Here is a 103,568-nt window from a genome sequence, read left to right as displayed (position 1 = left end):
CAGATAAAGTAAAAGGCAGTAATATAATATAACACAAGGTATGGCACAGCAATATAGTTTAATAGAGATTCTTGATAGTTGGTTGATCTGGTCCTTCAGCATGATCCCAAAGGTCTTCTTCTCTTACTTTTCCCTCCACCTCCCTCTCAGTCCTCTTGTTAACTGCAACAAACAAACTTAAACACATTTGGTGTTTTAATGGACCAACAGCAGATGCATAATGGTGGAGACTCCATCAGTGGGCGGAGAATGAGAGCCTATGCTTTTGGTCTACAACCCCATTTAATGTAAACACAAACAGAATGTGATGATTTTCAAAATTTTGGAACCACAAATTTGCTTGAAAATAGCCCAAAGACAATATGTTAAACAATGTTGAAATGGAGAAATGTCATTGGGGTTGTTTTTGTTTTTTTTAATAATGCCTATTTTTAATTTGATGCCGGTTACACATGTCAAAAGATGGGCCACTGACAACAAAAGACTGGGAATGTTGTGAAATGGTAAAAAAAAAACAATATTGGATGTTGGTGATCTTTGCCCTCAGACAGCACTGCATTAAAAACAGACATGATTCTGAAGTGGACATCTCTGCATGGGCTCAGAACACTTCCACAAACCATCATCTGTAAACACAGTTCGTAGCTGCATACACATGTACACTATGTGGAACTCTACCATGCAAAGAGTATAAATAAACCGAGAAACGTTTAGGCTGTTCTGGGCACAAGCTCATTTAAGATGACAACCCTGAGTATCACACTACTCAGCCTCCCTGGTAAAGTCTACTCCAAGCTGCTGGAAAGGAGGGTTCGTCCTACAGTCGAACCTCAGATTGAAGAGTAACAATGGGGATTATGTCCTGGACGTGGAACAACGGACCAGCTCTTCACTCTCGCAAGGATCCTGGAGGGGGCCCGGGAGCATGCCCATCCAGTCTACATGTACTTTTTGGATCTGGAGAAGGCATATGACCGGGTAGCCTGGGAGATACTGTGGGAGGCGCTGTGGGAGTATGGGGTGAGGGGGTCACTTCCATCCAATCTCTGTACACTCAAAGCGAGAGCTGTGTCCGGATCCTCGGCAGTAAGTCGGATTCCTTCCCAGTGGGGGTTGGCCTCTGGCAGGGGTGCGCTTTGTCACCAATCCTGTTCGATTTTCATGGACAGGATATTGAGGCATAGTCGTGGTGGGGAGGGGTTGCAGTTCGGTGGGCTGAGGATCTTGTTTCTGCTTTTTGCAGATGATGTGGTCCTGATGGCATCGTCGGTCAGTGACCTTCAGCACTCACTAGATCGGTTCGCAGCGGAGTGTGAAACGGCTGGGATGAGGATCAGCACCTCTAAATCTGAAGCCATGGCTCTCAGCAGAAAAGCGGTGGATTTCTTACTCCAGGTAGAGAATGAGTCCTTACCCCAAGTGAAGGAGTTCAAGTACCTCGGGATCTTGTTCATGAGTGAGGGGACGATGGAGCGTGAGTTTGGCCGGAGTTTCGCAGTCGCTAAACCGCACCGTTGTGACAAAAAGAGAGCAGAGCCGGAAGGCAAAGCTTTCGATCTACTGGTAAATCTTCGTTCCTACCCTCACCTATGGTCATGAAAGCTGGGTCATGACCGAAAGAACGAGGTCGCGGGTACAAGCGGTCGAAATGGTTTTTTTCAGGAGGGTGGCTGGAGTCTCCCTCAGAGATAGGGTGAGAATTTTCAGCCATTCGTGAAGAACTCGATGTAGAGGCACTGCTCCTTTGGGATGAATGGAGCCAGTTGAGGTGGTTGGGGAATCTAGTAAGGATGCCCCCCTGGGCGCCTTCCTAGGGAAGTGTTCCAGGCACGTCCAGCTGGGAGGAGGCCTCGGGAAGCCCCAGGACTAGGTGGAGAGATCATATCTCCACACTGGTCCCTGGGGTCCCCTGCTAGAGCTGCTGCCCCCGCGACTCAGTGAGTGACCCTGTTCCTGCGTGTTTTAGGTAGCTCCCTCTTCTAACACACCTGATTCTAATGATGAGGCATCCCTTGACAAGATCTGTGTTCAGAATTTACACAGCGTATTTCTCACATAAAATCTTATCAGAAGTGAATTTTAGTGATGAGCTAGCATACAAAAATTGTTAAAAACCTGTAGTTTTTGATCATAGTTGAGTGCATGGATGAGAAAAGTCAAAAAGCCTTTTGTGTAAAGGGCATATAAAGGAGCCCTAGGAATAGAGGAAATGTGGCTGAAGAGGTCTCTACATTATGTTTTTATTCTGTATTCTGCCACATTTTACATGCCGGCAAGGAAAGTGCAAAGCAGGAATATGATAAGTTTAATTTTATGACAATACAGTGTGTACAACACCACATACTGAACAACAGTGGACATGTCATGTTTCACAGTAAAACAATTATGGAGCAACAATTAACATGTAAAAAATATGCTAAAAGCAAAATAAAAACCCATCTATAAGGCCACAAAAGTAGTGGAATGCTTTAGTAATGCTGGACAAATATTACTATCTTCAGCATTTTTATAAAGGCATTTAACCAACAATAGGCAATCAGCAACTAGTAAAATAGTAGAGGTCAATGATGAAATGAGGTACATTTTGTATTTTCTGCATTATCAAGGCAGAATCTCTCCCACATCCCTTCTTCTTTCTGAAAGTTTGTTGTTAAATCTTGAATAATAACACCCACCCACCTACACACATAGGATATGTTATTCAGGAAATATTTGAATGGAAAAGTAAGAACATGGACTACAAGTAAAAAAGAAAAATGTATGAGACATGAGCAAAAAAAAGTATACTTCAATTTGTAGTTCAAAATATAGTCTATTCACACATAGATCTAAAATGTGATAATGTAACAAGAACCTCTTTTGTTATTTTACATTGAAAGACTGTCATAATTCAGCAACTTCTAGAAATCTGGTTTTAGGATTTGCACTGCAGTTGTGTTGTGTTGAAGTTGTATATGTTCATACTAAAGTCAATCAACAGAGCACGTGCCTTTGACAAGCGATCAAGGCGCTTCTGAAGGTGGGTTCTCTTTCTTTGTATGTTTCCATCCTCTTGAAGCAGGGCCTCGGTTTTCACCTTGTCCTGAAGCATTTTCAGCATCTCCCTCTGCAGCTGGACGGCAGACTCCTGCAACACCTGGTAGCGGATCACCATTGGGATTTGGTCAGCCAGACGCTGGCCAGCAATCTGTGGTTTGGAGAGGAGGAAGTAAGAAGGAAGTAGGGGTGTAACGCATAGCTATAATTTAGACTTTGCAGTGCACATATTAAATGAAAATTTGTTTACTTGGCTCACGAAGAAGTGGACACATAAAAATGTCTAAAATTTGAATATTCACAGAATATATAATACAGATTATAAAAGATGAAAAGATTAAAATACCGCCTGCATGAAAAGTACAATGATACAAGAGTAAAGTGCCATAGTGACCATACTGCTAAATCAAACCATCATCAGTGGTAGCAGCATGTTGTAAACAAAAACATATATCTGTATCTCTTTGTCACAAAAGGAGACTGTGCTGTTTTACTGCATTTAAAAATGTCTGGGACGTATAGCATGCTGTGAGGCAAAAAAGGTACATCACACAAATTACACTTACTTGGTAATAGGATTTCAGATGTTTAATCATCTCTTTCAGGGTGGCCCCACTGTCATTGTTCACAGTACTATTGGTGCTTGTCTTCCCCGGTGTACTGAAGACAGATGTACAAGGCTGTTCATCTTCTCTCTTCCGCTTCCCTAACTTCTTGCTGTATGTGCTGTCCTGAGTATAAACAATCAACTCCATCTTAAACTGAGTCCTCAGCATGGACTCTGCTGCAGTCTCCTTGTCCTTAATAATGGTTTCAATCTTCATCTGAAGGACATACATGTTTGTCAGAAAATATTCAACAATGTTCAGTCGTATGTATACAGTAGTAATGACCAAGAGAAATGATACCTGAGCCGTTCTGATGAGGTTTGGAAATCCAACAAGACTGCTTTGTGCCAACTTAAACAGCTCTTTCTTCACAATCTCTGAAAAGAAAATATGAATCAATACAATACAACATTTAATAACTACAAAGGTCTTACATATTCAGATGGCCTGCAATCATTGTAGCATCATGACAAGACATGCCTGCCACTTCCTTGAGTTTCAGGACAGCCGGTCCTTCCAGCTGTTTGATCTGCTCCGTCACCATCACCTCGAAGGTCTTGTAGTTGATGAACCCTGGCAGTTCTCTTCCGCGATAGTTTCGTTCGTACTGAGCCACCTCTCTCCCAATATTCCAAGTGACTGCCATAGGGATGAATTTGTGAAAGAAAAAGAAGACACAGAAAAGGTGACACTTGGTTAGTAGTGGTCATTACTAGCATGGAAATCCAGACCCACATCTATCCAGACGTAGGGTCTGGCAACGAGCAATAGACCCTCCCAACTCAAGGGGCGGCAGCTACGCATGCATTTTTACAGTTAATGAGCTCCAACGGTGCAGAGCAAATTTAAGTTTGCGGTGCGTCTGGTTCCAGGGTAGGTTAATATAGCTGTCTGGAGCAAAATTACGTTTTTCATAATGAGAAGGAAAATGGTATTAAAAAAACAATCCTACTCAACAGTTTACCATAGTTTTGTGGTACGGAAATCAAGGAAAAGGTCACAAAAGGGATGTAATGAGTTGTTAATGCACGTACATGTTATTCCAGAGTTGTCTATGATACTTTTCCAGACCACAAACTCTTTTCTGAGTACGGCAAAGATATTGAGCCCGTCTCCAAAGTTGAGTTCCTCCCCTGTGGAGAGGCTGATAGCATCCTTTGTAAACGCAGTCACTCTCTAAAATATAGGAGGTTCAGATAAAAGAAGAAGGCAAGTTACTTTCAAATTGAGTAGGTGCAGTGATCTGTGTCAGCTAAACTCACATCAATGAGGAAATCAAGTCTATCAGTTGTGTCAGGCGGCGGTCCATTGCCACATTTGTTCAGCTCTGCCCGAGTCTTTGTTAGTTTCTCCTCTATCTGCTGTTCCAGTTGAGGCAGAGATCTCTGTGAATCACGCATGGGTCAAAACTTTAACACCTGAAGTGTGCAAAGTAATCTCAGGTGAACCACTGAGAAGTATTCACCTTGATATGATTCACTAGCTCAAGGGTGAGTTTTTCCGCCAGTTTGGGAACAGTGGCATAGCCTTCATTGTAGAGTATCCTACAGCAAAAATGAAACTACTATAGATGCTACACAACCTGTCAAACTGAATCATTGTTCATCATTGTTGTTTGCATAATTACAGTAGCTAAAAATAATTTACTTACTTGAAATGCACATGGCCATTGAAGAAAGCTTCCTCTCTTTCTATTGCTACAGTAAGAGGCACCGACTCTTTGATCTCCTTCTGACCTCTGCACTTGACGATCATGTAGCCCTTCTTCAGGGGGATGACGTCATTAAGAACAGTTGCAACCACTGTCTCTTCTGTGCCTCTGTCAACCAGGTCAGGCTTGGTCAAGATACCTGCCAGTGCGGGAGACACAGAGACACAAAGAGACAGAGAAACACAGAGACAGAGACCCCTTAAAACTATAACAGTACGTTCAGGTTTTGAGTTAGGCCTACTAAAAATTTAAAAATCCAGGCTATTTACCCAAAGTCCTCTCTCCATCAGGATCCACCTCCCGTGCCATCTTCAAAGCCTCTGTGGTTGCTATGTCCACGTTGCATGGAACAACCACCAAGCTAATAGTTTCTTGTTTTCTGATGAATTTGTGGATCATATCCTTTATCTGAAAGTATTAATTCATATTAGCGATGGGCGATATGGCCAAACTCTTCTATTAGGTAATTTAATACCTTGATAACCATATGTATCATGATATAGCAGTATTTCCTCATTTTATTAAAATGTTTAGTGCATTTTTTCCAGCTATACACTGACTATGTTTACATGAATATACACAAATGTGATGTAAAAACAAAACGTCAATCTTTAAATATTTTACATTAGAATTTTGGAGAAATTTGAGTTAGTATTCGCTTTTATATCATCAATTTACACATCATTGTCTAATATGATCAATATAATGATTTCATCATGATAAGATTGAATTAGAAGACGATTAATTATCATACTGAATTATCGCCCAGCACTTATTCATATAAAATTAAGTATAACTATAAAATAAAAAACTGTACAACTATCTAGGTACCATTTTGTTTGGTACTGTTCTAGTCTCACATAGCCAGATCTATCTGTGATTACAATGGCCTATGTGTTGTGTGAGAGTTGAATGAAAGCTTGACAGACATAGCAACAGCAACTTCAACAATAAAATGTTATAAAGCTCAGATAAAAAGTGGAACAGTTTGATTTCTGAGCATCTCGCTGAAAGAATGAATAAGTTCATAAAAGTTTAAAATGCATGAAAATGTTTTAGTTAAAAAAATATCATGCATTTGTATTAGGAACATTTCCAGAAAACTTTGAATGTTTCTGAAACTGTCAAAGATCTGAATCTCATCTCATCTCATCTCATCTTCAACCGCTTATGTGGGATCGGGTCGTTGGGGCAGCAGCTCTAGCAGGGGATCCCAAACTTCCCTTTCCCAGGCCACATTAACCAGCTCTAACTGGGGGATCCCGAAGCGTTCCCAGGCCAGTGGGGAGATAAAATCTCTCCACCTAGTCCTGGGTCTTCCCCGAAGCCTCTTTCCAGCTGGACGTGCCTGGAACACCTCCCTAGGGAGGCGACCAGGGGGCATCCTTACCACCTCAATTGGCTCCTGTCAACGCAGAGGAGCAGCGGCTCTACTCCGAGTTCTTCATGGATAGCTGGACTTCTCACTCTATCTCTGGGGGAGACTCCAGCCACCCTCCTGAGAAATCCCATTTCGGCCGCTTGTACCCGCTACCTTGTTCTTTCCGTCATGACCCAGCATTCATGACCATAGGTGAGGGTAGGAACGAAGATTGACAGGTAGATCGAGAGCTTTGCCTTCCGGCTCAGCTCTCTTTTCGTCACAACGGTGCGGTTGAGCAACTGCAGTACCACCCCCACTGCTCTGATTCTCCGGCCAAACTCACGCTCCATTGTCCCCTCACTCGTGAACAAGATCCTGAGGTACTTGAACTCCTTCACTTGGGTTAAGGACTCATTCTCTACCCAAAGTAAGCAATCCACCGGTTTCCTGCTATGGCCATGGCCTCTGTGCTTTTTGCACGTCATCTGCAAAAAGCACAGATGAGGTCCTCAGCCCACCGAACTGCAACCCCTCCCCACCACGACTACGCCTCGATATCCTGTCCATGAAAATCACAAACAGGAATGGTGACAAAGCATACACCTGGCGGAGGCCAACACCCACTGGGAATGAATCCGACTTACTGCCGAGGATCCGGACACAGCTCTCACTTTGAGTGTACAGAGATTGGATGGCCCACAGAAGTGATGGGAACCAACAGGGGAACCACCACCCCGGTCTGCCACTCCCTTAGCACTGTCCCAGACTTCCACACAATTTTGAAGAGACGTGTCAACCAAGACAGCCCCTCCCAACCCAAAGCTTTCAGCATTTCTGGATGAATCTCATCAATCCTTGGGGCTTTGCCACTGTGGAGTTGTTTGACTACCTCAGCGACTTCCACCAGAGATATTGACAATGATCCCCCATCATCCTCCAGCTCTGCCTCTGCAGAAGAGGGTGTGTTAGTCGGATTAAGGAGTTCCTCAAAGTGCTCCTTCCACTGCCTGATTACCCCATCAGCACACACCCACATCCCCAGAGCCAGCCCCTGCTGCCCGTGTCTGGTTCATAGAGGGCCCTCACTTGCGTGCAGCAGCGCACCCGACCCCAGCAGTTCCTCCTGTCAGTAGTGGCCCCACAGGACCGAAAACGATTTCAATTATTAAAGTAAAAGCGTGCATGTTCTGATTGATCTGAATATTTTGATTTGAATTAAGTTTCTATGTTGAAAAATGTGAAACGGAGTATTACCAAAAAATGTAATAAAGATTTTTTCCCGGAGAAGAACATAACTACTGATAACTAATTTGGCACACTTTTATAGTGTCAGACTAATAAACACACAGCACTCTTTGAGTAGTATTAATATTCAAAATTAATTTCATGAGAAATAAACCATCCGCGATTGGGGCATGAGCTGATATGTGGAAATGTGACCCATTTATGGAACTAAAGCATTCTGGGATCACTAAAGTCATGAGGATTCATCCTTTGAGGATGACCATTTGTACCAACTTTTATCACAATGCATCCAATAATTGAAGATAATTTCATGTCCTGAGTGCTGGCACACCTGGTCTCCAATGTTCTCAGGTTGGTCTTTTACAGCCACTCTGGCGATACCGGGTAGGTCAATCAGCGTCAGGTCTGGAACATCAGGAGAGGCGATCTCCAGACTGATGAGGTCACTACTTATCCCTGACCCTTTCCCAGCCATTTTATTCTGAGCTGAAGAGAAAGGACATGATTTATAATGATTACAAAGGATGGACGAGCCGGTCACTGAAAGGCAAATAAACCTTCTCCAATACTTGGCTTTTGTTGGTGACGTCTAAGAATACTGTTACCTACCTGCTCGAATCTCTTTCTCCACATCTGCAGGGTCTTCTATCTTTTTGTTGTATTCCTGGTAACTTATGTTTCCATACCACTCCTCTTCTTTTGTTCTCTTCATCTTCAGTTCGAGAGGACATCTTGTCACAATGCCTGAATTACAAAAGAGTGGAAAAACATTATCAGCTAGTCATCTGATAAACACACTATTGAAAAAATACAAATAGGCCTATGTAAGCTGAGCAACCACTCGGGTTAATGCTCGAAGGACCTTTATTTCCATGTATTTAACACGGATCGTAAACTGGTGGGGATGATGACTTTTTGCCTGAATGATGCAGCTTTAGTCATTTTTTATTGTGAATTATGTGGCCAGTCATGATTTCATTGCAACGCATCAAATAATTGAAGATATTTTACTCAGTACTGATCGTTAAACTGGCACACCTGGTCTCCAATGTTCTCAGGTTGGTCCTATACAGCCAACAAAGTAATATGTGTTTTATTAGTAGTCTATATGTTTTTGATTATTAAGTTGAGTCACAGGAACACTTTTTTTCTGAGGTCATATTTTCAAGGCTTTTTCATAGATGCAGTAATAGTTTTGCAGTTGATAGACAGCATCCCAAATAAAAAGTAAAAAAGTGAATGGTTCTTCTGTCTCAATTGCCCTTGCCTGGAGAACCAAATGGTGTTACCTTACCCCACTATCTTCTGCCTTGATAGAGCCATAGCTGTGCAACATTGGTGCAAAATTCACAAAGAAAAGTTATATTTTTATTCATTCATCTTTAACCGCTTTAACCGCTGTGTACCCCACCTCACGCCCGATGTCAGCTGGGATCGGCTCCACCCCCCCCGTCTTTCGCAGGGCACATAGAGACAGGGACGGACAACCATTCACACCTACGGGCAGTTTAGAGTCATCAATAAACCTAACACGTGCCTGGAAACCGGAGAACCCGGAGAAAACCCACGCAGACACGGGGAGAACATGAAAACTCACACAGAAGGGCCCCAGCCTGGATTCGAGCCAGGAACCCTCTTGCTGTGAGGCGACACTGCTGCAGCTGAAAAATCACTAGGCTATATCTGCTGTCATATGAGATTTGTGGATAGATAAATATATGTTTTGTCTCGTAGACAGTAACTTACCACTTCCTCGTGGCAGCGCCACCCCTGACAGCGCCTCCAACACGGAGCTCTTCCCCGAGCTTTGGTCTCCGATCACGGCGATAGCAGGCAGCGCCAAGTCCTTCTCTACACCCAGAGAGCGAAGCGAGTCAATGAGGTCAATGCAGGGACGCACCTTCTCCTCATAATGTTGGTTCAGAGAGTTCATGATGATGTTGTTCCCTGTAAATAAAGAAGGAATAAACTGACTGACTTGTGCCTGTGTTGAGTCAAGACTACACTGTTTGATAAGTTGATGCCACCCACGGATGTAGAGACGGATGCAGCGATCAAAAGAAATGAAAGTTAAGGAAGGTTTCGTTTCCTTGACTTTCGTTTCCTTTGTGATTAAAGGGAATAGACTGGGCGGATTGTGCTGCTGCAGGTATGCTTTGTTCGTGAGGAACCTAGAGCAGACACTTTGATCATGCTTTCAGGCTGCAAGTCACTATACGTGGATGAGTAATAAAACCAGTCCGAACTCAAATGTACCGAGGGCTGGGGAGTCTGATGTTGAGGTTAATGCAGGGACGCACCATCTCCTCATACTGTTGGTTCAGAGAATGATCATTCCTCCCACAGTCTCAGATAAGTCCACTCTGCACAAAGGCTCAGTGACACTAAGTCAGCCTCCTCTTTTTTTTCGGTACGTCTATGTAGTAGGCATTACGGTATAAGTAGTAGCTTAAATTTAAGACCTAACTTCAAAATAAAAGCAGTGCTCCAACCAGGGGGTCCCTGTGGACACTGTAGAGGAGTATAAGTACCTGGGGGTTTACTTCTATAATAAGTTGAACTCGACTAGAAACGCTGAGGCTTTCTACAAAAGGGCCAAAGTCGACTCTTCTTCCTGAGGAGGTTGAGGTCCTTCAACATCTGCCGGACGGTGCTAAGGATGTTTTATGAGTCTGTCGTGGCCAGTGCGATCTTCTTCACTGTCACATGCTGGGGCAGCGGGCTGGAGGTCGCAGAAACCAACAGACTGAACAAACTGATCAGGAGGGCCGGTGATGCCGTGGGGGAGGAGCTGGACACCCTGACGACCGTGGCAGAGAGGAGGATGCTGTCCAGGTCTATCCTGGACAATGTCTCACACCCTCTCTACGACACACTGGCCCAGCAGGGGAGCACCTTCAGCAGAAGACTCCTCGCACTCAGATGCACCACAGAGCGCCACAGGAAATCTTTCCTGCCTGTGGTCATTGCCTTGGAGAGTCTGTCACCCCCCTCTGTAATATGGAATCAGTCATAAACAATCTGTTCTTTGCACATTATTAAAGTACTTTTGATCTGTACACTGTATATTACTATTGTAAATTTGATATTTCATATATATATATATATATATATATATATATATATTTATGTATAGTATTCCTGTTTTTCCAAATATATGTTATCTTTATAACATTGTTGTTTGTATAGCTGAAGTTTGCAACAAAAATAATGTCCCCCTGGGATTATTAAAGTAGTTTTGATTCTGATTCTGATATTGTACGTTTGCATAATTGAATTTAATATTATTTCTTCTCATGAGTGTTGGGCAAACAAAGAGTATCATAACAGTACAGTATTTAAGTCTGTGCGTTGAGAAACATGAAATGATCAGAAAAGGCCCATAATAATCCAAAACCCAAATTCAGACTCATTTCAGTAAGATCAGCAGAATGGACATTTTAATAATTGAAATCATTTAAAAAAGAGTCCTTACGATTGCCATGTGCCACTTTAAAAGTCCTGTGTGTAACGTACATACATGTTGACAGTACACACCCTTACAAAACTGTGCATACAAACAACACAAAAGGCTCACATAAGGCCCAACGCTTAAACAAAGGCTACAATGAAGACGATGACCACAACAACGGTCAAAAAACTGTTTGCTCTTCCCGTCAGCAGCACACCTGCTGAGTAATTACCCCAGACTGTATGGTAATTAACTATTGCTGTATTTAATAAACAAATAAACAAAATACACAAATACACATATAACCAAAAAATGGCACACATGTATTAATAAGGTTTTATTGCCATGGATGAACGGGTTTGTTTTGTAACTTTAAAAAATTGAGACCTTCACCGACTTTCAACTTTGCTGTAGATTTCTTTTTAAAGGACTCAGGATGGAATTTCCAGGACACCACAAAGGATGTGATGTTTTGGAAACAAGGATGTGTTGTTATTCAGACTCCAAAGGTTGTGATTTCTTGCACACTTCCAAATCCCTCTCCTCTCTTCAGCTCACCTACAGCCAACAGTGATAGCTAAATTGAGTCTTCTAACCTCAACAAATGAACCGTCCACGCATGCTGTTCTTCTTTTACACATTCTGCAGCATAAGTTCTAAAATGGACCTAAGGTTGGCGGCTGTCCTGTGTATCGGCAGCAATTAATTTGCTGCTCCAGTGGGGAGTCAGACTCAGGATGGTCCGAGATCGGACCCCCTGGTGCTGGGGTTTAGGCTGGCTGAGGGTCCGCAGGCTACCAGCTATTCCAGAGTGTGTGTAGCAGAAGCATAGCATGTGTTGACTCCCTTTTCAACCGCTGCTGATAAAAATCTGAAATAATGTGAAATATGGTTTTAGCATGGCTAGCAAATGATAGCTTGCCTGCTAATGTGGCGAAATTGCTAGCTAGTTGACTTGGCAATACTGCCTTGAGTGGATAATGTCATAGAATTCATCCAGACTCCCGTGGCTGGTCTGGCTGGCTTGCAAATTACCTTATCAGCTAGCGTTACAAAGCAAGCAACGCCAGATCCATGCAGTTACAGTTAGCTAGCTAACGTTAACTTATTTGCTAATGTTAGCTCAACGAAACCTAAGCTGGCTGTGGCTCAGCTGTGCAGTATTGACATGCCGTAGGTTGCTTTGTGTTTCTGGCTGATGGAATGATTTGTAAACAGCAAGGTCGTGTTACTGTAAATAAGATTCTAATTAATTTTACAGCATGATACCAACATAAACATTGCTGAATCTAAAATCTGTTTTTGATGTTGAGATGATAACAATATCGTTTAACATTATATAATCTATCTTATATTGTCCAGAGGGTCACTATCTGGTTGATACATACAGTATTAAAACAATCACAGCGATTGTATTTAATGGATTTTTTCCTCAGCATGGATCTTTAAATGTGTGTTTAAGTTGCCCTTCCTCTTAAAGCTTTTCCCACATACAAGGCACAAATGGGGTCTTTCCCCCGTATGCGTTACCCTGTGAGTCTCCATGTCACCTTTTCGATTAAAGCGCCGACCACAGTCGGTGCACTGGTATGGCCGTTCCCCCGTGTGTATTCTCATGTGCAAAGTCAAAGCTCCACTCTGCCTGAAGTTCACGCCACATTCCTTACACTGGTACGGCTTCTCTCCTGTGTGGATTCTTACATGGTCCTTCAAATGGCCCGACTCTTTAAAACGTTTTGCACAGATGGGACAAGTGTGCCTTCTCTCCCTGATGGGATAATTTACATCTTCTTCTACTTCAATACCATCTCTCTTCTTACTGCGCAATTTGGAGTCGTGCCCCTTCTTTTTCCTCGTTCCTGTTGGTGTGAGCGCCTTAATCCACTCTCCAGTCACCACACCTTCTTTCAGTTTGCAGCTTTCTCCAACAGCATCTCTTCTCTTTTCCTCTGCTGTGTAAAATGTTTTTTTACTCAGCGTCTTCTCATGGCCACAGCTTGAAGAATGAGGCTCATCATAAACACGGTTCTCTGACTGAGGAGGGAGTTCATAGTAGTGGTCAGTATCTTCCTGAGGACTAGATATTATAAACTTTTCCCCTTTGATCCGAGGGGGATCAGGGTCCTGACAAGGGCTCCAGTCTTCCTGAGTGCACTGTTGCTCATCAAGCCCATTCAGCTCATGATGAGTGATCTCAAGTGGATCTAGAAGGACAAAGGTGTGAAAATATACTATATTATATTTCATACACAAACATGTCTACATCTATGCGTCATTTCACCTTTTATTTGTGTAATTTGCATATTCCAACCATAGACTGTAAAGAAGTGGATATAGCCATCATGATGTCACCCTTTTCTTCTGTTTTGTGGACTACTGGTTTGAACCCTTGAGTTTAGTATTTGACCAGTTTTGGAGCAAAAAGCGACCATATCTGGAAAAGAAGGTGGAGAGCATTTTTATGTTTCTGCACTGTGCTAAGCTAAACCGCCCAAAACAAGTTCACGGCTATTTTAATGTTTACAATTCAATGCATATGTGTTGCTAAGCCTCTGTCGCTACCACGGCAATATGTCATCACCTGCTCCACCCTGAAGCAAACTCATTAATAGAATGTATACTGAGGTATAAATAATCAATAATAAATAAATCAAGTGAGATGTAGGTTCATTTTCTCATAGACTTCTATATATTCATTATTTTTTTTGGAGCCATATTAGAACGAATGTGTGACACTTGTTTATGGGCTTTATTTTTCAGGCCCAGAAGCTACATCCACTTCTTATCCAGTCAGCGGTTCAAACAAAAACTCTTCAATTGGGGAGTTATTTCACCTTGCTGATGATAGCATGCAGTGGAAATGTCATATAATATTACATATATTTTATTAGGAAACTATAATTGACTGTGTTTTGCATCGTTCACGCAACTCAATAGCCAATAGAGCCTTTTTTAATGTATAATAGAATAGAAAATAAATACTTTATTGATCCTGGGAAACTGCAGTGTAACAGCAGCATTACACACAGACACATCAAAACAGTAATATAGAAATACAATATAAAAGATACATAGAAAATAAAATGTATAAATAAGCGGACTAATTGTAGTGCAAATGTAAACATATAATAGTCTAAGGTGCATTGGACAGATTGTGAGAAAAAAACATAAGGTGCTTCCTATTGAATTGTTAAAAAGTAATAAATAAATAATAGTAATAATAACAAATGTTTGCTTTAAATTGTGTGCTTTTACCCTCACCTTTCAGGGTTTCTCGCTGAAGTCCAGAAGACTCTGGATTTATTCCACAGGGGATCCGGGCTTCCCTGGTTGATGGAGATGTTATTAGCTCGTCACCGTCAGGCTCATCTTTGATACCTGCCGTCTGTTCAACAGCTAATATTCTGTAGAGGTGTGGGGGCTGACCTTCTCCGTTCACAAACTGAAGAGACACTGTGTTATCATACCTACAGAACGGTCCTCGCTGATCACCCCTTTGGTCATGCTCTTCTTTAATATGCAAGGTGCTGTGGTGATCAGAGCTCACATCTGGGGACCACTCCTCCTCTGGAGAAGCCTCAGGGTCACAGCAGTGAGGACTGACCTGGTGACCTGCTGAATGACAGGAGAGGGCATGAAGGTGTGAGATCAGAGATAAAAACAAAACACTTACATTCACATTTAAATCTCAAATGTGTCACGTACAAATTTCATTTGAACCCAACACATTTATTTATAAAACATCCTCATAATAAATAGGCTAATTTCCCACTGAGCCATGATTTGATAAGGGAGATGCAGCCTCATCACGTCATCATCATCTCTCACATTATGAAACTAAACAAACAACTGCGACTCTGTTATTGGGTGATGATTTCATCCACACACCTGATCTATGTAATTTGACTTCAGGCCAGAGGACCAGTGTTCTCAGGTGATCTATCTCCTGTTTGGATCGGCTCATTTCTCCCTGGTACTCTGTCAACGTTTTCTCCACCGCCCCGAAAATCTCCACCGCTGCCGCTGTCAGCCGCTCAGAGATGAAAGCGTTTAGATGCTGTAGATTGGCCATGTCTCCAAGGATGGTGTTTTCGGTATATGTGACAACGGACACTCTTTGTTTTATTTTGAGAGGGTGGGAGGAGCTCTCGGAGAGACTGCTGTCGCCCCCTGCTGGACACACAGCAGGCTGCACTTCGCGTTGAGCTAAATGTGCTGACTTCAGGTACTCACGGAAATGCTGGCACTCATTTGTTTTTGTTTTTTTTGTAAATCTTTATTGGATTGTTTTGATACAAAGAAACAACATACCGAGTAATTAATACATATACATTATATTCAAGAGCAGAGCCAGGGAGATTTTCAAATATATACATTAAACATAGAGCATATGTAAATGGTTTTAGCAGCTTTCTTATTTTTTGATTCAAAGATGGTTTTGTTGTATTGTTCAGTTTTCTTAACAAAAGCAATAAAAGAGGGTTTAGAGTCTGGCTTTGTGAACATGATAGTTTCCTAAAATAATAAACAACTTAATTAGGTATGTTTCTTTCAGTTTTTTACTTTTGTTGTCATGGAAACCAAACAGTACAGTAATCAGTAATGTTGCAGGACAGATCTTTCCAAAATGTGGTGGTGTCATAACAGATGTATCATTGTTTCTGAACACTGTCACTGTCGACCCTCTATACACCAGGGCCATGTCATGTCTTTTCCCTGGGGTAAGCAGCAGCAGGCATGACAAAGCATCGTCCGTGAGGCACAACGCCAGCTGCAGTGCTTTAGTCTCTAATGTCTAGCCTCCAGCTTGTGCCAACAGTTCAAATTGTGCCTGGAATGCCTCCCAGTCCGACCTACCCCGCTTGCCACAGAAAGGGTCCTATGTTCCCAGGTCTAACACTACCCACTAACCATGACCCTAACCGTAACCTGTAGCCCTAAGAAAATGCTGAATTAAATCTGCCAAGGCAGAGGCTTATGCAACCGAGAAACATAGGACCCTTTTGGGGGAAAAGGGACCGATGTTCCCGACCTGGGGAACATAGGGAGGACCCCTTCTGTAGCCAGCTAACGTTAACTTGATAACAATTGATAGCAATCAATTGAGGTTGTCAGTGAAATTAAGAATTAGCTAGATGACTAGCTATAATGCGCTTTTATAAAGTTAGTTGATTTTCCATTACATGCATTTAACTGAATCATCTATTATACAAATTAAATTAATTCTCGGAATTTTCAAACATGTTAGGCTATATAAAATGGCCAATAGACAGGTGCTACTAATACCTTGTCTTTTCTCTTTATAAAGACCAGACACTGCAGATAAGTGATTCGACTTGCCCTAACTCTGGACTTGATTTGACAAAACCGCTGTTACTTGACTTGACTTGCCAAAGTAAAAATAATTTAGCCAAGTCTACTTGAGACTTGGACCAAAGGACTCTCTGGACTCTTGGACCAAAGGAGTCACAATAAGTGACTAAAAAAACAGTGAAGAGTGCAAATGAATGTAGTCTTGAATAGCCTAAATTAGACTACTCATTGACAGTTGTTGTATTTTTTCTCCCGGTGTGAGTTTGTTTGTGTATTATCATTAACATTACATTTGAACCACAGAGGCATCAATTTTTCTCACAATCAGGTTCATGGTAGCCTATACTATAGATTGACTATGATAGACTGCAGCCACAAGATGGCCTCATTATTACAGTTTCTGTTTCTTCTGGGCTGATTTTTTTTTATACAATATATTATTACCACTAGTAAGAATATAATAAATTATATGTTTCGATATGTGTACTGGTTATAAACTACAAATGACAAAAAATGACAAAACACTATTTAGATCTATTGGCCCTTTATACAGTGTGCTTGTCAGTGTACAGTTTAGCTCAGATTATCATTGTGACTGACTTATGAAACAAGAAGCATCCCTCACAGATTAGTTTGTGTGGAGACCAAGGAAACAGGTCAAAGGTCAGGCATCATCAAGTTTTAAGGGCAAAGTGGTTGCAAAACATCAGGTGTACAATCTAATGCAACAGATTCGTTTTTCACACAGATCAGACACAAATATCTGAGAAGAAGCACGGAGTACAGGTTATTTATGCACACATTTTTGCATCTTTATTGGCATGAATACCTTTAAAATCACCACACTCATCAACTAATTGCAGTTGTGCCAGTATATGGACCCGTACACATTTATCATGAATGTCAGACTATTATACATGGATTCAATCTGCTTTATTACACCGATGCGAGCCACATGCTTAGAAGGTCAAGAAAAAGGTTGCACAAGTCATATAAATGTAAACAAACAGCAACTGGGCATTATCCAGTGAATATTGCTAAACAATAATTGTACAGATTTTTAAAAATTGTACAAAACAACATGCTGCAATAGTCACACACTGTACTTTGTCTTGCACAACCCCTGTATAGTGTATTTTGCAGTTTATTGTTATTGCTTTAAGTGTTTAGACTTTCTGACATGATCAATGCCAGACATGAGTTGGAATGTATTTGTTATTACATACAAATTTCACTCAATTAGAAATTTCAACTGGATTAGAAATACCCATCATCAAAATATAGTTACAGTTAAATAAGATATTTTTATATGATTAAAAAGTTATCAGTCAGGGCAGCATGATCTTTGTAAACTTTCAGAGATAAAAACCTTTTTTTATAGCGTCACAGAGAGAATATTAGCACATATACAACATCATGCACTGAGTCAACACCATTTTTGAAACTTGAACAATTATACAAACATAGAGCAGTTTTTCCATCCACAACAGTACAAACCAGTTTGAAAAAGACATCCAAGTCGTAGCACTGAATGTCAATAACAAAGCATGAGTTTCAAAGTACAAGAAATACAACATTCAGCAAACAACACCTCTGAGATAAAAGGAGTAAAAGACTATATCTAATATTTTTTGTACAATACCAAACAATTCTTTTATCTACACTGGCCGTACTTTTTTATGACCAACTTTTTTGTTTATTGAGAGACTTTCGTCCTCTCCGATCACCCCCTGAATGCCCTGGTTTAAAATGCAGAAGTGCCACTCACGAATGGAAAAGCACGGCTACATTTGATTGGAGTAGGAGGTGGGCCCTCCCACCTGGCTGTACTCAGACAGCTGGCCGAGGTTTCCCTGGGTGTTGTAGCTCCCTGACTGGTCAAAGCTTTCCTGGTTGTAGGGCTGCTGGTTAAAGGTGCAATCCTGTTTCTCAGCTGCCCCACCTGCTAACCTTGAAGCACCCTTGTGCCATCCGGTCTCCTTAAAGACAAACCAGATGTTTCCAGCCCATAGAACAAAGTTGAGAAAGCCAAAAACCTGAAGGGAAACATGAGATAAAGCATCATTAAGCCTTCACGTCACTTGAGATTCAGCTAACAATTCAATTTCTTTCAGTGCTTAGACATCAACTGTCATTTTAAAGAAATACTTGCTCATCGTGTTACCTTGAATTCTTGAAATAAAATGTGTTTTTTTCTCGCATTCCTTCACAGTGAACGATATAATCTCACATCAAAGAAAATTCTTAATTTTTCATTCAACGTGGAGGAATGTGAGAAATTCAAAGTCACATGGGGTGAATAATTGATATGAATGATCATTTTGAGGGTGAAGTATACAGCTTTCATCACTTTCCCTTCATTTCAACTCCTTTCAATGTTTTTTCTATGATACTTTAGCTTTTTTTTATTTTAAAACAACAAAAAACTTCTTCCACTCAATTTAAACCAACTGCTTCCAGTGCCTACACTTGAGCTGACACACAACTGACATCATCTTCTTTTAGTTCATACACTAATTTCTTTAAGGATTTCCACATCAAGTCAAGCACTTCTGCTTAATTCATCACTTACACTTCAGCTCAACTTCACTCAGCGCTTACACTTAAAAACGTGTTTCTATTTCGACTGCCGTTCAACTACAACTTCAGCTGTGTAAGTATTTCACCTTTCTAAATGTTACATTTCAGCAGAGAGAACACATTTTCTTCAGAAAAATTTGCCTATTTCTAGTTCATTTATTTATTCATCCCCAGTGTTTGGGACACATCCTGCAAACCTACCACTGAGGTGTTGAGTCCGGACCAGCGTGGTCCATGCAGAGAGCCACACTTGTTGGTCTGGACTTTGCAGGCAGAGATGAGCAGCTGCACTTCATCAGGATCTGTGGCCATTTTCACATCGGACAGAGCCTTGGCCCAAGCAGAGGAACTGACCAGCCACAAGAAGGAGAACACCACTGTCACTACAAAGTCCTGATGGTGTGTAAGAAAAAAGAGCGTGGAAAAATTAAGATCAAGGAACCATAGCATTACTGTGTTGTTGAAGGATGGGGCTTGTTTTGTACAGCTGTCTAACATGATTCCTTTGACTGAGTCAGTATAAGATAGAAACAGAGGAATAGAGTTAAATGAGAATATAAGGGTGAGACCATATAATGTTGAGTTCTAACTACCCACTAAAAACGTAAGTCCACTGTACTCACAATGAGTGGTCCTCGGTTGTTTTCACGATACTTATTCTGAAGGAAGATGTAGACAATGGTGGCCACAAGGGAATACAGGAAGGCAAAGACCGCAATCGTAACGAAGAACTCTGCAGACGATGAATAGTCTCCGATGAGGAACACGCGTTCCCTCCTAATACCCTCACACACGGGTGCTTCAAAGGACACCTGGTGCAACCTGATACACAGAGTGGGAGGTACAGGGGTCAAACCCAACTCACTACACAAAATGTTGCCTACTAGTCTTTCTTGTCTATAAATTTTGCTTGCCTGACATCCTCAGACTTTTAGCACAATACCTCTGGCAGTCGGTAAAGACCGGAGCAATAATTGTTGCAGATGAAAGTTCTAGAAAGTTACTGTGACAATTGTATTTGTTTCTTTACAGATCACAGCTGAAAGGATTTATATCCATTGTAGGCCTGTGAATATTCTCATTTGTCCAGGTCATCGTTATCCCCAAAGAAATTTAAGTCAAAAGAAACTGGACTTGGTTATTCGTCTAGGAAGACGTTTCACCTCTCAAGAGGCTTCATAAGTTAATTTACACCAGGCTGGGACTGGTCCAAATGTCTTGTGTGGAGAACCAGTTATTTAACCTCTAGTGAGGGCGTGCATAAGGCCGATGATGTCACTGGAACCCTTTGTGCTCCAAGTGGCATGGGAAGTTGGTTTCGACCAACCATCCATGGACACAGCTAACTCCTCCAGTGGTCGAAGTTCAGTTGCTTTTGACTTAAATTTCTTTGGGTCCCCAGTTTGGAGAAGCAGACAAGAGTACCAACACGGAAGCTAAGAACAAAGAGTATTTTCACTGCTTTACCTTGCCATCACAATCCTTCCTTAAAAGAAACTGAAGCTGTGATATCCATCTGTGTGCTCTTCAAAGCCACCAAACGCCTTTGACAAAAACAGTAATTTTACCTCGCAGAATACGGGAGTCAATGGTCTACGGTTAGTTTGTTTGTGCTACTGTCCGACTTTGGTGGTTTAAAAGGTTAGTTCAGATTCACCAGTGACTGATTATGGACAAGTTTAGTCCAACACCACTTCAAAATCCAAACTATCCCTTTAAGATTAAAACAAGTAAAAAAAAAGTGTATTCTCTTATTTACCACAGTTTTATCGTCTGCTTTAAAAAAAAAAAATAGTTCCACCTACCTGTCTACACCTACAGATGCCATTTTTTAAATTCACTAACCTCCTACATTATGTCAAAGAGACCTGCAGATATCAGGCAACAGAGTTGCCAGTGTTTAAGTAACCACATTGTTTTCAAATATATTTACCGTGTGTGCTAAAGCATCACATTTTCGGAAAAAAGAAAAATCTTTATGCAGATTACCAGTAAACATTTCATTGCCCATAAATCTAATGTAATGCTATGGGGACTTTCATTGTACACTGCAATTAAAATGAAATTACAAAGTCATGATACTTGTTGATGTCACATGAAACAATTGCACTGATGTATTTGTTTTTAGTAAAGCTCTACGCACTTGGGAATGGATTGTAGGTGAAAAGACAGTGAATATTGACAGAAGAATTGACAGCATTCATTCAGTGTGGCCTGACATCATCCTGCACGGTATTAGCATCAGAATAAACTCAGTACTTCTGCCAGAAAACTTTGAGACAATGAATAAAGTCCACACACCTGAAAGGATAAGCAAAGTCGATGCCGATGCTGAGGTTGCTTCTGGCCTTCTCCATGCAGTCCACACTAACCCGCAGCTGCCCAGAGTAGCCCCCACATGTCGCAAAAGCAAAAATTGCAAAAAGCTGCACAAAGAAAGAAAAGACAACAAAAATGTGTTTTTAGATTAATACACAATATAGTTTTTGAGTCACTGATGGTGTCATTTTTGGACCCTACAGTATTGAACTACTGATGTTGTAATGTTAATTCAGTGTGTATCATCTCATTTTGTGTACGTTTATGTCTCACACATACTGCATTTTGCCTTTTCTGTCTTTCATCTTGATGAACATTATTGCTTTGCTTGCCTTTAAGGCATGGTATACTATGATAGCTTTTAATTTTGCATGCTGTTTTGACTTTAAGCCCAATTTAAATCTTTACATAAATTATCCAACCAGTTCTCACTCCCAAGTCGTCAAATACAGCAGCTTGGTCAGTGGTGCTCAGGATCTGATGACAGTGCACAAGACATCATTTGGCATCTGTATGAGACCCATTGGGCTTTGACCTCTGTGCTGTGAGATTACATGATATAACGACAGCAAGGTCCCAAGTGCCAAAGTCCGCATGGGGAGGAGGCCGATGATGGGTCAAACAAACATAGGACTTTCACTCAGGAGACCACTGTTTGTATCCAGTGTGAAACCAAAAGTAAACGCTGACTTATTTTAACTTGCGTACATAAGTTAACTTACTAACATAAAATACGTAAGTTACGTAACAAACATACTTATTTTAACCCAAACCATATGCTTTTTCTAAACCTAACCATGTATAAAAAGGGGTACCGGATTGTTAAAAAGTAAAACCTGACCAAGCGTATCGGATGAGCTGGGAGTGAGAATGTGTTGAATTATCACCATCTGCACTTGTGACAGAAATAAGGTCTGGACTGCAGCAAAGATGGAAGGCTGTGTTGAAGTTTTGTTGTTTATGTCAGCCGCTGCTTAACTTGAATGTGATATTACTGAGCTTATACAAACACATGAAATGAGTCACCTCCTCTGTGCTGGCTCTGTTTTGACATTATTGGCATTACCAACAAGGACAGGTTTGCTCTAATGAGTTACTCAACATTGGTTTATAGTGGGTGTTTCCAACCATGGTAAATTTACCGTTTAACTTTCCATGCCATGTTTTCCATGTTGTCATGCCTATTGCCTGTTTACACATCCAGCAGACACAGAGCAACATTAGCGTTTATTTGGAGTTGTGTTTTTTTGCCAGCTGTATTTTTATTTATTTGTTTATTTTTACAAATGGGATATAACATATCAAAGAACATTAACATAAAAATATGCGTGGGATTGTGTCCATGCGGCTAATTTGCATTGCTTGTCCCATTGGAAGGTAAAGAGAAGAGAGAAAGGGAAAGGCATCAAAACAAGTATAACAGAAGACAATAAGGCATAACATAACAAAAACAAAACTTGATAATGACAGACCTGACTGTAATAAAATAAAAAAAAAAACAATATAATATACAGTGGCAATTGTGCATACAAAGTATGTAAGTGAGAGTACAAAGTGAGTCCAATATTTACTCTACTTTTAGCTCTGTTTTTGCCCCAAAGAGCTCAATTGAGCTGCTAAATGATTCACTAAGTTCATCAGCTAGTCACTAACAATATCTCTCTACTGGTTGGAGACAGGTAGGGTTTATAAGAGCTCGCCTGTTGCTGCTGGAAACAACACTGATGTAAAGCTGTGGGCCGAACAACAAAAAAATAAATAATTGAAAGACATTAAAACACTTCTGTGGGGAACTGAAGACTTGGGTATGATTCTCTTTCAGTTCCTCACTATGATCTTTACACATAATAATTTGACCCAATGTTAATATTAAAAATTAATTTAGTGCAGCTTTAACAACATGCCACAGGAAACATTAAAACTAACTGGAATGAATTTCCAGTAACAAGCGAATAGTGAGTGTCAGCAGTCCCACATTTTGCTTATGGACATCTCAACAATTTATCTGCCGTGAAGCCAATTTAACACAAGCTGATAGCATTTTGGCCACATCAGCACATGGACTACAATAGCTGCAGTGACTGAGCTGAATTAGGACAGACAGAGTCTCTGAGTCTGGAGGAAGAGATGAGCACTGTTTGTGTTCCCTTCACTGGCATCTGATAATGACTTCACCACCAGACTAAAGAAAAGCACATTCACATTCTTACTTGAGCATTTGCCTTGTTTCAAATTGGCCTCAAAATACAATGAAATATCCCCCCTTGGACTATAAACACTGATATAATCTAAAACTCTAAGAAGAAAGTATAACCAGATAAAATATTAAAGTATATAATATAAAATGTAATCCGACAGATACAACTGTATTAGCGATGAGGTAGAGAAGGTGATTACAATTAAACAAAGACAGAACCTCAGAGCTTATAAAACTTGAAAAACTCTCATTATTAGGTCACTATCTGATTCATAATATCATTACAAGAACAGTTTGATGGCACAAAGGTAAGGCAGAATGATCACATATTGGAAGACTACCCACAGTGTTTGGTGAAAAACTATATCCACACTTAAAAAAAAAAAAATGCACTTGAACTTACCGGAGCAAATATAACCATACACATTGAGGACAGGAAGATCTAATCCAGTTTTGTTATGCTACAGGGCTCCCAGAAGCATTCTGACACTGAAAGAGAAGCTGGAGGAGGCTGCCTTAGAAACCAAGGCAATATATGGCTGTCTGTGTGTGTGTGTGTGTGTGTGTGTGTGTGTGTGTGTGTGTGTGTGTGTGTGTGTGATTGTGTAAAAGTATTGCTATATAATTCTGCCCTCTGAGATTAAGTAAGAAAAAAAAGTAAGTAAATAGTTCAACATTTTTTCTTTCTAAAATGTAGTGGAAGACTAATTAAGTGCCTGTTTGTTCAAGTTAGAACCTACTTACACATAAAGTAGGTTAATTAAAGCTTTAATTATTAAACTAATTAGAGTATGGCCCCCTATTTCTTTTTATTAGTCATTAGGTGCAATTACTGAAGGTGATACTGGACTAGACATTGCTGTTTACTCCATTAAACTTCTTGTCTTTCTAATTCTAAAATGCAGTGTCAGTCTGCTTGTTAAAACCACATGAAGGATTAATCCACCTCTCAGCTGATAGAAAAACATGGCTGAGATAACTGACCGCAAAACAGGAATCGATTAATCATGGACACATTATACCATAGCAGCAGGTCAATCTAAATATAGTCTAGCTTACCGGATGTACAGAGGAGGGTATAACACATGTGGAACAACTCCGCTATCTGTTTTGCAAGGGACCTGTTTCTCCATCGGGGAGAGACGCCCAGGACAACTCTGATTGGTTTAAAGAACTACAAACAGCCGAGACTCTCTCTCCCCTCCCAACCTATACCAGATTGTTAAATCATGTAGCCAGATCATACTGCAGCACTGGAGTTTGGTCAGCAATGTGAGACCAATTTAAATACAAAAAGACAGGTTTTGCAGTCTGTATGCAGATTGCAAATGGGTGTAACATGATACATATCGCTGCTTTTAATGTATACAAAGCCAACAGTTTTGTTTCTTATTATTATATCATGAGTTAGAGCGCAAAGCAGTGGGTAAAACAGTAATTGTTTGTATACTAAGGTTGTCTTATGTGTTTTAATAAAATACAATAAACACTTTACTGTTACTCTTTAATGGAAACCACACTTGGTAACGCATGGTCTGATTTGTTCTGTATTATAATCCACATATTCGATGTCCACAGACTCCTCATGACGTAATGTCCAACTGCACTAACCCACAGATGTTACTGTGTCAAAACAGTGCACTGTCTTCTAAACACTGCAATTGAGAACATGTATTTTATTCACTGAGTTAGTTTATATTGGTATTCTCTCACTTCCTACACGGACAGTTCATTTCCACTTATAGGATTAAATTAATCTGTTGCCTTTGCAGCCCACTCCAACAATACTGTAGCCCGAAGAGACACAATTGTGGACTTTGCCTGCCTCATTTGACAAAGCAGAGAGATAATTGGCTCTTCTCTTCCCACTTTGCTCTAAGAGTGATCGGTAGTTTTAATGACATGAGGCTGTTTTGTGTGAACAATTGAGACAAAAGGCAAGGGGCAAGATACTTACAACTAATTACAACCACAGTCTGTGTTATAAGTCAATCCGGTGAAGAAATGTGGAAATGCATTGTGAACAGTGACTGGATGGCTGAAAATGACTCCCAGTGCTGTAAAGATATGTGCCAATGTATTTATTATACAACATTCAAAATCAATATTGCAATAGATTAAAATGACTCAATTTAAATCAAGCCAACCAGGTGTGATGGGACAGCTCACACAAATTTAGGGACAAACACAATTTTACTACATTTTGTGATTTTGTCTATAAATGTTGTCTACAGTATATCTCAAGCGGGGGCCATGTTTGTAGTTCTATGGTTTGCACTGAGAAGTCTCTATCACCAACGGTAATGAGTCAGCATACAGGCTGGAGGTGGACTAACTGGGAATGGGGTGCAAGAAGAACAACCTCATCCTCAAAATCAGCAAAAACAAAGAGATGGTTGTGCATTTCTGTAGATCCGGCACTGCCCCCTCTCCTCTTTACATCAACAGTGCAGCTGTGGAGATGGTGCCCTGCTTCAAATACCTCAAGGTACATAGCACCAACACCTTCATCTGGCACATCACAAGCACTATCTAAAAGCCTATATTTCCTAAAAAAAAAATAAAGAGAGCAGGGCTGAACTCCAACATCCTCATTTTACAGGTGTGTGGAGAGCACACTGACTTCCTGCATCACTGTGTATTGTGTTAGATGCAGGGTGAAAGAGAAGGATGCAGCTTGCTGCCCATCTTGGACATTTACACCAGCAGATGCAAGGCAGCCTGCATCATGAGTGATCCCACCACTCTGCACATGGACTGTTTGCACTCCTGCCCTCAGGCAGGTGGCTGCGCAGCATCTGGGCCAGAACCACCAGACCGAAGAACAGTTTCTTCCCACATGCCATCAGACTTATGAAATGGTCCACAATGCCATGCTAAATCCCAGAACTATGGACTATTGATGATTGTCACTACACTTTCAAACTGCTGCATTATCTTAATGCTTCCACTTCACCATATGCTGCCTATTTAATGCCTTTGGCTTTTATTGGTTTTATAAATGCATCTTATTGGCTTAGACTGCTATTTACTTAAGAGCATTTATATTCATTTATTTCTTACGGATATTTGAGCACTTGAGTAAGTTGCTATTTATTACTGAGACCTGAGTACTGAATTTGAGTAATACATGTAATCACAGACACACATCCAACCTTTGAACACCCTCTACCCTGAATCAGCTTCTCTACTGCTCACTCAGCCCAGTTTTCCATATAAATCTCCTACAGCCTCAAGACTTCTCACAACCATGATCAACATAATCAGACTTGACGGCTGGTTAGCACAAGCCTCCCCTCTCCCATATAACAGGCAGCTGGATGTGCAGATTGCCAGCAGCTGGGGAGGAGACATCTCTCTAGTTTGAATGCCCTTCAGCCTCTGGATGGCGCTATTTAATAAGCATCAGCATTATTAGATCATTCAGCCTCACTAGCTGCAGTCATCCTGGCAATAGCTATAAGCATGTTATAGAGTACATAGAGATTAAGTCTGTTTGTCTCAAACATGTGTTGCCCATCACAGTGTGCAAATATGCATTGAAAAGGATGCAGTATATTTCCTGAGGCAATCATGAGACTGCTGTGTACAGCTGATACGTTAAACTTAACTGAATCTGACAGATGTCAACATACACAAACACATAACATGTTGAGTACTTTATCAGTGTTACATTCTCTGGATCATATCATTAGTAAAAAGAAGATAAAATTCCACTGCTATGCTGCTGACGGCTAGCTGTATATCTCACAGAGGTGCTGTCTACAGTTTGGGTGCTGACATTAATTTACAGATGGTATGTATTCTCAGGAGGTACTACCACCTATATCACATTAAGGGGGGCAATTCAATTACCTTGGGCTGGTTGCACAAACACCCTTAAGTATTTTCCTTAAAATGCCCACTTAAGTAGTTAAGGTTTTCTCCTTATTAGGTCTTACATTTAAGAATTCCCTTAAAGTGTTGTTGCAGCCGGACCAGCTATCAAAAAAAACAACAAACAGAGAAATTGGGATTGCAAGACACAGTGGGAGAGTGACTACATTCCCTGCTTACAATGCCAATATTTACATAGAACATATGTATTTTCTGCTACATTAATATTATCTGTCGAGTACAGAGCCTTTAAAGAGATAACGTCTCAGGAATATTCACACCGATTAGTCAGTGTAACCACCACATCGCCATGGAGACGTGGCTCAGATTATATAATATGCATATATAGATTTTAATTCCACGCAAATCAAACTTTTATATCAGCCATAAGAATCCTCACTTCACCTTTGAATCTAACCTTTGTGTTTCAGAACAGAATATGTTCTTTTCTTTGATTGGACCATAGAGGAAAACATAGTCCCTGCTGATATTGATGTGACATATTTTGAGAATGTGAAATAGTATTATCAGGTACTTTATGAAAAAATTGTGGCTAAATGGATATTTTCAAATCAAAAGAGTGGGCTCCGATATACACATGACCCACATTTTGACTTGTTTCCTGCAGCTTCAGCCCTCAGGTGGGGGCGAGCAGTTGGAACCTCTGCTGGGAGTTCCTCTACTGAAGTGTTTTTAAGCGATTAACTCTGTTTAGATTTGGTTGGTTTTTGAGGCACACACAAACACACATGCTCAATGTGCTCATAGGTCTGCACACACATTCAACAAATTCACATAAGCAGCTAAAATAACTAATAAATAGTGTATATGCAGACTGTGTGCTTATCTGAGGAAACAATGGTTGAAGAAAAGTGACCAGATGAATATATGCTCCCTCCTAATTATCACATACACCCCCAGATAAACATCTTTCTTCCTTCTCTCTCTCTCTCTCTCTCTCTCTCTCTCTCTCTCTCTCTCTCTCTCTCTCTCTCTCTCTCTCTCTCTCTCTCTCTCTCTCTCTCTCTCTCTCTCTCTCTCTCTCTTATGCTCTATCCTGCAGCTGCCTCCTCACCCTGTGATTTCGGCTCGGGTTTAGCCCCTCTCATTTCTGGCTAGGGCCTTTGAACAGGAGAGCGTGGCATTGTAGAAGGAGGATGGGTGCTAAGCCCAACACCCCTGTGTGTTTATCTGCCTCTCCCAGCTGGGCTCCTCAGGGAACAAGAGAGAGAGAGAGAGAGAGAGAGAGAGAGAGAGAGAGAGGAGAGAGAGAGAGAGAGAGAGAGAGAGAGAGAGAGAGAGAGAGAGAGTGTGAGAGAGAGAGAGTGAGAGAGGGAGAAATAAAGAGAAGCCAGGATACAGGAATGAAAACCGTCTGCAGTGAAAACAAAACTCTGAAACATCTTCCTGTTTGCCCTCTTCTCTCTCCCCTGACCTACATGGCATTGATGATCACAGTACTAATGTGAAGGCCATAATTTGCTTTCAAACCATTTAAAGAAATCTTTGATTTAAGTGCAGATATATATATATATATATATATATATATATATACACATAATATAACACATAACAAAATAATATACAACTTTTGATAATATCTACAGATTTGGGAGAGTGCATGGATTCTGTCTGAGGAGACCAAAATGTAGCTTGGGTAAGGTTGGAGACTCAAATGAAGATGTGAATGAACACTGTGGAAGAGAGGAGGCTGTCTGAGGATTATGAAACTGATCCACAGGCTTCAGGGCTTAACCATCAGTAATAAGACCTACTGTCCAATACAAACATCCCTCCACTGGGAAAACAGGGAAAAAAATAGGGTGTAGTAAAAAGACGAACCAGTCGGAGAAAGTGGGCAGAAAGACAAAGATATTTTAAGGAATGGTGGTTTGGTATAATAAAGAACATTTGACTGTAAAATAACTGAAATAAGAGGGATTACAAGAGAAAATGGAGGAGCTGCTCGCACAAGAGGATGTGATAAAAGTGGCAGAGGAACCAATGGGGGTAGAGCTGAGCAGCGAGGTGAGGATCATGTTAGGTGGCAGAAGAGCTAAAAGGTGCATCCGCTGATGAACTGCACTTGACATTTTCGCAAACTAGACAAAGAGTTTACCCCCCACATATGAGCATATGCAGTGGGACAAATTGTTTTAGCTGATTCCACTGTTGTCGGATGATTGAATTGCTGTTATCAGTTGATTATCACTACCATGGGTATAAGGCGGTATGGCCGTGGTATACCTTCTACTTGTCTTAGTAGGCACACACAAGACTTTCATCAAGGAGACCCAAGTTTGCGTCCCATGTGAAGTGAAAAGTCAACGGTGACTTTTGAGTTTACCATATCACATTACGTTATTTAGTATTTTAACCCCAAAAAAACAATCTCTTCCTGAACCTAACCACATAGTTTTGTTGCCTAGACAAGTAATATCCATTTTGTTTGAATTCACAAATGGTCACCATGGGGGTCCTAATGGCGATCGTCACCATGTGAAGAGTATCGAACAGTCTAGGTGTAGCAGGAACTTCTAACCCATTACTATAAAGCTGATGAATACTGATTAAGGTCTTTGGGACTTGCACCTTCCATTTAAGGGACATACTGCCTGATTTTAACATCTTCCAGGCACTTGTCTTATAGTGAACGAGAGGTAACTGTCAAATAATCAATTTACTCACTTTTGTCAAAAACATTAAGAAAAATGAAAAGAAAAGGTTCATGGACAAATTAGGTGTGTGAATAGCCTATATGCTTGCATTCTTCTGATTTCATGTGTTTTTTGTACCATCTTAAATCCTTAATGCTAATGTAGTGTTTCTATGTAAATTTAATATGTCAGGCTAAACAGGCACATGCCAATCCTCGTTTACTTTTTTTTCATTTTTTATTGCTTTCCCTGGTAAACCCATGTTTTAACGTCACAACGTCATGAGTTGTGGGTAATTCCCTCAGGCAAAGTCTGTAGAGATGTGGACTAAAGGGCTCGAAATCTATCTCTGTGAAAGCCCTCATACACTTGATGATTTGACAGTGGGACAGCACTTTAGGACTTTGCAGGAACGTGACTCAAAGTTTTTGAGTGCGGACGCTGGGAGTGGGCCTTTGATACTTGCCTGCCTTTTGTTATTTCAGAACTACTAATTAAAACATGTCACATTCTCAAATCTCAAAAACTTGCTGAGGAACATTTTAACCAACTACAAAAGATATGAGATAATAAACTCCTTTATGTGCCATATGTTATTATTTCTCTTGGTGCAATTGGTTTTATTTAGGCTGGTGATATAAATTCATGTAATATGCTACAGTTGATGTAGCAGCCTGTGTCATGTTTATTCATACAGCATTTCCATTTGCTTACAGTATATGTCCATGGACTTCATATTTGAGTGTGCATGGCTGCATGCACGCCTCAGTGTGTAACCTCTGTGCATGTGTACATTTATTTGAGGACCTAGATGTTAACATGCAATGTGTATGTATGCAAACGTAGAGTAAAAATATCTTGCTCTCTTCACCCAGGCAGAAGCATTAGCCACAGACCGTCCAACCACACACACACACACACACACACACACACACACACACACACACACACACACACACACACACACACACACACACACACACACACACACACACACACACACACACACACACACACACACACACACACACACACACACACACACACACAGTCACACTTGCTCTCACTGCTGCAGTTCAACGGTGTGCAAAGATGAGCAATTTAAAGCCATAGTTGAATACAAAATAAAAGTACAAACGCAGATCAGGAATGGACGCACAGTGGGGTGAGCAGACTGATGAACATTTAAATTGAACTTTGACATGAGAGTGATGAAGGACCCTAACTGACAAACACTGTAGTTTTTTTTTATTTTATTGTTTTTTATATTCACTAAAATAACAATTAACAGTGATGATGCATTTCTTATAAATTAGATAGAATAAATGCAAAAGAGTTAGCAGATATCATGTCAATTTACTATTATATCCCTACTTTCACTTTCAATATTTTTTCTGCTCATTGAAAGGGATGTGCTTATGCTCTGATGAAACTGATCTTGGCTGCTACATTAGTGAGAAAAACCCAATTACTTCACAGACTGCAGAGGTTACACAAAGGAGAGACGACCACAAGCCTTTATGTGAAAGCTGTCTGATCTTTGCTTCAGTAGCAGCACCACAGAACAAAATCAGTAGCTCATTTAGTGGCAGCTAATCCCTTCCTGCATGGGGAGAGCTTTGTGCTGTGCATATAGCCCAGATTCATCTTTCCCACTATCTCTCTGCCCTCTCCCTCTGTAAGCTTGATTGACCACAAGCAGGCAGAAAACGTTTATTTTTGTAACACTGTCCTTTCTTGGTGTTCCTCTTCTCCCCATGGGTTTCCATGGCTAATAAGTCAGGTGACCTACATGAAACCTGGCCCCTGTGCCCTGCAGGGCTGCGCTCATTAAGCCTGGGGCTCCCAGCAAAAATGTAATACAAACAAGCCCCCACCACAGCGACTTCCTGGTTGATCTAATACGGAAGTGCCAAACACCGCAGTTCTCTGAGTGTCCACTAGGAGTTGTTTGCACAATAGAGCAATTTCTTATTGACCCTAATTTTTTTGTACCAGGCTAGTTTTTATTTTATTAGAGGTTAAAGTAATTAGGGGTGTGGCCTCTTGAGTGACAGCTAGCCACTGGCCCCCTCACTTCTCCTCGGAGGTATATGTCGGCCAGATAGACGTATCTCCCTCCCCCCAACGTCACATCAATGCCCTTTTATTGATAAGAGGAAATGAGGCAAATGAGTCAAAGTCTGACAAGATGGCAACTCCCGCAGGTGAGTACGATTGGGTCAAGTTGAGATAACGGACCCCGGCCGGTATGCCACGTCTATTTTTTATACAGTCTATAAATACAACCCGTGTGTGTGAAATGTCTCACAAGAATCTATCATCATCTTCAATAATCTTCTAATTAAATAAATGTAGGATTAGCTGTGAATATCTGACGCAGGGGTAGGGGTATGGCTATGGTGTCAATATGGTGTTTTATTACTGGACTTGCTATTCATAGACTGTCCATAACAAAAACATGTAAAGTGCACCTGTATTGCCACAAGAAGAAGAATGCCTTTATTCATCCCACAAGGGGAAATTAAATTGTTGGATATTTGTGCGATCAAGTTAATATACAACATAACATTGTTTTTATTCTTGGAAACGGAAATGAGCCCATGTACCATGGGCCTGGGTTGCAATCAGTGACAATCCATCATACTTGTGATGCTTTTTGGAATATCTGAGATGAGTTCTCTGATTACCATTTAAACAATAGCCAAAAAATATCTACAGGAGGTTTGTGATGAAAAAGAGTTCTTAGGATATTTGTGCAAATATTAAACCTTGCAAAACTATAGTTTTAAAGACTTAAAATCATAAAAAATGTTTAGTACCAGATAAATATCGAGATATTTGAATCAAAACAAGCATCACATATGACAGTGAGTCTGTTCAGAGCTGAGTGGAGAGGAATAATCTGACATAAAACTTTTAATGAGTGAGACACATAGATTGACGGATATCAGGGTTGGCAGATATACTAGTTGCATAGCAATTTGTCATCGTTTATGAAATGTGTCATTTGCAAAAGTCTCATTGATGCTCTCATTTACCTGCTTAATAGATTTCATGACAATGAGATGCTTGTTTCAATGAATACTACACCCTTAATGGCATCTTTTAAAGCGTTTAAAGAGGTGTCCGTTCCCCCCCCCCAGCCTTATGACCCCTTGTCAAAGGGAACTGAGTATTTCAGTGCTGATAAACAGATATTTGACCTGGTATGTCTCTTGTGATATCTGTCAGCAGCTGTTGCCAACCTTTCTGCATCTCCCTCTCTTAACTTGTTTTCCTTTGGTGTGTGTTGAACACTGTAACATTCTGTCACAGCCTGTAACACATTACCAATGTGATAGGTCAATGGAGAAATAACTACAGAGTATTCTGGCCCATCTCACTCAAGTTGTCTTGGCAAAATGTCTCCATTAATCAGAGTAATAATTTGATGTCATTCTTTCCTGAGACAAACTAATAAAAGGGATCACATATTTACTTTTACAAAGGTCAAAATTGCCAAAGATGTGTCGAGTGTACGCCTGTTATAGCATGCCAGTTACACATGTACCAGATTGACTATCCTTAATTTCCAGGCTACATTTACAAAAAAATTGCGGAAAGCCAGCCAGAGGAACACAACCATTGATCATTTAATCTATAAAATGGCAGAAAATGGTGAAAAATAACCATCACTATTTAACATAAATCTATTTTATATATACAGCTTTATCTTGCACACACACAAACATACACTGTGCTCTGCCTGCCTTAAGGCAAACTAAAATGGCGTACAGTAAAGGGGGTATAATCATAGGACAGTGGGTCAGTCCTGGGTTTTTGGATGACAGGAGCACTCTTACTCATAAATTGGACTCATGATGGACTCATTCATTGTGACTCATCCGCCTGAGTCTTGCTGTAGTACAGGGTCCCGCTGAGTTGATACAGTACTTGTAAAAGTTCCCTGTGTGAGATGATACAGCCATGATGATGCACCAGTGCATAAAAAAGGCATGTATATCATTTGCATCATGTGCTCAATCAACTGTACGATTTTGCTCTTTTTACATCTTGCTTCTCTCTCTCTCTTTCTCTCTCTCTCTCTCTCTCTCTCTCTCTCTCTCTCTCTCTCTCTCTCTCTCTCTCTCTCTCTCTCTCTCTCTCTCTCACACACACACACACACACACACACACACACACACACGCACACACACACACACACACACACGCGCACACACACACACACACACACACACACACACACGCGCGCACACACACACACACACACACACACACACACACACACACACACATAAAGGCACACACATGCTCACACACATGCAAGTGAAGAGTTTGGGCATATCTCAAAGGACAGCTTCTGCTTGACTTGGTCTATGGTGGAGAGGAGGGGACCTTACAGCTGTTTGGAGCGGAATATGTCAGCCTCTGACAGTTTGCCAAACAGGCCAAGAGCCTTCATGTTCGCGCACACACACACACACACACACACACACACACACACACACACACACACACACACACACACACACACACACACACACACACACACACACACACACACACACACACACACACACACACACACACACACACACACACACACACACACACACACACACACACACAGCGCTGTAAAACTGTCCTCTAGAATCTCCTGCAGACATGGCTGATTATGAAATTGCCTTTTCCTTGTGAGACCCAGTTCATATATGAAGATGCAGGAAACTTAGTCCTGGACCTAGTCTTCTGCAACTATCTTGACTAAAGTTAACGTAACATTTAAACAACCTTCTGTTCATCCAAATGGCCAGTAAGCCATACAGTCAAGGGTTCATTATTATTAGAAAAGTAAATGTCAATGGCTGCCTTAGCTTCAGCCTTTAATGCCTCTAAACAAGCCAAACTGATGGACATGAGTTTCTACTAGTGTCATACTGTGGGAAGAAATTCACTGCAGGTCTTTTGATAATGAAGCATGATGGCATAAGCGCAGAAAATAAAGTGGTTGACAATGTTTTTCAGAAATAATTGTCATGACAGTCTAACTTAAGCTGAATGTATTTAAGGGTAAAAGGAAGTTGCTGTTTTAACAGCGGTCTCAAAAACTCAGTCCAGTATCACTACATTTGAAACTTGTATTTATGTTTGTTAGGCAGTGATCTCTAGTAATTATGGTGGGAGCAAAGTAGGAAGTAAGGTAACGTAGTATAAAGAGGTTGTAGGAGGTTGGAGGTGGTTGATGGCTTAAACCATGGGTGTCAAACTGATCCAGTAAAGGACCGTGTGGTTGCAGGTTTTCATTCCACTGTGTGTTGACAGTTCAGTTGATTGAGTAAGTCGAGTCAGGTGTGTTCTTGCTTGGTTGGAATGAAAACCTGCGCCCACACGGCCCTTTACTGGATCAGTTTGACACCCATGGCTTAAACCATAGACTGTATATAACGATGGACAACGCAGCTCCAATTCCTCCCACTGTACAAAAGTGAAGCCAAAATATTACAGATGCGGGCAACACCATGTTGTAATTCTGTAACCAGAGTCTGCACATCAGTGATCGGCCGATAGAGTCATGTCATCGAAGTGAACACCGAAGCTCATACACCCGAAGTTCATAAACCCGCCCGACCAATCGCGGGTAATTAACAAATTAAGACCAGACTTACAAGAAAAATTAACACTTGACATAAAAAACTTGATAAAAACTGACATCGACAGAAACCACTTTTGTGAAAAGTGTAGTTGAGATGTACTTTGACTTTTTAGTTTGACCCATGTTCCATCTGCTCACAAGGAGGGGGTGAGACATAATACCTATACTGCAGCCAGTCACCAGGGGGTGATCAAGATGCTTTGGCTTCACTTTTTGGGGAGCCGTCCAGCCGTCCATTATTATATACAGTTTAGGGGTTTCACTAAAACAGGACTTTGGTGTCCCGTGTTAAACAAAAATTAAATGTTGATTTTCATTCAGTTGACCAACATAACTGATTAGTATCTAACCATGTCACAGACTTAATTACATCATGGACTTACATCTGTGACAAACATACTAATTTGAGCCCAACTATGATCTTTTCCTTAACCTAAAAACTAGTATTGTTGCCTAAACTTAACCAAGTAGTTCCTTATTTACCAACTGAGGCTTTGTGGAGATTCCTTTCCTCTCTGGTATTAGAGGGAATGTCAAATTAATTGTAGCTTGCATAGGATCACCTATATTATATCTGGATGAGCACTAAAATACAGAACAGTGTGCAGTCCTGTCATGTTCACACACACACACACACACACACACACACACACACACACACACACACACACACACACACACACGCACACACACACGCACACACACACACACACACACACACACACACACACACACACACACACACACACACATTATGTACATCATATCTGTGCAAAAGCTGAATCCCCCATGGCTTAAGTAATTTCTCTAAACTCACATCAAAGAAAATTACTTATCTCTTTTTTGCCTTTAGGCTTCTCTGCACTGTGAAATAAACACGAGAGACGACAAACGGCACCCAGACAGAAAGAGGTAGGATAGCTTTGATTCAGTCAGAGCTAGAACACTCAGTTCTTATTGTTGATTCCTGTTATATCATTTTACTTGGAGTAAAATGAGGCAATTTTTTGGACTGGCGCAAAACGCACAGGGTTGGCACAACGCATCCAAAACACGCATGATTGAAAATCTACATGGCTGTTTCCTCTGGCGTGTAGTTTCCACGGAGCTATAAATCCTTACATAAACTTGAGCCACTTAGTCACGGTGAAACGGATCAGAGTCGAGGTGATTGTCCTTCACCGTGAGGAAGTAACACAAACATCACTGTGCGGGCACCAAAAGCCAACTGATGTGGTTAAGTTCAAGTTGCGCCAGAGAGATGCAGGAATTTATCAAGACATAGCAAGATGTTTAGACGGTGTAGGAATAACATCACCACACATGGACACTCGTCAACCACTCACATCCTATTTACATCATATAATCCACACGCTGCATAATTAAGTGATTGCATGCAAAACGCATTAAAGTTCCAACTCACCCATTCCAAAACACGAATAAATCCCAGAGGTAATTTTAGCACGTGAAATGTCCCCACAGATGCAAGCTGCACGAGGACACAGAGGATAAAAGCATTTTCATTTTGATCACCAATTAACGACACATCGGGTCAGTTTAGCAGATAATCATAAACATCACGGACTCCCAAATTATCTCGATTTTCTTTTATTTACTCGCCTGGTCAGCGGTGTCCATTTCAGCAGCAGGCGACTTTCTTTCTTACTTGTTTGATTGGATGTAAACAATCTCAAACCGCAAGCCAAGACCCGATGGATGCGTCTCTCGCGCGTAACAGTCAGGAGCTCTAGGCTCTGAGTTCGACTCCGACCGGAAAACACCCGAGTCCTCTTCGGGTTTCTTTTTAGGGGGTATAGTTTGCCATGGAGACAAGCGGGGATTGGCTTTCACAAAGAGGAGTGAGTGACATTGTTATTTTAAAACTCTTGGTCGTTAGTATTTTTATTTTTAAATCCATCAGTTATTTCAAATGCACATTCATTATAATATGCATTATGGTTCAGGTTTAATTTAGAAATATTTGTTTGCTTTAGGGGAAAGTAGCTCACATTGAATCAGAAATCATTTTAATTTATTTGTTGTATTATTTGTATTCCTTTAATTACTTGCAGGCTGCTATAGCTGCAGCTAGAGGGCAGCAACATATTATCAAAATGTATTGTTATACACTAGGGCTACTGTAATAGTACAATAATAAAAAGTACAATAATTAGCCTATATATGGGGTTTATAAAAAGGCTGCACATCATGTTTATACTGTACAAAACATTGAAAGTGTATGACTTTAAGGGAATACCTTGGCACTTCGAGGAATAGCCTACCTGTATTTGCCTTTTGATGAGAAAATACCACTGTCATCCTCACATACACACAAAGAGCTGCATGATTAGGTTAGCTTGGCATAAGAGGAATCATATAAAGCTCATCTGGCCCTGTCCAAAACTAAGAAATATGCGTAGACCAACACATATAGCACATAACACAATCTTAACGTTCAATTCATAATGCTTTATGCTGACTGTTTAATCCACAAACTAACAGAAATGCAAATGCCTATGTGTTACCTATTTCTCAACATATATGTGTTTAATTCTACAGAAAAACAAGATTTCTTTAGTATTCATGATATCCTCATGTTTTGTTTGTTTGTTTTTCATTTATAGCTTAATAGGTAACTGTTTACCTTTAGGAACAGAAGTGAAACCAAATCATTTAAGCGGTGGAAGTTGGTTTATTTAATGCATTCCTGTGGTTATACCATAAAGAATTTTTTTTGTTTGTTTTTTACAACCTTTTGTTTCCTCATGTCACTCAGACAGAGACAGACATTTATATGACTGAGCACTGGGGTTCCTCTTAAATGGGCTGTACAATGGTTGCGTGGCACGTTTTTAAGAACATTACATTAGGCTACATATATTACATTACATAGTGATATCTCCTCACCTACATCACACATGTGATTTGGGGCAGGATTTGAAGATTTTCTCAGTTTAATGTCATAAACATCACAGTTTTACTTTTTAAATTGAATACTCTTTGGGTTTTGGACTGTTGGTCAGTCAAAACAGCTGTTGAGATATGTTACCTTGTAGTCTGATGGGCATTTATTCTGACAATAAACTGATTATCAATCAAACCAATAATAGAGAGATGAACTGGTGGTGAAAATAATTTTGGATTGTAACCATTTTGTATAACATTTTTCTTTTCCCCCACAGAAACTGAGGCAGAGAAGGATGGTGTTGCTGTCTTGTGCGAAGGGCCTGGCTATCCTGGAGATAGAATCTCAGTGCTATGGACTTTCTGGACCTACTCAGCTGATTTAGCTTCACCCAACATATCAACTTTCCAACCCATAACCGTGGAAATGTCTTAGACCTGGTTTGCTCCACTGGCCTCCACATCCACAACGTCTCCAGCACCGACTTCTTCATCTCCGACCACCTGGCCATCACACTTGTCATTGACATTCCCACCCCCCAACCCAAACAGGATGCACAGTATCTTTCCTGAACCTTAAGTTCATCCGCCCAGTTGTCTCTCTCTCCACCTGCATATAAAACACTCTCTGCGGCCTCACCCTCCCTGTTAATCCAGCCCCCATGGACCTCGTCAATATCTAAAACAGCACGCTGTCCACCTACCTCAAACAACTGCCCCCCTAAAAACCAAAACCGTCACTTTCACTCACTCAGCCTCCTGGTTCATCACAGAACTTCACAAACTCAAAAATAACTGAGACAACTAGAACGACTACACAAGATAACCAGTTTCACAGCACACACCTTCGACTACAAAGAGCACATGCACCACGACAAATCAGCGCTCAATGACGCCTGCTCTGTCACTACTTTGGCATCATTCATCCTGGATCCAACCCCCACACTGTTTTCCACAAGAAATAAACTGTCATGATTGACGACGAAGAATACACGGAGGAGACCCAAATGCAGACACGGAACTTTAATTAAACTTATTTTACAAAAAGGTGCACTAACACAGAGAAAAAACACGAAGAACTAGATACAAACTGACGAGATGAGTGGACACAAAAGGAGCAGGTACACAGGGAGACATCAGGGTAGGTAGAGGGTATGATCCGGCACTGAGTGAGGCTCAGTGCCGGATTATATACAGAGTGGCAGGTGATCAATGCTAATAAGGATCACCTGCCAGGGAAACAAACTCAACACCAGAAAACAGAAAGGGAGCACATATAGAAAACACCGACAGAGGGAGACAAAAACAACGACTGAAAAGGAGAGAAAGAGACTGTCCAGAACCAATCACGACAGTACCCCCCCTCAACGAGCGCCTCCTGGCGCTCTACTTGGCCTCCCTGGACAGAACCTCCCAACACACGGAAGGACTGGTCTATAGATGTTGTACCGGGCCGCCGACTGGAACTGGTGTCGGACCGTGCCGCCGACTGGAACTGATGTCGGACCGGGCCGCCGACTGGAACTGGTGTCGGACTGGACCGCCGACTGGAAGAGGTATCGGACTGGGCCGCCGACTGGAACTGGTGTCGGACCGGACCGCCGACTGGAACTGGTGTAGGCCGAGCAGGACGCCATGGCGGACTGAGTGAACAAAAAAAACCCAAAAACCTGAGGGTCTGCTGGGTCCATGTATGGCCGGATCATTCTGTCATGATTGACGACGGAGAATACACGGAGGAGACCCAAATGCAGACACGGAACTCAGGAGACGGCATTAACAAATTTAATAAAACTTATTTTACAAAGAGGTGCACTGACACAAAGAAAAAACACGAAGAACTAGATACAAACTGACGAGATGAGTGGACACAAAAGGAGCAGGTACACAGGGAGACATCAGGGTAGGTAGAGGGTATGATCCGGCACTGAGTGAGGCTCAGTGCCGGATTATATACAGAGTGGCAGGTGATCAATGCTAACAAGGATCACCTGCCAGGGAAACAAACTCAACACCAGAAAACAGAAAGGGAGCACATATAGAAAACACCGACAGAGGGTGACAAAAACAACGACTGAAAAGGAGAGAAAGAGACTGTCCAGAACCAATCACGACAGTACCCCCCCCCCCCCCCCTCAACGAGCGCCTCCTGGCGCTCTACTTGGCCTCCCTGGACAGAACCTCCCAACACACGGAAGGACTGGTCTATAGATGTCGTACCGGGCCGCCGACTGGAACTGGTGTCGGACCGTGCCGCCGACTGGAACTGATGTCGGACCAGGCCGCCGACTGGAACTGGTGTCGGACTGGACCGCCGACTGGAAGAGGTATCGGACTGGGCCTAGGATGCCCTGGGACATAAACTCCTCAAACCCCAGGACAACATGTCATCCTCATTCAACCCGGAGAACAATTTTTTCCACTCCAAGGCAGAAATCAACCACAACCAGCTTGCCACCTCCTCTGCCACCACCCATGACTCCGAACCACCTCTTCCTTCACCCCTGACCACCCATTATCCCTTTTCTCGCCCATAACTACAGCAGACCTCTCCAAAAAACTCTCCACCATCAAATCATCCACCTCCCCCCTGGACCCCTTGCCCTCTGACCTCGTCAAAGCCTGCTTCACCTCTCTCGCCCACTCATCACGGAAACCATCAACCTTGCCTTGACTCTGATGACTCCATCAACTTCAGACCAATCTCCAACCTCCCATTCCTCTCAAATCTACCAGAAAGAGCCGTCTCAACACAACTCAAGCAATACCTCCTCTCCAATAACCTGCACATAACATTCCAATCCGGTTTCATAACCCACCATAGCACTGAGACCGCTCTACTCAAAGTTACCTTACTGTCCTCTCACTCCCTCACCCTTCTCCTCCTCGTCATCAGTGCTGCCTTCAACACCATCAATCACTCCATCCTCCTCAGCCGTCTGTAATCCATTGGCATCATTGACTCCGCCCTCTCCTGGTTCACCTCTTACCTGTCTGAAAGATTCCACAACATCTTCATCAACATCCAGAAATCCCACACCACCCCTGTCTCACATGGAGTCCCTCAAGTCTCAGTGTTTGGCCCGATGCTTTTCATTCTCTATGCTCCCTCTAGGTCACATCATCCGCTGCCATGGTCTTCACTTTCACTGATATTCTGATGATACCCAGCTGTACATCACCACCATAGCCATTACCTCTTCCATTCTCTCTACCCTCACCTACATCAAAACCTAGATGAACCACAACTTCCTAAAACCCAATGGCAATAAAGCTCTAATTATACCTTTTGGCACAAAGCTTTTCATTGGTGTTTTGTTATTATTTATCTGCATTCATATACTCAAGTTGCTAATCAGACCATAAACAATGACCGCCGCTCGGAAGAGGAAGTGTTGGCCCGGATATCCGCTGGCTACACCGGAAAGCCCAAAATATTAATTGTTGCCCCAAGAAGCTAATTTGTTATCAGAAAGACTGATTATTGTGTAAATAGCTTCTCCAGGAGTGAGTGATATTCTCTTTGTTAGTAACACAAATAGTAACTTTATGTGTTAAAATGGCTTATGCATGGCCTCTACTCAGTGTTCTGTCTTGATATGAAAGCTTCTCTGTTCAGCTGCTGCTTCTCTCATTTTTGGAATTTGATTCCCAATTTTAGGAAAAACCTGGTCGATTTCTAACCCGTTGTGTGGCTGATGCATTGAGAAACTTCCCTACAAATGTCATCACGGACAGAGTAGCACACACAGTTGCCATGGTGCAGCATTAACTGTGGTAGACCAATTCTTTTTTTTAATAAACACCCAGGCTCCTTATCAGTTTAAATGACAAGACAAGACGTGGCCTTGGTTATCACATTAGAATATGTCCCACAGCTCTTGTTCTTTCTGTCTTTTGTCCCTCTAGTTGCTTAAAGAAAATCTCTACAGTTACAACTGAAGACAATAAGTCTGACTCTAATTTTCCAAGTCTAAATTCAATCCTTTCTAAAAAAAACTGTAGTTACTTCTGTTGTGCTCCATTACAAATGTGATGTGGAAAAAAAATAACAAAGATGCATGAATGTGTTTTTTTTAAAGCTTTATATTTTCATGTCCACATAGCTTGTTTACAATGGGTCCATAATATGACTGACCTTTGGCAAAAGATAAAATACAACTATATACAATATATATAAATATATAAAACAACTTTACAGTACAACATAGGTATTACTAGTGGACAGACAATGTACCAGAGTTGTACATGTTATAATGGTGCACATCAATGAAATTTACAACTTTTAAGCAGAATGCATTTAAAGGATCATAGGTATCCGTTTTATCTTTCTTTAATAAGTGCTTTTTTAGCTGCAGAATTAAATTCTGTTGGTTAATTTTGACCAGAGGTTTTGGACACAGACAAAATGGTAACTACAGAATCTAAACCAGTACATCTGGAGTTTAAAGTTGTACTCTGTAAAATTTTCATCTATTTAACTGTCTGTTAAGTTATTATCTATCAAAGAGTGAGATAAAACAATGGTGATTGATCATATGACCCACTAATGAAAGCACTTCTACTTGTCTCTTTGCAGAGTATTACAATATTGGTGTCTGTGGCGACATCACAGGGCTAGATGTAAATAGGCCGCCTTGTTAGTGATGCTGCTGACAGCGGTTGGTCTGCCGGCCCAGATCGTCACTAAGGGCGCACTCACACTGTCCATCCGTACCGTGCCCCGTGCTTTAGGGTACTTGTCCCCCCCTCCCTCCCCCCCGCAGGCCAGGCCCGTTTGAACTCACACTATCTGGGCCTCGGCGGAATGCTTCTTGCTGCCTATACGTCATCACGCCGTAACAGGTCACACGCATTGATTGACGTCATCGCGATGCGTCGCTTTGTTTACAAATCTTTCCGTAGACCTCAGAGTTTTTGTGCATCTTATCCAACGGTTTTTGAATATTTTCATCCGACCAAATCTGCAGTAAACACTCCACCTCCTTATCACACCAATCTGAACCTTTTGCCAGCGTTGTTTTAAATGTCCGCGCATGGTCCGTCCTTCTTTTTTCTATGTCCCAACAGGTGCACATAAAATGGCGTCAAAACCGCCGTAGGCCTCGTGCTCGTGCACGTACGCACATTCGTGCTCGTACATGTGCAAACGTGCTTCACAAAGGCCCAATTCTCCCAAACGGGTCGTGGCCGTAGGCGCGGTACGGTTGCACTCACACCGGTCAAACAAACTAGACTTTAGCTGTGAAACGTGCTTGGGCACGGTACGGATGGACAGTGTGAGTGCGCCCTAACTGTTATGCTTCGTTCACTTGTAATCTGAAATTGCGAACTTAAGTAAGGGCAGAAGTGTAATAGTAACATATGTGTGTATTTGTGGATTTAAAGGGGTAACATATAGGGGACAGACTGGAAGTAGAGAGGTAAATGTGTACCAATTAAGTTTACAAACAGCAAAAAAAAAAAAATCATGACCATGACCATGACAAGATGGAGAGCTTCGACAGAACAGGCTCACCTGCAATTACATCTTACCACCAAAGAGGCCACTAGAAGCAAGATATCTCAAATCTTCCGGAGTACCACTTTGATAAGTGGTCCACAATTTCAGAGAGACATTACTAAAAATCATCTATTCTGTAGCATGGAACATATTTCTTTTATGTGATATTGTTTTTTTTTTTATCTACTTAAACTCTACAAGGAGTGCTTATTGAACCTCAGCAGATTCTTAGCACCTACCAAACTGTGTCTAGAGATAGAGATACTATAGGAGGCTGTTAGCCTACCCCAGCCTAAAGAATGGAAGTAAGGGTAAACAATTAGTCTGGCTCTGTCCTTCAAAGTGCAACAATACACCTATCAGCACCTCTAAGGCTGTTTAATATATATTGTGCTGTATGTCTGTTAATGTCTTGACAAACAGTTTATTTCTCAATAAGGTGTAATGTTGAACTTTGAACTTTAAGTACGAAAGTGAGTTTTTCTCCCCCACAATGTCAAACTATCTCCTTTAAAAAGGACATTTTATGCCCATTTTCAGGTTCACACTTTAATTTTGAGCTTCTACTAGAATATGTTCATGCGCTTCAAGGTTAAAAAAACACATTCTTTTTCTCATACTGTCTGTCTGTATTCACCCCTCTGTCTGAAATGCTCTTTTTTAGTACTTGTCTCTTTAAGCCCCCCTCCTGATAAAAACCCAGTCTGCTCAGATTGGTCAGCACCGTCATTGCAGCCGGGGAATGACTGTAACGGCACTCTAGCGGCACTTTCTACCTATATATAGTATAGTTGTGACATCACAACCGTAAAGAAGTCCTGATGGCTCATTTAAAGGCACTGTTTCTGAATATAGTTTGTGTGCATTTCTCTGTGGATTGAGCATTTTAATACTTTCGCAGTAATTATATAGCACCTCAACCTGCTTTATGATCAAAAATGACATTGAAATCTCACTTTTTACAATATGGGACCTCTAAATAATATTTTTGGCAATTCTAGATATATGGTATTTCATGTATGTAAAGTTCTTGTATGACTATTTATGTTAGACAACAATAAACATTTGAGAAGTTTCTCTTCATGTAAAAAAAAACGGTTTTGTAGTATACTGCATTTCCAATCGTCAAAGCAACATCTTGAAAAAATTAAATAAAATCTGCTAACTCACTGGCACTAGCATCGAGACATTTCAAAAGAAACCTAGCCCTATTCTCTACTCAGATTTCAGACAACTAGCAACATGCATCATTAAAGATGTCTGTTCCGAAGTTCTAGGCAGGACTTTGACTCGTGGACAGTTTAACTCCGTGAACTTTTCGCATGTGCCTCTTCATCAGCAGCCTTTCAGTAAATAACTCGTCACAATCCCCACATTTGTATGGTCTCTCCTCTTTATGTTTGGCTAAAACGTGTTTCCTTAAAGTTGAACCCCTGTTGAAAGATTTGTCACAGATGTGACAGCTGAAAGGCTTCTCTCCTGTGTGAGTTCTTATATGTTCTGTCATGTGTCCTTTCAGTTTAAAACACTTGCCACAGAAGTGGCAGCTGTAGGGTCTCTCTCCTGTGTGTACTCTCATATGGTTCTGCAGATTGCTCTGACAGGGTATGTGTTTGCCACATATGTGACAGTCAAAGTTTCCCTTGCTGTCATGTGACTTGCTTTCATGCGTCTTGAGGTGCCATGTGAGCACTGTTTTTTTTGTGAATATGTAGTTACATATGTGGCAGCGGTATAAGGTGGTACTTGTCTTCTCTTTCTCTTCAGATTGCTCTGGATCCTCTTCAGGGGTTTGCTTTGGCTCTCTGCCCTCCTCTGCTGCTCTACAGTCTTCTAACTCCTGCACTGTTTTGATGAGTTCTCTCGTCAAAGCATCACCATCATCGCTTTCCTCTGCTGAAGGTGGCTCATCGATCCCGTTGATCCACAGTTCCTCCTTCTGCTGCTCCTGCTCCTCTTTAATCTGGGAGGGTCCTGGCTCATCCTGGCACGCACCCATGCCCCAATCCAGCTGTTTAGGGTGAATTTCCTCCAAGGATGTATGTGCAGTTGGCTGTTTGGTATCTGTAATAATGGAAACAGATATGTATTACATTTGTAGTACGCACAGACGTCATCACCGAAATAGTGCTCCGATCGTCAATTTTACCTTTGAGATCAGTTTCAGCTTCATGAAGGGACAAACTAGTCAAGAATGGAAGGGCCTCAAAAATGAAACTGTTTTCTTGTGTATGTGTGTTACACCAAAACATGACAATGACAATCAATTACTGCTTCGTTTTGGGGAGTGAATTTAAAGGATGCGTGAACTGTATCTGAATACATAAAGGTGTGCTGCCTGTAACCACCTTCTAATGAACGCAGTATACTGTAATCCCAGAAGTAGTAGATCTCATAAGATTCAATGCAACTGACTCAAATTTGATTGCTGGAGTGTTTTTGCAGTCTGTGTTTATTCTCTCCAAACAGCCAATCTACCAACTGTACAGAGATTAGCTGTTGTTAGCTAGTATTGTAAAAACTGTGTTTGTGTGACAGCTCACATGGCAGATTTATAGTAGAGGCCTAAATCTTTAAGATTAAACAGCAAAACGTTTGCCCAAGTTGAAACATTTCACATTTCACATTGAGCGTCACAACGGCTCTTCAGAAACCTATGGGTGACATCATGGAGAATTCATCCATATAGCATACGGCCTATTGTTCCAACCATTTATGTCTTTCCATTGACTTTCTATACAGTCCTGCTCCCTCTGAAATTTGCTTCAAAGCTAGCATATTACCATATTATCCGTCTTTCCACTACTGCGCCAGAATTGTGTAAGCTCAACTGTGCCAAAGCCAGTCGACTTTCCATTGACACAAAATCGTGCTGCGTTGAGGCTGTGTTGGGGACAGTTTTCAGGTGAATATTTATTCACATGGTCATGGAGCTATAAATAATACCAAATTAAATCATGTTAAATATCACCTGAAATGAAAAGTCTTTCTTTAGACATCACACAAAGTCATACATGATTTAGGAGTATCGGCTGTGTGACATTAGGCTAATATGTTAACAGACTCTAGAAACTTGGCTATCAGTCAATTCCAGCAACTCCAGTGTGATTTGCAGAGCGGGTCTGGACTTTTGGTCAGAGGGCCATTCTTCAGACTGACAGACTTCTGTTTCTGGGATTAATGCCGTTGGAGAGTCCACGTGGTTTGGGACACCACCATACATTGGTTAATTTATTTAGCTAGCTAAATGGAAAGTGATTCACCTCAACACATCTTAATGTTAGCCCAATTTTACTTGTGTTGTGGGTTGCTTTATGACCTTATCTGTATTCAAGTGTGGTTATTTTATGTTATCCACATTGGATGAATCGGTGGCGTTTACACAGCTGTATGTTGTGGGCGGGTTTTAGAAAAATAGTGCAGGGCTCTTGGCTCGATAATAGAAAGGCAAATGTTTTTTGTTCTACCGGTTAGCGGGAAGACACCCTAACTCGCAGTGGCACGATAGTGAAAACATAGCTGTGATAATCAGGACACAACCTTTGCGGACTCAAGTGACATCACTTGAGGCAATTTATCAGACATCAAACAAGCACCTCTGGAGACACAAAAAGGCTTTACACAACTTTTTTCTCATATTCTCATCAACCTGTAAACTGTTAAATCTATGGCATCCCCTTTAGAGGTCCTTCATATCAATATTGGTATCTGCATCAAAAATGCAGTGTCAGCATTATTCTAATTAGTCATAATTTAGACCTTCATCGCAAACTACAGCATTAATGACATGTACTGTAGCTTTATTGGCATTTCACTTTTCAAAAAAGTGCATTACAGGCATTTTATAACAAGCCAATAAGAACAAAGTCACATAATTTAAGGCAGAATTTAAGTTAAGTACAACAGTCAAAAACAAAGTTGAAAAGCTACTTTTTAGAAATTCTTTTGATGCAATGTATTTGCAGACGTAGCTTTATGCAAAGTTTGTCAAAGTCCAGCAGTTGTTTAACTACAGTATTTGCTTTGTACATTGAGTGTTTCAGTATATCTCTACGATAAACGTATTACATGTTAGATTTGAAGCAGAATACAGGGACTCATCAGGAACATGTGAGTGGTATAAAAAATAAATAAAAAATCGAGCTACAAAGAAGTCATCAGACTTGGTGTAGCTTCTGAATTATAGTAGTCAGTATCAGCACTGCTGCAGCTACAGTACTTGTTAGGCGACTGATGGAACTGTGTCGCCAAGAGGCTAAGCAAGGGGAACATTTGGGTTGCCGGACGAGCTTCTGAATGATAAAATTAGGCTCCAGAGGAATGCCGATTCACAGGTGTTTATTGAACTATAAATAGACAGTGAAATAATCCCACAAAAAGGCCCCAAATCATCCAAAAACAGTGTACATTAGCGTACAAACGCAGTCAGCAAAGTAGGAACTTTAATTACTCTGCTAATGTACCACCCCACCTGACTCTTCCCCGGATTTGACACACAACAACACTACATGGCTCCTACAGTACTTCATACAGGTAAGGTGACATCGTAGACATCTTTGTGCTGTTTAAGCACAACAAGCAGAGGAAAGCGCTGGCTGCGGTGAATACACTTGAACGCGCTCTCCCTGGGTTTGCTCCTGGCGTGTTTACTCATGGTGGACGATCTGTTGAATGTTTGCCCAGATATGTAGCAGGTGTACAGCCTTCCTCCAGTGTGAGTCCTCATATGCTCTTTGATATGACCTTTCAGTTTGTACCTGTTACAACAAATGGGACATGCAAATGGTTTCTCGCCCGTGTGTGTTCTCATGTGGCAGATCATATGACTCCTTGAGTCTGTTATTTTACCACATACATAGCAAGTGAACACTTTGATGCAGACTTTTGTAAGTTTGCATGTTCTGCGAGGTGCAGTTTTACCTCGCCTTTTCTCATAAAAGGCAGACAGCAAATATTACAGAAGAGCATGTTTTTTCTTTTTTATATATACACTAGATACTGCAAATCTTGTGCTGTTATCCCATAGTCGATGTGCTCTCGGACTGTTAGAACTTGAGTTAGGTTGTCAGGCGCTTCATATTGACCATGTTCTCCGACAGTCACAACTTGAGTTAGGTTGTCCAACATCTTATCTAATGCAAGTGTGAACTAAAATCAGTGTCCCAGATAAACACGTTCAACTAGAGTAGACCATTTCAAAGTAAACTAAAAGTAATCCCAAAGTATTCAGAATGCATTACTTTACTTAAGTAATCCAAGGGAATACATTACAGATTACATTTTAGGACATGTAATTAGTAATCTGTGGGGAATACATTTTAAAGTAACCCTCCCAACACACACAAACACACACACGCACACACACACACGCACACACATTGTATATATGTTCTACAGGTAGCTCCCAAAACATATTAACCCTTTTAATAAACATATTTACAAGTATGTCTGGCCTTTTTCCTCTACACAAAACTATGATTATGTTAATACCTTTACTGTTACCAGAATGAACTGTTAAACTTATGCTACCTTAAATGTAAAATTTCCCTTTTAAGAAGATGTGATGCATTTAAAAATAATACATTAATGTGTTTCCATGTAGCCGACGAATGTAATTTTGTCACAGCAGGCTGCCAGATAAGATGTATTATAGATTTTATTTTGAAAATGGACGGGGTTGGTTTATCCTCTTGACAGATGGGCTATAGAGCTGAAACAGAAACGGACGTGGCTTACTAACGGAGCTGAATGTATCAAAAGCAACGCCCTAACTTTATACGCTGTTACCTGATGTGTGTTAATGTGAATGGTTTATTGTAAAGCTAACTGGCCGATGGTTACGTGCAGTGCAAACTGAGAAACATACCTGCCCTGTGCAGTCTTATCTCTGGTTTGTAGACCAGATCCAGCAGCCGCTGCAGCCTCTGGTTCTCCAGTTTCGTTTGGTACACCTCCTCCTGGTAGTCTGTTATTGTCTTCTCAACGAAGCCATAGATGTCCACGGCAGCTGCGGTCAATCTTTCCGTCAGAAAGACGTTGAACGACTGAAGAGTAGCGTTAGCCATCTTTCAACCTGCCTGTTGGTTGGTTATCTCGCTCTTTGAATGCTAAGTGTACCATATAGTGCATCAGCCTTTGCTAAATGCCAGTGATACCCTATGTTACTTTGGGTCATACCGCCACCTACTGCACTGGACTGTGTATAACTGGAGGACAACATAAGTCTAAAAGCTGCAATGAACACATTAACAGTGGCGGATTAAGTTGGCCATGGCCCCTAGGTTACTGTTTGTTTGGGCCCCTCACATTATTAATCATGCTGTATCAGAAAAAAACTAGAACAGAAGAAGAGCCTGCAATCTTGAAAAATCCTGTCAATTTGGGAATTTTAGACCTTAGATCTTGGTCCCATTGTTATGCTTTTCCTTTTGTGCTCCACTATTACATTTCTTCCTAACATTTTGCCGGTGTACTGTGTAGAAACAGTGGGTGACGTATCATTTGGCAACAAAACTGCTTATGAACCCACCACTTGATAGCAGCTGATTGGGTAAATGTGTCCCATATCCATCCAATCAGTGACTAAATTTCTAAGTGCCCCAATAGGAGGCAACCCCCCCAGTGTAGTAAATTAAAAAAAAAATTAGAATAGTCTGGCCAATGCAGGGCCCCGCGACCCGACCCCGGATAAGCGGATGAAGATGAGATGAGATGAGATGGCCAATGCAGGGCCCCTGCACACCTGGGGCCCCTAGGCAGCAGCCTAGGCCCGCCTGTGTATTAATCCGCCTCTGCACATTCACAACACTACATTTCACTTGATATCACTTTTTGTTGCAAAAAAATGCTACCATTTCTGTTACAAATATTATATAGTCAAGGAATATCATAGATTACCAACCCTGAGGTTTATTTAGGTTTTCATTCATAACGTACACTTCAGGTAGGCTACTGTTTACTTCTTTAAGTGACGGGGTAGTAATGTTAATGAATTATACAGTAAGTATAGTCTGTGGTGTATTTTCAACAGGGTTGCTGCGCCCAAGATCATCTAATGCTGGATAAACAGCTTTATCCAGATCTTTCATGGAACAACAGTTGGGGGCCTTGTGTCGTCTTCATTACACCAAACTAAGGAAACATAGAGATGACAGAAAATGTGGTGCATTAAGGGGCCACCAGGTAAACTGCTTTATTTGTTATTCTGGTTCCAAACATTTTGACCTCCTGACCTAATTTGGCCAGGTGTTACAGGTAGCCTATAGTGACATAAACCAGACAGAATATGTAAAACACATTTAAATTAAATTTGTTCACGAAACAGGTGATCTTGATCTAGCAGGGGAATAGTATATTGCCTTAAAATAAGATCAATTAACAGCTATAAGAACTACATTTTAATGCTAAACATAGGCTATATTGATATTACTTGGTGATTGCCTGACCTTTCAACCTAACTTTCAACTTTTATTTCCTTCTTCAAAAAACTAATTTTAATTCCTTCTAATCTGATAAATCTTTACTCTTTAGTTTCTAATTAGTTTGTGGATAAGTTCTACATTTTAAATTCCTTCTTAGTTTATAGATAAGTTTGACGTCTTTAATTCTCCTAATCTGTTAAATTTTATTCTTTGATTTCTATTTAGTTCGTAGATAATTTCTACATCTTTAATTCATTCTATGTCAGATACACCATACCCTTAACCAGGGGCGGACTTGGGCAAAAAAGTGGCCCGGGAATTTAGTACCTGACTGGCACACTCAGGGGCCGGGGTGGCAGATGATGGAACAAATAATATGTTTGCATATTGTGTAAACAATGTGTAACATTATTGACGGGATAGTGAAAGATCATTTAACCTGAGGCCTTGATTAGAACTATGGGGTCGTCCCCGACTAAATATGTTCATAGTCGAATCTGATTTGTCACGTCTTGCCTATAGTTGACTGGTCTTCAAATCAATTTTCATGCATGTCAGCCAGAGTGTTACTGAGAGATGTGATTTCTGATTTCTGATAGGGGCATCTTAATAAAAGTATTTGTTGTTATGACTGAAAACTTATCACAACACTCGACAGCTTCTGCACTACTTTACTGTAAACAAATGAGAAGCAAATGATGTAATGAGATATGTTTTATTATAATATCAGTGGCAAATAAATTAAATATAATGTACATCTTTTTTCTTATAATACATCAACATTTGACACTAGTTGAACATCTACATTTATACAAGTTTAAGTGCAACACATGAAGTGAAAGAGTGTATTTAACACTTTTAGGAGCTGAAATGCATCCTGGGATGTTTACAGTCTTAAACAGTAAATCCACAATGAATCACAGAGGGCAGCATACAACCGCTGAGCTGCCCTCTGAGAGCGTCAAATGTTCAAGATTGATACACATGGTGACATCTGATTGAGGACACCTGCTGTGACATCACTGACTAGAGTCTGGCCAGAAAAGCATCACCATAATGTTCTCCGATTCTTAGGATTTCTTTAAGAAAACTTGGAAGCACTTGATTATGAGTGATGGTGAAAACTGAACACAAAAATAAAACATATCCAGTTATGAATAAATTCAAACTGTATTATAACTATTTCATATTTGCTTCATCTTAGGAGATACCATGGTTTTGCCATGAGTAAGATTAATAAAAAGCTAGAGGGTAACAAATAAAATAACTAAACATCAGGAGAAAGTTCACCCCCTCACAACTGCCTATGTTGTGCTTATCTAATATCTTATAAGATGCAACATATTACTGCTCCATGTCATTATCATTCTGCAGAGTTTTCATTGCCAGGCCCCACAGAGTAACACTGGAGATAAACTGACCTTCAGTGGACCTGTAGGACCCACTATTGGGCCTGCTAGAAGAAGTGACTGAGCTGCAGTTATTGTCTGTGGGAGGAAGGTAGGGCCTCCCCCCCACACCTCTGTCCATCTCCACTGACGTATTCCCATTCTCCACATACGGACCATACACAGGCTCCTGAGACAGGTGGGGTTTGGTAAGCTTCATGTGGTCTGTGGCAGTCAGGGCTGCACTTCTCTCCTGGTGGTTGGAGGGGAGGAGGTGATGGGGTACCAGCGAGCGCAGCTCTGGCAGTGGGGTGGGGGAAGAAGCTGGGCTGAGGTGCATGCTGGGAGATGGAGTCTCTATATGTGGTGTTGGTTGTGGTGGTGTTGGAGTAGGCGATGAGGGTTTCTCTAACCCTGCATGAGGCATCATGTTGGGGAAATGCTGGTCACTGGTTACAGCAGGAGGTTTAAGGTGGCTTACAGGTTTGGGGAACGAGGCCGCTTCGTCTGAGCTGCGAGGTGGGTCAGAGTTGTCTGTGACCGGGCTGTCAGCGGGAGCACCCTTGCAGTGCATGTTGTTGTGTCTTCTCAACATGGCAGAGCGGGTAAAGCTCTTTCCACAGGCATTGCAGATGTAGGGTTTCTCGCCAGTGTGCGACCTAATGTGACGCTGCAGGTCCCCTGAGCCAATGAAGCACTTCCCTACATTAATTAAGAAATCATAAACTGAGTGTTAAACTGTGTGCAGACATGAGCTACAGTCATACCAAATTCAAAAGTATATTTCATATGAAAAAAATTATGAAGCTTTACTGGGAGAGTTCACAACATGGCTCAAGCATTTTTATTCCTTTTGAAAATAGGCAGTTTATAATCAAATGAGATTAAAAAAAGAGGAACAAATCCTCAACTGAGAAGCTGGAACCTTGTTTATAGAATAGAATAGAATAGAATAGAAATACTTTTTGATCCCAAGCTGGGAAATTGCAGCATTAGTATTAATTATGCTTAAAAAATTACTTAAACGACATATAATCAAATAAGTTGCAGATTAATTTTTATTTAAGTTACTGTGTAAAGGTTTGGGGCAATAATAACAAAAGTACTTTACATTCACTGTTTATTCTGCAGGAAATAGCTATACAGACCATTTTCAATGCTGGTTATAGGTATCATACAAACTCATTATTCGTACAGCCAGAAATACTCAAACTGACGGATCTGGTTGAATTTCAAACCGCACAGTTTAAAGCAAAAAAAAAAAAAAAACTACCTGCAAATACTCAAAGAATGTTCACCCAAAGAGAAGGGACTTATTTATTACAGGGATTGTTTCTATTAAAATTGAGAATGGTGCGTACAACCAAAAAAATTTAAAAACAGGTTATGGAGGAAATGATTCTTGCAGGGATTAGGGTGTTTGATGATCATTGGGTGTTAATTGTTTATTTATTTAGTTTATTTATTAGTTTGTAAAAGTTTTTTGTATTTATTTTTTAGGGAATTATTATAGTTGTATTATATACTATACTATATTATAGATACTATACTTCAATTATTATGTATATATTTGATATGAACATATAAGTAATATATTCTATTTATAGAAAATTATGAATAAGGAAGCTTAATTAAAATGATGGAGATGGGGTGGGATTAGATTAATGCAAACTTCTTCCCACTCCTTTTCGAACATGCTTTTCATTATTTCCTGTGACAATTTCCGTTTTCTTTTGTTTTTACATGTTCAAAATAAAAATTTCAATCTCAACTCAATCTCAATTTTCTGTTGATTATTTCAGGCCTAGAATAGTGTTTCATACAACTGTTGTCTAACATTGAATCAATGTGAATAATGTTTCCAACAAAAGAGACATGGTTCCTTACCACAGGTGGCACAGCTGTGTGGTTTTTCCCCCGCGTGCCGGGCCTTGTGCTTCAGAAGCTTTCTGTGCGTGTTGAAGGATTTTCCACACTGGTCACATGTGAATGTCTTGTCTGCGGTGTGAGTCCTCTTGTGCTCCTTGAGATTACTCAAGTTGTTAAAACCTGAGCAATAAGACACGTACAGTGTATAAATCACCAGTCTGTGTCACAATTTTCCAGCAGGGTCTGTGAACTAAGCAGGTCACACTACCATCATAAATGGTTCAACTTAAGAATGGGACTGCTGGGTAAGGAATACATGGATTAAGGAAGTTATTAAGAAAATGTCTTGTGTTTAGAGCAGTCATTTACCTCGACCACATATATCACACAGATGTGGCTTCTCTCCCGTGTGGACCACTTTGTGACGGTGGACATCCCCTGATGCAGTAAAGCTGGAAAACATGGATAAATATTCAGTCTATAGGCAACTGTAGGGACTATTAGGGCTGTTCGCATACAGGTGAAATACCACATAACTGTGGTTTAAACTCTCTAAATTAGAATTAGTCTATTCTAATTTAGTGAGGTCATGACCGAAAGAACGAGGTCGCGGGTACAAGCGGCCGAAATGGGTTTTCTCAGGAGGGTGGCTGGAGTCTCCCTTAGAGATAGGGTGAGAAGTTTAGCCATCCGTGAGGAACTCGGAGTAGAGCCGCTGCTCCTTAGCGTTGAAAGGAGCCAGTTGAGGTGGTTCGGGCATCTAGTAAGGATGCCCCCCGGGCGCCTCCCTAGGGAGGTGTTCCAGGCACGTCCAGCTGGGAGGAGGCCTCGGGGAAGACCCAGGACTAGGTGGAGAGATTATATCTCCACACTGGCCTGGGAACGCCTCGGGATCCCCCAGTTAGAGCTGGTTAATGTGGCCCAGGAAAGGGAAGTTTGGGGTCCCCTGCTAAAGCTGCTGCCCCCGCGACCCGACCCCAGATAAGCGGATGAAGATGAGATGAGATGAGAGATAATTTAGTGGGTCAGTCATCACCACAAATTTGTTATTATTGCCTACAGGTAGGATCATAATGTGCTGGCTTATTATTGGTATACCTGAAATAATGGTATACTGTCAAACTTTTGGAAACTAGTAACTAGTAATTAGTAAAGGAAGATATGCACACACACATACAAATCAGCAACCTGGCAAAAAAATGACTTATAGAGGGAGATGGGAATGACAAAAAATAGAAATATACATGATGAAAATGGATACATGAAAGGTACCTTACCTTTTACCACATAACTCACAGATGTACGGTTTCTCTCCAGAATGTCGTCGCAGATGTGTCTGTAAATTTCCAGCCTGTAAAACAAAATCAGTTAGTTGTCTCAATATAATTTTCCCATCTAAGAATAACTACTGAAAACCTGAATACATCAGACGGTACCTGTGAGAAGTTTCTCCCACAAACATTACACTGAAACGGCTTCTCACCTGCAAAAAACAAAATTTAGGGTTGTGTCTGAAAATAATACTACGATGAAATTAGTTATTACGGACAATGTCTTAATGCACCGTATGTGTGATTATAAGGCTAAACAGTAAATACCGGTATGTGAGCGTTTGTGTAGCTCCAGGTTGCTCGGGTGTTTGAAGATCTTTCCGCACACCTCACAACAATACTGCTTGTTTCCTATCTGCTGCGGTGGCTCTGGCACAGTTTTCGCATTTTGCTCTTCTTGGTTCACAGGTGGAGGACTGGGAAGATGTGCGTCTATTGCCGTCTCTGGAACCTGCTCGCTGACTGTGTTAAGGCCCTCAACAGTTGGAGCTTCTGGAGCTTCTGTCCGGACCACAGACTCTTCTTGATGACTCTCTTTGGGACAGCTGAGGACAGGTTCACTCACTGATTCAGCAAACATCTCCTCCAAAGCCTTCTGAGAACGGAGGTAGTTGTATTTCTTCAGGTACACGGACTTCTTTGGGCGCACATGCTTGCTGAGCATGGAGTCTGCTGAGTTAGAGTTGGGGGTGTTTAAATTGTCTGAGGGTGTTAAAGAAGAGACAGGGTTTTTTGCTACAGCCACAGATGTGCAGGAAGGATTGGGCTGAACTGTGTTTCCTGAGCATACAGGGGTGTTGCTGCCACCCTGGCTAACCCTGAGCTGACACTGTTGCTCTTCCACCAGCACCAAAGGGCACGGATTTATGGCTGCATTATTAGTCTCGAGTGCGCTTTGTTTGAAGTACTGCTTACTGTAGAAGTTACGGAGCTTGTAGCCATGGACAAGCTGTTTTTCTACAGGCGCCTGAGTGCTGCTCGCTGTGTCACAGTTCGAGCTGCTATTAGAAACAGGCATCCGTTTGGTGTGGTCCATGTCACTGCTGAATCCAGGCCTCTGGGTTTCAGAGGGACAGTTGAGGTCAACATCATGAGGGAGACTGCTCCCCAAGAGGCAGTCGTGTTCAGAGCTCAGCATGCCTGGAAGAGAAAATGACGGGATTTCCACCGGTGGAGGACAAGGCTTGAGGAAAGTGTTGCACAGGCTCTGGACATTTGGAACCTGCAAACACTGAGCAATGTCCAGGAGTGCTTGAACATTATCTTGGTTGATGTCAAGATGGGAGGTGTACATGTAGTCCAATACTTGGCCGATGCCACTGACATCCTGGATGACCAAGTTGAACACCTCATTCTTCTGACTGGGGGAATTTTGGAATAAGGACCTGGAAAGAAAGCAGGGCTTTTTACATTATGCAGGGTTGCTACACTCAAATTCATTTTCAAGCATTTCAAGATACATTTTCTTGATTTTGTAGCACCTCACAGCTGTGGAAAACTACACATTTGTATACAGTGCAAACAGTATGTTCAGTATACTGATTATTTCACTAGTTCATCACATTAAATTAGATGTGATTGTGCTATAAAACAAGCAAAATGATGTTCATCTTTCCAGGGAAGGTGGACAAATTAAAGGAAACCAGCGTGTTATGTCTGTAAATGGACTTGCCGTCAGAGCTGTGACGATTATCTGTATTATCAACTATTTTATCAATACAGTGCCTATAGAAAGTCATGATACCCTTTTGAAATAGCCAAGCTACCAAAAGGCCCATGGTGACCTTGAAGGAGTTACAAGTCTTAATGGCAGAGGTTGGTCGATCTGTGCAAGTGACAACAATTTAACAAGTTCTACATGTATGGCAGGGTGGCAAGAAAGAAGCCTCTTCTGGTAAAAAATGTCACACTGAGTCTCATTTAAAGTATGCCAAAAACCATATTGACGATTCTGATGCTATGTGGCAAAAGGTATATGGTCAGATGACACCAAAACTGAACTTTTGGGGGGGCTGAACTCTAAGCTCTATGTTTGGCAGAACACAGTGGCTAAAGGACAGGAAGGTGAATGTTGTAGAGTGGCCGAGTCAGAGCCCTGACCTGAATCCTACAGAACATATGTGAATGGACTTGAAGAGTGCAGTCCATCGCCGCTCACCACAGAATTTGACTGAACTCAAACAGTTTTGCAGGAAGAATGGGGAAATATTTCCCAATCTAGGTGCACAAAGCTGGGAGAGACAAATCCAAACAGCAAAAGGGGCCTCCACAAAATATTAAATCTGAGGATTCATCACTTTTCCAACCCTGAGATTCTAGTTTTTAATTTTTTATTAGTTTTCAGAAATTAAAGTAAAAAAACTTTAACTTGAATGCTGTGAAGCAAAATGTGTAAATCACGCTGGAAAAATATATATTTCAAAAGGGTTTTATAACTTTTTATACTTTCTTACCAGTTAATTCAAAGGATTTCAGCACCCTACGAACCCTGGTTATGCTACTTTACAACAGATTACTTAGGTAAGTGCTAAGGTCGGAAATATGTCACAGATTCACTGATGTGTCACTCTATTGAGTATTTGAAGACATAAAAAGGCACCTGAAATAGGAGCTGAATGCAGCCAGGACATTTTTGTGGGCTTTGAAGCAGACACCTTTGACCACCAGCATGCAGTCACAGAGCAGACCCTGAATCCTCTGCTCCTGGAGCTGCTGTAGGAGGTAGGCGCTGTGGCTGGACAGGGTGTCCATGATTACTCATCCGCTGAACCACTCAGCTCCAACTTCTGCATCAAAAAGCTGACCTGGGGGACACATGTCACAACCAACTCTTATTATGGACATCATTAATCCTCTGGCTAGCTAGAGCTTGAAATGCAACCAACATAAAAGTGATGCACGCAAGACCTTTTGCTTTTTCTTCAAATGGTCATCACAATACACACAATTCAACTACCGCGCAGATTCCAGTGTCTGTGCTACGAGACCACCCATGCAAAAATTGGGACGCAAACCGCTAACAAGCTAACTCCAAAGCTATGCTAACCAATAACAACGGTGAGTGTTGTGCATCTGTGCAGCGCCACAAACCTAAATGATTACACCTATAACCGAGAAGGAGAGTCCTCACTAATATTGGTTCAGTGAAGTTTGCCATAAAGATGAATCCAAACCTACATCCGCGTAGTTGGTGTTTTATTTGGATGATGGGTCACTTTTCCAGTGTGGAAACGTCACTTCACTTCCTGGTGCAACCCAAGACCAAAGAAAGGGGGCTGGGACACAAACACACAAACAGTCTGAAACCCTCAACAGGCACTTAGATGGATCACAGTTTATTAGTTACAAATGTACAAATAACATATTAGAAGATGTTTTTACAGCAAAAGGAAAATAACCCCTCATCGAAAGACTCATGTGAACTCTCTCTTCAATGAGACCAACTGGAGTAGAGATGTGCCATCTACATTTTAAATTTCTAACACAATTAGAGAATACTACTATAATATATAATAATAATATAATACTACTAATGCATACATACCCACATTTTCTGACATTGATGACAGCTGTTCCTTCTGTAAAAAAAGAAAGAAAAAGTATCATCCATTTATTTTATTTAAGTGTCCATTTTGTATCATCTATTGGAAATATTTGGAAATTTTTCTTTTTGCTAAAACTACATTTAGGTCTCACTTTGATGAGACAATTATTAGTTTAGGCTCCTTCTCACAATAATACATTTAACATAATTAATCTTTTCATGGTACTCGGTAAATTCCATATACATAAAGTCACAATGTCCAAGGCAACCCTTTCATTCCCATTATTTTTAATTTAATTCAAAATATATTTTGAGTCTCTGTCTTATGTTGAGAAAAATGTTTATCAGCTATTTAATTTTATTCAAATTAGATTCAGTGAACTTATCTGCCATCAAAACTTGTGCCTTTGTCATGTCTTGGAATTTTCTGTCCCCGTTTTTTTGTCCTTTTTCAATTGTTCATACTATTTGATGATAAATTAAGTTTTAAAAAAGTCTGATCTTTGGGGTATTACACATTAACAACGCAGTGACACCTGGTCTGCAATTGCAGACTGAGGCTCAATAAAGGAACTTTTCAAAGATTTTTAAAACTATTTATCATCCAATAGTATGAACAATTGAAAAGGAACAAAAAAACAAAAAAACAAAAAAACAAAAAATAAAAAACAAAGCGACAGATATTCAAAGACAGGACAAAGGCACACATCGAAATGAGGACAAACATTATCAAAACATTTAAATAAATAATTTATAGTAGATAAATAATATAAGAAATATACTAAGGACGTAATAATAAGCAACTACAATAAATAAATAAATATGACTAAGAAAATAAATAAATGATAAAATAAAAATTGAAATAAATAAATAGATAAAAATAAAAACATATACATGGAGAGTTATGGTGGCAGACAAGTTGACTGAATGTAATTTGAATAAAATTAAATGGCTGATTTTTTGCTGTATTCAACATAAGACAGAGACTCGAAATATATTTTCAATTATATTAAAAATAATGGGAATGAAGGGGTTTCACAGTCCTAGTTTATTTCCTGTTGCAGTGTATGTGAATGACACCAACTGACAGGAAGTTAACAAGGACCAAGGCTGTTGCCTAGCAATGTACTTCCATTAAAAATGTCTATAGCGCTGATTTTGTCAATGTACTGAACTTTATTTTTTTGTTATAATAAAGATTATAAAAAAGAAAATGAAGGAGAGAAACGACACAAGCTCACCCAAAGAGCACCTGAGCGGAAACCATCACTTTATTTCCTCCAACGCAGCTCGGGCATTTTTTTTTGGTGACTCAGCCTCCTTTCAATGGCTTTGGTGCAACCTTTAGCTCAGTCCTACCCACGAAGCAGATAATGTGAAGGATTATTTTGAGATTTGAATGCAACTATAGTCTAATATATAGTGACTTGGCAAGTTAGTGTAACTAGCTGCTATTTAGCCCCAGAGTAGAAGAAAAAGGTGTGTACAAGATTCGTTTCCACGCTGGTCGGAACTTCTCTCCGGCTGCGTTTGTACACGGATGGTTAGCTACCGCATGTCGGTGTGGTCACGTGTGTTTTGAAAAGTTTACACGGATGAACAGGGCAGGCGGTTCGTTGAATTAATACGCGGTCATAACACATGTGCTGCTTTAGTCACTGGTCTATTTTAACATAAGTTGGCTTTGGATAACATCCTTTACCTGGCATTAGTTTAAACGGAGTCTTCTTACGCATGGACACCATTTCGATTTAACGTATACATTGGCGCCGGTAGTAGTTCACCTTAATATCTGTGTTATAAGCGTTGTTTGAATATTTTAAATAATGGTGTTCTTCACCTGCAACGGCTGTGGTGAGTCCCTGAAAAAAGCTCAGGTTGACAAACACGTGAACATGTGCCGGGGTTGCCAGGTCCTGTCCTGCATTGATTGTGGAAAAGACTTCTGGTAAGAGAGTTTATGCTTTTCTTCTCATTTTCTGTTTCCTCTTAAAATAACGTTTAGGTGTTGGCCTCTAAGCTCACCGTGCTGCACTTGTGTTTGTCTGTGCACGTTGAACAGGGGTGATGACTACAAGAACCACGTTAAATGTATCAGTGAAGACCAGAAGTATGGAGGGAAAGGCTACGAGGCAAAGGCAAACAAAGGAGATGTGAAGCAGCAGCAGTGGATCCAGGTGAAATGCAGAGAAACAAAGTCAATCACTGTTAACATTCTGTATGTGTTTAAAGAAATATATGGTTTTTATTTTATTTTAACTTGATTCTTCTTTTCTGAAGAGAGTCCAAGACGCCATGAGCAAACCTGGAATTAGTGCAAAGCTAAAGGATGTGCTCCAACAAGTCAGCTCGTACGATAATGTCCCAAGAAAGAAGGCCAAGTTTCAGGTTGGTGTCACTTCAGTCTGTAAGGTGGGGCACCTCATCATTCAAAGGGCTACAATACGATAACATGTTTTATCGATACATGGACATTTGTATTTTTTACACCTGCTTTTTTTTTTCTGTGACCTCTTGCTACTTTAAAAACATAGCATATTTGTAATGACCCATAAAGAAAATTTACATTACGTTCTTTTATTAATACAAGAAAGATCAAATAAGGTTTCTCGTGTTTGTTTTGTTCCCAACATATTTAAGTTTAGTTAGACATAACTTGTATACAGTGTGGCTCTTGCCCGGTGTTGGGAGGTTGGATTGTATTCATCTGCTGCACACAACGCACATGCTTACTTCCATTACATTTTGCCATCCAGATGACTTAGTCTTAAGGAACGTACAGCCTGGCTGTATAAATTAAATTGTAAATTGTTACAGGAGATCATAATGTCGACAACTGAGTTTTAAATGTTGGATTATTGACTTTCTGCATGAAGGCATAATCTTTCATGGGATTATTTTATGTGTTATTGATCACATTGTGTGAAGAACAGACTGCTTCCTAGTGTGTTTTTTTTCCAGTGAGCGAGGGAGAAACGTGTGTGTGTGTGTCTGCGCGTGTCTGTGTGTCCGTTTTAATTTTTGTTCTTTTCCTCAGAACTGGATGAGAAACAGTCTTAAAATAGCTAACACCAGTCTTCACGATGAAGTGTGGGACATCCTCGCTGCAGCTGACAATGTAAGTTACTCTGCTTAAATAAATATTTTGCTGATTTAAATTCAGCATTGCGTCTGGGCAGTGTGTGCAGATGAACAGTGTTGGCTTCCCTCCGGGATCGCAGCGCATGGGGCTCAGAGCATCAGCAGTCCACAGAGGTCGGCATGCCAAACACTGATCATCCGCACACGCTGCCATGACCCAAAGCGGGTTTTAAATCAGCAAAGTATACCTTTGAAAGCTTACTTTTATTGTTTTTTATTGTTTCTCTGGGAATATTAGTCACTGTCTGTCTGCATAGAGCAAGGTGGAAGTAAGAGGCTTCCAGTGGCACTGAAAGACATTAGAAAAATGTTACACATATTTACTTTATATTACCCAGTTAATATAATATCAAATATTCTCAAAACAATACATGTGTTTGTGTGTGTCTATGGAAAACTATGAAAATGCATAGCACAGGAAACTTACTGGGATGTTAACTGTTGTTCAGTGTGTACACCCACCAAACTAACAATAGTATGCCACCTGGCTAACATGTGGTATGTGAACTGAATGATGGTGTGGTGTGCTGGTGTTGTGTTTTACCAGTGGCAGGGGAAACTGCCACATAGGTTATCATTCATGCAGTTTTTAGCCCTTAGTCTAGTTGTAAAAAATAATCTGTCTCAGAAAGAAAAATAAGTTTCCCAGCTGACTCCATTACACACTTACATCCTGACAGCCTCCCAACGCCCCCCAGGAGACTAAAGCAGCTAAACAGACAGTGGCTGAAGTCAAAGGGGATATAAATGGAAATGAAAAGCAGAACGGCAATCCGGAACCTGAGAAGAAGAAGAAACTGAACAAACGGGAGCGTAAAGAGGCCCGCCAACAGAAGAACGGGAAGGTTGTGAAAGGTTCTGAAAAGACAGCTGCACAGGAGCCAGAAGAAGGTGCAAAGAAAAAAAAAGACAGAAAGAGGAGACACAGAGGTGAAGAAGATGAAGATGAAGAACAGAACGGAGCTGAAAATGAGACATCCAGCAAGAAAGCAAAAACAAGTAAGGCATTTCCTAAAGAGATGCTGTTCTCTATCTTGCACTATATGATCCGGTTTTATTTCCATGTAATGCTATTAGTCCTATTGCATTTTTATCTTTAATGAATGCTGATATGACAATGTGGAGTGTCTACACTTTTGTATCAGCAGCTTTGCAAAGATTGTTTGGCCACAAAATCTTGATAAATGTAATTTTTTAATTTAAACATAATATTTAACATATAGTCAAAGTGATGTCTTATTTTAAATATAAAGCAGGCCGAGGTGTTGTATAAACCTTGTGAAAGTATCAAAAAGAAATGCAAACAGTCCGTATTCAGAAATTGTGCATTTAAACGAGCCGTCAGGACTTCTGTACGGTTGTGATGTCACAACTATACTACATATAAGTCGAAAGTGCTGCTGCAGAGCTGTTGCAGTCATTCACCAGCTGCAGTGACGGTGCAGAGATGTCAAGATCACTAACACAGAATATCCAGAAACACTGACCAATCAGAGCAGACTGGAAACATGGAAATAATAATTATTAACATGCATAACTCTATAATTAAATATGTTAGTATTTATCTTACTGTAAATGTTCTGTGTATTTTCTTTCAGTTGACCAAGAGGCTGCGGATATGGCGGAGGAGGCTCGGGAAGAAGACGTTCCCAAAGGTAAATAGGTTTCTGACATGACTTTGATTGACATCGTAAAGAAAATAAATTATGATGTAAAAGAATAATGCCACTAGGGGTCAGTGTGACTTTTTTATTGGTAGTGAGATAATGCCCCTCAGTGAATGATTTATGTATCTGGTTAATTTACAGGCAAATTCAACTGGAAGGGAAATATCAAGGCAGTACTGAGAGAATCAGCTGACCAGGAACTGCCAGTAAAGAAACTCAGGAAGAAGGTGAGACAGTGTTTTAATTGCCCTGTAGATGTGAGTCCGTAGCATTTGACAAACATTTGACTTCTAAACCCAGAACACTGTACATTTTTGAGAATGACTCTACTTTTTAAATATTATAATATTTTTCAAATAGTCTTTGGTTTAAGATGATGTTTAGAATTTGTTCCTCTTTTACAGGTTTTGGCAGCGTACTACTCTTTCACTGGTGATGGAAATTTTAAAAAGGAGGAGGAGGTGCTTGCACTTTTCAACAAGAAGATCAACAACAATCCCAAATTTAGAGTCTTGAAAGACAGAGTTAGACTTATAAAGTAGACCTGTTTATCATACCCACCTGGCATGTATGTTCATACACTTTCAAAATCTAAAAGTCACTGTTGTCTGCCATCCACCCTTAGATGTCTTTATACAGACGACCTATTCTCAAAGATTAAATGATTTTATACCTAATTTGCGTGTCCTGATCCTATTCAGTAGTTTTTCCGATTGCAGTGGCCTATTCAGCAAGAGGAAGACTTTTTACAAATTACCTTACAACATGTTAGTGTTGTTTTAATGTATAAAATGACTATGGTGATAGATGACTGCTCTGTTCCACATTCCAAGCCCACGGTAAGGCTGGGAAATGGCACCTTATCTGTGGGATTGGATGTTGGAGTGGGGGAAGGGAAACAGGAGAGGTGCACCTGAGGTGAATTTGACTCTCACACGGGACGAAGCTAATGCACATTCCTCGCCACCCCGAACGGGGTTCACTTGGCCGTGGACACAGAAGCTCCATAGAAGCAAGACGCTTGGTGTCAGCCTCAGGTGAAGTTTTAATGCTGTCTGATTTTCCACTGCTAGAATGAGCAGCCCCTTTACCCTGTATACACACACACACACACACACACACACACACACACACACACACACACACACACACACACACACACACACACACACACACACACACACACACACACACACACACACACACACACACACACACACACACACACACACACACACACACACACACACACACACACACACACACACACACACACACACAGGAGGAAATCTGCCCAGCTTTATGAAGCTCTGCTAATCCTTGCAAGTTTAACACTGATGCTCATTCATCACACTGCTTACCTGTAATTGTATATTGCATACTTTGGGTATTAGTCAAGCTGTTAACTCGGGTTTGCTAGTATTAAAATAGTGTTTTCTGGTCCACAGTGGGACTCAATACAGCTTAATGCCTTTGTTTTAATCCAGACCCCACAGGATACTCCAGTAAAACTGAAACTAAGCCTGTCTTTACTGTTGCAAAACAAATCTGAGATCAACATTTTATTTCTGCCATTTGATATTCCAGGATTAACTATGGGGCCATGTGTCCTGTATGGGGCTGTTTCTAAAGTTTCCAAACGTTGGTCTTTATTATTGTCATAGCTATCTGAATGTCATTTTCTTTTTTCAATTTGGGTATTAATGCGAGAATTTCATTTCTAAAAAAAAGAAACGTTTTCTTTTACAAATGAAAAGTTTTTCATCTGTTTAATTGTATTTTAAGTTACTATCTATCAAAAAGTGAGTTAAACATTGGTGATTGATCGAATGACCCACTAATGAAAACGCTTATATTTGCCTCTTTGCCGAGTATTACAATGTCTGAGGCGACATTCCCGGGCTAGATGTAAATAAGCCGCCATGTCAGTGACGCTGCTGACAGCTGTTGGTCTGCCGGCCCGGATCATCACTTATTGGTTATGCTGCGTTCACTTGCATTTGGAAATCGTAAACTTCCAACTTCGAATTCAGGCAGAAGTGTAATAGGAACGTGTGTGTGTATGGATTTAAGAGGTCAACATATAGGGGGTGGACCGGAAGTAGATAGGTGGATGTTTTTCAACAAAGGGCAAAAAAGTCACCACAGTGTGTTGACTTGGCACAATGGGCCTCATTCATCAAACGAACGTACGGCAGAAAAATGTGCGTACACCATTTCCAAGCAATCTTCGGCATTTATCAATTTGGACGTGAGCGGGAGCTACAATCAAATCTCACGTCAGGTCTGAGGTCGTGTACGCACTATTTCAGCTGTGTATTTGCGGTGCAGCCCAGCAAAATCTGGCTGAAAATAATGAACAAACCTCAGCTGTCATTAAGCATAAGCAGTCACATATTAAGAACAGATCAGAACGGATTCTTAAAACGAATAAAAAAAATATAAAAACTGTGGTTGGCGCGATTGATTGTACTTGTGCGTCTGAAGGCACCATCCATGAATGATTACGCATTCATCAATCGCCAAAACTACCACTCGATAAATGTACAGGTGATTTGTGATGCTAAGCTATCGCTTTTGAACGTGGTGGCCAGGTGGCCGGGGTGGGGGGGTGGTGGGGCACACGATTCTTTTATATTTCAAAACAGCTCGGCTCCAGCCCCCCGCGACCCCGACAGGGACAAGCGGTTGAAGATGAATGAATGAATGAATGTGCTGGCGCGCGGCTGCAGGAATGCGCGCGGCTGCAGGAATGCGCACTGCAGAGCCAAAATCATCTCCTCGGTTAGTGGCTACCCTCGATAATTGCATTAAATCAAACAAGGTATCAGAACATTTTGGTATGGTTCTTCAAGGTAACAAAGTTTATCCTCTAACGGAATACCTAATAACCCCGCTGGCAAACCAGAGCAGGAGCGCAGGTTCAGCAGTGCGCACACACGCACAAGGGTCACAGTGGAGCGTTGCTTCGGGTTGACTGCCTCTGTTATTCTTTTCCATACAGCGTTTTTATCGGCCCCTTTTATTCCACTCTTAAGACTGACAAAAAGCACATCTTTATTTTGCTCCATCTCGGATGTCAGGATGCCGATCTCTGTGTCGGAAAAGTTTCTTTTCGTGACAGCGTTTCTCCTCTGCATGTTTGACCTCAGTGGGCGAGGCCTCCGAACCAGGAATATTTAAGGGCGTAACATGTTAATGACGATCGAATTCAGCCGCTGCATTTATCAAGGCCCGCTCATTCGTAGGCTGAGATTGGTCAGATAGGAATGTTTCATAAATCACATAAATCAATTCTGCGCTCAGATCTGCGCCCGTTTTCATGCAAGATTGATAAATGAGGGCCAATGTGACAAGCTGGAGGGCTCTGAAAGAACAGGCTTTCCTGCAATTACACCTTACTGCCAAAGAGGCCTCTAGAAACAAGGTAAATTAATTCTTATGGAGTGCAACTTTAACTCAAGTAAGAACAAAAAACACAATATTTCTATAGTGTCTGTTTTTTTTAACTGCTATAGCCTTGGTAGCTTGCATGATCATTATCTTATAGTAATATAGTTGACAGACTTGACATTGGTATTGTTTTGCAGACTATAATCCTTCTGGGGCTTGTGTTACAGTAGGTTTGAGAGTCAGTAGGTTAGTCAACTAACTCAAGTAATAAAACACACCTTAAAGCCTTTACTCATTGCGGTATGGCTAGTAGGTTATGGTAGATTCGTCTCTACTACGTCTTATAGTTACACTTTATTTTAGCCTTTATCTTTATCCCGATATTGTCCGTTGTGGCCACTTGTCAGCAAAAGTCTCAATTAAAGGTCATTTATTGAAAAGTGAGACTTCCATGTCTTTTTTATTTTAAAGCATCAAGATGCTATATAAATACTGTGAAAGCATCAAAACGCTCAATTCAATGAGAAATGCCCAGCCCATATTCCGAAACTGTACCTTTAAACGACCCATCAGGACTTTAGTGATGTTACAACAATACTATATAAAATAAAATATATATGTATGTTGGTGCGGTGAGCGCAGATACAGAAGCCACGAAAACAATGAGCAATCCGAGCAGTTTGGGCTTTTTCAGGAGGGTGACTTTGAGACAGCTGCTAAACTGCGTTTCAGACAGAGGGTATATTCAGACAGACAGAATGAGAAACACAACGCGTTTTAAAATATGATTTAATACAATCCCCAAATACTTGAAAATGTGCAAGACTCAAAGCCTCATTTTGCACTACACAGCAATGAGTACACCTATTGTATGCTACTACTTCTGCCACCGTAGGGAGGTGGTAAACATGAGCAGGTATTTCTTCTCTTACTAATCCCCAGGGTAAGAACAAGACTTCTAGGGTGACATCTCAGAGTGTGAGGTAACACTTTTATCTGCTGCAGATGCACAGGAACAACAAATGCCGTCTGCCTGGTTGAAATTAGGACAAAGGTATCAGAAGTGTCATATTCTATCCAATGCTATGTAAAAGTATACATTCAAGATAAATGTACAACCAGCTACTCTGCAAAGTTTATGAGGGATGGTAGCGAGCAAATATCCTTAGTTACCCTTTTGAGGGTGGTCCAGTTTGTCTGATGTGGTTTGTGTCAAGATGGTATTGTGGAGGATTTACATACATACATACATACATACATTTATCTCAATTGACATGGTTTTATATGAATATGAATCATATTTCTCTCTTTCCAACTTTCACTGCGCCCTTACGTTAAATGCAATGATTCAAGAGTTCTGTGTTGTCTGCCCCATGGGGTTTGCTGTTTAATAGCCTACTATACTCAAGTTTGTATTCTTCACGTAAAAGGAGGAAAACTAGGCCAAACAAATTCTTCTGTACTCAAAATAAACCTTAAGTCAGTTAAGTGTATTAATGAAGAATAAAAAAAATAAATTCAAGGATGAAAATATGATCTTTTCAAATGCATCTCCCCATGAAGGCTACTCTGTTTTTTTTTTAAACTTTTTATAGATGCCTAACATTTAAATTCATATTTTGTTTATTTGACACACATGTATTGATTCTATGTAGCAATATCCTGATATCTGTTTCTTTTTCCAATGTACATGTGATTATCTTTTGGACTGATTTTCCGTTGGATCTAGAAAAACATTTTAGCAAAAATGTTACATTTAGAGAAACTGACATTCAAACATCCAAATTTATCTAAGAACGAACAGTATTTAATTAATTTGCCTCCTGTAACTCTTTTAAGAAATCACATCTAAATAAATATTTTCAAATGATATCAAATTTAAACTACTTAATAAAAAACTAACCAAACTAAATTTAGTTTGTGAATCCTGTTGTTTCTTGTGTCAACATTTAAAGAATGTATTTGAAAAGTTTATATATATGTTTTATATATATATATATATATATATATATATATATATAAAACATATATATATATATATATATATATATTTTATATATATATATATATTTTATATATATATACATATATATCTATATGTATATATATATATGTTTATACATATGTTTTTATATATATGTTTTTTATATATATATACACACACATATACATGTATATCTATATGTATATATATATATATATATGTTTATACATATGTTTTTATATATATGTTTTTTATATATATATACACACACATATACATGTATATCTATATGTATATATATATATGTTTATATATATATGTTTTTATATATATATATATATATTTATATATACACACAGAAATGTATTTTCTAAATGTAGAAAGAGTAGAACGAGAGAGTAAAACTTAGAAAAAGGAATGAAGAAAGTTCCATAGTGGTCAAATATTATTTAAAATGTGAATCTGTAAAAAATAAATGGAGGATGGTATTTTTGTTAGTTAAGTATTTTTCTAAGATAAATGATCAAATAAAGTTTGTAAGTTCATCTGCCAAATATTTTGGATCAGATCATTAAGAATAAGTAATAAATCCATCTTTGTTGGTTTTTACAAACCATTTTTAATGGTTCAAATGGTGGTTGACAAGTTAATGTACATGTACCCCTCCATCCCCCGCCTGCTGCAGTTTAGAACAATTGGTTCATATCCAACAATAACAATAGCCTTGTCCCACAACATAATGTTGATGCACAATGCAACATGGTAGAGTAATTCAATTACATTCAATTTTATTTATAATGCGAAATCACAACAAAAGTTATCTCAGGACACTTTACAGACTAGACAGTACAACACAATCGTATAGATAGAGAACCATACCAACATACAATACCCTATATTCATATCCAAACAGCATACACCACACAGCTCATTCTTTATACACGGATACATGCTACTATAAAGCCTGTGAATGTTCTCATTTGTCCAGGTCATTGTTATCCCCACAACAATTTCAGTCAAAAGCAACTGGACTTGGTTATTTGTCTAAGAAGACGTTTCACCTCTCATCCGAGAGGCTTCATCAGTTCATGTACGCATCTGACCAGGCTGGGACTGGTCCACTATATACAACTTGCACATAAATTCATGCATGTATACACACGCACACACTCACAACGAAACTCAATATACTCTATACTCTATGGCAGCTATATATACCACCTAACACACGACACACACAATCAACATGATCAATTTCATGACATTGTGACACACTGATACAAGACCTGTAGGTGCAATGGCCATGCATACACAATAGTTACGTAAAATAATCACACACACAGCAAGATGATGAAGGAGCTTGAGGACTCTGACACTAATAACAGGTTCAAAAGTGTGTTTTAAAAAAGACGAAATGAGCTATTAGTTCTTATGGCACTAGGCAGAGTTTGCCAGTCAGAAGGAGATTTAAATATAAACGCACGTCTCCCAATTTCTTTGTTGGTTCTTGGAATGAAGTGTTGCTGAATATGTCTTAGTGATTATGAGGGTGTGTATGGTAATAGGTATTGTTTTAAATAAGGAGGGTAGTTGAGATTGATACATTTAAAGTTTAACTGCCTCTTCGAGCATTGGGGGGGTAACCAGTGTGGTGTTTGGTACATAAAACAGTGGTGAGTTAGATTTGGACACCTTAAAATAAATCTACAGAGACTATTACAAATTACATTGAGGGATAGAAGATGTGACTCAGATGTATTCTGATATACAATATAAACACAATCCAGTATTGGTAGTAATAGTTGACAATTATTTTCCTCATCTGAAATGTGAAACAAGAACAACAACAGTCTAAGAGTTCACCAGGTGTTCGTTAAAAAAATAAATAAAGACGGCAGCTGTCGCCTTCGATTGCGTCATAAAAAAGCGACTCGTGAGACGGGAAGTGCCTTCCTCGAATGACTAGTTAGCATTTAGAGATAGTATAACTTATAACTTAGCCACAACATCATGCTTAACGACAGTGAGCTTGCAACGTTGCGGAATAGATTTAAGAAAGATGCGGAGTTTCTTATGCGAACAGCGTCAAACGGTGACGAAGATGAGAAGAGTAAGCTTCACAGACATTTTGTTGTCAAAGTTAAACAACTTTGAGTCGATACCGTTAGTGTTCGGACAGCTCACCGTTGACACTTGAAGGAAACGTTAACGTGACATTATAAACATAGTTGTATAACGGTGGCTCCTGCTTTTGGGCACTAAGAGGTACTGTATCACCAATCGGACGCCGTCCGCTGGTGTTATCCCTATCCGGAAGGGTCTGGTCTGCTTCAGTTTACAGTCTTTTCGTGTTGCTTTTACTGGGTGATCGCCACCGAAGTGCAAGTAGAATTCATTTCCACACTGCTAAGAATCTACAAGTGAAGTTTCATATCTTTACATGGGCGTTTATGTGCCAGATTAGTAAAATAATGTGACCTTGATGAGAGAAAGCAGTAAGAACCTTTGGGCGACGCTCAGCCTGAGCGGCTCAGGTGGTGGGGTACATTAAACATGGAAATTATGAAGACTTTACTGTGTGTACTAGAGCTGTTTAAACATATTGTTTTATTGTGAAGGACTGAAGTTTGGTCCCGGATGTTTTAACAACACAGGTGTTCATTTGGATGACCAGCAGCTCCCAGTGTTTACGGCGAGGAGCTCGGGGTGTCCGACTAGGGCCGAGAGGAGCACACCGCTAATTCACTGGTGTTAGCGTCATTTTGACCACTCTTGTAAACACAAGAATAAATTAGGCCGTTAAAACGATATTTGGTTACAAAGATAAGATGTTAGACTTTAGTATAACACTATTAAATCAACTCAGAACATAACGCCATCATTTCTACTCGTAGGTTAAACAGAAAGTTTAACAGAATTTAGCAAAAACCTGTCCGACTGGTGACACAACTGTAGCCCATAGTGTCAAATAAGATGATGTTTACGGTTCAATCCGTTGAATGGCCAGTTTCTAGTCCACTAAAGAACTTTACATTGCCCTTTCACAAAACTATATAAAATATATAACAGAAATATAGACCTATGCTTTTTGTTATGTTAAGTTTGTAGTGTAAGGAGTATTGCTTTTTGTTATGTTAAGTTTGTAGTGTAAGGAGTATTGCTTTTTGTTATGTTAAGTTTGTAGTGTAAGGAGTATTGCTTTTTGTTATGTTAAGTTTGTAGTGTAAGGAGTATTGCTTTTTGTTATGTTAAGTTTGTAGTGTAAGGAGTATTGCTTTTTGTTATGTTAAGTTTGTAGTGTAAGGAGTATTGCATGGTGTACAGTCCAACTTTGAGGCCCCCACTGGCAGAAATCCAGCACTTCTTGATTGTTTTGACTGTGAGCAAACGCTGTGTCAGCTCAGCAACATAATACAGGGAAACTCTACTCCTACACTGTCCTCAAACTAAGGGTCATCTCTGTGGCTGGTGCAAACGGATAACTGTAGTGTAAGGACAAAACGTATCATGTGGTCAGCCTTTTTTATGTGACTGATTTTATTCCAATCTACATACCATCAGTGATCCTAATGGCAAGACGTCTTTAGATAGTTTTATCTTGGATCCATGGTGGACCACCAGACATGCCTTGATTAGATATGTAGGCCAACTACTTTTCTAGTGCATGGAGTTCATTGTGAACTCTGCACATAGTAGACAAGCAAGCTGAAGCACTTCATCTGCCAACAACAGGCTCTGATATGTTTAATCAACCAGTAAATTATAGAGATTAATACATCTCTGAGAAGAAAGATTATCTCAATGAAAGCGATCGGTTTCACCTCAAAAGCTCCTTAACCCTGGAAGGTGGGGATTTAGCTGGACGAATCTCAGATTTGGTAGTAAATTCTATACCATACTCTAACCCTTTTAGTACCTCTTATTGGTTTTCTTTTGAGTCCTGCAGTGTGTTAGTGTTGGTTCCATGTTTTACTGGTGGTAAAACCTTAGTGGACAATAATTAATTGGAATTTGCTATGAATCAATTTGTTATAATCCGTACAGAGACCTACTTTTCTCAAGTTTTCATGGAATGAAGCCTGCTCTTAAAGTACACTAATGAATTAAAACCTATTTTTGATTCTCATCTCTATTCTTTTACCTTTCAGGTCAGGAGAAAAAGGATGCTAAACCTCTCCCTCGCTTTAACAGACATTCCATTTTCTGGATTGTGGCATCTATAGGTGTGACCTACTATGTGGATTTCCTTCGCAATATCATGGAGAACGATGATATCAAAAGGTGATCACGAGGAAGATACATTTTCGAAGCGTTTGCTTGTTTTCTATTCCCTATATTGTAAATCAGGTTTTATTAAATTAGGTAAAGCAGCTAAACTGTTAGAGAAGTACTTTATAGCATTCTTTTTTGTATAATTCCCTTGAATTGCCTCTACACACAGTTAGCCTTGTTGTTGAAAAGCATTTATTGCCACAAAAGGTGGTTGCTCACAGAAAACATCAAAGATGAAAAAAGTTTTGTTTGTCAGTGTTGTCATATTATACCTATGAAACTGCTGGAGTAGAGGCTGTTTGTGGTGTTCTTCTGTATTTTAATAGATTCATCAGCCTTTATTGATCGCCTTTGGCCTTTAAATAAATGTTCCTTCTTTTTTCAGTTGGTGGTTCAATGTGGGTCTGATACTTCTTGGGATCTCCCTGTCTCTGGCCATGTTTTGTATTGTGTACCTGGAGTGGTTCAAAGGCATCCAACACTACGACAAAGAGTACCCTGCCATTCCTCCCCTCACCACTGCAGCCTTTATTGCTGCATCTTGCAGGTAAAAACAACAAAAAAACGATCAACCCGATGACATTCTTTCAGGCACCAATGAAAGTAAAACAACATTTGATTTGTTTTTCTAAAATCTTTCAAAGTTATTGGCTTATTGAACAAATATGTTGTCAAAATGGGAAAAAAGTGCAGTCTAGAAATGGCAGTGATATGTTTGAGGTAGTTTATAAACAGCCAAATCAAGGGTTATTTCACTAGACAACACATTTCCTCACTGTATAATGCCCCTCTCTGCACAAATCCTGTACAATTCTTTAAAAAAGATAGTAGGGAATTCTCATCAAAAAATATTTGTTTAGAAAAAGCTTTGCAGTCCCTACACACCCATTGTACACTGACAGAGGCGTTTTACTTCCTGATTAGACCTCTTTACACATGCAAATGTCTCTGTATATCAGTGAAGATCAGGACAGACTGATGAGGTACTGTAAGATTGATTTGCCTCATAATGCAGTGTGAGATGGGCCTTTACCATATTTTTAGCAGCGCCTATTCATTTTTCTTACTATGACATTGTCTGTGGTTGAGTAGGGCGTTGGTCATGGCTATTAATGGCTTAAGTCATCAAATGTGACCTGAAATTGTCCCTTAAGTTTGTACATTAATATGTTTTGCTGGTTAATTGTTTATTTGATTTCTGATATCCCAAATCTCAACAGTAACAGTCATTGATTGGCCACTAATCTTTCTTTGTCCTCTGATTAGTGGAGAGATTAGGCGGAGATAATGTCTTCAACTGCCAACTCAGGACAATTCTCATTTCTCTATTTTGTGCCTCCTTGTCTCCTATCTACTCCGTGCTCCTGCCTGTAACCAGGAAATCAATGTCAGCGCACCATCTTGATAGATGTCTCAACTCCTAAAATGCATCTCAAGGGGAGAGCAGGCACCCATGACGTATAAATAGGCTATATGTAAAAATTTTCAAACCGGCCACCGTCAGCCCAGCAACTGGTGAAATATTTGCCCAGCTCATGTCTCACTTCCAGTGTAGATTCCCAGTAATGATTGAACAGAATAAACTAAACACTGCGAGGATACATTCTAACACTTTTCCTTATTATACAAAAACAAACAACTGTACAACTTCTGAATTCAAGGGTCTTTCTTTTACCAAACTAAGACATTAGCTATATTGCCTTGTTTATGCGTGGTAAAACACATTTCATTCAAACTGAAATAAAACTCACCAAACCCGTCTTAAGTAGTTTTTCCACTGTTTCAACCTTCACCAACTCGGGTTTGTAAGATGTAAAAATATGGTGGCTCTAAATGCTAATTTTCCCCGCTGTCTCCCACCTGTCTTCCTGCTGTTTGATGAGTGACTATCTGACTCTGCAAAGCAGTAGCAGCTCGTTCTTTCTTGGCAGACCATTAAATTAGCAAAATTAAATGAAAACTAACACTGCACGTCATGTTTTATTGAAGTCCGCTGATGACTCCAAAGCAGAGATATCTTATTTTGTTGAATGCCTGTTGCCTCCACTCCTCTCTCCTTGTTTCTCTTCCTCTTCCCCACTCGCATCTCTGGTGAGAGCGACTAATACACAAGGAAAGGGAGAGAGGAAAGGACTTGAAGATGTTGGAACTGAGAAATAAGACGAGTGGTGACTGATGTCACACAGAGAATGCTCTTTGGATTTCTGGGAAAGTGAGATCTAAAAACACACTTAGGTGCGGCCAACACGAATGAAATGGAGATCTTTAAGATTGTGACTTTAAATAATGAAACAATTTTCATATGAATTTCTGTTTCTTATTGGTTGATTTGAGCCACTGATTCGAAGAAAGTGGGGACTTCAAATCACATACAAAACTCATTAATTTGGTCAATTTATTTTGTTAGCAGAATAAATCAAGCCTCACTATCAAAAAAGTCCCTGGCATTTGATAGCCTCCCACATTCTTGACATCACAGTGTAGAAGACAGCTGTATAAATTGAATGTTTTATGATACATCAATACTGATACACTAATTCAAATTGTGAATATTTGTAAGTGCTATTGTACTTTCCTTGCAGCTTAAACATGGCGCTGTGGCCAGTGTGGTCCTTCTTCACGCCACTCATCCTCTTCACACAGTTCATGGGTGTGGTCATGTTCATCTCTTTGCTTGGATGAATGTGACAGGTGAGGATTAAACTGTTGTTTTTTCTTTCTTTTTTAATCATATAGATTTTTATAGAATTATTTTTTGTTAAATGAATAACATTGTATTTGGCCTTAAACTGTGAACATGTTTGCGGAGTGAAAACTTGTCATTGAACATTGAATATTTAATTGCAATGCTTTGTACTTGACAAATTTGGACTTTAAATCATCTTTTTAACCAAATCTTTTAGTTTTATTTGCATAGTTCTCCTCCATTGCTTACACATATTGGTGGAAGGTGTTTTAAAGGGTTAATTCTGCTTCACCAATAACACAAACAAGCTAACTGAATGAGACAGCAGTAGACCAGCAACTCTTTAGTAATACGTAATAATGTTCACAAAAGAATCCACCCCGGGCTGGCAGCTTGCACTTACAGAGGTGGTCGCTATGGAATAAAGCCTACACTAGCATCTAGCATTCACCAAAGTCACACAATAATACAAACAAACTAGCCAACTGAGACAGCAGTAGACCAGCAACTCCTGTGTTCTGCAAACGAAAGTTACTGCATCTGTCAAAGAAGTCTGGTACAGTAGCTTTGAAGAGAGCGATATAACAGCTTCCTTTCCTCAACGGAAAGGGCTGTCTGTAGCAAGTGCTGTGGGAAATTATTCATTAAGAGTCAATGAAGAAAGATGAAGAGACAATAATATCAGCTTCTTCATGTGAGTTTATTCCAAATGATTTCCTTGCAAGGAAAGCTGTCTTCATGACGCCTGCACATACAGCTCCTGTGTGGAAGTGCACTAAAGGTCAGGTTCTGTCGAGTTTAAATACAGATAGCACAAACAGCCCAGCTGCTATGACATTACAGCAACATATCAGAGCACAAGGGTGACTTGTCCTGTGTTTTGGGTTACGCAGAGTCATAATTATAAATTTCACAAAGTCATAATTATAACTTTCAGTCAGACTTGTATTATAAAGGGAAGAATCTTCACAATATATACAAGGCTGTACATTGCATGCAAAGATAAAGAAAAACGTCTGCATCACAAGTAGATAAAGAATGGGTTTTGTCCCATGCTTTAAAACCCAAAACATGTTAATTATAATTCCTGTCACACATGTAAAGCTGTGAAATAGAAAATATTCTCACAGTACATTGCTTAACTTCCACTTTGGTACTCCTGCTTGCTTCTCCAAACTGTACAGTGTAAACATCAGAAATAGTAAGGTTAAGTAAGTAATGTTCTTCCCCTTCACCTCCTTGTATTTTGGTAGAAGCCTGCCTCATCTACATTAATGTTCAAGTGTTCATGCATCTGTAACTGTAATTGTCATATTGCATTGTTGGTCATACCGTATATTCATAATGGCTAGCTCTTGCACTCCATCAAAGAGGCGGATCAACTGATCTTCTCACTACTTTATAAGCAACAGGAAAATGACATGTTGCATTACATGTCCCAATTGTGAAAGTGCTCTCTCTCCATAAGTACCTCATTGCTCATGCTCTTCTACCCCCCTGTCTCACACCATCCAGAGAAGCACCTGCAGCAGATTGACCCTTCTGCAACAACACACCTGTTGTCAGTCTGTACTGATGCTTTTGGCTGGGGCATGTCAGCATTGTAGAGCTGAGAGTTTAACTATCTCAGTTTATGATTTGTCACTGTTGTGTTTTCCTTAAGATACAATGACAACTGTGTCAAGAACTGTGATGCATTGTGTTGAGTGTTTGGCTTACTGCACTTAAATGTTTTGAGAATATAGCCCCATTTTTACAGCAGACATTTTGTTTGTTGTAGTAGGAAAAAGGTGTTCCTTAACAACAGGTGTTACTGATAACATTAACTGTTGCTCTGTTTGTATTTCAGTAAACTGTCAGTGAAACTGAAGCAGCTTAATGTTTTAAAAACATACTTAAATTATTTCTTTCTTGAGCAGTTTGTGAGAAAGAATGCAAAGACTGCTGCTCATACTCTGTAAAAAATGTTTTTAATAAACTTGTATAACTTTCACAACTTACTAAAATTGTTTTTATTGATTGATAAAGGACAACATTGAACAAATCCATCATTTGTAAACTACAACAGATACAAAGGTGGACCTGATACTTTAACTTAAAATCTTTTAGATCCAAAATCTTGGCACAATATGAATCAAAGCCTATTTGTGACAAAAATGTCCACATTGATCAGCATCTCATTCTGTAAATCTTTATTTTCCACTTTCTGACCTATTCCACATATTATCAACATCACATTTAACCAAAGTATAATACAGACTAATTTATCAGTTTATCCACATGTCGAATCTGATGTAATCCAATATGTAAGGGATAAATAACGAGCAGGGCTATTATTGCAAATTCAACAATTGGTTTGATTTGTAATAATGACCTGCTCGCTCTATCCAATCAAGTATTCAAAAAAGCAGTGCAATAACATTTAATGGTCCATTTAATGTTACAAATGTTATAATGCTCTGTTTTTGGCAGAGCTGTTGATGCAAGTGTATGATCAGTTTTGAAGCCATTGTTATTGGTGGTTCTGACTACATATTTGTATTTCAATTTTTTTTAATCCACTCACATTTACACACATGGCAAAAGTACATCTCAATATAATCTCAACACAAACGTTCAAAACACAACACACCCTTGTCCCCCAAATAACAAATAGACCCTCCTCCCACATATCCCCAGAACAACATAGACAAACAGCCGCAATAATGACATCCATAACCCAGCACATAAAAGATAACTCCCCTCAGAGAAAGACATGAGGATCGGAATAAACATTGTGAATAGTTGAAATATATGATTGACAGATTTGTGTTTAAAGCTTTGATAGCTGAGGGGACAAAACTTCCTTTAAAATGGGCTTTCCTCCAGTCTAACATCTGTGGGTTCAGGGGGTGGTCACGGCTGCTGACTTTTATTACACGTGCCAGGCATATGATAGCAAGTTCATTTGTTTTCTGTCAGGCTGCGGGCGGGGAGGTTGATTATATTGGCTGCTGTGTGTGAGACTTTGAGGAGTCGGTTTCTGCTGGTGACTGAGCAAGGTTAAGAAGCAGTGGTAGGATAGGTTGGATGACGCTTTTGTAGAGGAGTAGAAGTTGGTGGGGAGCCACAGACAGTAATTTCAGTTTGCTTATGATGTGGAGTCTTGTGCACATTTGTGTGTGGTAATGACATGTTAAAGTAGAGTTTGTTAGCCCTAGGTATTTGAAACTGTTGATCTGTTCAACTGGTTGTCCTTTGATGAATGTGTGATTTAGTGTAAGGCGTGACTTGGATTTGCATACGACCATTGCCTTTGCTTTGTCAATGTTTAAATGGAGGTACATGACTGTGTGCCATTGTGAAAACTGTTAGTTGTTTTAGGTCTCCATTGTTTGAACATTATTGTCTTTTCCCTGTTGCTGTTTTAGCATATCACATTATGGATTGTTAACTTTTTATGCACATTTTATTTATTTAATCATGTAAAGGCCTACCTGTGTGGAGATAGACCCCAAACCCTCCACTGGAAAGCATTTTAGGTCCTGTTGTTTTTGAAAGCACTTTATAAATAAAATTGACATGACTTGACTATTGATTTGTCCTCAACCTGCACTGAAATTCAATAAGGTTGTTATGGGTAATGTTCGTAATGTGCAAACAGAGAGCCAATTACAGTTTTACTTGATTGCTTTAAAGCCTCTGTCAACTCTGACTTTTGTCTGTCAAAATGACTTTTTCAAAACAGTTAGCTCTGCAGGTCTGCACTGAGACACTCTGGCTATAACGGCACATTTTGTTGCTAAAAGGCTCTTTCCCCATCAAGGAATTTTAAACTTGAAACAAACACCAACCGTTCTTTCAAACAACTGAATACATTTTCAAATCAATCATTGCACAATTGACTACAATAAACAAAACACAGCTATCAATTTAAACTGGTGCATCATTGCTTGTATTCTGTTTCATGCCTGTGCATGTAAAAAATACTGTAAAATCAAAATTATAGACTTTGAAATACAGTAAGTAAATACTGTATACTGTAGATCTTTGCCGATAGGGCGATATGTGTTGGTTCACAGTAAAGCAGCATTGATTTATGTACCTGTTTTCTCTCCGAATAGTTGTGATGATAGAGGCAACAGTGCTGCTACTCAAAACATGGTCAACTATAGTTGCCCGGATTTAATCTGAAACATGTACCCTGTACTCAACGACAAGATGGCACTTTTATGGTTGGATACAGGCTGATTGCAGATTGAATGATTCTTGCTAGGAGTTTAATGTAGGTGCACTAGTGATTTCAAACTAACTTGGGTAATTTCTAACAGCTGTGAGCAGATTGCTTGCTAATGTTTGCCATAGTTAAACCAACAGATTCTGGGCTGCTTGAAGGACGTCTATGTGAATTTTTTTGCAAAAGAGTTTGAAAAACTAGAAAATGCTTTTCCTGCAGAAAATGTGTGGAAATGCTGAGAAGCTGAATTGCTAAAGCCAAACTGCAGTAGCAGCAGAAGCAGTAGCAGTAATGGTAGTAGAAATAGAATCAGTAGAAGTAGTAGTAGTAACTGTAGTGGTAGAAGTAGTAGACGTCTAAATGACGTTAAAAATTTACTCAGTTCAAAGGTCAAATGATGTCCAAGTTGGGTCATGGTTGGATGTCCAAATGGTGGACCTAGTTTGGATGTTGAATATATGTCCAGGATTGGTCATGGACCGACGGACACAATATAGACATGATCTATCCGACATCCAATGTTTGGTGGGTGGGGTCCAATTTTACACTTTAAGTCCAGAAATGTTGAGGACATTTTGTAATGGTGTTTAATGGAAGAGAGGCTTGTGCCTCTTGTCACTTTAGAAGCTCTCCAAGCCAAATCCACAAGTCTAATAAGTATTGCTTAAATGAGCACATTGGCAGAACATAAACAAGAATATCTACAGTACATTTTCACATCAAAATTGTGTAAGAGAAGTAAATATTGTAGGCGTGAGAGCAAGTTATACGAATTTGACATGTCCCCCCACATTTCTGAAAACATGTATTTTCACATCTTAAAAGAAATGATTGAAATTGTGGAACAAATAATGTTTGACAAATATTTGTGACTCTCCATCTCTGCTCTCCTCCATAGTTTCTTACAAAGACCCTGGTGATCAGCAGGCTTTTAAAATAAGGGGTTCATATTTTGATATTTATCCATATCAATTGATCATGCGTAAAGTAGTCCCATACACTGGGAGAAAAGGAAGATGGTGAGAAGAATTGGGGGTGAGACTTAACATGCCCGAGACCCTTAAGATGATTAATTACCAATATAACAAGTAAGCAGTGACAAATAAACAAGAACGGTAAGCACAGTAAATTATTCCATGTGCAGTACTTTTTAAATTATATGGCGAGCCTCTGCGAAGTTGTGATTTATGGTGGCATGGTATGATTTGCGGGCAAAAAAAAAAAGCACTTTTGTGCCCTGTGCCCCCCCCCCCCCCCCAAATCCTGACATCGGATCTGCACCCCTGTTTCATCTAGCAGGAAACTCTTACAGATTCAATCACAAATTTACAGACAGAGTCAGTCGCACATTAAAGTTCCCTGATAATGAATCGATCATACTCTTGTTTTTTATCGCGCTGATTCTCATTGATCAAGAAATCCATACTCGGCGGCTGGTGAGCTGTTATGGGCCAAAGCTTGATGAGTCTCCAGTCCTCGTGACGCCCTTGTGGAGTGTTTCTCCCGACTGATTGATGGGCCTCCCATTCTGAGGCAGAGTTGCCAAAGGTTGTCAGGACAAAGCTGAAACAGATTAGCTCATTCGTCCTCTCTGTTTAACTTTTAACAAGCGCCAAAACTAATTTGACATGCACGCCAATCAGCAACAGCTGCGCGCGCGTTCTAGTGGCTCGCTCGATTGTTTCCTTCACGTGCCATGCTCAGGCCTCAGATATTCTACTTAAGGATAATAAACAGGATGCTGTTTGAACGTAGTACGTGTATTAAATGACAGATGTGGAAGCTGCACGAACAGTCACGTTATGTTGTAAAATTGTCCTTCCAAACGCAGAGAACACGCTGTTTCAACGTTAGCCATGTATTTATATTGTTTTAATAAGTTAATAATTGGAAGGCCCTGATTACCACCCCATCCCCTCCTTTACATCAAACCAATCACCTCGCAATCTAAGTAAGCACTCCGTCTATTGTTATGCTGATTAAACGCATCCGCCTAACTTTTTACCCAGAGGCCACACGATTATAACTAGAAGAGCTCTCAGTGCAAATGGTCTCAGTGTTCTCCTTCTTGACATCCACTCACAAAACGCCTTTGTGAATTTGACTATTGAAATCTGATTCTTTTCTGTTCTTTTTTTTCAACTCGAGAGCAAAGTTTGAGGCACCACAAGTGAACGTAAGGATTTGTGGAGGTGGCACTTGGATTTGAAGCGCTGTCAGGACAGGTCACTTGACTCCAGTCTGTAAAAATCACAGGTTTGTGAAATGTCATCTTCCTTTTTATCTCATCCAGGCCTGTACGCTTAACACCCGATAGCCACCCTGAGAGGATTATAAGCAGACTTGGAAAGTCTGTCTGGCAGCTGCTCCGAAGAGGTGGATTTGGGCGAAGCTCTCTTTTTTTTGTTATTGTGAATAACTCAGTGCTTAGTGTTTTTTTTTTTTTTGCTTCTTTGGCCAGTGAATGGTTGGCACAGTAAGCACTTTGATTTCTCTGAAACATATGGGAGTTTCGGACGGGGTCTAGGATCACCAAAGACTGAAACGCAATCTACCATTTTCAGTGACTCAGCGAGCCTTTTTTTCGCGACCAGATATTTCAGTTTCAGGGTTACAAGATGACAATGGCATCTATCAAGTCCATCCTCAGCGAGGCTGGACATTGAATCTATGCGTGTCCACTGAGCCGGACCTTGAAGATTGAATGAGCATGTTTGGCACGATACCTATTCGTCTGAATCCCCACCTTGTAGCAACAGGTTAGACCCCTGGCCTCCCCCAAATGCTCTTATAGGCGCCGGTTTGACTTTATTCTTCTCTCGGCGTTGTGATTTTTCTACATGTCTCCCACCATGGTGGAACACAGCGGCCTGGATATTATGTGCTTGAACAAGTACTGTCACAGTTCCTCCTCGTCATCCAGCTCCGAGCACGACAATAAGATTTTCACCAAACTAAAACTCAGTATGTCAGGGGATTATCCGAGGAAGAACGCAGAGATCCTCAGCGGACAGTACGGGACCAATGTATTGCTGATCGGGGCAGCATTGATGCTGGCTGTCGCGCACCATGGAACCTCTGTCAAAGAAGAACACCTGCTGTCCTTTGTCACCTGCCTCATGATCCTCCAGCTGATCTGGATGATGTGGTACATCCTGGTGCGGGACAGACAGAAGAACACGCGGACCGAGAAAGATGTCCACGCCACCACATGCTGGATAAGAGGTGCGTTTGTAAGATTACGCACAAGTTTACAGTAGTAAATGCGTAAAATAGCACATTGATGTTATTTTTGTCTATGTGTTTGTATTCGACAGATGAAATAAACCCAGGAAATAATTCGTTTTGCAATATAGCCAAAGTGTGCAAGTAATAACTTGTGATTATTTATTTTTTTGTTGTTGTTAGGTGGTTTGACTCTGCTTGCACTCCTTTCACTGATTATGGACGCTTTCCGAATCGGTTATTATGTTGGCTATCAGTCTTGTGTGTCGGCTGTGCTCGGGGTATATCCTGTCATCCATGCAACTCACACCATAGCACAGGTAAGCTTACAACCCCACTTCCATTTCAATAAAGTGATAATCTTTCAGCAGTGTTAGACACTGTTTCTTTTTTTTTCTGCGCATCACTTAACAAGGTAAGTCTTTGAATAATGCCCTCTTTGTTGTTAAGGCGAGTACAGAGTTGCTGCAACAATATAATCATGTAATTGTCAATGTTATGAGTGTAACTGACAAGGGAAATCCTTCAGGTAAAGGGTTTTGAGGTGATTTCGCTGTTTATAAAATGTGTTTTAATAAGCTCTATATTTTGGATAATGGGTTTGGGTTTATACTTGTTTTTGCTCTTTTTCCAGGTGCATTTTCTTTGGTTTCACATCAAGGATGTCATCAAGAGCTTGGAAACATTTGAGAGGTATTTGAAATATGTGATATTGCAAGACTTTACCAGCGACTTAAGAATGTGCAAAAATATGGAATCTACATGTAAGCTACTAACGATTTCACATTGGAAATAAGTTAAACTAAGGCCCTGCTACCCCAGAGATAACTCATGTTTGGTTTACTAAAGCTTTTAGAAAAAATTTGTTAAAATGATAAAAATATACATCTGATTACAACATAACATAACAATTACAACATAATATATAACAAAAACTCATCAAAAAAGCCACTCAATTAGTTTATTGCAAAAATAGTTCACTTGTTCAGAGGTCATACATAAACAAAAATTTAAAAAAAGAGAATGGGATGGGAATAAAGTAAAAGGACTGTCAGCTTTGGTTTTGTATACAATGTCCATCAGTCAGACGCCTGCCTTCCTGAAACTAGAGACCTAGTAAGGGTATTGCATCAGACAGGCTTTACTCAGCCAGTTCATTTATAAAATAGCAACTTCTCTTAATATTTTGTTAATAAATACCAAAGACCAATATTTATGACTAATTGACATCAAATATCTTCAAGTTTAAAATATTACATTTTTTAAACATGTATTTCCTTTTATAGCTCAAAATTGTTTGTAGTTTCAGTAGCTAACTACACAAAACATGGCAAAAAATAAGACATTTAGCTACTGAAATCCCTATACATATGACTGTAGATGAACAACCAGTAAGCTACTGCAAATTGTAGTTAATCTACTAGTTTAAATGTCTGTAGTTCACTACTCCACAACACTGTGCACATCACAACCCTGCCATGTGCTATCAGATGACTGCTCGTCAACCTTTTCAACCGTTTGTCTCTTCAGATTTGGTGTAATCCACGCAGTCTTCACCAACCTCCTGCTGTGGTGCAACGGTGTGATGTCAGAGGCTGAGCACTTCATGAACAACCATAAGAGAAGACTCTCTAACCTGGGCTACGGAAACCTCACTATAGGTAAGGGCCAAGGGGTTGATTGCTGGCTTGTACCTAGAGGACAAGTACAATAGTCCGCTTGAGAGCTCAGTTCAGTGGATGAAAGAAAAACGAAGGAGAGGAGGGTATGCGAGGGGAAGGGAAGGTTAGCGCGGCTGCCCAGTGGGTCTTGTTTGTGTCGAACGTCTCTCTATTAGGTTTCAGCCCTTTCCCCACACTTCAGCCACCACCGCCCTCCTTTGCAACCCCCCGCTTGACCTCAGACGGCTTTGTCCCCAGGCTGCTTACTCCCAAGGGTGCTGCAATTACAGTAACTGATACATCTAAGCCTAGGGCTGGGGGGTTCTGCTGCTCCTCCTCATATCCGGCTGACTGTGAGGCTGGCTGCACCCTGACTGTTGTTTCCTTTTTAATTAAAGGCTGCAGTACCATAGTGGTGGCCTTTGGGGGCTGAGGGGAAGAGGGGGCAAGGTTTTGTTGAGATGATCTCTAGAGGGCATCAGCATTACCCTAGTATGTTGTGGTGGGCTTGATGAGGAGTAAGTATAAAAAGTGCATTGTCATCACCATCTAAGATGCTCAGACATATCAATATTGACCATCAAAATAGAATAAAGGAGCTTTGTGCTGCAAAAAATAGCTTGTGCTTTTATGACAAAACAAACATGATTGATTGTATAGGCCACTGCCATCAAAAATATTTAAAGGATTATGATAATTTTAAGGTTCAAACTTATATTATGGGTTTCTGCTAGAACATGTTTACATGCTTTAATGTTCTCATACTGTCTGTCTGACTATGCCTGTATTCACCATCTGTCTGAGGCCCTGTTTACACAGTTATTTTTAAAAAACGATATTTCCCCTGTTTTTGTGCCCTTCATTTACACGCAGACAGAGAATTCACCTCTGAAAATGTGTCTTTCTAAAAACTCCTGCGTCATAGGCGTGACTTATGTTTACATTGGTTAGCCAATGATCATGGATCACTGACTAACGTGGAAATAGCTGGCCATGTGTAAATGTAGCTTGAAACGCTCTGCCACCTCGGCAAAAGCCCACTCTTCTCTGATTTATCAACTTTAAGTCATCTGCATCTGCACTCTTAACGTCTCTGCACCGTCATTGCAGCTAGGGAATGACTTTAACAGTTCTGTAGCGGCACTTTCTTCCTGACGGCTTTTAAAGGGGCAGTTTCTAAATACAGGCTGTGTGCAGTTCTCTGCACACATCAGTCACTAAGTGGCTAAAAAGGGACATCTTGGTTGCCAAGAGGTTGTGAGGCAAACCATGAATACCATAAATAATTTTAACGGATGTGACGTAAAGGACTTTTGCTTTGAATTTGTGTGAGCTTAGAGATGTAGGGCTTTCTGGCTTCATAAGACGGAATTAGAAACCTTCTAATGCAATATATCTGCTACACAAGATTGTGTTTATTTTGTCAGACCATCATGTAATCGGGTCTCTTTTTCCTAATAATTTGACCTTATTCAGATAATAGAATTCAACTTTGTATCGTTTTGTACACAACTAGTAGATATACTGTAAAAGAATAGCACTGACAGGTTGACTTTGCTTTGTCTCACTTCAAAATGCTTCCCTTGAAACATTTAAGAGTAGAGTAAAAAGTTAGTGGTTTAAAATCTGTTTAAAACGAAATTACAGATGTAAGGATTCAAAAATGTTTTCATTCATTCAGTGTGGGCAACCCTGTCTTTTTTGATTTTGACTTTTCATTTATTTGCAGTGCACTCAGAGCCCCACTGTAACTGCACCACCAGCACTTGCTCGATGTTCTCCAGCAGCCTCTTCTATCTCTATCCCTTTAACGTTGAGTACCACATATTTGTCTCCGCCATGCTCTTCGTCATGTGGAAGAACATTGGACGGACCATTGACCTTTCTTCTAACCAGAAGAGGCTGGCTACCAAAACCCATGGCCTGACCATAGGCCCCATTCTGGGCCTACTAGCACTGGCCAGCACTATCGGGATCCTGGTGGTGTACGTCACCCATGTCGAGGAATCCCTCCAAATGCATCAATCAGCTATTTCCATGTTCTACATTTACGGCATCGTCATGCTGGTGTTCATGTGCTCAGCCAGTGCCTCAGGTCTGCTCATATATCGAGCGGATCACATGCCGCTGGACACCACCAAAAACCCTTCAAGGCAGCTGGACACAGAGCTGCTGTTTGGGTCGTCAGTTGGCTCCTGGCTCATGTCCTGGTGCAGCATTGTGGCTGTGTTGGCCGCCGACAGCAGTCCTCCTTACCGCTGGACCAACCTCATCTACTCTCTGCTTACTGTGCTGGAGAAGTACATCCAGAACCTGTTCGTCGTAGAGTCCCTGTATCGCCAGCAAGAGGACGGGGGGAGGGAGGACCCTGATTTACCAGCCGCTCCAGAGATCTTCTCGGTGACATCCTCTTTGGCCCCACCGTACAATGGTATCATCAACCGGGCCTACGAGACTCCAGACAGAACCTGTGTCACCATGGAGAACGAGCAGGAGGAGAGCGGGCAGGTGTACAGGTATATTCACTGATTCCGTGCTTTTTCCTACTTTAATGAATTGTTTTTATCCCATGTTTCAATTCTTGTTTACTTTTTGTGTTGTTGTTTTTTATTGTTTTTATCCCTTTTTTTAAAAAACTGTAATTTGTAAAGAACTTTGCGTTGGCTTTGGACATGAAATGTGCTACATAAATAAATTTGCCTTTTGCCTTACAGATGTCCGAGGAAGCCTTCTGAGGTGCCACTGCCTGTTGGAAACAAAGTAAAGGAGCCCCCAAATATAAACAGGCAAATCCTAAAGAACATTGCTGTCTTCCTGATAATGTGCAACATTTCGGTAAGCATTTGTACTCGTCAGCCTGATAATTGAATGTAAATGACAATGTTGTAAAAGCTCAAAAAATGGCAATCAACTGTCTGAAAAAAAAAAATGTATTAACTGAATGCTTGCTCAGATTCTTTTTTTATCAGTAGAAATTACAGATTGATTTTTTTTAAAGCTGCTTTAATCAATATTTTTTATAAGAAAAGTGTCTCAAATGATGACGTTTAATGAGACAGGGTTTGTACATGGTGACGAAACCTCCAGATAATTATCACCCAAGTCTGCCTTTCTCCTCAGCTCTGCAGAGCATTTTAGCTCCTTTCAGCTCATTACCTCCAACAAGGTTTAGTTTCCAGTTTGATTTCTTTGTCTGTTTGTCAGCAGGATTATAGGAAAACTACCGCCCTAATTTTCATGAAACGTGGTCAAAGGATGTTGCATGGGCCCAGAAAGAACCCACTACATTTTTGAGTGGATTGGCCTTGGCGGAGTTCTTAAAAGCATTATATGTTACCAAGCATGCAGACAAAGTTGGTGACTAGTTGGTACATAGTGGAGCATCCAGCGGCTAAAGAGCCAAATATTTACTTTAAGAATTGGTGGAGACCAAAGCAGAAATATTGAAGGGGGAAGGTTACCAGAACCGCAACAAACCAGCTAATGTTGCTCCATGTCTGCTTAATGTGTAAATAGACTGCTGTTTTCTAACAACTTCATAAGGTAACCAGATGGGCACTCGGAAAGTGCAGACCTCTGCCAAGGCAATGCCCTATCTCGCAATGTTAATGAAAAGTGAAAATAAATTGTGTGCCTGACCCGTGGTTAGAATCTGTTAAAAAATCAAATGGGTTCTTCCTTTGCCTGTACGAAACCATCAAGTTTCATAAAAATTGGGCCAGTAGTCTATAATCTTGCTGACAAACAGACAAACAAACAAACCAACCAAACAAAAACTTAACCTCCTTGGTGGAGGAAAGGATAATATGTCATCTTGTGTGTACAGGTTGTTTTTTGGCCACATGTGCTGCCCCCAAGTGGCCAAAAAAACAACAAATGCAGGTTTAACTAATTTAATTTCTTTCTTTCAGCTGTGGATCCTTCCTGCCTTTGGCTGCCGGCCACAGTACGACAATGGGTTGGAACAGGAGACGTTTGGCTTCAGTATATGGACGACAGTTCTCAATTTCGCCATTCCTTTGAACCTTTTCTACCGCATGCACTCAGTCGCCTCCCTCTTCGAGGTGTTCCGCCGGGTCTGACAGTACCGCAGATGACTGACAATGCCAGATAACATGCACAAGAACACTTGTCACCACCGGCTCCCGAGAGTGTCTCACAGCGCAGGTCAGCCGTTCAGGAGGCAGTCTGGGTCACACTCCAACAGACTTGAAAACAAGCCGCGGAGACAAACAACACGATGATCCCTCACTGTGGGGATTGCAGAGGGAGACAAACCTATTAGCCTACGTTCCTTGAAGAACGACCTAGTATAATGGGAGGCTTATTGAAAATGGTGATAAGAAGGACCCTTAGTTTCAAGAATTTCAAAAGGGCCCTTTGTGCTTTTGGTTCTGTAGTCACATTTCAGTAGGTTTTCCTCACTGGTTCATCATGTGAAATGTATATGCTGCACATTTTGTACTGTTTCATATTAGTAGCTGAAAGTATATAATAGACTACTGTAGTTCAGCCACTGAAACACCTGATGGTCTCAAATGTCTGATAGTACTGTAATCAACAGACACAAGTGCATTGGTGTGCCACTTGACTCATTTTATCTGCCTGTGAAATGTTCATACTGTATATGGATATTGTTCTCAATTAACTCTTAGTAGTTCAAGTTTAATGGGAAAGAATGCAGCAAAGATAATGACAAGCTGAATGTTACATTTTGAATTATCTTTATGAGTTGGATTATAGTTCTCTGCTTCTTTCAGTCATTTAAGGTTCATCTGTGTCCTTTCGTATGCTGGTTCTCTATTCTGTCAAGTTGAGTGGTAAGTTATGTTCAAAATGATGTTACTCGGTAGCACTGTCACTGTTCACGTTATATTGAGAAGTGTGAGGTGAGATAACAAATCTGCTGTCAAAACACGTTTCCCTTCTGACAACAATGAATTAATCTGTTAACCTTGAAATATTGTTCAAATCGGGTGCATCTGTATTGTAAAAACTGGCAATCTTGTATCAAAATAGTTCAAGAATTACTATGGGGATATAAAGCAAATGTCGCTGTGATGAAGACTGCCACACCAGACCGGAGATTGTATGTTTACACCTGGAAGATCAGCAATAAAGACTACCCCAGTCTGTGACAATACATGTTTTAAAAAAATATAAAACACAGACGTACTGTATACTTGTACTGTACAATTTTATATCAAATCAATGTATAATATCATTCAGTTCTCAACCAGGTGCTATCGACTCTGTGTTCTCACTACGTGCCAACTTGTGGTAAAAGTCCTTGTTTTTTTTTGCAAACTGCTATATAATCTTTGTAAATACTGCCATGCTTATCACAATCATTCAGTTACTGTGATGCGATTTTGTGAAATTCCAATGAAATGGTGCTCATATGAATTATGTGTACAAAAGTGATGGATGTATATCTTTTATTGAAATAAAGTATACTTTTCTTTTTTCAAGACATGTCACAAACCTGGTGTCATATAGTGTTGTATTGTCTGCTTTTCACAGCGAGGATATCTGTGCTTTGTTTTTACATTCTCACCAAACCTCTGAATGGGCAGCAGCTGTAGTACATATTTCCACCTGTAGGTGGCGCCACGTATTAACGTTTTTTATTAAGGAGTTTGATGAGCTCCTGTAGGCTACCACATGAAACATCTTGGATTATTGCTCAGTCACTTCTTCACAAATGTCCGCTTCTTACAAAAATCGTAAAACATATGAAGACTGTTGAATGTAGGGGGAAATTAACTGAAATCGTCTCAAAAACACATATATTCCAAGACATATGAGTAAGTAATGATGTAACTATCCAGAATATATATATTGTTCAGAGATTTTTCTTAAATGCACCAATATTATATTATTCTACGCAAACAGTTCTAGACAGACATTATCCTATCTGACCATAATCAGACATTCCACAGACATACCATTTTTGATCTCTCAGCATAATAATAATAATAATGTTTGTATGTAAAAAATGAAATGTTATGCCGGGCACAAGTTGCCTTCTGACATCCAGAGATTATAGGTTACTTCAGTGAATTTGGCATCGGGCGTCGGGGGATTATTTTTGACGTAGTGTCACAACGATTTGACAGGCAAGCAGACGCATCTAAAAATATCCGTGACGTTTCAAAGCCGGAAATGGTGCTGCTTGTTGTTGCATAGACACACAAACGAAGCGAAGCGCGCTCGTAGCTTGCGGCTCAACACGCCCGCTGAGAGTGTGAATCTGACTCACTCACCTTTTCAGAGTAACTCTGAAAAGTGAGGGAACTATGACCTCCAGTCGGCGGTTCGGCCGTCAGAGCGCAAAACACCACCAGTAGCCTGTTCAGTGATAAGAAAAAGATTGATTTGTCCATATTCAAAAAGACCCACCGGCTTTTTTTCCCCATCGAGGCGCACGCAGATTTTGGCGCTGGTAATGAAATCAAATTCGGGCTCATTCATGCTTCATGGTATCAGTATGAAAATCCTAGCAGCTTTGTGAAACACACACACACACACACACACACACACACACACACACACACACACACACACACACACACACACACACACACACACACACACACACACACACACACACACACACACACACACACGTGTATATATATATATATATATATATATATGATAGGTAGGTAGATAGATATAAAGATAGATAAATAGAAAGACATGCGGAGCTGCTTGCTGAGAGGACTGTAAAGGCATGTGCCTTTTCAGTACCATGGACAGCTCTGTCAGTGCTACTTCAGACCGCATGCAAGTTCTCTTACAGTTCCTCCTCTTGATTATAATTAATATGTGGGCTTGTTGGGTGTGCGCGCAAACCTTATACCGCACATAAAATACATTTAAATGCACCAATCCTGCACACACACAAATACATACAGGCATCATTACTCCTGTCACTGCAGTGTTATGTGATGTAAAATATAGATAATGATGTACACAATTGGTAAACAGCTCTCAACTGTTTTATAGTCTGTCATAACCAACTTTGGAATCCCTCAAAAATGTTTAGGGCTTCCTCACACCCCTTCTCTAACGCAGTGCCATGCTGTGCGTATCGCCACCCACAAAGGAGGCGTGATGCTGTACATGCGCCCAGCCCTGGTTAGGTTAGTGTGAGTTAAGGACTCCCTCCGCACCCACGCCGCGCTCAGGATAGCTTGGACTGTGAAATTCACAGAGGTAGCCAGGTCAGAAGACCGAACCGGTAAAGGCTGCAACATGCGCTCGCCACTGCCTGCTGCGTTTCAGCCCCTCAGCGCACCTGGCACGTCGCTCGGCTCAGTTTTAAGGCGATCACTTCTCTCTTTCCGTCTGTTTTGCGCTGCACATCAGGCTGGCAGTCCAGCGGGTCAGTGGGGACAATACGGCGAATGGCTGATAACTGCGCCCGTCACCGCGCACGGAGCAATGGACTACAGTTTTACTTGAAGAGGCACATGGAGAACCCAGCCAAGTATCTCTCATCGGTGCAGGAGTCTGACTCTGTGCCGGCACCCCTCGGAGAGATTATGTGGAACAGCACCGAGACGGAGGCAACAAAGGATGCGAAGAAGGATATAATGGTACGTACGCTGACAGGCTGCCTGCTGTCCCTGCTCATCCTATGGACCCTGCTGGGGAACATCCTGGTCTGCTCCGCGGTGCTGCGCTTTCGGCACCTGCGGACCAAAGTCACCAACATTTTCATCGTCTCCCTGGCTCTATCAGATTTATTCGTGGCCGTCCTGGTGATGCCCTGGAAAGCTGTAGCAGAGGTAGCGGGGTACTGGCCCTTTGGCACTTTCTGTAACGTCTGGGTAGCTTTTGACATTATGTGCTCCACCGCCTCCATCCTCAACCTCTGCATCATCAGCGTGGATAGATACTGGGCCATCTCAAGCCCCTTCCGGTACGAGAGGAAGATGACCCAGCGAGTTGCCTTTGTTATGATAAGCATAACTTGGACGTTGTCTGTGCTCATTTCATTCATACCGGTCCAGCTTAACTGGCACAAAGCCATTGGTGACGACATGGCTGGGACAGACAACTCCTCCACGAGTCGGCAGATAGAGGAGAACTGCGACTCCAGCTTGAGCAGAGAGTACGCCATATCCTCCTCTTTGATAAGTTTCTATATTCCCGTGGCAATTATGATTGTGACTTACACCAGAATATACCGGATCGCACAAATCCAAATTAGAAGAATCGCCTCCCTGGAGAGAGCGGCAGAGCACGCGCAAAGTTGCAGGACAAACAGGATCGAGTGCCAACACCACAACACCTTGAAAACGTCGATTAAACGGGAAACCAAAGTGTTCAAAACTTTGTCAATTATTATGGGTGTCTTCGTGTGTTGCTGGTTACCTTTCTTCGTCCTAAACTGTATGGTACCGTTCTGCGACAGACCGTCCACGGACCGGGACGCGGGTCTACCGTGCGTCAGCGAGACGACTTTCGACGTCTTCGTGTGGTTCGGCTGGACCAACTCCTCCCTGAACCCCGTTATTTACGCCTTCAACGCTGAGTTCAGGAAGGCCTTCGCAAGCCTCTTAGGTTGTCGTAATTTCTGCTCCAACACACCAGTGGAAACTGTCAACATTAGCAACGAGCTGGTCTCATATAACCAAGACACCCTCATCCACAAGGAAATCGCGAACGCATATGTTAACATGATCCCCAACGTTGTTGAATGTATCGAGCACGAGGAGACTTTTGACAGGATTTCACAGTTTTCTCACAATAATGACAACGCCACCGACTCGGTCTGTGACTTGGAGGACTGCGAGGCAGATATCAGTCTTGAAAGGATATCACCGTTCACACCCAATGGATTACACTGACTCCGACTTTGTGTCTCCCTGCCCCATGTGTGTTTGGATGCATTGATAATAATGTCAGTAATGTTCATTCCCCTTCTTTGTTGCAGAAGCTCCTCTCTCCTCGTGGAGACTACAGGGTTAGGGTCAATTGAGTTACTGAGTAGCGCCCTGAGGGATCTAGTGATTTTCTCTTGGACACTGTGTAGTCAGAAGGCCGCCCTACATATGAGATGTGATGTTGTTGTGCTGTTATAAAAAAGTGATGTGTAGATGTTTATTTACAAAACAAGTGAAGTCTGTGTTCATTTGTTCAAAGGTACAGTGTAGTTGAAGCTGTTGTTTACCAGGAGGCTTTAATCGAAGCTCTGTGTCTCATGTCCATTAACTTGGAGAGGAAGGGGGGGGCTGCTTGTAAAAAGGACTGAGAGGAAACTGAAAACTTTTTTGCTGCTTAAAAACCTTGTGTATCCATCCAGTGTCCGCCTTTCCACTGAGTATGAAAATTGAAGGAGGCCTTACAGACAGTGCAACCACGATAGTTCTACTTAAATGCAGTCATTTCAGCGCCTTATCTTGTTTAAGGAAGAGGTTTGAAACATGAAAGGAATGTGTATATCAAGTAACATGATGCCAAAATGCAGTATTAAAGTGTTTACCCACTGCAGCCACCCCAGTGACTCCTCCAGCACACATTCTCTGCACCATATGGATTATTAGGGAGTTTGATCCAGGCTCAGATGGCCTGAACAAAAAAAAAATGTAAAAGGCACAAAACCTAATTATATATATGTGTAAAAGTGAGTCTGTTTACACTGGAATCACTACTTCAAATAAGAGAATTTCGACTGTCGAAGGGTCACTCTTTTTCTGTGACCTTTCATTTCTCATTGAGGCCAAAACTACGAGAGGAGTGAATCAATAACTCCAACACAATAAGGCTACAGTGTTTCACTAGTAGAGGAATGTTGCTATAGAAAGACTACACACACACACACACACACACACACACACACACACACACACACACACACACACACACACACACACACACACACACACACACACACACACACACACACACACACACACACACACACACACACACACACACCTCTCCAACACCTCTCTCTATCTTTGTACTGTACAGATGACCTGATCTGAATGTATACTACTGTCCTTTAAACAGTCAAGTGTGTCATCATTTTTCTAATAAAATGCTTTCATGCTCAGAGGAACAGTGTTCTGATATCTTCCTGGAGGTGACATTCACAGGGGCTTCCCAAGGGGATAAACTTTGCAGGGAAGGAGGATTTTTAGCTTTAGTTGAACTTTCATTTTACACTCAGCAGCAACTTTCCACTTATGCATATCCACCTCTGACCCTTATACTTTTAAAACTTTTATTTTTTGGCAGTTTGCCTTCTTCTGACAGTTTGACAGAGAGACAGGAACTGTTGGCAGAGAAATGGAGAGCAATGGATGATATGCAACAGAGATCCCCAGAGGACTGAGATTGAGGACTTTATGTTTATGCGATGTGCATCGTATAGGCTGCTGCTTCTCCAGGACACTTTCTTTTAGACTTTCAAGATTTCAATACTCCATACCCGCATTGAAAGAACCCAGTTATTCAGTAACCACTCTTTGTTGAATTGCTAACAGCATCTGTCAGTTTAGTCTTTATGCCAGCAAAAACACAAAATCCACTGTGTGCACATCCCTTGACTGTATCCATCTTTTATAGGTCTTGGCACACATTGGTTACCGGACAAAATATTAAGCATTTTATATGTGATTAAATACATAAATATCTAAATAGATACATTTATCTCAACCTATATGTTCCAATCCTACCATTTGCCCGAAATGCTGGCTACTTCACCCTTGGGCTTAAAGCTTTTTTATTTATAAAAGCAGAGATGATTGATATATTGCATCTGTATAGAATAAAGAAATACAAATAAAGTCTGTGCCAATTAACTTGGTCACTGCTGTTGTCTACATTTTATCTGCAAACCACAAGGAAGCCTGTTGTTGCAGTATGTTCATATACAGCATGACAAACAAGATAAATAATCCTAAACAATATAACTAAATTTGCATTTTTAAAACCTTGTGTGCGCTAAAATTTCATGTCAACCCATGTCTTGCTTTAGGCTGCGTTCAATATCATTCATTGGCCAAATACAGGCAGTGGTGGAACTTTGGATACAGTCATTTTTGGCCCCAGAGGGAGCTGCGCAAATTCAGATAAATTACTGCAAGTGATGTTACTTGGGAACTATAAGTGTGAAAATTTACCCTCTGCAGCCTGCTCTGCATCTCTGCTTGAGGCTAGCCGGTGTTATACCAAAAACTAAGTAGAATTTATTTTTTCTAATACAAAAATATAACCTGCAGCAAGACAAATTGGAGAAAATTGTGCAAACCCAAATAGTAAATAGTAATTCATGTAAGTGACCAGTAGAATAATGTTAAAATACTTAGTACATATGCAAAATATAGAAGTATCACAAGCAGAAGTCGTATATTGTAACATTTATTTAAAGATTGTTAATACTGAAGCATCAATGGATAAGCACTTTCACTTCAATCCCGGTAATTTGTGCGTCAGATCATAACATACGTTAACGCAGGACACGTTCATTTTAGAGTAGGTCTAGACAACATACTTTGATTTAAAGAGACGCAACAATTCCCCCATGAGGATACAACAGACACATGGCACTTTACGATATTATACTGTGGTAGACTTGTACTGCTTAGTCCTAATTTTCCTTGACCAAGTGTCAATAAATGTTCTAGTGTCGTTAATAAGATCTCCAGAACTCCTCTTCAGTCTTCATGTTCATTAGGTCTCAGTTTTTCCATAACAGCAACAATAATCCAGGTGCCACCACGATCCAAGGAAAACCTGCAAGGCACAAGGAGTCCGGAGTAGAAGTGAAGTTAGGAACATGTATTTTTTTTTATTGATGCAGCTTACCTGGTTGAGGTGAAGCTTATTTTAATTACTTTATTGTGTATGTTGTATATGTTTTATATTGTTGGATTATTATTACTGAAGCATATGCACAGAATGAATCCTGTAGCGGACTGAAGTGGAATTACATTCAACCACCTTATACACAGTTGGGCACTATAATCTATAATATTGCATCATATTTTATAGGTTAATGGTACGTTTTGTATGTAAAAATCACAAAGTAACTATAAACTTGTTGTCCATAAAATGTAGTGGAATAAAACAAAATATAATATAAAGTAAAATATTTCACTCTGTAATGCAGTGGAGTAGAAGTATAAATTGGCATAAAATGCAAGTTCTCTAAAGCACCTCAAGAATTTGAGGCTACAGTACTTAAGTACAATTATTTAATTTCCTCATGGAAATATTGCCTCAAAATGTCACCTTACAAAGTTCATGGTCACACTCAAGTCCTGTCAATTTTAAGAATATTGTTTTGTAGTGGTTCAAGCCATATTATGTTTAAATGCTGAACTACGTATAAAGCCTTATGGCATAACTCAGGCATTGCAATTGAATGAGGGAAATGTATTCTATATGTTAATGGTCTCTTACTCTAAATTACACCACTCTTCTCCTCTGTAGTCTTTCTCTCATTTTCCACAAAATTAAGACAATCAGGTTTCCCCCTCACCAGAGGCAACATTTGCGTAGCAGCCAGGGCATTTGGATTAAATGAGGCAAAATCCTGTTAACTGAAACCCTGAGGCAGTACTTCACCTCCCACCTCTATCCTGTTGCTGATCAGTGTTTCCCCACTATAGATGATAAATGGGAGAGGACAGGAGGATCTGTGGATCAGATTGTGTCAGTCACACCTGAAACTCAGGTGATATCTCCGTGACAACTCGTCCAGCTGTGATTAACCTCAAGATCGCAGACGAAGCTGGTGCAATTTTGATCAAACCTGGAAGATGGATGCCCTTTGACACTACATTTTAAACTACACTACATTTTTACTAAGTTGGCCTCATATGGAGGGTTAGAATTAAGGTCAACATTTTTCATTTCCAATACCTTAACTTCTGCACGGTGCTGCTGCTAATCTAATTTAACCGAAACTGGAATGTTGACACTAAATATTTTTTAACTTTAAAACATATTATCATGCACTAAGACATTTGTTTGAGTAATGAGTAAAAAATAAGAGTGCTACAGCATTCCCAGGGGATGGTGTGTTTACTTCTCTATGTTTTGTCCTTGCAGTGTGGAACAGATATGAAAGGTGGTTTGACCTCGATATTCAGTCGTGACAGGAGGGCTGGAGTGGAAGTGGAGGCAGGCTTAGGGGGGTTACAACATCCGTCAGGACGCATTCATCAAAAACACTCCTTTCCTTCCTGCACAGCACACACATACATGTCCACACATAAAACACAAAACACATAGATGCACTAGGGTTGCAGGAGATTTGCTCTGAATATATCTTCCCTCACTCACACACACACACACACACACACCCACACACACACACACACACGCATGCCCATTGTGTTTGTATCACTATCTCCTCTCAATTCCCAGCATTCTTCCTTTCTTCTGTATCTTCAAATGATTTCAACCATCGAAGGAAAAGCAGAGAGGAAGTTAAGCCTCATGTTTCTTTCACCTGTCAGAAGAGCAGGAACACTGTGAGTGAGTGACACCACTGTGAGCTTATCATATGTCTGCATGATGTCTGACTGAGCACTGTAGCTTTAACTGCATTACCACATGAGACTGACCTTGGGACGACCTTGTGCCACCTCCTCACACTTTTTCAAATACATCTTCATTTAATGAGAGTGTGTTTTATGCTGATTCTAAAAGACAGTCTGACTGAAGCTCGGTCTTTGGATCTGCATCATTAAAGAAGATACTTTATGCATAGATCACCAAGCCATTGTTGCATATCTATATAAGAACAGTTCAACTTTGAAGATCAGACGTTTTGCTTTGAAACTTCTTCTTTCACCCCTCGGGGCCATCCCATCTGCTTCCTATCTCTGACACAGTCTGTGGTGTTATGTTACTTTCATTGAGCTTGAATGCAGAGTTAGACTGGTGTCTCGTTCGCCAAAGGCCACTGGTTCACTCTATAAGTTAGCCCTGAGACTCTCACATGGCCAGAATAAAACCTTCTGCTCATGTAGGTTACACAAGGATGCCCTGAGGATTTGTTACATTCCCTTCCTCCCATCTACTCTGTTTTTTCCCCATCAGCTATTTAATAAGGCAACATAGAATAATATATTTTGTAGAAGGCATGAAAGTACAATCTAGTACAATTTAATTTGTAATCCAGCCTAAAATATGCGCATGTAATATGTAAACAAATATGAAATTTATCAGCTCATATAACAAAGGTGGCATATAACTTTAAGAAAAAGGTATACTTTAATGGGAAATAACACAATTTCTTAACTCTGCTTCACACAAACATGCACAAATAGGACCTATACACATGTATGATGTATGGAGAGAGGGGGCTGAAGCATGGCAATGCTGGCCCTGCTAGAGGGCATCTCAGTAGTATCTCATAATTAAAAATTAACAAATCATAAATGGCCCATTAAGAGGGGAAACACATGATAATAGTAATTAAATAACCGTGATTACAGCAGTCATCACAATTTCACGCTTTAACTGTTGCCTTGGCTTAAGCCAGTTGTAAACATATCCTTTTTTCTAATAGCTTAAATATTCATGAATAAATATGCAAAAATCTAAGTTAAAATTTGGAGAAAAATGTTAATTAAAAATTGAAAAAACAAACACTAACTCAGTGAATCTGCTTCCTCAGAACTGTGTGGGATGTGGTTTGATCAGATTTGATTTATAATGATCTGGCAACATGAGATTTTGAATGAAATATTGTTAAATCCTGACTGGTGTAAGGCTTTCGCCCTAGGCTAGAGGAAGAAAATGGCATTTTTATTATTATGCCATAACTAGTGGGACACGATTAAAAAAATAATCGAATTAATTAGAGGCTTTGTAATTAATTAATCGTGATTAATCACATGTCAATATTTGACACAAGAAGCAACATTTTTTTCAATTTTAATGGATTTTGGTACATGACTCAATTAATGAATAGACACAACAATTAGTTTAAACAACAAAATGTGTTGTTTTTTTTGATCAGTGAGCACCAACTTTTTGTAAACTTACGTCTTAAACACATTTGTTTTTGTTTATAAAATATAAAACAGTGCTTAGTACGGTATTTTCAAGAAAAGTGGAAACCTAACATTGCAAAAAATATTTAGAATAATATCCTTTAACATAGAGTGCTTTTTCTCCCATGTTTTCAAAAACACAGAAACATAAATGATCCATCAACTAATGACAGTCCCTTCTAGCGTTGTCTGTGCTAATGTTAGCTGCAACATGTTTGGCATTGGGGTGGGAGTGGAGGCTGAAGAGCTCCGATGGAAGGTGAATTCTTTCTTGCACAATTTTTACACAACTGTGCTCTTGTTCATGTTTCCACTTGGTCGTTTTTAAGCCCAGTTCAGACCAAAGATTCACAATGCAACGAGTTGAAACTTGCAACTACTTGCAATGTTCTGAAACAGTTCGGACCAATGCGATGAGAAGAGACGGTGTATCATCTCCGTAGCAACTTCTCTCTGTACTTCCCTTCTAACCTCCGTCTTTCCAGGCTTTTTTGCGTAGCTGGATATAATTTGTAGCATCATCACATATAAATGAGGACAGAGATAATGAGATACTCGCTACAGCTGCATTTCTATAGAGATAAAACAGAGAAAATACTGTTTTATTTCCCTGATTCACTGCTTTGATTGCTGCTCTTGCTCTCCTTATTCTTTGTACTGACCGCTAGACCCCCCCTCTCCCTCTCCCTCTCTCTCTCTCTCTCTCTCTCGCTCTCTCTCTCTCCATCCCTTTTTTCTCTCTCTGTCTCTTTCTCTCTCACACACATACACACTCCTTGAGCCTCCATCCATAATGGCCTTTTGAGCCAGCTCACAGTTTGTCAGTGACTTGACCAGCGGACTTTGCTAAGACTTGATTGGCTGTTGAAACAGGTGATGTGTGTCATGATCTAAAAACCAGCCGCTTGCGAATCGTCAAGTTGAATCGCTGGAGACGACATGAGCCAGTTAGATTCACAACGAGATGGATCAGTTCACACTGCACACACTGCAACTTTCACCTGCGATATTTGAAAACAGTTGCGTTGAGAATCTTTGGTCTGAACTGGGCTTAAGAACTCAAATGTCCGCCCAATAAACCCAGCAACAACTCATCATCTCGCTTCTTTGCTCGTGTTGCGTCCTGTGCGTCAGTATTACGGGCCGGGCGGAAACTCGAGCAATGAGCAACGTTCTACACTGTGCAAAAATAAATTGCGATAAATTGCGTTAATTTTCTTGTCGCCTTATTTTTTCTGTAATTAATTGATCGTAATTAACGCGTTAAATTCCTAGCCCTAGTTATAACATTCATGTTGTAAAGGGATCTTGTCACAGTTCAGCCATCTGCTCCCAGTACTTTTCCATTCATCCCGCCTCTGCCCCACTCAGCCTGCAAGCCACACCCACATCATCAGTCTCACTCTTCTCACCTGTGCACACAGCTGCCCCTCATCCCATGCAATCAGCCCAGTATATATTCACCAGCTCCATACTCACTCCTCTGCCAAATTGTTCTTTGCCATGCAAGACTCTCCAGCATTTTCCTGCCAGACTTCCCGGTACCGACCTTACCTGTCACGGATTTCTCTGCTTTGTCTGCCTCCTAATAATGGCCTCAGCCTTCTGTCCCTGACCAATATTTCAGTCTCTGCTCTCCTGGTTCCTCCTTGCCTTTTTCTAACGGCTCACCTGGTTATATGGTTCCTGCTGCCTGCTCCTCATCTGATTGTCTGCCTGTGCTGTCATCTCCCTGGTACCAAACTTCTGCCTGACTTAACCAAGCTCCCTGCCACTGCGTTGTTGTACTGTTTGCCTGAGCTTCAGTAAATTGCTGAACTATCTCCATTTGTTCTGTGTCTTTTGTCTTGAACAGACTGATTGTCTGGTAACAACCAATGTGAATGAACAATCGACTGAGTGCAGTCTGCAAATGTGGAAAGGTCTGCAAAAACAAATCAAATTTGCCAGAACATCATCAGCACCAGGCCCAAGTGGAGTTCCATACAAGGTCTTCAAACATTGCCCCAGGCTTCTGGAGCATCTTTGAAAGATCCTAAGAACCATCTGGAGAAGAGGGGGAGTACCTCAGCAGTGGATATATGCAGAAGGCGTGTGGATTCCCAAGGAGGAGAAAGCAAGTAACATCAAGCAGTTCAGGACAATCTCCCTCCTTAGTGTGGAGTGCAAAACCTTCTTCAAGATTGTTTCCAATCGCCTGATGGGATTTCTCCTAAACACCTACATAGACACCTCGGTGCAGAAGGGAGGAGTCCCAGGGGTTCCATGGTGTATTGAACACACAGGGGTGGTGACATAGCTGATCAGAGAGGCATGGGAGAG

The 103,568-nt window shown here is 40.5% G+C and overlaps 8 protein-coding genes across 9 annotated transcripts; 4 read left to right on the top strand and 4 right to left on the bottom strand.

Moving 5' to 3' along the window:
- Positions 1-2,367: 2,367 nt before the first annotated feature.
- LOC310965981 (interferon-induced GTP-binding protein Mx-like) lies at positions 2,368-9,896 on the bottom strand (the record flags this gene model as incomplete). Its single annotated transcript, XM_083939757.1, has 12 exons — positions 2,368-3,187; positions 3,603-3,860; positions 3,945-4,021; positions 4,125-4,283; positions 4,679-4,820; positions 4,907-5,029; positions 5,110-5,188; positions 5,296-5,494; positions 5,625-5,763; positions 8,295-8,449; positions 8,573-8,707; positions 9,710-9,896. The coding sequence occupies 12 exons, from the start codon at positions 9,894-9,896 to the stop codon at positions 2,915-2,917; spliced, it is 1,926 nt and encodes a 641-aa protein (XP_083795883.1). The 3' UTR covers positions 2,368-2,914.
- An 8,615-nt stretch (positions 9,897-18,511) lies between these two features.
- synpra (synaptoporin a) lies at positions 18,512-42,110 on the bottom strand (the record flags this gene model as incomplete). Its single annotated transcript, XM_083939621.1, is given in 11 exon segments — positions 18,512-18,763; positions 19,509-19,700; positions 19,931-20,129; positions 21,609-21,733; positions 37,436-37,501; positions 37,633-37,669; positions 37,671-37,702; positions 37,706-37,746; positions 41,166-41,234; positions 41,792-41,906; positions 42,084-42,110. Coding segments are annotated over 11 exon segments (1,155 nt in total).
- Positions 42,111-45,692: 3,582 nt separating this feature from the next.
- Positions 45,693-50,484, bottom strand: LOC310965188 (uncharacterized protein; the record flags this gene model as incomplete). The annotated part of the gene is made up of 2 exons (XM_083938665.1): positions 45,693-46,483; positions 50,286-50,484. 2 exons carry the CDS (start codon positions 50,482-50,484, stop codon positions 45,693-45,695), a joined length of 990 nt encoding a protein of 329 aa, XP_083794791.1.
- A 2,384-nt stretch (positions 50,485-52,868) lies between these two features.
- zbtb49 (zinc finger and BTB domain containing 49) lies at positions 52,869-59,226 on the bottom strand. The gene is made up of 7 exons (XM_083939288.1): positions 59,028-59,226; positions 56,696-57,813; positions 56,534-56,580; positions 56,375-56,448; positions 55,467-55,549; positions 55,116-55,277; positions 52,869-53,930 (listed from the first exon to the last, which is right to left on the bottom strand). Exons 1-7 carry the CDS (start codon positions 59,177-59,179, stop codon positions 53,185-53,187), a joined length of 2,382 nt encoding a protein of 793 aa, XP_083795414.1. The 5' UTR covers positions 59,180-59,226; the 3' UTR covers positions 52,869-53,184.
- A 2,369-nt stretch (positions 59,227-61,595) lies between these two features.
- Positions 61,596-65,476, top strand: lyar (Ly1 antibody reactive homolog (mouse)). Its single transcript, XM_083939328.1, has 8 exons — positions 61,596-61,920; positions 62,035-62,149; positions 62,253-62,360; positions 63,010-63,090; positions 63,794-64,112; positions 64,712-64,768; positions 64,922-65,007; positions 65,185-65,476. The coding sequence occupies exons 1-8, from the start codon at positions 61,799-61,801 to the stop codon at positions 65,320-65,322; spliced, it is 1,026 nt and encodes a 341-aa protein (XP_083795454.1). The 5' UTR covers positions 61,596-61,798; the 3' UTR covers positions 65,323-65,476.
- Positions 65,477-72,103: 6,627 nt separating this feature from the next.
- tmem128 (transmembrane protein 128) lies at positions 72,104-83,744 on the top strand. 2 transcript variants are annotated; one of them, XM_083938710.1, is made up of 5 exons: positions 72,104-72,267; positions 74,306-74,438; positions 74,815-74,976; positions 77,012-77,120; positions 83,625-83,744. In XM_083938710.1, the coding sequence occupies exons 1-4, from the start codon at positions 72,168-72,170 to the stop codon at positions 77,109-77,111; spliced, it is 495 nt and encodes a 164-aa protein (XP_083794836.1). In that variant the 5' UTR covers positions 72,104-72,167; the 3' UTR covers positions 77,112-77,120; positions 83,625-83,744. The 2 variants fall into 2 exon arrangements, with proteins under 2 accessions (XP_083794836.1, XP_083794835.1); XM_083938709.1 differs by lacking the exon at positions 83,625-83,744 and adding an exon at positions 78,631-79,109.
- Positions 83,745-84,156: 412 nt separating this feature from the next.
- otop1 (otopetrin 1) lies at positions 84,157-90,321 on the top strand. Its single transcript, XM_083939676.1, has 7 exons — positions 84,157-84,556; positions 84,740-84,876; positions 85,191-85,249; positions 86,087-86,217; positions 87,947-88,733; positions 88,932-89,052; positions 90,129-90,321. The coding sequence occupies exons 1-7, from the start codon at positions 84,172-84,174 to the stop codon at positions 90,297-90,299; spliced, it is 1,791 nt and encodes a 596-aa protein (XP_083795802.1). The 5' UTR covers positions 84,157-84,171; the 3' UTR covers positions 90,300-90,321.
- Positions 90,322-93,652: 3,331 nt separating this feature from the next.
- On the top strand, positions 93,653-95,078 carry drd5a (dopamine receptor D5a; the record flags this gene model as incomplete). The annotated part of the gene is made up of 1 exon (XM_083939822.1): positions 93,653-95,078. Exon 1 carries the CDS (start codon positions 93,696-93,698, stop codon positions 95,076-95,078), a length of 1,383 nt encoding a protein of 460 aa, XP_083795948.1. The 5' UTR covers positions 93,653-93,695.
- Positions 95,079-103,568: the final 8,490 nt, after the last annotated feature.

Source organism: Echiichthys vipera (assembly GCF_963691815.1).
Source record: "Echiichthys vipera genome assembly, chromosome: X".
Taxonomy (NCBI): domain Eukaryota; kingdom Metazoa; phylum Chordata; class Actinopteri; order Perciformes; family Trachinidae; genus Echiichthys; species Echiichthys vipera.
Note: the sequence above shows the minus strand (reverse complement) of the source record. Positions and strands in the feature narration are given on the sequence as shown.

Bases quoted from the DNA above. Each gene is read 5' to 3' on its own strand.
- zbtb49 (XM_083939288.1), bottom strand. From the start codon at position 59,179: ATGGACACCCTGTCCAGCCACAGCGCCTACCTCCTACAGCAGCTCCAG. The intron at 56,581-56,695 runs GTATTTACTGTT...TGTTTTTTGCAG, and splicing joins ACACAAACGCTCACATACCG to GTGAGAAGCCGTTTCAGTGT. The intron at 55,278-55,466 runs GTAAATGACTGC...CTTATTGCTCAG, and splicing joins GTGTGATATATGTGGTCGAG to GTTTTAACAACTTGAGTAAT.
- lyar (XM_083939328.1), top strand. From the start codon at position 61,799: ATGGTGTTCTTCACCTGCAACGGCTGTGGTGAGTCCCTGAAAAAAGCT. The intron at 64,113-64,711 runs GTAAGGCATTTC...ATTTTCTTTCAG, and splicing joins CAGCAAGAAAGCAAAAACAA to TTGACCAAGAGGCTGCGGAT. The intron at 65,008-65,184 runs GTGAGACAGTGT...CCTCTTTTACAG, and splicing joins TAAAGAAACTCAGGAAGAAG to GTTTTGGCAGCGTACTACTC.
- tmem128 (XM_083938710.1), top strand. From the start codon at position 72,168: ATGCTTAACGACAGTGAGCTTGCAACGTTGCGGAATAGATTTAAGAAA. The intron at 74,439-74,814 runs GTGATCACGAGG...TTCTTTTTTCAG, and splicing joins GAGAACGATGATATCAAAAG to TTGGTGGTTCAATGTGGGTC. The intron at 74,977-77,011 runs GTAAAAACAACA...CTTTCCTTGCAG, and splicing joins TTTATTGCTGCATCTTGCAG to CTTAAACATGGCGCTGTGGC.
- otop1 (XM_083939676.1), top strand. From the start codon at position 84,172: ATGTCTCCCACCATGGTGGAACACAGCGGCCTGGATATTATGTGCTTG. The intron at 84,557-84,739 runs GTGCGTTTGTAA...TGTTGTTGTTAG, and splicing joins CACCACATGCTGGATAAGAG to GTGGTTTGACTCTGCTTGCA. The intron at 89,053-90,128 runs GTAAGCATTTGT...TCTTTCTTTCAG, and splicing joins TGATAATGTGCAACATTTCG to CTGTGGATCCTTCCTGCCTT.